Source organism: Salvia miltiorrhiza, chromosome 7 (assembly GCF_028751815.1).
Source record: "Salvia miltiorrhiza cultivar Shanhuang (shh) chromosome 7, IMPLAD_Smil_shh, whole genome shotgun sequence".
Lineage (NCBI taxonomy): Eukaryota > Viridiplantae > Streptophyta > Magnoliopsida > Lamiales > Lamiaceae > Salvia > Salvia miltiorrhiza.
In genome coordinates this window covers 15,011,030-15,135,041 of record NC_080393.1, presented here as the reverse complement: position 1 = coordinate 15,135,041, position 124,012 = coordinate 15,011,030, and the positions used below count along the sequence as shown (strand labels likewise).

Here is a 124,012-nt window from a genome sequence, read left to right as displayed (position 1 = left end):
CTCACTCACCGGAAATCGGTTTTGAGTAAATAAATATACTACGATCATCTACTCGGAACATAGATCGATCATGTCCCATTTAATTATGTTAAATTAAATGTTTTCGGTACTCAAAAAATTATCAAACATTGGTTACTCACAACCAATTTCCAACACGAATATCATCCCATGCACCGAGAGCCGATCTGTTTCAGCCCGAATCACTACACCACAATTTCAAACAAGGAAGAATTAATAATTATCCGAATCACAAACGAAGGATAATTAGTAGTAATTGAATTTCGGGGAAAAACTAGAACCTTAGGACTAGGAGAAGGGACGGGGGGAGTAGTGCGTCGTGACTTGTGAAAGAGAGAGGGTTTCTGAAGGAGAGAGAGATAAAGAATGGGTGATGGGAAAAGGGTGAGAGCAGAGAAAGGGAGACGGTGGCGGTGACCGCAATGGCGCCGTTCGCCGGAAATGGACGGAGGCAGCAACGCCGCTGTGCAGTCCGTCTATGTGTGTGTGATAGAGAGAGAGCAAAAAAAGGGATGAGGTTACAGTGGGTCCCACATTTTAATTAAAAAATAATAAAAAAAGATTGACTAACGGTAGTTAACGCTGTTTGGTCAGGGGGACCTAATTGCACAGTTTTTTTGAGTTAGGGGGTTTAGTTGCAGACACAGTGAGTAAGAGAGATTATACACTATATAGGCTACTACTTCGGGGGCCAATCTGCACCTTTTCCCTATTTATTATTCTAACAAAAAAGTTAATATTTAATTGAGGAATATGATTTAGATTAATATAATTTTAACTATATTACCTCAAATTAAATTAATTTTAAAATAATTTATTTATAAATTATTGCTTATACTCCCTCCGTCCTAGGCCAATAGGCCCAGTTCTTTTCGGCACGAAGATTAAGAAACACATTTTTTAGTAGATAAATGGTGTGGTCCACCAATAATTAAGGTTTTAAGTGTTCCCTTATTTTTCCTTAATCATATTTGCTTCATTATCTCATTTTTCATTTAATTTAACTAAATTAAATTTCCATTGGAACTTATTGCATGAATTAATTTGGGAAAATTCTGGAACTTCTTCAAAAAGAAGTTGAAATAAATGAAGGAATTAATTCTGCATTTGCTTGACAAAATGGGCGGCTGATTCAGAATTAACTGGAGGAATCAAACACAATGAATTCAACAAAGCATCACCCAACATAGCATATTCAATGCATCAAAAATCTCAACATCTTACCATTTCATAATGGGAAAATAATTCAGCAAATTATGAAACTCAATGCAAAAATCCAGCAACAAAAATTCATGAGAAACTATAGCTACTGCAGATGAAGAACCCTAAATCAAGATCTGCAAATGAAGAACCATAAATCAAGAGCTTATAGGCGGCGGCGGAGATGGAGAACGGCGGCGATGGGGGCTCCGAATCGTCCACCGACAAAGAAGAGGCGGCGGCGGCACAGCAGGGGTTGTAGTCCTGAGGCGACAACGGATCTGTGTGGCCGGAGCTCTGGGTCAGCGGCGCCGCTCGTCGTTGAGAGAGAGAGAAGGGGGAGGGGGCGGCGGTAACGGAAATGGCGAAGGGAAAGGGGAAGGGGAAGGTTTCCCGTCGAGATAGAGAGGGGCTCTGAACCGACCATCGACGAAGGAGAGACGGCGGCGGCACAACATGGGCTGTAGTCTTGAGGCGGCGGCGGATCTGTGTGGTCGGAGTTCTGGAGAGTCAGCGGTGCCACTCGTCGTTGAGAGAGAGAGAAGATGGGGGGGCGGCGGTGACGGAAATGGCGAAGGGGAAGGGGAAATTGACGGAAAGGGCAAGGTGGAAGGGGGAAGAGGAAGGTTCCCGGAGAGAGGGGGAAAATCTGGGATGAATTTTTTTTGAATGAGTAGATTAGGGTGCATTAAGGGGGTATATCTCCTTTAATTAAGTTAGGGTTAATTGCATCAAAATACCTGATCTTTTCCCAAAATTTGATTTTTTTGACAAACTTTTTAATTGTAGCAAAAATTTTAGCTACGTTTCAATTTTTTGCAATGTCCGTCCCGCGTATATTTCCGGCCAAATCCATGCTGAGGTGAACCTCCGTAAAGCTTAGGTGGCATGTCGTGCCGGGTAATGAAACATTATCGTCTCAAATCCATTGCAATAAATTGAAACGTAGCTAAAATAAATTGGCCGGAAATGAATGGATTTGGCCGGAAATATACGCGGGACGGACATTGCAATAAATTGAAACGTAGCTAAAATTTTTGCTACAATTAAAAAGTTTGTCAAAAAATCAAATTTTGGGAAAAGGTCAGGTATTTTGATGCAATTAACCCATTAAGTAACTATTGATTTTTATTAAAGCCCTAATTATTTCCAATTTTAGACTGGGCCTATTGGAGTGGGACGTCCCAAAAAGGAAAGCGAGCCTATTGGAGTGGGACGGAGGGAGTACAAAATTAATACTCCCTCCGTTTGCGATATCGTTTCCACATTTTGAACGGCGAGGGTTTTAAGAAAAATGGTGGATAGTAATAGATAGTAGTGGATATTGTAGTGAGTGGAGTTTGAGTTCCACTATTATTATGAGTGCAAGTTTGTGAACCTTACTTCTATAAATAAAAATGAAAATAATATCGCGAACGGAGAAAATATCATATAATTTAAATAATAATTTAAAATAATTGTTCGACGGGTTGCATGCTAATTTGTAAGTCAAAGTTAACAGACGTGAAGAATATTACCTTTCCAAACCCCAGTAAAAAGGAGTTAGACTTGGGTGCGGGTGCCCACATGCTATGCGGCCCCGATCCAGATCAAACATATGTAGATAAAACATTTTAGTAAATTATACCAAAAGTAGTGTCTGGTTCATTGGTAAAGCATGTGCCTCTTATACCAAAGGGATAAGGTTCAAAACCCCTTTCCCCCTTTCTTTTTTGGATTTCTGTTTTTTTCTTGCATTTTCGTTTTTTCCTTTTCTTTTCCCCCTTTTTTTCTGTTCTTTTTATTTTTGTTCCTTTTTTTCGATTTTGTGCTTTTCCCTTTTTTTCTTCATTCTTTGTTCTTTTTTCTATTTTTTTCCCTTTTTTTGCTAATTACTCGACCAAATAACTAAGAATAAAATTTCGTTTTTTTTGGATTTCTGTTTTTTTTTCTTGCATTTTCGTTTTTTCCTTTTTTTCCCTCTTTTTTTCCTGTTCTTTTTATTTTTGTTCCTTTTTTTCGATTTTGTGCTTTTCCCTTTTTTTCTTCATTTTTTGTTCTTTTTTCTATTTCCCCCCCCCCATTTTTTTGCTAATTACTCGACCAAATAACTAAGAATAAAATTTCTAGCGAATGAAAATAAGATTACTTTTCTTCACATCAGCAAGTGAAAATAAGATTATTTTTCTTCACATCAATAACTACTTTTACTTACAAAAATATTTATTTGAGGAAATAATTAAAAGTACAAACTCTCATACATAAAAGTTTCAATTATCATGAACAAATATAATAATTTAGAAACATTACATTACATCACATCAATAATTATTTTTCTTTACGATAATGATTATTTGACCAAATATACAAAATTACAAGTTTTAACGAGTAAAAATAACATTACTTTTATACATATTAATAATTACTTTTTCGTACAATAATAATTATTTGATTAAATAACTAAAAGTACAAATTCTCATGACCAAAAGTAATAATTATGGTGAACAAATGTAATAATTTAGAAACATTATATTTCTTTTTAACAATAATTACTTTTTATTACGACAATAATTACTTGGCCAGATAGTTAAAAATAAAAGTATAAACGAGTGAAAATAACATTACTTTTCTTCACATCAATAATTACTTTTACTCACAAAAATTATTACTTGAGCAAATAACTAAAAGTAAAAGTTCACATGAATAAAAATAAACATTGTTGTGAAGAAATAGAATAATTTTAAAAAATTACATTTGTGCATATCAATAATTACTTTTTATTATGATAATATTTACTTCATCAAATAAATAAAAATACAAATTCTCATTCATAAAAGTAATAATTATTTTGAACAAATGTAATTAATATTTATCTTAATTGAAGTTTTATTAATGTTTATTAATTAAAATGTTTACATTGTATAAATGTAAATTTTACTTTTCTATACAAAAAATTGTACATTTACTGATTGTATGATATTTTGCTGTTATTGAAGATTTATTGTCATTGTCTTTTGTTTTAGAAGAATGGTGACACATAATGTTAATGAAACAAATGATGATACAAACACTGCGGGTTCTGATTCACCAACTCAAAATGATGATTCATCAAGTGTGAATACTACTTTTATTCATCCTAATATATACATTACTATGCATAATATGTATACTTATGTGAATATAAGTATTACCTATCATTCAATATTTTGTAAACCCTAAACACAAAATACTAAACCCTAAATAGGAAATACTAAACCCTAAACATTGAATACTAAACCCTAAACCCTGAATACTAAACCCTAGCCATTCAATAATAAACTCAAATGAAAATATTTACTCTCTAATGGAAATACTCACTTTTATTTATCCTAAGATATACATTTTCATACTTAAATGTATACTTATGTGAATATAATTAGGGTTAATGGGTTTTTTTACCCTATTTGAAAAAGGAAACATAAAATGTACCCACCCCAAAATAAACATATAAAATGTACCCAATTGAGTGTTGAAAAGACTAGCATGCCCTTATTTTTCTTTTTGTTTTATTTTTGTTTTTCACATTTATTTAATGCCATTATGTTTCTTTTTCTTTTAATTTTCGATTTTCACATTTGAAGGCTGAGTAAAACGAAAATTGGTTGCTGCAACTTCAACATTAAACACAAAACCAAAACACTTTTGAAATATTCATCTTCAAAACCCCCAAAACTTCTTCAATTGTGGGTTTCTTCAATTCGATCATAATCCGGTGGTTTGAAAGGTATATTCAGGTCTTCTATACATGAGTTACTGTTATTCAAAACTATTTTATGGTTTATGAAGAACAATTTTCAATTCAGTTGATATATTTTGAATATTCTCGTTTTTGTTCTATAGTGCTCGATTCGCGAACTTCACTCGACATGCTCGACAAGTCAAGCATGTCGAGCATACATGAGACATGAACAAATACTCGACATGCTCGACCATATGTAGTCGAGCATGGCGAGCATTAAGCATTTAGTACTGTTGCTCGACAAGCTTGCCTTATCGAGCATTGCGAGCGAGGTTCGAGCAGCGAGCATGCCGAGCATATCGAGCAACAGTAGATGTTATCCCTCATTTTTTTATTCAAATCTCATTTTGATATTTCTTATGTTTCGTTCGTATTTTCAGATGAGCCAATTATGTATGGTTGTATCATATGGTGGTTCATGGAATAACGACAAGTATGAGGGGGGCATCGTGAATATCTCCGTTTTCCATCATCGGGCATGACATTCAACACATTAGTAAGTCGGATTCAAGGGATTGTTTGTTTAGATACAAATATTTATGATTATTGGATATATTCATATATGAAAACTCCGGAAGATGAAACTTTGAGAATCAAGATACTAGATGATGATGATTTAAAATTAGTGATTGATTCTTTTCAAGTGCCGAAGATCTTTGTATCAGTTGTTCAAAAGATAAATGTTCCTTCTTCTAGTTTTGTGAATATGTTGAACTCTCAAGTCACAAATGTGAATATGAAACAACCAATGTTTGAAACGCTACAAAATCCTCAAAGAAACATGGATCAACTTATTGTGCCTAGACATGACGTTCAAATTGAAAATGTTGCTGCCAATAATTTTGAGCGCATTGCCAATAATGTTGTTGATGATGAACATGGTGTTGATTGGGGTTATAATGAGAATGTTGACAGTTTGGATAGTTTATCCTCAAATTGGAGTCCCGTCACTAAAGCATACTCAAAACGACTGAACCTCAAATTTTGGTTGTTTATCCTAAACCACAGCGCCGTTTTATCTGCTTCCTCACCAAATATTATTTGATGTGATATGACGTGATGAATGGCTTGATTGCATTTGTTAATTGAATCCGGTAGCTTTAAAAATCTTCCAAAGCAGCTTTTCTCAAATTGCTTAAGTGCGACTTCTCCCTCTTCTGATAGAACTCTACGGATACCATTCATAATGGTTGAATCCTTCGTGTATGTCACTATTGTACAAGAAACACCTCTCATTAGAGGTCTCTTCCACTTCCATCCTCCCTGTCCACAACAGCAAAAGTAAATTAGAATGAAGACAAGTGTTGACATACAAAAATCAATTGGAATCAAGACAAGTATTCACATGCAAAATGTAGACTGTGCTCGCATTGCTCGACATGCTCGAAATAGAGTAGCCGACCATTAGTGCAAAAATGTAGAAATGATCGCATTACTCGACATGCTCGAAACAAAGCAGTCGAGCATTAGTGCAAAATGTTCAAATGCTCGCATTACTCGACATGCTCGAAAATTAGTAGTCGAGCATTAGTGCATAATATACAATTGCTCGATTGTTCCGCATCGAGCATGTCGAGCATTCCGAGCAATTTCAATTTCAAACACTACGGTAATAGGCAAAATTTCAGAAAAAGCGACACCAAAACAGACATCAGAAATAATTTCATTCACAACATGAATCAATAAACACAAAATCAGAGATCCAAAAAACTGAGCATTCAACTACACAAAATTTAAACACAAATGCTCGCTTGATTCGCATCGAGCATGTCGAGCATTCTGAGCAATTTCAAACACTAGGGTAATGGGAACATTTTCAGAAAATCGACACAAAAAAAGACATAAGAAATCGAGCAATCATCCATATAAACAATAAATCGAGCAATCATCCACATAAACCAGAAATCGACCATTTCAAACGAGCATTCAAAATCTGAAATTTGGAAACGTGCTTCCCCAAAATCGGGCATAACAAGCACACAAAATCTGAAATTTGGAAGCAAACATACCTCTTGAATTGGATTGTCGGGATCGTTGTCTGAATCGTTGTTCTCCGTTAAATGTTCATCTGACGACATTTGGTAGCTTGAACTGGAGATTTGCGGTGACGGCGGGATGGAGTCACAACGGCGGCGAGGGAGTCACGGCGGCGAGCAGCACCGCGCGAAGACGACGACGGTGACAGCGGTGACCAGCACTGCGCGACGACGACGACAGAGAGACGGCGGCGGCGTCGGTGAGGGAGTCACGACGGCGGAAGGGTGATGCGGCGGGGAGGGTGACGGGAAGGGAGGGTGAAAATGGGGGGGGGGGTGAAAATGAAATCCCTAATTGGTGAAAAATGAAAATGGAGCACCTTTTTTACATTTTTTATTTTTATGATTTTAATAGAAAGGGTAGAATGGTCTCAAATGGGTACATTTTATTGTTTAAAAAAAGGTGGGTACATTTTATGTTTTGTCTTCCAAAATGGGTATATCCAATTTTGCCTCATATAATTATTACCCATCATTCAATATTTTTAAAACATACACTGAATACTAAACCCTAAACACTAAATACTAAACTCTAATCCTTAAATATTAAACCCTAAATAATGAATACTAAACCCAAATGGAAATATTCACTTTTATTCATCCTAATGTATACATTATTGGCATAAATGTATACTTATGTGAATATAAGTATTACCTATCATTCAATATTTTGTAAACCCTAAACACTAAATTCTAAACCCTAAACACTGAATACTAAACCCTAACCATTCAATAATAAACTCAAATGGCAATATTTACTTTTATTTTATCTAAGATATACATTCTCATGTTTAAATGTATACTTATATGAATATAAGTACTAACCATCATTCAATATTTTTTAAACCTAAACACGGAATACTAAACCCTAGCCATTCAATAATAAACCCAAATGAAAATATTTACTCCCTAATGGAAATACTCACTTTTATTTATCATATGATATACATTTCTATACTTAAATGTATACTTATGTGAATATAAGTATTACCCATCATTTAATATTTTTAAAACCTAAACACACTAAATACTAAATTCTAAATACTTAATAATAAACCTTAAACCTTGAATACTAAAACCTAACCCTTGAATATTAAACCCTAAATAATGAATACTAAACCCTAATGAAAATATTCACTTTTATTTATCTTAATATATACATTACTGTACATAAATGTATACTTATGTGAATACAAGTATTACATATCATTTAATATTTTGTAAACCCTAAACGTTGAATACTAAACCCTAAATGGAGAATACGATTATTCATATCAATTACTATTACTTTTGCTTACAAAAATTATTATTTGATCCAATAACTAAAAGTACAAATTCTCATGAATAAAAATAACAATTATCGTGAACAAATGTAATTATTTAGAAACATTACATTTCACTGTAACAATAATTACTTTTTATAACGACAATAATTACTTGACCAAATTTTTAAAAATAAAAGTTATAACAAGTAAAAATAATATTACTTTTCTTCACATCAATAATTATTTTTGCTTATAAAAATAATTACTTGAATAAATAACTAAAAGTAAAAGTTCTTATAAATAAAAATAATCATTGTGAACAAATAATTACTTTTTATTATGATAATTTTAAAATATTACATTTATGCATATAAATAATTACTTTTTATTATGATAATTTTTACTCAAGAAAATTATATTTTTAGTTATTTTCCTCAAGTAATTATTGTCATCATGAAAATGTAATTATTGTTATGAAGAAATGTAATATTTTAAATATATTACATTTTTCACAAAAATATATAAAAAGGCAAAAGAAAAACAATAAATAAAAAAACAAAAATAGTAAAATAAAAAAATGTAATAGAAAGACAGTAAAAAAAAAAAGAAAAAGAAAAAAAAAGAGAATATAAAAAAAATGCAAAAACTAAAAATAAAAAAATAAAACAGAAAAGGGAAAAAAAACAAAATCCAAAAAGTGTAAAAAAAAAGACAAAAAATGGGGGAGGGAAATTCGCAGAAATGGAGTAAAGAGGTTTCATACTTGGGACCTTTGAAGAGTGGAACATTATTGGTGATGCTCCCACCACTGCACCAATACACAGTTACGATTTTAAACTCTCAAAATATATATATAGATGTATAATAGGCGGGTGACCGCCGCACACAAGTTTTAGCGAGTAAAAAAAGGGAAGAAAAGTAAGAGAAATGAAAAGAATTTCCAAAGTAATCTAGTTTTCTTCTCCGCGTTGTACCGGAACTTGAAAATTTCAACTAGCCCTCCAATTCTTGTTTCGAAATCACATTATACTGTTCCTGAGCAACCGCACCGATTTTGTTTGTTTTCCTTTTAAATTATCTCTCTTTTCCCCCAACTTTCTAATATAGTCTTCACTGTAAATCCGAAGCAGAATCGAATTACTTGCCGATTCATGACCTTAAACCTACTAGGGTTTATCGCGAAATTCTTGTATTTCTGTCCTTGAGCGGAGTGCTCGACTTACCGATAAACTCCCTGCCAGATCTCCAGAGAAGGTGAACATGATTACTTGTTTGATGTTTCTAAGCGGATGCGTGGGCAGTGCTGGCGGTTTTTGGTTTACTGTTGTGTTATGTGCTTGCATTTGGGTTTGGTCAGCTTTCTGTGGTGCATTGTTTTCCCATTTTTTTGATTATTTGGTTTGGCGTGTAGACTGATTTTTATGGTTGATTCTAATAACAACTAAGGAAGTACTTGACTTAAGTAGGACCATCTCCTTGGTTCCGGATTAGCAATTATGATGTGCCCGCTTTAATTTCAGAAAATATGCAGTACAAATGCCAATTTTTTTCGTTTCTTTACTAGTTTGATATTTTCCAGTCAATAATAAGTTGATCAATTTGCATTATTGCCTCTTCGTACAGGAAAGACAAGTTGTACCTATTGATCTCGTTAAGATTGTTATTAAAGAATATTTACAATGAATTTTGGTTAATACTTGATCTGAATAGCTTCCTTATTATCATCTACACCTTTCAGGAGATGTCCCGAGTGGAGGACTTGTGGGAGCGGTTGGTTCGGGCAGCACTTCGAGGCCGAATAACAAGTGGTGGTTTGTATCGACAGCCTGAGGCTGGTCTAGCTGCAAATGTTCCTTCTTCGCTTGGGAACAAGGACATAGATGACATTCTGAGGGCTGCTGATGAAATTCAAGACGACGATCCCAATATATCCAGAATTTGTATGTTCTCCTAGTTTTCTTTGTTTTCCTTATATTTCCTATTTTGTTTAATGGTTTAATATTTGCTAAGCTAGTAAAATAAGTAAACAGCTGTCTCGTTTTGTAGTTTGTTTTCGTTTCAGAAGCTCATGGGAGATTTATAAGTTTTAGTAACATTGTGGAATTCCGTTGCAGTTTTCTGGTTCAGGGGGAAAAGTTCCATTGAGCTGTTAGAATCATGCATAAAAAGTGCTTGAAGTTGAAAAAATGGCTGATTTGATATTGCCAATATGGGATGTAGTGTCCATACACTTAAATATGCGATTATGTTGAAGATGAAATCCATATCAGATTTCAAAAATCTAAGCTCACTGTCTATATGCTAATATTTAACTAAATTTATTTTCACGATACATGCTAATTTTATTAGATTTCTTCAGGACATAACAGTTGATATAGAACAGATAGATTGAACATGAACTGGTGTGGGGTGGAATCTTTCCTACTTAAATATGTGATCCTTTTGTATGGTTAAGTTCATTTCCCAGTTACATGTACCAGCTCACATTCTACCATCACTTTTCAAGTGTTTGTGTCAGAGTACTGTACATCTATCACTAAGTGAACTAGCTTGTTGGTTAGAACATGATACAAATTTTAGCTGTGGAGGTAATACCAATTCCACTGATTGGATGTGTTATAAGATGTAATTATCTTGACTGCTTGCAATTTTCTTGTAAGATGAAAAAAGCACTTTTAGGTCATTTGGACTTTGCAGAAATTCTTGTCCTTCGGGTATTTTACCATTTTGTCATGTCCTATGAATGTGATGAGAAAGTAACATGGACAAAGAGTACATACAATATATTGCATAATAACACTCATTCTGTGTCTGTTATGTTTGCTGGTGTATATTATTTAGGAAAGTTCTCTAGCCCCTCACTCTGCATATTCTTGCAATGACTGTTAACTTGTGAGAAGTGAATGCTAAAAATTTATGTCCTGCATGTCGGTAAATTGGATGTTTGCCCTTTGCTTTTGTGTCATCTTCACTCTGGTCTCTTGTTTCCTCTTCTTGCAGTGTGTGAGCATGCTTATTCTTTGGCTCAAAATCTGGATCCAAATAGTGAGGGCAGGGGTGTATTGCAGTTTAAGACAGGTTTGATGTCTGTTATCAAGGTACTTAAAAAATGAAAGGTGCTAATCATTTTGCAATGCATGCAATCTATTTCCAAGGTGAAAAGGTTTGCTTGCTTTTATATGCACAAATCACTTGATAATCTTTTGTGAGAAACTTGTTTCAGTATATAACAAGCACATACCCCACTGCAATGACCCCCTCTTTTCAATGCTCATTTGTACTTCTACGTCTGCATATTTTGTCAAGATACCTAGGTAAAATCGTGCTTCTGTTTGCTCTTATTATTATCTTTCAGCAAAAGCTAGCAAAGAAGGAGGCTGGAGGCATAGACAGAACCCAGGATATTGCTCGCTTACGAGAATTTTACAAGCTGTACAGAGAGAAGCAGAATGTGGACCAGCTAAGAAAAGAGGAGATGGAGTTGAGGCAGTCGGGTGTCTTTAGTGGTAACCTTGGAGAGTATGTTCTTGAACTAGGTCCTGTTTTTCTCATGAGAAACTTTTATGTGATGCTGTGTAGGATTGATTAGTCTTCTATCTCTCCCATATTACATCAACATATCTCCATAACTTAATTCTGGATTCCCTTCACCATTCTTCTTAGATTGGAGAGGAAAACAGTGAAAAGAAAAAGAGTCCTGGCAACTCTAAGGGTTCTTGGGAATGTTTTAGGGCAACTGACCAAGGATGTCTCTGCTGAAGAGGCTGAAAGATTAATTCCTGAAGAGGTTTGGCATATATTCTTTAATGTTCTTACTGTTTTTCATACATGATTTCTTGCCAGGTTGGGTGCTTGACCTATTTGATTTTGAAAATCATTAGTCATATTTTGAATTACTTGTCAAACAGGTCTAATAATCCTTTGCATGTTCTAAATAAAACTTAAGTAGAAATAAGTTTCTGACTGTGATAGTAGGAAACGATCTTTCTCTATATACTACCAGTCTACCACGGATTCCCTTTCTTATCCCAAAAATGAGGTGAACTTGAAATATTACTTGAAAGTTGATGTCTGCAAGGCCTAACATCTGGATAAGACATCTGTAACTTTTACATCTAAAGCATGTAGTGGTGTGGGTTATCTTTATGCAATCTCTGGGAATTATAGTATTTCTGACATCCCCATTTGTTAAGCAGGTTATTAAGCTAGTCCCGTTCCTTGTAATTTTTGTCCTTTCTTGTGTGCATGTGATGCCCTAGATATGGAGTATTTGCAATATATTTGAGTATCAAGACCATTCTGAAAATGCTTCTACTAAGTTCATCACTGCGTCCAACCTTTTGGTTGACTGCTTAATGAATGAGTATTTAGTGTCCTTCCATATACCCTTTATTTCCTCTCATGTATTGCTTTCTGTATTTATGTGTTTTGAATTGCCAGTTTGGTACTCCAATTGACTGTAGTTTACGGTTATCTTTTTTTGATTTTTCATTTCTGAAAGAGGAGTGGAGGCATGGAACTATGTTTAACTATTACCAATACCCCCCCCCCCCGGTTGTTTGACTGATTTTTGAGAACATCAGTTTACTCTATGATTGCTTTCTTTTCAGCTGAAACGTGTGATAGAGTCAGATGCAGCAATGACAGAAGATTTGCTTCCTTATAATATTATTCCTCTAGATGCTCCTAGCTTAACCAATCCTATTGTTTCTTTTCCAGAGGTAATGTGGTTCTGTATCTATTTTGTCGATTTTATTTTTCTTGTATTAGAATGATGCCTGTATGCTTAATTAAAACATCAGGTACAAGCAGCTGTTTCATCTTTGAAGTACTTCAGGGGCCTCCCCAAATTACCTGGAACATTTTCTCCTCCACCTTCAAGGAGTCTAGATGTTTTTGACTTTTTGCACTGTACTTTCGGGTTTCAGGTTAGTTGGATAACTTTTTCTAGCTTTGGAGGATTATTGCCATCGCTGTTGTTTTGGTCTCTCTGCATTCATCCCATTGATGGATCTTTGTTTCAATTTTTTGTTGCTCAATATTCTTGTCTAGTTGCCCCTTGGATTTAACAGAATAATATAAAAGCTTAACTTTGCGCTTGTTACATCTTTATTGAGATAGTACAGTGTCCTTGTTTCTGTATGTTTTTCTTTTTGCATCTCAAAGTTTTTTTCATGATCTGCGAAAGGAATTTTTTGTCTTGATTTGTTTCAACCATTTCTAATGGGTTAACTTTTCCTTTTAAATATGACTAATGCTTTTGTATTGTATCCATAAAAATATAAGCAAGAAATGGATTTTGCATATGGTAATGTTCTGTGTTTTTTTTTTACAGAAAGATAACGTTTCGAATCAGCGAGAACAAGTTGTTCATCTCCTTGCAAATGAGCAAAGTCGGCTACGAATTCCTGAAGACCCAGAGCCAGTAGGTCTCCTGTCATGTGTTAGCATGATTTGGTTGAAATATTGGTTCTGTGTGACAATTTTGTAGACGTAAAGACTGGGATGGAAATGAAAGCCATCATATACTATATTTTCTGTTAATTAAGAAATACTCTGTTGATTATGAAGTACTAATTTATCTTTGATGCTTAAGCTTTTCTTGTACTGCATGTGTGGTGTTCGAGATTTTCAATGTTGGATGTGAAAATAACTGCAACATTACATGAGTTTGAGTTAAGCTGTATGCTGATTTTTCCTCTTGTTTGGCATGTTTGGTCAAAATAGGTGATTTTTTCATGATTTTTGATGTTGGAAAAGCTTTGTACTTACAAAAGCTACAATGAAGCCATTCATACACTTCTTTTCCACAAATTAATGTGTTTTAAGAACCAGCAGAAGATATGATGCTCCTCCTTTCTCAATTTTATGATATGAAGTGTTATTGGTTCTGGGTGTACAATGCCTTTGCCGTGTTCAATCACTAATTTATTTCTGTTAAATCTGGGAGGCTTTGTTAGCAAATGGGCGAGCGACTACGGGGGTTATTTTCCCAGCTTTCTGTTGGTCTATCATTGTGGATCAGGAGGAATGCAGTGAAGAAATTAGGGCAGGATTAAGTTTAGGGTAGCATGTTGTCTTTCAAATGATTCTAAAGCCATATTTGTATCAGATTTAGTTAGAGATTGGGGTCTTCTTTCAAATGTCTCTTGCTTGTAATGGTTCATCTATCTTGTTAAAATTTTGTTGTTCTGTCATAAAGAGTTCAAACTCTTGACCTGTCTGCTTGATAGCAGCATTTTTCACTGGTTTAAGTGGCTCTTATTTTCAGGGATTACTAACTTACTGCATCCTTTATTCACTTCTGGTTTATAGTACAAGACCTTAGAGATTCTTATATTTTGGAATTTGTTGCTTTTAAATTTGATACAGATATTGGATGAGGCTGCCGTTCAGAAGGTATTTTTAAAATCCCTGGAAAACTACATCAAGTGGTGCAACTACTTGGGAATTTTACCCGTATGGAGCAAGTATGTTTGCATTACAAAAATGATAAAAGTTGTCCCTTAGTAAATTAAGATGAAAATGAAAATTGAATAATTCAAGCACAGCCTCTTATTGGTGTGAGTTATTCTTATGAAATTGATGTTTGGTTTTAATAACTGTTTTTCCCCTTTTTTCTTTTTGGGCAGTTTGGAGGCTGTTAGCAAAGAGAAGAAGTTGCTGTTTATTTCATTATACTTCTTAATATGGGGTGAAGCAGCAAATATTCGATTTCTGCCAGAATGCTTGTGCTACATATTTCATCATGTAGGTATCTTGGCTAATTGTTGTTGACACTGCTGGTTTTCTTGCTAAAGAGTTGACTTCTGACTGTAGTTGCTTTGCCTCTCACTTGTTAGGGATAATTTTCGTTATCCACATAGTAAAGATTATAGGCCTCTTCTGAAGTGGAGTTTCTTTTACTTAGCCAACCTATATATTCCCATCCTCTAGGCTAATGTTCTTACTGAATCCTTCTAATTGTTTAGTTCCTGTGTTCAAGGTTGTTAAACTTAGAGGCTTACCTGGGGCGTTTTGTCTCGATGAGGAGACGCCTTAGGCCTAAGCCTCGAGGCGGTCCGAGGTGTAAGCCTCGGACTTAAAAAAAATAAAATTCAAAAACATTATAAAATCAATATAAAACAAATTAAACAATAGATAACTAACCAAACATTAACTTGATAACTTGGAAATCTTAAAAACATCAAATAAAATCACAAAATGTTCAAATTCAAGCATCATAGTCGTCTTAACTCGTAAGTCATAAGTTTAACCCCACTTAAAGTCTTAAATATTTAAGCATCATAATGATCTAATCTAAGTCCAACTCATCATCGTCCTCATCCTCCCATTCGTGCTCCTCCTCATCAAGGAAATTCATCGCACTGCTACAGTGCTACGACCTTTACCTAAATTACAATGTGAACCTAAGAAATGTTATAAATTAAATAATAAATATATCAAGTTAAATATCAATGTTTATCTTTGTCATTTCTGCACTTCTTTCTTTTATTACTTCCACGGCCACGAGGCCCACGACTCGAAGTTCCCTCAGTTTGCCTTGGCACATTATCAAGAAGGTCTTGAAATTTTCCATCACTCATGGGTGTGGTATTGACATTGCCACTTGACTCATTCTCATGAGTCTCATCATTGTCAACATACCATTCATTATCAGAGGATAAATGCTCTACACCCAAGGGGTCTATATCACCAGAAATCTATTTTCAATGTCGGTCTCTAAACTTCTTATTGTACTTGACGTAGACTAAGGAATTGCACCTATAAAATTATACTCCCTCCGTCCCATTATTGAAGACCCACTTTCCTTATTGGGGTGTCCCAATAATAAAGACTCACTTCCAAATAAGGAAAGAATTAGGCAATTTAATTGGTAATTAACATAGCTTAATCTCTCTCTACAAGGGGAAACTCTAATATGACTCTCTCATTTCCGCCTCCGTCTTCTCGAACCATCTCTTCCCTCTTCCCTCTTTCCGCCGTCAATCTTGCACCGCCCTCTCATATTTCCTCCGCCGCCCCTCTCGTCTCCGGCGACCGCAGCAAGGCCGCAACCTTCGCCTCTCTCTCTACCTTCATCTCATCTTCCCCGCTTTGGAAAGGTAACGGCGGCAGAGGGGCCGCTTGAAAAACCCATGCCCCAATTTCCAGCCTCTGCCCTATTTGATTTCTGGCAACTCATCGCCTTATTTCAGACGACGGCGAACCACCACCTTGCCCGACTCATCGCCCTCGTCTCTTCTCCGCTTAGATCCGACCTCTTCTCCAGATTTCCAAGTCAGAGAAGAAGACGGTGAGACTTAAGGAGAGGGAGAGATTTTTGGTTCAATTTTGGGTTTGACTTCAGACTTCAAATTTTGGGTTCAATTCAGTGGTTTGGTTTCGGCAGCAAAGAGTGGTGGTCGGCGGAGATTTAACTTTCCGGTGGTGGACTAGGGTTTGCAGCGCGGCGCCCCTCCCCCTCTCTTCTCCTTCTCCGCCGCCGCCTGCTTCTCCTTCTCCAGCCGACGTCCTGCTTCTCCCTCATCTCTCTCGCTCATCTCACTCTCCCTAGACTCTGTGTCTGCCGTGATTCGATTTTTGGGTTAGGGGCTAGGGTTTACCGCGATTCGATTTTTGGGTTCGATTTTGGGTTTGATTTTTGGGTTTGATTTGGGGGTTGAATTTGTGAGGTGGTGGTGGTTGTCGTAGGCGGCGGCGGTAGTGTTGATTTTGGGTATGAATTGGGGGTTGAATTTATGAGGTGGCGGTGGTGTCGGAGGCGGCGGTGGTGGTTGTCGGAGATGGTGGTGGTTTAAAATTCAACTAAAACATTAAATAGAAATAAATAAATACACTAAATTAAAACTAATCAACTACACTAATAGTGGTGGGCCACAACACTTTAACAACTAATCTACCTCTCCTTAATCTCCGTGCCCAAAAGACCTATGTCTTTATTAATGGGACGGAGGGAGTATATACTAATATAAGCAATTATCATAACTTAAATCTTAATTAAATAAAATGGTTAAATTAAAAGTTTAAAACCTGATTGAACATGCTACAATTACGCTCGCAAGCTGAAGCCGAACATGTTAAACTGAATATTTTCACGACAAAGCTTTGAAGCTTTGGAGTTTCATCCCCAAATTGAATCCACCAATTTGTTGTTGTTGAAACAAACAAACAAAGGAGTTTTCAACCCTCTACCATATTCTACAATTGATCTGCACATGCTCACAAATGAGCTACTTCCAACGCAATTAAATGAAACTCCGTTGTCAAAGAAAAATAGCCCAATGTCAGAACACACTTTTCTTCTTAATTAAAATTTCTCTGTGATTTAATTTTACTAATATTATTTCCATGAACGGGTAACAATACTATTATGTTATATTATTATATTACCAACTTATATTTCCCTTAATGCTTAATGCGTCTATGTTTTTTTTTTGGGATATATTTGGTTTGAAAGTTATCATGTATATATAAATAGTGGGTGATTTGAAAGAGTTCAAAGTTATTTAGAATTGTCATAGGAACGAGATTCTTGTATGTTTGTGGTGAGGATGATATTAGTAATATGATATTACATTGTTGCCCTTAAAATAGATTTAAAAATAAGGACAATATAGGCAAATCAAATTTTGTAAAACAAGGCACTTTTATAATAGGTATAGATTCTTGGGGATGAGGAGGTGCAGGGGGCTGTAGTCTGTGTAGGGTGTGTAGGGCCTGTAGCTTGTACATCTTCAACGTCATCATGTACAAGAAACCTATCCATCGGTCCTCTAACGCTTTGAGTATCTGAATCACCAGTACTTCGACCTCCATAAAATGTCCTCGCACTCTACTCATATTCATAATATGCCTCCCAAGCAATTTCATCCTCAAATCGTTGTCGCTTCTTTTGCTTAGAGTATGATGCTTTCTTCAAGTAATCCTCCATTTCTTTTTTCACCTCTGGTGGCACATTTTACTTGGCTTTACGTTACGATGAGTATGAGCAAGATGGTCTTCCATTCTAATAACTCCGCCCGTAATCAATTGTTTGCAAAAGATGCATTCAACGTTTACATAACTCGTATTGCCTGGAATTGGCCTTCTTTTGAAGCCATTCCCTACATGTCCAATGAAATTAAACAAATAATAAGTCTCAAAACTAAAATTTAAAGTAACTGCAGCAGCTCAAATTCCCCAAACCGCACAGCTGCTGTGTTGCTAAAAAAAAGTGCAGAATGCTAGTCTGATACAGCTGCTGTGTGTGTTAGGTGTTAACTAAAAAAATCAAGTTCATGTTGCTTGCTTAACTTGCTTCTAAAAAAAAAAGTTACCTCTGAAGTTGGCGCCAGAGGAGGGTGGTGGCGCGAGCTGAGGACTGAGGAGAGGAAGAGAGCAAAGAGGGACCTATAGAGAGAGGCACTGATTCTTCACTTTTTTGTCTTTCTTTTTTATGTAATTTTAACGTCAATTAGGGTTGGGTTTTTTTTTTTAATTTTAAAATCAATTAGGGTTCGGCTTTTCTTTAATTGTTATGGGCTTTGCAAAAATTCAAAAAATTGAACCAAAAAAGGGCCCAAAAGATACTTAATTTTGAAGCCTACAGTGAGGCGTGCCTCTCACAGATTGAGGCGTAAGCCTCATCTTATACATAGAAGTCTTAAGCCTTGAGGCGCCTTTCTAAAGCCTCAGGCTTGAGGCGTGCCTCACTGACGCTTTTTACAACAATGCCTGTGTTGAGATATTTGCCTTATGCCATTGAAAGTGCTGATGCAGGCTGAAATGGCTCTCCATCTGTTGTTTACCCACCATATTGGATTTTTCTCCTTCACACCCCAAATTAAAGTAATTTATGTATATGCACATCTTGTCCTAATTAATGCCTACTGCAATGAATATCGGTCAATATGTGTATAATATTATCACTTGTATGTACTTCTAATGTACATTATATTGTTAATATGTAATATGTTATACTATAATATGCCATAATTTATTTATAAAAAAATGTTGTAATGAGTATCTTATGATATGCATATGTATATTTGTTACAACTTTGAATATAAATACTATATGAATCTGAATATATCACATATAATATTCGACCATCGATCGTCGTTTCACCACTTTATCTAAAGCCAACTTGATAATTAATAACACTACCTACTTCATCAGAAATAACTTGAAGTGGTGAAACGACGAAAAGACGAGCTTCGTCTTATGTTTGTTGTGGTTTCTTTTACAGAGTCGATAAAATAATGCCTCAATTTTTTACCTCAAATAGATTGTACTTTCCCCTTTAAACTCTGTTCTAGCTAAAGCTTCCAGGCCCTAATTTCCTGCTCTGAATGAATGAATCTATTAAACAGATGGGAAGGGAGCTGGAAGATGCATTACGGAAGCAGGTTGCACAGCCAGCTGACAGTTGTCTTTTTGGCTCTGATGTATCATTTCTTGATCAAATTATACGCCCTCTTTATGATGTCATTAGCTTGGTATGTTCAAGTAATTTGAGTTACGCTTGCTTTTTGTTGCTGTTAGAAATATGTAGTCATTTCAACTTGGGTGCTAGAAGTCTCTTGTGGATATTTATATTCCAGTATCATTCTGTGAAATTTCAATGGTAAAAGCTAATCATATCCTATTGTTGAGTTAATCTTTATTTTTGATCCTAAGGAAGCTGCCAACAATGATAATGGGCGTGCGCCTCATTCAGCCTGGAGAAATTATGATGATTTTAATGAATTTTTCTGGTAATTTTTTGTTATTCTCTCTTATTTAATGTTTATGTAGGATACATCTGTTGGTGAAATTTTACATGTTCACTAGGTCACTGAGCTGCTTTGATCTTCGTTGGCCATGGCACACGAGTTCAAAGTTTCTCCTAAAGCCAACGCCGAGGTCCAAGGTACAATTACTTTTGCCAATTTTTACAGGAATCGATTTATGACATGGAATTTATTTCAATCATATTGTAGAAATTGGGTATGTGCTGCTTCTGTCGTCAATTGAACTCTTCTTTTGTAATTGTAGACTCTCAGAGCCAAACTTACCAACTTGGCAACATGGTTTAGCATTTGAGATTTCTTTGACAATTTCTGGCAGTTCTCTCTAAGTTGAATAATGGTAAAAAAAGTTCTAATCAGCTGGATACATCCGAGATCGTGTTGGCTTACCGTTTAAGTGATAATTTACAAATCACTTGGAAGGAGGAGTGTTTCATAAGTAGTTACTAGTTACCCTTTTTTAATACTTAATTAATTTAAGATCCATTGAATAGTCCACTCAAAAAATCTAGATACCTAACGTATACATGTGATACCTATCTGCATATTCATTGAACTCTTCTTTTTTGTTTTTTTGATTAGAGACAACTTACTTATAAGGAATCAATGAGTAGGTATTGGAGAGGGATGAGAAATCCCAGAAAGTGATTTCATCCTGTCTTAACCCATTTCTGATAAGAAAACACTTTGGCATCACTTGTTTCCTTGGAGATTATATCTCTGACGAAACAAGACAACATTAAAACAGAATATTGTGATGCTAATGTTGAACTTTCTATTCAGGTTTGATACTGAGTTATTTTGCTCTATGAAAATTTCTTAGTTGTTGAAGATGATAGTGTTTTGCTGACTTGTGCCCATGTTATGGAATTCTCAAGGCATGCCTTCTAAATGGGCATATTAATGATTATATTACTTCACACTCAACTCGAACTTTCTATATTTTAGTATAAAACAAGTTTGAAAAGAGAAATGTATGAAACTTGGTTTCTATGTATCTCTGTCAATGAATTATCGCTTTCTTTTAGTTTATTTCTTATTTCATAGATTGACTAAGAACTTGTTTTTTCCCCCCCTTTGACTGAAGGATTGCAGATCACCTATTGAAGTTTATAGGAATTGACTGTACATTAATGTTCCATTCTTCATTTGCAGAATGTTCTGAAGTTGGGGGGAGGCAAACGCTGTGGGAAGACATCTTTTGTTGAACATAGGACATTTCTTCATCTCTATCACAGCTTTCACCGTCTATGGATATTCCTCTTTGTGATGTTTCAGGTTTGCTAGTTAAACCTTAGCCATTCTTAATGTACTGGACATGCCCCAGAATTTTGAAAAATGCTTAAATAATGAAATTAAACTATTTGAAGGTGCAAATTGATGGCATTGTCCAGTTGTAGAGAGAATATGGAGTTGTTTCTCAGTTGAAGTGGTTTAAAAAGTAAACAGGGATATAAGTGTTGATTTTTAAATATGATGCCTGTGTTAATAGGAACATTGCTCCTTCTACCAAGCATGCCAAAAGAAAAACTATGAGGGTTTTTTTTTTAAAGAATAGGGAAAAAGATATCCTACGTTTAAGAAAAGGGAAAAGATCTTTCAAAGTTGGCAGGTGAACAAATAAACCATTCTTTTTCATTTTTTTTCCCAACAAATATAAAACTATACTTTCGTGCGTGTATGATGTACCATTCTTTTTCATTTTTTTTCAATAAATATAAAAAACTATACTTTCGTGCCTGCTTGATGTAACTTTGTTATAATTGACCTGCTAAGTGTATTCTGGACATGATGGAAACAGAGGATGTAAGAATAGGATGGAAAAGCAAAATGGTGATGTTGGAAGACCTTTTGTATGCTCTCGTTTTGTGAACTAAAGAATATTCTTTTGATAATCATGTTTCTTTTGGTCAATGCCTATATGACATCAACCCATGCAGATAGCTAACTAGCTAAGTTCATTCCTGCTGACATATGTTCATTAATGCAGTGTCTGAAAAAGGGTCTAAATTGGTTAGACTTTATAAAAGACATTAAGTTGCAACTGTGCTCCATATACGCAGTGTAGGATAGACCAATAGAGTGAAATTTAGTGTTGCATGGAGGGTCTCAAACAATAAAGATTTGAAGGATTTCCTTGTATCTGATACTGTTAAAATATGGAGCATTGTTCTTTAGCTCAACTTTGTTCTGCTTCAAGATTTCTCATCCCATTAGTCTTGGTTCCATTTCTCATTATTAAAGTTTTGTTTTGTATTCCTGTCATTTTGTGATACTCTTTTACTTAGTAGACCAAAAAATACATTTTTTCTGTTTTTGACTTTGTTCATCCCTTCTATCCTATCTAAATGTTCAGCCGATCAAAACTACAGATATGATCGAAACATTCTAGATAACAAGAAAATAATTGATGCTTGATACATAACATACTTCTAGAATGGTTTTATTCAAATCTTTACTTGTTTAGCAACAAGTTTGTAGTTAATGGTTTGTTCTTGGAAACCTGATAATTTTCTTTTCAATGGTTCTTGATTTTTTCTAGTATTGCTTCATCGGCAGCTCATCGTGTTTTCACTTGTCACAAAATCTTCTGTGAACATGTTATTACTCCCTCCGTCCGCCAAGATTATGTCACAATTACTATATCGGGCGTCCGCCAAGATTATGTCACTTTCCTTTTATGGCAATGGTCTTACCATCCTCTTTAATATTTTATCCTTACTAACACTCTTTATTTACAAAAAAACCACTCAAAATTCAATCTCAACCACTCATCTCATAAAGTGGTGGGACCCTTTCTCCACTACATCAAAATCATCACCAATTTTATTAAATCCCGTACCCAAGCAAATTGCCATAATCTTGGCGGACGGAGGGAGTATCTTTTTATTCATTTAATACACTTTTTGCTCGAAGAATTGTTTCTCCATATTTTGGACATTTTTCATTGTGCAGTGCTGGGTCAAGTGTGCTCTTCACTGCTTGGCCTCTATTTAACAACTTTTACTTTATTATTTTGTCCCAGGGACTTGCCATAATTGCCTTCAATAATGGAAATATCAACTCCAAGACCATCCGAGAAGTTCTTAGTGTTGGCCCCACATATTTTGTGATGAAATTCTTTGAGAGTGAGAAATAATTTTGGTTCAATTCGTTGATATTTTAATTACTGTTTTCTTACATGAGGTCAGTTGATTTATTCTGAACTTTGTCCTGTATTGTCTTGCTTTTTGGTCCTTTAGGTATTCTGGATATTGTAATGATGTATGGAGCATATGCTACATCAAGGAGCCTTGCTGTCACCCGAATTTTCCTCCGCCTTCTTAGCTATACCTTGTTATCAGTTTTCATATGTTTCCTTTATGTGTATGTAAATCCTGGACCTTTTTTTTTTTTTTTCTGTACCCGTTTTTCTTTTCTGTGCTATAAGTGGAATTCCTTAGTCTCGTTTTCTTTTTGATAATTTCAGGAAAGCGCTTGAAGACAAGAGTGATAACAATAACACTTCTGTTGTTTATAAACTTTATGTAATTGTTCTTTCCATCTACGCTGGTGCAAAGTTCTGCTTGAGTTTCTTGCTGCACATCCCAGCATGTCACCGTCTGTCAGATCGGTGCGATAGTTGGCCTCTTGTTCGTTGGATGAAGTGGATGCACGAGGTTTACATTTTATATTGCGTATTTGCATGAAAGGAAGAATTTTAGTTATTATATTGAAGGCTGTTTTCTGAATTATCTTTCTGTTCTTGTGATATAGGAACATTACTATGTCGGCCGGGGCATGTATGAAAGAGCTTCAGATTTCATGAAGTACTATACCGACCTTTTGGCTGATTGGAACTGCTGTCTCTTTTCTCTGTGCATGTTTTGTATCAGTAGCCTTTTTGTGGTCCTTATGACCACTAGAAAAGAAAAAGAGGCTAAATAATTTTTACCTACTTAGGATAGTGAAAGACAAAAAATACCGACTAATTTAACACTATATAAATTCTACCCAATTTGACCAAAATACCCTTGCTAATATCATCTTCTTCCCCACCTCTTCTCACCTGAAGTTCACACAGCGGCTATGGGCCGCCGTCGTGCAATCATTAGAGGACAACAGCACGATGACAGAAATTCCGTGCACTTGCTCAAATTGTTTAAAAGTCGTGGGAAATGAGGAGGAAAGGGAGAGGAGAGAGAAACATGACGGGGTCTGTTTTGTTCACCCTAAAAGTTGATAAAATTTATACCTTATTAAGCATGCGGTTAATTTTATTTTAACCATAGACTGTCAGAAGGAGCTTAGTTACTTCTGTCCTAGTTTGGTTACCTGGAAAGTTGGTTATAGTGTTCCTTCTTCTCTTTAGAATGGCAGAACTTTTAGGATGTATTTCCATGCTTTTTCTTTTTTTCAAAACCAAAATCTTCTTATTTTAAAGTTCATTTTATAAAGAAAGCTGAATTTCCTGGGAATCAGCTTATTCTTTTTGTGTTAACTTCCGAGATTTTATACATGATTATACCCAGTTATCCCAATCCATCTATTTACCCAAATATGACTTCACTGTTCTATTCTAGCATGCTATTTCGCTAATTTTTACGTAAAAGATTACTTAAATTGATCGTATATATCATCATGATACAACTTCCCTGAATGTATAAATTTTTTACTGCCATGGAATTACTTACAGGTATAGTCATTTCTTGATACTAAGATATTTCAAATTGATAACACCATGGGATAACTATATAGTACTGCATTATTTATTAATTTCATGTCTTGTAGACTAGTACACTAGTACACTGAGATCATGTTGAATAACTCCTGTCTTTATTGCAGATACATGATCTTTTGGTTAGTTGTGCTGGGATGCAAGTTTTCTTTTGCTTATTTCCTACTGGCAAGTGTTAAAATTCATTTATAGCAAATTTACATAAAGTTAATTATATTTCTATAATAACATTGACTTTTGTGCTTCTCGTTGCAGATTAGGCCATTGGCAGATCCAACAAGGTTCTTAGTAAACTTGTCAATTAACCAATACTCATGGCATGATATCGTGTCAAAAAGTAAGCCACAAATTTATTGCCGTATGCACATGGGCACTGTCTGTTTGTTATGATGTGGAATGATTTTGTGTATCTGCATGAATCCCTGAACTTAATAACAGTACATATCCGTTTATGAGGCAGGGTAGATTTACAATGGTTGGTGGTGCTTGAATTGTTTGGTTTGGAGGGAATTGGAATGGAAGGAAAAGTTGATTTTTGGTAATAAGGAATGATTTTGGTCTTACCTCTGAATGTTGGTGGAATGAAAAGTCATTCACTACTACTATCACTTTTGGATAATTTAAAAAATGGCCCTTTGGGCCTTTTGGAGGAATGAAATTTATTTATGAAGTTATGAACCAAAAAAAGAAAATAAAAAAGAAAGGGCTAATAGCCGTTAAATCCTATAATTATTTGTGTTTTCGCGTTTTGCATCGTTTTTAGAAATTCTGCCTCAATATATCACAACTAATTAAGGAGTCGCGATTTGCATCATGCGAAATTTTCTGGCAAAATTGAAGATGACTTGGCAGTCGGACTAATCTACGTGGCATAGAATTCCGATACGTTTATTTAATTTTATTAATATCAAAACGTCATCGTTTTTGTTCTTCTTAGAATTAACAACCCTAATCGTATACTAGGGTTTATTTTGGATTGAATCTCATAATTTTCGAGCTGAAATTAGGGTTCATAAGATTGGGTGAAATGGCGAATTCATCGTCATCCTCGCAATCCAGTTGAAATGGCGAATTCCTTTGGATTTGGGACAGTGGAGGTGGCTGCTGCCCGTTCCGATGAGAGAGCGAGGGAGATAGAGGCGGTGGAGGGCGGCGGTGACAGTGAGCCTGGGGGCTGATGCTGTTATCGCCGGATGTGAGTGGGCGGCGATTCTCGCCGTGAATCAAGGGTGAAGCGGCGGCAGCCGTTGTCGTATGATAGGAAAGGGAGGGGATTTCAGAGAGATTTTGGGCTGAGATTAAGGGGGGAAGGGTTTATGAAATTTGGGGAAATTAGGGGGGCGGCGCCGGGCTGAGGAAGTAACGGTGACGACCGCCGGCGGTGGCCGTGCAGCGGGGTCGTGGCTGTGTAGCACGGCGGATAATGGAGACAGAGAGAGAGAGAGCCGAGCGAGATGGAGAAATAGGGGGTAGGAGGCGCCGCGGAGTGGCTGCCAATGGCGGCCCTCATTGGAGATGGAGGCGGCAAAGCAAGGGAAAGAGAGGGAGAGGGGGTTTCTGTGAGAGAGAGAGAGATCGAGAGTGAGAGAGGAGATAGAGAGGGTGAGACACGTCATCTAAAAAAAAAAATTAACAACTAATTGCCATGTAGATTATAATCACCCTTGTCAGCAAACAAAATGCCACGTAGATTAATTTATGTTGCCGGAAAACTTTGCCGGATGCAAATCACGATTCCTTAATTAGTTGTGATATACTAAGGCAGAATTTCTAAAAACGATGCAAAACGTGAAAATGCAAATAGTTATGGGATTTAGCGGCCATTAGCCCAAAAAGAAATGATGCTTTGCTTTTACTAGTTATTTTGATGGTAATGTTTTTTGGACCTGGATCCCTGTTTTTCTTGTGGTATTTGATGTCTAATATAGTTTTGAGTTATTCAGGATCCTGGTGTTAATTTTTTTACTGCTTTGAGGTGTTTGGTTGCTTCTATGTGAACTAAGATTCATGTGTAATCACGTCCACCAATATTTGACACTGTTTTTCATATTAGTTCGTTTTTTTTTTCTATGAATAAATTGCTAATGTCTCTCTATTTATAGATAACCATAATGCGTTTACGGTACTAAGCTTATGGGCCCCTGTACTTGCTGTAAGTATGCTTTATTTATTTATTGTTGTCTTTTTTGGTCTTGAATTATAGGCTCTTCAATTCTTTTGTCCTTGTTTTTATGGTATTCAGTCTCAACACCTAGTGTTTGAATTGTACGTTCCATGTGGTATTTATATTGCGTTCCAGTAATGGCGTTGGTAGTTATGATCCGTCAGTAATTCTAGTTATGAATTTTGGTTATGCTGTCCTCTGCTTTCTGTTGCAGATTTATCTCATGGATATCCAAGTGTTCTACACTATTGTATCTGCTATATTGGGTTTCCTACTGGGCGCTAGAGATCGCCTTGGAGAGGTAACATTATCATTGTGGACTTTGAGTTATTTCACTACTTCTGAGAATACCTGAGGATGACCGTAACAATGCAGATATACGCATTTTCATTTCTTGCTGCGAATATTAAATCTTTGTATTTATTCTTTATGTGTGTTCCTTATTGATGGATCCAATAGATGATTTGCTTTTAACTCCTTGTTTATCTTTAACAACTGATTTTTCTTTTTCCCATGGACTTCAGATTAGATCTCTCGATGCTGTTCATCAACTTTTTGAGAAGTTTCCTGCAGCTTTTATGAATACTCTACACGTACCACTTCCCCAAAGGTTCTTTCTCCTACAGATTGAACCTTTATTTCTTGGAGAACAGCAGAAATAATACCATGCAAGAACACTCCCTACTTGCAATTTGTTTTTTTAATGGAATTTAATCAAATCTTTCTTTTGCAGGGAATCTGTGCAACCATCTGGTCAGGTTAGTTAGACTTACTACATCGAAGAACAAGTGCCTCTCATATTTCATATGCCTATATTTCTGTAGTATTGAATTACACAGTTAATCTTTCAACGATGTAAGGAAACTGAACAACTCTTAACCACAGCATAATAGAGTACTGACTCTGGAATTAAGTTGAAGAACGTGGATACGATTTAGCTTTCTAGTGCCCTGGATAGCGTACTTAATCGGTTTTGATTCTGTTACATTGTCTTTTTTCTAAGTTCTGGCATAGGCCATCAAAGGATTTGGCTAAGGATTTCATATCTGTAGCCAAATCTTCCAATTGGTATTTTGACTTATGGAGAAACTATAGATATTTTGGTCATGGATGGTAAACCATTCTTATATCTATTTACCAACTAAGATTCTTGCGCATGAGCGTCTTAAAAGAATTTCCTCTTTTGATCAGTAGTTCATCAACTGGACTGCACTCTTGTAAATAAAGAGTTATCTTTTATATCATATGGATGTATCTCATGTATTTTGGTTGCTAGCAGCATTGCTCGCACTTTGCCAGCAATAGTAAACCAAAAAACTCCCCTTCATGGCACAAATGTCCATAGAGTGATGCCAATCCAAAGAAATAATTATATCTGGATTTTTCGGTTTTGCTGTGAGAATCAGCTATCGCCTATGTATTTTGGCTTGCATTTGTTGCTGATCAGTGTTTGGTGTGCCTGTGAACAAATATGATATTGTTTCACAAGTTTACATCTGTGCTTTTTTCATGAATAGAATTTTCTGTATCCTGCCAGGCTGGAAAGTACCAATAATGTCATCACAGAAATGAATGCTAAAATCTTTTGGTACAAATATACAATATTACAGATGAGTATGATCTATTAAAATTATATTTCTTCCATATGATGAGATTGTGAAATTGAAATTCTAAGGAAGTTGTAGAAATTGTATGTTTCATCGACTCAAACAGTTGATTTCTTGAAAATTGTTGATATTGTATTCAAATTGTATATTCTCCGAATTCTGGATCTTATTCTATTATCCCCAAAATATAGCTTGGTGAACTAGTCTGTTAGCTTTCTTCCAATAATTTTTTCATCTTGGGCTTTGATTGAATAGTTTAATTGTGACGTGTTAAATTCTTTTATTTGTCTCACGGAAGGTTCTGGATAAGAACAAAATTGATGCTGCTCAATTTGCTCCATTTTGGAATGAAATTATTAAGAATCTGAGGGAGGAAGATTATGTCGACGATCTGTGAGTTTTATAGTTCCAGTTGTTTTATCATCTACAATTGTTTTAGATTGCTTGAATCTTATTCTAAATGTTGCTCTTATATGATGCATAGGGAAATGGAGTTGCTTCAAATGCCCAAAAATTCAAGGAGCCTTTCACTTGTCCAATGGCCTCTTTTTCTTCTAGCTAGCAAGGTCTGCTGATGTCCTTAGCCATTCTTACTTTTCTTGATTGGTATGCCTTTGGCATTTATTCAATATTATATATATCTGCTTCTGTCTGCCCTGTACAAATCATTGTAGATATTCCTTGCAAAAGATATTGCTTTAGAGAGTAAAGAGACCAAAGATTCTCAAGAAGAGCTTTGGGAAAGAATCTCGAGAGATGATTATATGAAATATGCTGTTGAGGAGTGCTTTTATAGTGTCAAATTTATCCTCACAGAAATATTGGATGATGAAGGAAATAACGAAGGAAAGAAGTGGTAATTTAATTTTAATATTCATGTTTTCCTCTACGTTAGAGGCTCCAAGATTTCTCATGTAGGCTTATGATGCCCTCCTTGGAATCATGGCAGGGTTGCGAGGATATATGAAGATATTCAAGGGAGCATAGCGAAAGGGAGTATCCTTGTTGATCTTCAGCTGGACAAGCTGCCGCTTGTTATACAGAAAGTCACTGCACTCCTAGGAATATTGGTTCGTGGAAGTTTCTTTTATTTTTTAGAAACATGAAATATTTATCAAAAGAGACCGGACTATACACAAAAATAAAACAGTTAAAAGGAACTAGTCATCTTGTAAAGATTGAGATCCATCATATTCCTAACATGCCTTAAATTTGTTATGATTTGAGACCTACCAACAACCCAAACTCAACTAGGAAACATTAAATTTTAAATGTAGAATAGATAGTATGCCTTGTTCTTGTTGACTTGCAAGGACTTTATTGGATTTTCCATCCTGAACTTGTTTGAATGTTTAAAATCTATTTGCAGAAAAAGGAACAGACACCTGACCTTGAAACTGGCGCTGTTAAAGCTATTTTAGATTTATATGATGTTATGCGAATTGATGTTCTGTCTATCAACATGAGGTTTGTATGAGTGGTACATTCATTTCTTCTTTATTTTTGGTCTTTCCAAAGGTGTGGGGTATAACTTGTTTAAACTGTAGAGATAATTTTGAGATATGGAACATGCTGTCAAGAGCCCGGACTGAAGGGCGTCTGTTTCAAAAACTGAGGTGGCCTAAAGAAGCTGAGTTGGTATGCTTTCTTTGGCACCTGTACTTCCTATCTCTTGGTCTGCTTTATCAAATTATATGTAGTATTATGAGTTTGTCTACTCAATACATCTGTAGAAAGCACAAGTCAGTAGATTGTATTCTCTGCTTACTATCAAAGACTCTGCCGCAAACATTCCTAAGAATCTCGAGGCTAGAAGGAGGCTACAGTTTTTCACGAACTCCCTCTTCATGGAGATGCCTGTAGCTAAGCCTGTCCGAGAGATGCTATCTTTTAGGTAGTTCTTGTGATTTAAATTATTTGGCTAAGTTGCTTCATATGAATAGCTATGTGATTCTTCCTGTTTTCGATTGCAGTGTGTTCACTCCGTATTACTCAGAGATTGTGCTGTACAGCATGTCGGAGCTCCTCAAGAAAAATGAAGATGGCATCACAACCTTGTTTTACCTCCAAAAGATATATCCGGGTATGTTCAGCTTGTCTTTGTTGGTGCAAGTTCTTCTGTTTTTTCAGATTGGAGATCTCAAATGTGCTTTTTGTTTTTTTTTTTTGTTGAAAAATTACAAGTTAGCCTCGGACATTATACCTAAGGGTTAGCTCATAAATTATTTTTTCGACCATATAGACCATTTTGTTTTCATTATGCTACAAAATAAGCCCCAAATGTGGCACCTGCCTTGGATTTGTTTTTAGTTGGTGTGAGCTGGTGCATACACACTATACTTCATTTACTGAATCTAATAAAATCTGAATATTAATTTGTGAGAGACAAAAAGTGTGAGACTATTACAACTAAGCAAGAGTATGGGCTTGGAGTCATCAATCCTCTAAATCCAAGTACTCCATATAATTCACATCCCTATTTGTTTAAATATTTATATGGGGATTTTGATTTTTTATTAAAATATCATTATCTCAAAGAAAACAGATTCATTTGGTAATTATTTCACCTTTTTCTGTGAGCGGGTGCCCACCTTCCTGTGTATGCAATGATGTCAATACCTCTGCTTCCGTTGTTGGTTCTATATAATTTATGGTTCTCCTTTTAAACATTTTTTTAAATAAAAATATGCAATTTATGTCATGTTGTTGTGGATTTTGTGTTTCCATTGCATTATTTGTCCTTTCTCCAAATTATTTAAGTGAACCTTGTACAATGTACATATTACTAAAATATTAGCACTTATAAATGATTTTCCGAGGATAAAGTGTTCTAGTCGGGAGTGATCTTTGGAATAGTTAAATATATTTGGAATGTTTTATTCTTTTCTTCCCCTTTTTTTCTGAACAAGTGATTTCTCACTTAGGTAACTATTTGGGCTCATCCGTAAGTTTGTTTGCTTGTTTTGTTTAGGCCTTATGAGTCTTTCTTTATGTAGGTTTCCTTGTCATCTACAATTTTCAAGCCTGTTTTGTGCCCATATCCTTGTATTTTTAGAAATGATTTATTGAGCAACCCCTTGGATTTTGTGTAAGTTACGCGAAATTTTTTTGTGTGGTTTGGCTTCTTGTCCCCGGAACTTTAAATGGCACCTAGGTTTGTCTACCTCCTTCCCAACCCAATGCTACTGGAGAAACTCCACATTACACATCAGTTTGTTCCACTACCTTCGATAATTGAACCATGCACTTTTTAATCTCCGTTAGCTACTACATATTTCTTGAGACTCGGTTCTCATGATGATCGCATGCTTGTAGGACCCAATTCCTTCCCTTTTGTTTCCAGTTGAACAAATCTTGGATTTGTTCCTCCCCATGTTGATAATGTGCCTGGACAGGTCCAATCCTGCAGTCCTTTTGCAAGTTTGTTTCTCATGGGGTTGTGTCCTCGTGATTAAGACTCACACATTGGTTTTGTTCCTCTTGGATTCCACTGTAGCTTTTTTTTGCACTGTCAGTGTTTTACATTTCTTTTAAACAGCCATGGTTTAAAAAGACATTTTTGAGGTGTGCCTCAGTGAGGCACCAAGAAACGCATTTGAGTCGGTACCTCACCTGCTGCGAACGAGGCGGATGCCTCATTTGAGTCGAGGCGCACCAATGCGCGGCTCGCGTTTAGGGTTCCAGTTATGCGTTACTTTTCTGTTTTTGGCTTATTAAGGCTCAAACCTCAATGGGCTTTAAGGTTTAAGTCCTAATTTGAATTGGGTTGCTTTTATAAATCCCTAATTTGGAAATTTAAAAAAAAAATCAAGTCTAAATTAAGGGAGAAAACCTACACAATTGCAGACTGCTCCCTCCCACTCTACTCTCACTTGCTCGTTCTCTCTCTCTCTCCCCCTCTCCGGTAACTCGACTTATAAAGACTTATAATCATTTATAGTTTTTTGTGTTTTATTTTATTTGCCATAGTTTTATGTGTTTTAATATACTTATTGACATATTTGGATTTTCATGTGTTTTTATGATTTATGCCTCAAGGCTTAAAATGCCTTTTAAAACCTTTGAAACAGCTATATGAATTGTTTCGGCCCATACACAGAAAAACTTAAATAAACTAAAAGGAATAACACTTTATTCTCATTTACTGGAGTATTCTTCTCTTCATATACAGATGAATGGAAGAATTTCCTTGCTCGGATTGGACGTGATGAGACCACATCAGAGTTGGAACTTGGTGATAATCCTAACCATATCTTAGAACTTCGGTTTTGGGCTTCTTATCGAGGGCAAACTCTAGCTAGAACAGGTGAGTCTTCTGCAGTTCTTTATTGTACATCCTTTCATTTCTGTAGAGTGCGTTCTCTTTGATGGAAAAGGGTGGAAAACATATATTTTTACCCTTTTCCCACTCTTTTCACATGCTCTGTTGGGTGGATAATTTTCCCCGGGCAGCATGGATTTTTTTTTTTCAGCCTGCCCCTTTTCCCTCCTTTTCACTCCAATTCTTGATAATATTATAATTGGAATTAGCACTAACTACTTGAGATATTAAAGTTAATCTCCCTCCAGGACATGTTTTTCCACACTGCCAATCTGTTGGAAATTTTGCCACCACTGGTTCCCAAATGAGATTTTCAACGGAGCTTTTGAGTATTTATAGGCTATTCACCAGCATCACTATTCATCTTACCTTGCTAATTGCTTAATCCTACAAGCTTGGACTATTATACCCGAAGAGATGCGTTCTTGATATTGGAAAGTGTCGTTTAAACTGTCTCTTGCTAACTTTATGATTGTAACACCAGTGGTAATGCTGATTAGAAAGTTTTATTGCGACATAATAGCATTTCCTAAGCTGTCTGTGAACAAGCACATTGTGCTGTTGAAGTTTTGTTTATAGGATTATCTGCCTACTAGATGTAGACTTTCCTTTTTAAGCGATTAGAGGTGGTGATAGGTGGGATTTTTGTTGTATCTACGTTCTTCAGCTCTAAGGAGAACCAAGATACAACAATCTAAGAGGGAGAATAGAAATTGCACTGACTTGGTTATATATAGTTGTGATTGTACCTTGAGGGAACATACTTCCTTCTACATATGAGTTTTCTCCATTGGATACATGACATTTTTTCCCTCCCACTGGCCTGCTGATGATTGTGAAATATTTTCTGTTGAAGCATTGCTTATGTATATCTTCCTCATATGCTTTCTAACTCATTGAACAACAGTTAGGGGCATGATGTACTACAGGAAAGCTTTGATGCTCCAGGCTTATCTAGAACGGATGTCAGCTGGAGGTTTGCATTATTAGTAACTAATTACTACCTCTTTTTGGTTTGATTTTAGTTTTTATTGGTACCCCTCCTCTTCCCGTACCTGTGTCTGATATGTCATGGTTAATGTCAGATGTCGAAGCTGGCATTGTAGGAAATGAAACAGCTGATGTTCAAGGTTTTGAGTTATCTCCAGAGGCAAGAGCTCAAGCTGATCTCAAGTTCACATATGTTGTTACATGTCAAATATATGGAAAGCAAAAGGAAGAGCAGAAGCCGGAAGCTGCAAATATTGCTTTGTTAATGCAAAGGTTCTGTCATTATATAAATTTTCCGGCCTAGATTTTGTGCATGAATGGCAGATTGCTGAGTTTTCCTTAGAGTCTAATTATATAGAGAAAGCTATGGTTAGAGTCTATGATTACCCTATGAAAATTAAACCATTCAGATTTCGTGCACTTCAATAGGTAAAAGTATTGATGTAGTCTGTCTGGATTAAAGCTGTACCATGATTCCAGTTTGACATAGGAATTATTGTGAGACGTTAGATGTACCAATTGCTTTAGCTAATTGTCTACATTCTGAAAACAGAAATGAAGCTCTTCGAGTTGCTTTCATAGATGAGGTTGAATCTCTGAAGGAAGGGAAAGTGCATACAGAATATTTCTCAAAACTTGTGAAGGCCGATATCAATGGAAAAGACAAGGTTCTTATGATTATCTTTTTCATTTTTTTACATTCCCGAGGTAAAATTTTGGAGTGTAGTATCCTGATGATTGTCTCGGATACTGAATTAAACTTGTGTATGTATCTAATATTTCTGAGAACTTTGGAGAGAACGGGAAGCACAAGAAAACTTGATTAGGGTATCTTCTGAATCACACCTACGCAAAACAAACCAACTGGGAGACATAAAGACACTTGGACATCGTTTTGTATCAAGAGGGTAACCTGCAAGCTTCTTTGCAGGATGGAACCTGTAATGGGTTGTGTCCCAGTGGAACTCGTTTACTTTATAGGCCATTCACCTGTAATACAACCAATCACATTGGCTGCTGATCACTCACTGCTTTCCTCACTAACTTCATAAAGTGCTATATTGTTCTTCAAGAATGTGTTAGCTAGCCTAGGGAACTAAATTAAGGAATACTATTCTCATATTCTCTAGTAACACCTCAAAGCTGATGTTTGAATACTTTGCCTAATATCCCTGCATCAATTGTCATTTTGAGTTGGCATATATTGAACTATAAAAAATAACTCACACTCATTGCAGGAAATCTATTCAATAAAGCTACCAGGGAATCCTAAAGTTGGTGAAGGGAAACCAGAAAATCAGAATCATGCTGTAGTCTTCACTCGTGGTTTTGCTGTTCAGACAATTGACATGAATCAGGTTTGGATTATTATATATCTGATTTACATTATCTCAAATTAAAGTTCTCTGCCAATGGATGTGGGAGTTTTATATTTATCCTCATAAAATGCGTAAATTACTTATGATGAAGGTAATGATTTGCCTTTGATCTTCAGTCTATGAATATTGTACTGTTGGGAAAGATATGTCTGCACATTGCTTCCTTGCATCTGTTCTCAGGCTTGTCACTTTATTCTGATTTTCTTCAATCAAGTAGAAGCATATCTGTGTTTACAGTTTTTGACAGTCAGATGCACTAAACCCCCCTTGGCATATATATCAGAATAATTAGTTCCCTAGAGCATATTGGATATATGTTTTTGAACTTGTGGTAAGCAAGTATTATCCTGTGACTTTGGCTTTGCATTGTTATTTCCCCTATGTTTATTCTTATTTCCCTTATGTTTGTTGTTGTGCATTCATTGAACTTGTGATAATTAAATATTTTCTCTGTTCTTTTTCATCATTTGCCCATATGTCACTTCTCTCAGGACAATTATTTTGAGGAAGCGCTGAAGATGAGAAATCTTCTTGAAGAGTTTAACTGTGATCATGGATTACGTCCCCCTACTATTCTTGGTGTGAGGGAGCATGTATTTACTGGAAGGTGTTTAGGAGTTGTATATCTGCACTTTTTAGCTCTCTGTATGTTTCTGGATGCCTAATTTCTTAGCTTACCGATGCAGTGTGTCTTCGTTGGCATCTTTCATGTCTAATCAAGAATCTAGCTTTGTCACACTTGGTCAGCGTGTTCTTGCAAATCCCTTGAAGTGAGTATGCTTGCTATGCAATGATGTTACTTTGCAAGATAAGGTATAGTTAATACTGATATTTTTGTAATTGTCAGGGTCCGCATGCATTATGGACATCCAGATGTATTTGACAGAGTTTTTCATATCACAAGGGGTGGTATCAGTAAGGCATCTCGCGTAATTAATATTAGTGAAGATATTTATTCAGGTATTACTCTGGATTGGCCTATTTTTTTTTGTTTTATAGCATTTCATTTTTATCCTTTATACTATTAAACAGACCTGTTGCATTCCCAGCCATGGTCCTTGAGTGATTCTTTGATAAATGAAGAAGTTAATCCCCCCCTCCCCAACCTACATTATTTTAGACTCGTTTTCTTTCATTGCCTCTCAAGTCATAATGAATGGAGCTGCTCATGGAGCTTTCCATGATTTTCCTGTTTATCTTTTCTAAAGAAAAAGTTGATAAAATGCAGGTTTCAACACAACTTTGCGCCAGGGAAATGTGACTCACCATGAATACATTCAGGTATAGTCTTGCATTGCTCAAAGCCCTGCTGGGGGAGTTGGTGGGGCGGTGGAGGGTAAACAGGTAAGTCCAAGGGCATAAGATTGGCTAAAATAATGTTTCCTACAGGTTGGCAAGGGGCGGGATGTTGGGCTCAATCAGATTGCTGTTTTTGAGGGCAAAGTTGCTGGGGGCAATGGTGAACAAGTTCTTAGCAGGGATGTTTACAGGCTTGGGCAGCTCTTTGATTTTTTCAGGATGCTCTCCTTCTACTTCACGACTGTTGGATACTACTTCTGTACCATGGTTAGCTTTCCATGTAGCAAAAAATGGTTTTCCAGAATTTTGCTTTGTCATTGATTTTGCTTGCAGTTAATTTGGGTGCCCAAAGGCATCTGTTTTCGCACTGCTTGTTTCCTTAAGTTATTTGTATTTTTTTTTTTTTCTACTACACCTTTATTGATGCTTTTTGGTACTTCACAGAATTTTGTTAATTCTACTTGCAGTTGACAGTGCTTACTGTGTATGCGTTTCTCTATGGGAGGGTATATTTGGTAAGTTTATGCCCTTAATACTTCAAGATGATTCAGAGCTTGTTAATTGAAATCTTCAAATCTAGATTCTTATAAGCATTGTGCTAAAGTCCACTTGGTTTTGGAGTTGCAAATTTAATCTTTTAGGAGTTTTGGAAGCGTGGGTGAGGAGGACAAATATGGATGTTATCCTTTTCCCATTTACCTTAAGGGAAGGCGACAGTGAGCATCATTGATTGCTCTCTTTGTCTGGCATGCTAACTAGGGCAAGGAGATTCTTTCGTACTTTTTGTGTCCTTACATAACCTGTATTAGGAGCCCTGGTAAATTGAACATGATGAGAAACTGCCTTCCCTGTCCCACTTTGGTACACCACCAAAAGAAATCAGAGTGGTTTCAGCCTGTCCTCCAAACCCTCCCTCTATTCTGATATTGTCATATCCTCCTGCGAGATTTAGTTTCGGGAACACCTGTTGATAGCTTTGGGTTTCATTGAACTAGCTGAGATAACATATTTATCCTGCATTAATATTTACTGAGTTCATACTTCCAGTTTCACCTAACATTTGTTGTAACATTTCAAGGCATTATCTGGGGTTGGAGAAGCTGTACAAACCAGAGCTGATATATTGGGGAATACTGCTCTCAGCGCAGCTCTAAATGCACAGTTTCTGTTCCAGATTGGTATCTTTACAGCATTGCCAATGATTTTATGCTTCATATTGGAACAAGGCTTTCTTAGGGTAAGTATATTCTCACCTCCCCCTCCCCTCTATTTTTCTTCCAGAATTTATATATATAGGGTTAGGATCCTGTGAGAACGCATCTTTTTGTGAGAATGGAGAACCATGAACAAATACATAAAATACATGAACAATACATAAAATACATGAATAAAAAACACATGTACAAAAGATGTTCATGTCTTACTGTCTTTTGTTCATGTATTTTATGTAATTTTTCATAAATAAAAAACACATGAACAACGATCTTCAAGTCTTACTGTCGATGTTCATGTATTTGTTCATGGTTCTCCGTTCTCACAAAAAGATGTGGTTCTCACAGGATCCTCCATCTATATTCGTCTGAAATATCCTTTGATGTCTAAATCAAGAAATTTTGTCTCTTCATACCCATTTAATAGATTCTTTCAATTTCTATTCTTATTGGAATAGTTTATGATTTTTTCTAATTTGTTTGTTGAGTTGATGAATTTAAATAATAACCAAATAGTTTAACCAAAACATTATTTTTAAGGATCTTTTAGTTGAATCAAACTTCTTCAGCTTACAAATTTGGTGACCAGAAATTACAGTTAATTGAAATCCTCTTGTAGTCTGATTAGCAATATAATCCCTGTTGCATTGGCGAGTGTTCTTATTACTTTTTTTGGGGTGATATGAAGGTTGTTTTCTGCAGACTTTTAATTTGTTCTTGATTCTTCTTTTTTGTCTTGCAGGCCATGGTTAGTTTTGTCACCATGCAGTTTCAGCTATGTACTGTCTACTTCACATTCTCACTGGGCACCAGGACACATTACTTTGGCCGTACTATTCTTCATGGTGGTGCAAGGGTATGCTAATCCACCCTTTCCTGCCAAGGGCGAATCATATGTTTAAAATTGCTAAGAAAGTAATAACTTTTTGCAGTACCAAGCAACTGGTAGAGGATTTGTTGTTCGCCACATCAAGTTTAGCGAAAATTACAGGCTTTACTCACGAAGTCATTTTGTTAAGGGGTCTCTCTCTCTCTCTCTCTCTCTCTCTCTCTCTCTCTCTCTCTCTCATGTGTGTGTATATCTCTGTGTTTGGTTAGACATCTATTCATTTAACTTTACTTCATTATTTTCTTCAGAATGGAAATTGTGCTCCTGTTAGTGGTATACCTATCATATGGGTACAATGAGGGTGGTGCACTATCCTATATTCTTCTCACCGTTAGCAGTTGGTTTCTGGCTATTTCGTGGCTGTTTGCTCCATATTTATTCAATCCATCTGGATTCGAGTGGCAGAAGTAAGTTCCTATTCCTTGCATTTTCTATCTGCTACCTGTTAGTCTGTCTGGTTCCAGTATAAACCCACTTCTCATCAATAGGACTGTTGAAGATTTTCGAGATTGGACAAACTGGCTTCTTTACAGAGGTGGAATTGGAGTGAAAGGTCAAGAAAGCTGGGAGGCTTGGTGGGATGAAGAACTGGTATGGTTGTGATTGTTTTGTTGACTGTTTATTGCATCTTTACCCATACCCCGACCGAATTTGCAAAATATCACAATTCAACAAATAAAAATAAATAGTCCAAAATATCACAATCTTCGAATTTCAAAATACATCATTAACAACAATGCAACAATACTCAATATCATCCAAAGTTCCAACTTTCAAGTTTCCAACAAATAAATGCAAGCTAACACAAAATATCTTTTGAATATGCTTTAGGTGAGGCTATAAGAGTAATATATATATATATATATATATATATATAGGGAGAGGTTCAAATAAGAACCACTAAATAAAATTAGAACGGAGAACCATTTTAACTCATTCGATCATCAAGATCTACGGTGGATGCATCGTCTTGGTGGATGAATGCAGATCCTAGGTTCGAATCCTGAAGGGAGCAAAATTTTTATTATTTTCGAATGCATTAAATTTAATAGCGAATGCATTAATTTATATAGCAGATGCATTGATTTTAATGGTTCTTATGTTCTCACGATAAGTGTGGTTCTCATTATAACCACATCCTATATATATATATATATATATATATATATATATATATATATATATATATATATAATTCGGCTATCAGCAATTCGGTAAAAAAAGAATCATATCGGAACGATTAACCGAACCAAATTAAATATTTTGGTTTGGTTTGGTTCGGTTTTTGCTTTTTTCGGTTTTGGAGAATTATGCTCACCCCTAATGATTCAAAAACAAGAATATAAAAGCTCCATTCTTTTTCTGTTCCTCTATTTTGTACCCTTTTTTTTGTCCTTTACCCACTCCACGTCTCCACCTATCCACAATAGGCCACACTACCCCCTCACAAATCGATCCCTCCTACTCTGCTACAATGCTTGCCACCATCAGCAGCCCCAACTATCCCCACGGCCACTCTCAACTCGAAAGAATAGAACAAAAGAAGAATAAAGAGAGGAAAAAGAAGGAATGTAAAATTTGTTGTACATATTTTTAATTCATAATGTTAGCCCAATTGTGGCCTTTGATTGAGCAGTTAAAATCAAAAAGTCATAGGCATTTCTACCATAAATCATATACAGGCCATATTACACCATTTGTCATAATTTTCCTTGTGCTGCTATTCTTTTTTTTTTTCCTTTTCATTTTTGGTTGTATGTGAGACAATTTTTTTGCACTAGTAAGTGCCTCTGTAGAACTGTTGTTTGAGCTCTCATATTTTTGTCTGACATTTTACCTTTGTTACAGTCTCATATGCGAACCTTCAGTGGCCGAGTGATGGAAACGATCCTGAGCCTACGATTTTTCATCTTCCAGTATGGTATTGTTTACAAGTTGCATGTTCAAGGAGATGACACATCACTAACGGTAAAGTTCTTGTTTTTGAATGAAGGAATGGTGCCTATTGTTTCTAATGGTTTTGGGAATCGTGGTTGCGAACCTTAATGTTTTGACTGATGCATTATTCTAGTAGACATAGTTGCTACCTTTGGGCAAATATCACATGATCAACATGGGTTAAGGGTCAAATCTATATTTAAAAGTTAGCATCATCTCATATTCTATGTGTGGTTAAGGAATTGAGATAATAAAACTGCTATAAAAGTTTGCTGAGCCAAGGTCATCCTGCAAGTGGTAATTATATATATATGTATTAGATTAATGCATGTTGAGCTGGACCAAATTTCTTCACCAGATAAAACATTAGGAATGACAGATATCTCTTGTTTATATATAACTTCATCGGGATACAAGAGATTGAAAATAATCTAATGATAACCCTCCCATGGGTAAATTATCTTTTCTATAGGACATGATTATCTACAGAAATGACTTCTATTTCAATAGTGTTATTATGTAGCTTAATTATCTGCTAATCTCAAGCTACGCTTGTAAGAATGATTTTTCTATGAGAAGTCTAAATGGCCATTTAAGAGATCCATTTTGGACCAAGCACGGGTATGCAGAAATAATTTATGAACATTCTTACTTACATTGCAATGCCTAAATATTTAGGCTATTGTCTAAAGATTATGTTTCTCTTTTGTTTTTCTTCAGGTATATGGCTTTTCATGGATAGTGTTTGCAGTGCTTATAATTCTTTTCAAGGTTAGATTTCAAATACTATGATTTGTCAGCAAACCTGTGGCTTCTTACATCTAGTCAACAAAATCTCTTTCTGTATGGACTCCACTCCACAGGTATTCACCTTCAGTCAGAAGATATCAGTCAATTTTCAGTTGGTGCTGCGTTTTGTCCAAGGACTCGCATTTTTACTGGCAGTGGCTGGCATAGCTGTTGCTGTTGCGATTACTTCTCTCTCCATCAGTGATATATTTGCTTGTATCTTGGCTTTTCTGCCCACTGGATGGGGAATTCTTTCTGTAAGTTTTCTCTATGCTTATGTTGTGCATTGAATTACTTGGTTCAAGCTTCTTGATAATCTTGGTGCGATCACACATTCATTTCAAACAAATAGATAGTTGTCTGCACCATGACTTGCCTGTGTGCTGGCATCCATTGTTAGGAGATCTTTTAGAAACTGTGGAATGGGATTCTATTTGGTTGGTAGATATTACAACCTATGGTCGGATTATGGTTTTTCTTTTCATAACTTTTTTTGTGCCTGCAGATTGCTTGCGCTTGGAAGCCTGTGGCGAAGAAATTGGGATTATGGAAGTCAATACGATCAATTGCTCGTTTATATGATGCTGCAATGGGCATCCTTATCTTCATCCCTATTGCCTTATCTTCATGGTTCCCATTTGCTTCAACATTCCAAACAAGGCTTATGTTTAACCAAGCTTTCAGTCGTGGTCTGGAGATCTCGCTTATCCTTGCTGGGAACAACCCCAATACTGGCATGTAATAACACATTTTTGGTATAGCACAACCCTTCCCGCAGTCGCACCCTTTTTGCCCCCATTTTTTATGGTGATTTCTGATTAAACGAGATCTGCTATATTGTTCACGGAATGTGTATCTATTACTAGGAGCTTCTGTTCTGTAGTTAGTGTTCTGCCAAAATACGTTGGTATAATGTACATTAAAACTTATCTCGAGTCGGATACAGATTATTTGTTTTTTTCAATATTTTGACCCAAATACTGAATGCTTATTTTACGTAAGCATTTAACCTGGTCGGTTGAGACTACCACCACGCTGTATAAGGCAACATAGGCAATTGTTTTCTCTATTTTTTCTTTGCCTCACCCTCTCATTTGGTGACGTTTTACTGCTGATTTCGGCTTAATTTTTGTGAATTATGACAGTTTTTTGAATTATGTAGTTGTGAATTTCGGTCTAATGCCATACTAAGTGTTCAACTCTCTAACGTGAGGAGGCAATTGCACGACTTATTAGACGTTAAGGGCATGTTTGATATGGGTTTAAAACCAGGATAAACTAAATTAATATGGATTTATGTAGTGTTTGATATTATGTGTTACTAATATGGTCAACTCCAGGTTTATCCCAAGACCCTAGCTTATTTTGTGGGATTAACCCACACTATCCCACCTCCCCCATGGGATTAACCCACACTAATTATTCCACCCCCTCCATAGGCTACTAATTTAAGTATTTGATATGTTAATCCAACCTATTTCAATGGATACCAAACACTTTTTGGGATTAATTACCAATGATATCAAACACCCATCTGAGATTAGAAATCATGACTAATCCACACTAAATTATCAGGATAATTTATATCCTGATTAATCCATTACTGAAAATCAAACGGGCCCTAAGATTCTAAATAGACAACTTCTAGTGAATGTTGTAATTGCGATAGTGGGAGAAACTGCTACTTTTCTTATTTTGAAAATGGTCTTATTAGTTATAATCTACTCTCTTCACCTCTAAAATATTATTTTTAAAAGAAGACAGTTACGAATTTTAATAAGAGTTAATTGAAAAAATCGGTAGTAATATTTAATAAGTGAAATTCTTGAATTTGTTAAAATATTGTACTAACTTTGTTCATAAAGAATAAGACGCATTTTTCAGACATAATTTTAATTTTAATAAAATAAATGATGAATGAAGAAAAGGTTCCAATGAAATGAATGATTTTATTACTAAAAGCACTAAATTATTTTAATATAAATAATTGAAATGAATGATTTTATTACTCAAAATACTAAAAGCACTAATTTATTTTTAATATAAATAATTATTATCATGTAATTTATGAAATTTTATAGATTAAAATTACGTAGTTATAATTATAAAAGAGATCCATTTATTCGTTTTCGCCAAGAACATCAAAATATCAGGATAAAATGAAGTGGACGTTCTTCCCATAATAAGAAAAGTGATGTTATTATATAAAGTAAAACAAGGCGAGAAGGTAGAGCCAGACTAAAATCAAAACCTCACACACTAACTAGTCTAGTCGATGTTAACTTGGAAAACATCATTCTTCTGTTCTTCCTGGATCCTCGGCACGAACACCTTCAGCACACCGTTCTTCATCTCGGCCTTTATCTCGTTGGTCTTATACAGCTTCTCCGGCAGATCAATCCTGCTCATATACCTTCTCCCGCTCTCTTCTTCCTCATTCTCTTTCTTCCCTTCGCCCCTGATTGTCAGCGTGTTCTGCTCCACCGACACCTTCACGTCCTCCTTCCCCAATCCCGGCATGTCCACGCGCAGCTGCAGCCCCTCCTCCGTCTCCCTCGCCTCCCAGCTCCTCCTACCGCCGCCACTCGCCGGCGTCTCCATCATTTGGTCCATCATGTTCAGAATCTGGCTCAGGCTGCTCCTTGTTGGGAACGGACTCAACATATCTGCCACAACAAAATTCATCACTTTCGCACAACATATACCAAAAATTTGACCATCTTATACATATATAAATAAAAATTGATTGGTAGGGGCTTATGCCCCCCTTGATCACTTACAGATAGAACAAATCAAAATGTCGCACAATAAAACGAAGGTCTGGATCCTCACAGAAGCGGAAGATGGAGAGGAAAATGACTACCTGCTAAGGCGAAGGGAGAGAATACCGCCGCGTCGGGGCGGCGGCCGATGCCGAATACGCGGCGGTCGGGGCGGCGGCCGACGTCGGAGTCGCGGTCTTCGCTGTCGTACTCGCGGACGGCGTTGGTATTGAAGAGGCGGCGAGAGTATGCCACGGGGCGGATAGACGTGGAGAGAAGGTTGGAAGAAGAGATCAGTCTTTTCAGAGCCAGAGAGGAAGCCATTGTTTCTTTGTTGACAAGAAAGCTAAGGATGAGTGAGATTTTCAGATAGTTTTGAAAGGTTGGAAGGCGACGTCTGCAGCCTCGGCTTTTAAAGAGAAGAGAAGAGAATCTGGAACATTGTAGAACATGGTCGAGAAGGTTCCAGATTGGGCCGATAAATTCGGCCTACAATCAGGTATGCCAATTTGGTCAGTCAAAAATTTAGAAAAACAGTAAAGAATAACAAAATTAACTATTTATAATGCAATGTCGCATCTACAGCTACATCTTTTCAATGTACATGCTTCATTTGCGTCAAAACCTCTTTACAAAAAACATATATATAATTAAGAAAATATTTATAAATAACTTTAGTTCAGCTGAAATAACTATAGAAGTCAAATTTGAGCTTAAAATACAGATTCGAAAATGAAATTGAATTATTGTAGTAAATGAAATTTGAGCTTAAACTGTCATACTTTTGTCACGATTGATAAGTGGATTATGTCAATTTCTAAATATTTCCAAATCAACTAAAATAAGAAACGTGTACAACAAGTTCATAATATAATTGCATGTTTGGTAGGCTTTATAAGTTTAAATAGCTAAATAGTATGAATTATCTATGCGTTTGTTACTTTAAATTATGAATCAAAGAAAGTTTGAAATAAAATCAATGCCCTCTCTTATTTCACTATTTCTTTTTTAAAATAATTTCATCTCACCTGAGATAAATAATAAATTCTCTTATTTCAGTATTCCTTTTTTAAAATAATTTCATCTCACCCTGAGATAAATTATAAATTAATCTTAACGATACAATAATTATTTACTATTCATCTTCGTGTTACCTATGTTACTTTTATTAATCTATCCATTTCTAAATATAAATACCAAACAAGTGTTAAATACTCCCTCCGTCCCACAAGTGCGTGTTATGTTCCTTTTATTAATCAATCCATTTCTAGACATAAATATCAAACAAGTGTTAAATATTTCCTTCGTCCCACAAGAGTGTGCATCACTTTTAGTGTACAAATTTTAATAAATTGATAGATGAGTGTATTGGGAGTGGAGAAAGTGATCAACTTTACTACTCCCTCCGTCCTAGTTTTTAATTTCCATTTGAGAATGACACGAGTTTTAATAAAGTTGTTAGGTGTGTTATGAGTGGAATTATAGTCTCACATTTTATGTGAGTGTTAGAATAATTAAAGTGGAGTAAGGGTCACACATACTTTACTAAAAATAGAAATGGATACTAAAATGTGGGACGGCCAAAAACGAAAAGTTGAATACTAAAAGTTAGGACGGAGAGAGTATAAAATAAGGGTGTGCGTGTGTTGATCAAGCGGTAAGGGGTTAATGCCTAAGGTCAAAGGTCTTAAGTTCGAGTTTCATGTTGTGCGGCCTTTAAATTTTTTTATTTAATATTGTTAGTTTATCAAAAAAAAGAGTAAAAAATGAGTTAGTGGTAGAATCGTGTCTGAAAATGACAAATGCACATTCTTATGAGACGTCCCAAAATAAAAAGAAGTGCACGCTCCTATGGAACGGAACAAATATAATTTTATTGACATAAAAATAATTTGAGAATGAAAGGTAAAAGACTCAATGTATTTTATTAACTAGCCAAAGTTTTTGGTTACATAAATATTTAGTAGGTAGTTTTAAATTCATTAATTAAGTAGTCTGAAGTAGGGTAATCGACCCGATGCAAAAATTTCACTGAATTCTCATGAAAATTATTGTCCTCATTGGAAGTTTCTCAACTCTCTCTCCCTCTCCCTCTATATATATATATACTCTCCTCTCTCTCTCTCTCTCTCTCTCTCTCTCTCTCTCTCTCTCTCTCTATATATATATATATATATAGGGGTGATGAACGGGTCGGGTACGGGATAACCATACCCAAAATTTGGGTACCCGTATCCAAAATAAAGCATTTATATTATTCGTACCCGAACCCAAACGATATTCAGTTACCAGTTAAATGGGACGGTTATTACAGGTCGGTTATACGGGTAACCAAAATACCATTAAAAAAAATTATAACAATGTCAGAGGGCAGCCATTGCTAAATCAAACACACCTATACAACATTACAGTATTATTGAAAACGCATCAAAATGTTATCTTCGACAAAGCAATCAAGGAAAATGAATTATTCAAGAAAGCAACCAAGCTGGCTGCCATTTAGCCTTCAACTAAAATCCATTCAACAAATAAATAAATAATACTGAATCCAGTAGCTGGCATATAGCATATTAATATGATTAATTACAAGTAATTTAATTATTAACTTTTAAGTTGAAAGGTGATAACGATAAAAAATAAGTTGATAGGTGATTGCTTTCCTTTCGGGTAATGTTTCCACAATTATATAAGAGAGAAATCAAATTAAATATATTTATATTAATAAAATTATACTTCATCCGTCCCATTATTCATGACATGTATTCCTTTTTGGGCTGTCCCAACCTACATGGCACATTTTCTTTTTTGGAAAAAATCAGGGGGCATTTAAGCATTAATATATTCGCTAATTACTGCCTAATTACATTTCTCCCTAATTATAATCATTTCAACTTTAGCTCTCTCTCTCTCTTCGTCTCTCATCTTCCGCTCTCTCTCTTCGTCTCTTATCTTCCGCCAGCTTCACGCCGCCGCCTCCGGAGAAGAAGCCCGCGGCGGAGAAATGACTGCGGCCGAGAAAGCTTCAAGCTTGCGAAGGAGGGGGCGTCACCGACAAGAAGAAGCTTGCTCGCTGCTACCAGTAGCCGACATCTTTGGCCCCATTCCTTTCTCCAGCGCCTTCTGCTTTCTCCGCTCCCACGCCCGTCGGCTTTGCGCCGTTCAGCGGCGCGGTTTTGGGATTTTTCAGATTTGATTTTTTTTCAGATTTCGTTTGTGGATTTCGGCAGATCTCCTTTGTCTTTAAAATTTGGGTTCAATTTTGTTTTGATTTTTGTTTCGCTTTTTGCTGGTGAATCGAGTCTAACAAATTGGTGATGAACTAACTTTTTGTTTGTGATTATTATCTCAATAGGATGATTGGTGATGAACAAACTTTTTGTTCTTGATTTTTGCCTTCTTCGACGAGGTCGCGGCGGCGCGAGGGCTTGCCACCTCTTGATTTTTGTCGATTTGGGGATTTTGGTATTTGATTTTTTTGACTTGTAGATTTGTGGATTTGAGAGGAGACAGTTGATTTTGGTTTCGATTTCTGTTTGCTGGTGAATCGAGTTGGCCGACGACGGAGGCGGCGGCGATGGCGTCTCTTCACCGCGAGCCCGGCGGAACTGGAGGACGAAGGAGGCGGCAGTGAGGACAGGGGAGGCTGAGAGAGAGTGTATGTGAGTGTGTGAGTGCGTGTATGTTAATTGAAATAACATTAAACATCTAATTCTCTTAATTCTACTTTTCTTAATCTCCGTGCCGAAAAGTTTTGTCCCATAAATAATGGGACGGAGGGAGTATTTTATAATTCTAAAACTAAATAAATCGCTTAATCGGGTATACCCAATCGGTTATCGGGTATACCCAATAACCAAAAAATCTCAAAAGTCATACCCATAACCGTACCATTTAACCAAATATCGGGTATCGATTACCTGATAACCGGCGAGTTTCAATTCGGTTCGGAAATAACTGATATCCGATATCCAAATAAGCAGGCCATATATATATTAAGATGCTTAAGAAGAAGAAGATGCAACCAAAGAATTAATGGCCGCTTAAATAGAGATGCAACGCCCTAACCCAACCCCATCGTCAGTCGCGAGTTTGGTCGAGCGTCTATTTCTCCTTGACTCCACATTCCTCTTCTTTATTGTCTGCGATTTACTTTTTTGTTTTATTTATTGATACAAGCTAATAAATTCCACATAACCTAATCATCTCAGTAAGATATTAAGGGGACGTTTACTTTGCATAATTGATTATATACATGATTGACTATTTTTCTCCTTAAAAAATAGGATATCTTCAACCCCACCATTTTCATGGGATAAAAATCAAACAAAATTAGTTCAAATGATAAAAATAATCAAGGGCCTTGAAATATCTCAAAGTTGCAATCCATCAAAGTAAACAATGTATTAGTCTTACTATTTTTATCTATCAAGGCTAATCCTTCAAAGTAAACGCCCCTAACGAAATACAAAATTAAGAAAAGACAATAAAAAAGTACGAGAGAAACAGAACAAAATAGCAAAGACCACAATTTTTTGGATAGATGAACTTATTTTTTGGGAAGCTTATTTTTGGAGCTTATAAACTGTTTGGGAGCTTATTTTGTCAAACACTTTGGAGGAGCTTATAGCTCCTAAACAACTTATAAGTTGTTTTGAGGAGCTTATAAGCTCAGCCAAACACCCTCTTAACCGTGTCAATAATTTTGCCTCAAAAGAAATAATGTCAATAATTTAAAGTAGGAGCAACCACAATTAGCTTCAGATCCTTTGGAAACGGTAAATTAAATCAGAGTGGCTCTTAATTGAACAAACTATCATAGCAAGAGATTTGACTTGACTTGATTTATTCCAAATAAAATAGCCCTAAGCTAAATGGCTAGGACTTGGATATACATGGCAAATACAACAGATAACAACCAAATATAGCCAAGGGATCGTCTTCATAACTAGTTCACAAAGATAACATTGAACCTAAGATACTCATTCCCTCACATGTTCTGTATAGGAAGCAAAATATTCCACGAGCAGCAAGGTTGAATGATAAAGAAGCTATGATAGGTAATTCAATGCAATCCTCAACATCGTTGCATGCATAATCCTGAAATAATGGCCTTGGCAAGGATGGAGATTCATTTACTAAAATTCACAAAACCAGATGCATGCTCCTGTGCTGATGACCTGAATATAGCTTCAATGAATTCAAAACAAACCTTATACCACAAAGAACGCATTGTCTGCACTAAATGAAGGAATATGCTCCATACCTAGACCACTATTTCATCTAAATCGCACTACCGCGGTAAAATTTTGCCTGTGATTGTTCCTAGGACAAGTTAGTTGTCCTTACACTATATACGGTCAAGATCTGCATATATCAACTAATAGGCCCAGTTCTATATAATATGAAAAACAAATTAGACAAGAGATTTACCCCAGTGGTTCAAGAGCATCATGCAAGTGCAACAGCCACATGGCCCACATCTAAATGAGATCTTATTAGTAGACGTACTCAATTGCCAAATTAGCACAATCATAAGTAAGAAATGACATTGCTTGCCCTGAGTTACCATAGAGAAGGCAACAGTTTTGCAGCGGAACATCTGAAGAAACCAAACCAAAAAAAGGGGGAAAAAAAAGCCGCAGCCTGGAAACAAGATCACTTGTAAAGCATAAAAAGTCAAAACAAAACTTTGAATGATTAGCATTATGGCAATGAAATGCCTACCTCATCTTTCTCCTGTAATTATATTGGTGATAGGAGATGGTATAGTCTCAAAAGAGCTGTGAGAACAGAAAACAATCACTCATAATGATAACAAACTTACTCTCAAATCACATACATTAAACATGGTGGTTTATGAAAGCATCTACCTCTTCATAATCCAGATATATTTCTACACAATCCTCTAATATGGACGGCCTGGACTCCTGGATGACCTCCTGCGACCATGTTTGGCAGGAGAACGAGATCTGCTCCTCTCATGCTCACGATATCTATCCCTACTGCCTTCCCTTCCGTTACTTGAACTAATGTTCCTCCTATCTGACCCTCTTCCCCCCTCTCGGCTTCCTCTACCATTCCTTTCATTATATCTATCATGTTCACGATATCGGTCCCTCTCCCTGTCATAATCCCGGTGGCGAGGCCTGTCCCTATCAGATGAGCCACTTCTTCTGCGTTTACCATCATGTTCTTTCTCCTGCAGCTTCCTTCGCTCCTCAGCTTCTCTCTCCCTAGCCAGTCTTTCTTCTTCTTTTGCCTTCTCCTTGGCTTCCTGGCAATAACACAAAATTGAAATTGTAATTAATAAAATCAACGGGTGCAGAACATCATTACCAAGTTTAACTTTTTACAGGATGCTCTCCACAAGCAAAAGTATGACTTGCAAAATATTACCTTATACCCCCCACCCACCCACCCCCCCCACCAAAAAAAAAAAAACTATGTTTTACCTTATACTCTACCAGGAAGTCCCGAACCATGCCATAGCCTACGTGCTGCTTTCCAGTAACATGCGACTGTGTTCTCTCTGCAGCATCATTTGCGACTAGAAAAGAACCACATATTTCACATAGTGCCATTTTTTTCTCTTGTGCAACCATCAACAATTTATCCTGCGGTGGTTGCTGAGTTAAGGCAGTCTTCTCGATATTCAGCAATTCCACCTTCAAATCATAGTGATCGATGTCAATCAGGCATATTCTTATACGATTAGGAAAAAAAAAAAACATTACACAGTAAGCATACTAAAGAACCTTTCTCATAAGGGCCTCAGCTTCGTCCACCTTCCCTTCTTCACCAAGAGACTCAACTTGTTCCAGCAGGTTCTTTATCTTCTCTTCCAGAACGGACAACTGCTCCGCCTTTTCAGCAGAAATTGGTGGAGGAGGCTGGACTTCAACATCTTGTGCAAGGCGTTCACGGCCACGCCTGACTCTCCGATCTAAATCAGAAACCTGAGACGGGACAAAAGGTATTGTTAGAGACTCAGATTAAGCAATCACACTAATTCAAACATTGAACTTTGTAGTTATTGATAATGAAAACTTGCCAGCCTTTCACAGAAGTGAGCGAGTTCAGCTTCAAACTTTGGAACAAATGAATCATGTCTAGGAGACATCTCAAAGCTACAGAGAAAAAAAAAAACAATAAACATAAGTGATCTAAATTCTGATATGAACTTAACATGCATGGAACTGCCCTAGTGACCTGGATGTATGACTTTATGAGTATCCAACACTGGGCTTATATTTTCAGTTGTTTCAAGCTGATATAATAAACTGTGCTCACAATGAGATCTTTTATTGGTTAAAAACATATATTGAGAAAAGCCTACTTCTGATATATCTACAAAATATAGATCGGCTAAAAACCAAGAATACAGAAAAAGGAAACCGATGCAAAACAAATTATGTGCAGATAATAAACTTTTCAAATCTAAAAGATATAATAAAATATCATATAACACATTATTCTTCAAGAGGGATCTATCTTTTAAATCCCTTGTCTCAAATAAAATCGAGAAGATTGACCAAAAAGAAGGATCCAGCATAAAAAAGGGGTTGTGCCTCGGGTGGGATATATAGAGCGAATACAAAATGACTTGCCAGTAACACTATTTCTTTAAACTTCCTGCTCAACTTTTGTTCTTTTTCTAGTTTTACTGCTTCTACGTTTTTTATTTTGTTGGAGGGTGGTAGGGGATTGTTAAAAGGATATCAGAAAATTGGAGCAGGAATACAGGCAATAGTAATACAAGTTAGCTGTTAGCAAATTCACTATTGTTAAAACTGATAACCAGCAAAAGGAATTCGGCAGAAAATAAAAATAGAACCACAAGAAAGGTCACAAGACGACAAACTATAGTTCTGGAGGTACATATACCTCCTTCACAACTACATTCATATTCCTATTATTTTGGAAGTCAAAAACTCTCTTGCCTACTTTTCCTCTCAGAACTTACCAGCTTGCCATGTTTAGAATTATTATTCAATGTCCCACCATTCAACCAAGCTTCCCACTAAGTTACTTAATGTTAGTTGAACTTGTATGTGTTCATGCGAGGAGTAAATAGAACTGCAAACTACATAACGTTTCATATCAAGGCCAATATTTGCAGAATATCAAACCGCCTTCAAGCTGTTTCATTTCTTTATGCCAAATGTTTCCTTCATTCTGTAATAATTAAGCTGCTTGGAATCAGTTACCTGCATCCGATAAGGGCACATATCCAGGATCCCTACTTTTACTTCAAGTAAATTTACGATATGTTGGTACAGCTAAAAATGATCCAAAAATAGGACTTGGAAACAGGCTACTTCTACGGAAACAAAAAAAGATGTTGCTATGTTATACACAAATTGAAATAAGATAATAAGGTTTAATCCTAATAGCACTAAATAAACTAGCAACAAGCAAACTAGTTCATAGTAAGTCCGGAGAATCTCTCAAATTTGACGATTGCTTGGATATTTCTTTGTTACCACCACAAGACATGGTCTGGAGGATCTACTTTTAGGGTGAATGATGCCATACCCCATACAGACCCATTCATATCCTAGGGGTAAGAGTGCATGCATCAGAGCATAAAGTGCATTAAAGCTCCAACAAGATAAAGCATTGTTTATAATACTAATATGAGACCTTTCAGGTATATGCCTTTAGTCAGGAATTTCTTTCTCCTCCTCATTGTTCTTGCTGTAATTTCTACCATCCTCTTCTATTTAGAAGCATTTATCTCATTACTATAGCACAGAGCATAATGGTCACCATGATAGTAGTTTCCAGTTACTGTCCTAAATTCCTTCAGATGACAATATATTAATTAAGGTTTTATAGTCTATGACCATAACTAAGCAACAAAAGGGAACTAAAACAATTAATGAAAACCTTCTTGACCACTGTCATTACAAGCACCAGGATAGTGATCAGAACTGAGTTTTTTTATACTGATTGATGAGTACTCAGAGACATCTGATGTAAGATATTCACAAATTTGGCGACTACTTTGAAATGACAGGTTTGACGATCCAAAAAAAGGTCAGTATGAAGATGAAGTCACTAAGACACATGAAGTGATGATAGATAGCTAAATGCCAATATTGAATTGAGCATCTCCAGTCATGATTCATGAAGAAATCTTTTTTCCCGTGAACAACTAGCAGAATTTTCTCATAGGCAAACAATAGCATAAACAATTTAAGCTTCTTCATTTCAGGCATTTATAGAAGGACGCCCCGTTACAAATGACATAGAAGAATTAAAACTGAAATGAATGTTAGGCTAGATCCATAGAAGTATAACACTAACCACATTACCACAATAGAGAGCACAAAATACACAAAAACATAAAATGCACCAAGGAACCACTTTCTCCACCAAGTAAACATAGTATATTAGTATGTATACAGCCTAGGTATGAAACCAACCAAAACCTATTCCAGCTAAATGAACACCTAATACCTTTCCTTTAACTTCTGGTCATGAATTTTCGGGCACGCCCCTGATGCAAAAAACAGAATATACACCATTTGTAAGGAACATTAAAAGTGCCCAAAAACACACAATTTTACAATATAGAACTACATTAACACCAACAATTGAGTCTAGACTAAAGAAATAACATGTTAAGAAACAACATCATACAAGAAAGTTTCGTGAAGGAAACAAAAGATATTACCTAGGTCGCTCCGAGTGTTGACAAACAAATCATGAGGACAGAACCGGACCATATAGCAACCACAAACTTCCTTATCGTCCCACTTAATTTCGCGGTGCCCTTTTCTCTCTTCTTCAGTCAAATTACGTGCTACAGGAACCATAAGAACAGTCAGTACCAAGAAGCACGTTTTCAGTAATAGCCAGACCCACGAAAAAGTAAAAAAACAAACAGAGAATCTTTATTTTACTTATCTCATCGTAATTTAGCATAGATTTAGGCTTCCAGTACAATTTATTAGTGTATACTTTACAAAGACTATGGAAATTAGATAAATATTAGAAACAAAGATATTGAACAAGTTAGGCTCGCTAATCTGATAACGTAAATTTGGAGGTTCTAACCGAAATCTGATAAACAACAGCGCCAAGACCTTTCTATTCTAAATTTAGAGTTCGTACTCAAATCCATCCACCAGCTTTAAGGAGCATTTGCAGTTAACCAAGCAACAACTCAAATGGCAAAAAGAAGCTTGACAAACCTAAAATCAATCGCCAACTCGAACGAACAAAACCGAAAATCTTAATTTAAAATAAGAGCTTAGAGCCTACAGCTAACCTGAGCCCATGAGTTCATCAAGCAAAGCCCTCTGAGCATCCATCTTTCGAAAATTCTTCAACTGTAAACAGCGATTCTCGGTAATGACAGTCTATACCGATTCGAAGTTTCCTGATAATTACAATGAGAAACCCTAAAACTTGATGGGGGGCGATTTATGATGTGGTACGTGAAACGAATTTGTGGGAAGCTGGTAATTAGGGTTTTCTTGCAATTATTCTAGTTTGTATTGCGGTGCGGTTGTAGTTTATTCACACCACTCTTTTCATAATCGAATTCGAATTCGAATTCGTGACGGAATATATAGGAAATTATCCAAAATACACTCGGGTGTGTTTGTTTTGAGGTATAAAAGAGGGATAAACTTTTTTTACCATCTTATACTTCGTTTATTTTGATGTATAAAAAAATTTGCGTACATTGTATAATTTTTCGGACAACTCTTTATCCCTTGGAAAAAAGATAATTTTATACCTAAGGGATGATGGTATAATTTTATACCATCTTATAAGAAGTGGATAAATATATTATTCTTCAAACCAAATAAAATATGGAGTAACAAATATGATCTTCACTTTAAGTGATAAGTTTATACTCTCATTTAAAGGGATAAAAAGCAAACACACTCTAAGTATATTTTTATTCCTTAGAAAAATCATACTATTAATTACTACAATTCTAATAATATTGATAATCTTGATATTGTATTTTAATGTAAGAGCATTTCTGGCGCGGCTCTAGCGTTGGGCTTGATTCCTATCGTTGAATGTAGTTGTTGTGGTTATCGAACTATAAATGTGTATTTATTACATTTATGACCATTGTAGTTGTTGAGGTTGATGAATTATGGTGTTTTCTCTTTCATGGATAAATTACCATGAGAAAAGAAGAGATAACAAAAAATTATGCTTTTAAGCAGGTGATCTCCTGTAAAATCGGTTTTATAGTGAAACCGGCTTCACAATGACATTATTTCAACATACAAATGACACTTTATCATTTTAAAGTGTAATTTGTATGTTGAAGTAGTATCACTGTGCAACCGATTTCACATGAGTTTTTGTGGCTTTTACATATCTTACTATTTATTTTTTCTCATTTTTTACAAAAGAAAAGTTCACTATTTTTTATTCTTTCTTTCACTTCAATGAGTAAATAATATTATAACTCCATTTTTTGCTGTAATAATATTATCTTTCCTTGAAGTGAAAAGAAGAAATAAAAATTTGTGATTTTTTTTTTAGAAAATGAGAGAAAAGAAATGAGACATTTAAAAGCATAATTTTTTGTTATCCTTTATTTTTTCATGATAAATTTATCCATCAAAAATAACACACCCAAGTGTATATTTCATTGAAAAAAGCGAGATATATATATAGATATATATGTCATTATGATTCTCTTATATCCTTGATTTGATCCAATCCAATCCGTCGGACCCAAGCCGGCGTCGTCGGCCCGCCGGCCTCCCCTCCCGGCTCCCGTGAAGGCTCCTTTTCGAACACGACCCCCGCTGCAGCAAACGGTGACGCTCAGACGTGAGACGCCCACCGCCTTCGCTCGTCTCTCCTAGCTCCGGCGGCGGCACTGCAGCGGTCACAGAGTTCCTCACCGGCGCACCTAGCAGTTTCCCGTGGTCAGACTAGCTCCGATCTAGACGTACAGAGCCCCGCTGCTGTTGATCTCGTGAGACAGCGTACCGGTTTGACAGCAGCAGCAGCGCTCAAGATTGAGCCGCCTGAGCTCGACGCCGACCACCACAGAGGATTGTTGGAGCTGCTGCTCACCTGGAATCGCCCTCTGTAAGTTGAGATCAAATTCTGGGCTTTTTGTGTTGCATTTAAGGTGTTTGCTGTAATGCCAGTGAAAGATTTTTGGTTTCTGTTTCGCATTCCGTCGTCCTATCTTGCTGCATCATGTCGGGCAAGGGGGCCTGAACCTTCCACTCGTTTCTAACAACTTTAACCCGAACACTCGTGTTGTTTCTTCCCAAAGGAAACACCCAAGTTTGGTTTCGCCTGGTACTTCTGCTAATCCGAACTTGGCTTTGAACAAGGAAAACGAACAGTCTGGAATGATGGTCTTTTCTGATGGCTCAAAGGGACCTCAGTGTACGCTTGTGGTTCCGGATGATACTTCCCTTACGCAAGCACAAGGGAATCCCAATTCTAACCCTAATGGGGCGGCGACTTCCTCTTCGACAATTATTCCCACGAATCCGCTTAGTCAACAAGTTACTGATATGGGAAAGAAGAATGATGCCCACAAATCCTATGCGGAGATGGCTTCTAACCGGGGGCAACGACGCTCTGACGTAGCTGCTCATAACTTTCATGCACTACGTCCCATGAAGGATGGTGATCAGTTCTGTTTCAAAATGCCCAAAGATCTTCTTATCAAACAAGTTTCGGAGTTTCAATACGCTTTGACGGGAAGACTTTTGCTTCGTAAAGGTGAAAAACCAAAGCCAGCAATGATGTTAAAAAAGGAGTTGAATGATTTATGGGGAATTGCTTCTTCTTGGAAACTTATTCCCCTTGGAAAAGGCTACTACACTTTGGTTTTTCAAAGTGAGGCGGACAAAACCTGTGCCAAGGTTAAAAACACTTGGGAACTTCTTAATGGTCACCTTCGACTCAGGGAATGGTCAAGGAATTTCGATCCATTCAAGGAGCATTCTTCGTTGGCTAATGTGTGGGTGAGAATACACTATTTGCCGATAGAATATTGGCACGCGGAAGTGCTGGCTGGAGTTGCGAGATATATTGGGCATCCTATTAGAATCGATGCGGCTTCAGTGAAGAAGGATTTTGGACAGTTTGCGAGGGTCTTGGTCGAGTTAGATATGTCTAAACCTCTTCCTACTTCTCTTCTTTTTGATGAATGAGATTTCGCTTTTTATATTGAGTTCACTTATGAAAAGCTCTCACTTTACTGCAACAGGTGCAAAATAACAGGACACTCTCCTGATAGATGTTTCAAAGCTACTCAAAAGGAGACTGACGAACCAACTACTCATGTCAAGATTGCCACGCAGCAGGGAAAACAATGGCAAGAAATTGAGCATTTTCAGACTACGAACAAGGAACATGAAGCCGCCTTGCATGACCATAGAAATCAACCTGTTGGCGATCAGCAGATTCAGCAACATTCGGTTAAAGAGAAGCAGCGATCGGGGACTACGATTGGAAATAGTTTTGCTGTGTTGGAAAACCTGAGAGGTGAAGAAACTGGGTTACAAATCTTGGAGGATGAGCAGATAACTGATAAATCCGCGCGAGTAAAGCAGCAAGGTTCCGGTGAGGACAATGAACCAAGAGCTACACCTCAGAAGGTTACGCAGCCTTCGCATCGAGGCTCTTCGCCTCATCTGTTGGAGCAGGAGGAAAATGCGAAGAACATAATCAGCGGTGAGAATGCTAGGTTTCAGTTGAGGAATAATGAGGATATCAGAGGGCCGGATATGCTGGACGCTATCACCAACAATGTGGAGACATCGGTGTACGATAGGCCGCTTGATGTTTATGTTTCTGAAAGTTCGGAAGAGGAGGAAACAATTGAAGCTGATGTTATAAGTGAGGAAATTCATTCCCGAGAGCAACCGATTGATTCGATTGCTTTTGAGAATGCTATGAAGGCTCAGAGATTGGAACAAATTCTGGCATTGGCTAAGGAGCCAATTACTTCGGATATGGCAGCTAAGCGGCGAGGTCGGCCTTCAAAAAAATAGCTCGCAGATCGTGCAGCGGAACAAATCTCAAAACAGGCAGAGGAGAGTATAAAACATCGTCTTCGAAAAGCTGGAGATGCTGGCAATAAAACGGAAGCTTTTGTTATTGACAATAGCAAGAAAGACTGTATTCATGCGATGGAGAATGTCGCCCGTGAAAGCTGGGCGGCTGAGATGGAAAGATGCGGAGGCTCCTCCGCCCATTTCAATCAATCTTCATGAATATCATCGCCTGGAATGTCCGTGGTTTGACGGACGAATCCAAGCGGTTACTTAAGGAGCATTGTAGCTCCTTTTCTCCTATTATCTTGGGTTTGATTGAACCTAAGAAGGCGTTTCGTAAGGTGAGGCAAAGCTACTGGAATTCTTTAAATATGGTGCCTATTCATCAAAATTGTCGTGCATCTAAAAGTTCGAACATTTGGGTTCTTGCTCACCCTGATGTGATTGCAACCATGGTTTTTTCCTCTGACCAATCTGTGATCGTTGATTGTATTTGGCAAACTTACAACTTCCGTGTAGCTATTATACACGGAGCCAATGACCAGATCCTCCGCCGTCAACTTTGGCATGATCTTCTCCATTTCACGTCGGGTAATACTGTCTTTATTGGTGATTTTAACGCAGTAAAAGGTTCTAATGAGAGGATCAGTTCTAGGTCCCCTTCAAGAAGCTCCTGCTTGGATTTCTGCGCTTTCATTGATGATTCCCAATTCATTGAATCTCCGACTGAAGGGATTCGCTTTACCTGGTCTGGACGTCGGTTTCTTCCCTGTCATGTTGAATCTATCCTTGATAGAGCTTTTTTTTCAAAGGGTTTTGTTGATTTATGCGATTCTATTGTTACCACGGCGCTTCCGAGGCTCACCTCTGATCATTCTCCGTTAGTTCTGCAGTGCCGTCATGTTACTCCCTCTGGCATAAGACACTTCAGATTTCTGAATATGTGGACCCTTCATCCTTCGTTCTTAGATATGGTGAAGAATTCGTGGACGGTTGCTGTTCACACTAGATGCCCTATTCTGTGTGTTATGTTGAAACTCAAGAAGCTGTGTTATGATATTAAGGTCTGGAATAAAGATGTTTTTGGCAACGTGGATAATTCGATTGGTGAATTTCAGAATCATTTGGCGGTCACCCAGAACCAGATTTCTGAAAATGGATATAATGATGAGCTTTTCGATGAGGAGATTCGTTTGCAAGCTGAGCTTAATGTTGTGCTTTCTAGAAAAAATAATTTTCTCCAACAGAAAAGCCGTGCCTCGTGGTTGCAAGATGGGGATAGAAATACGACTTTCTTTCACAGAATGATAAAATTCAAACGGAGGAATACTTTGATTACTCGCTTGAATATTGATGGTGTGGATGTCTATGATCCGAGTATTATTGAGCAGCATATCATCGGGCACTTCTCGGCTCTTTTCATGGATGATGGAAGCCCGAGCGCTGACCCTCTGGAGATTGAGGCGCTTATTGATGTGGCGGTTTCGGATGCTCAGAATAATTTTTTGGTCAGTATTCCTGAGGAGAGTGAGATTGCGGCGGAGGTCTTTGGCATGGACGCTAATAGTGCCCCTGGGCCTGATGGTTTCTCTGGTTCCTTCTTTCAAACTTGCTGGGAAATTATTAAGACGGATGTTGTAAGTGTTGTTCAAACTTTTTTCCGGTCTTCTTATTTACCTACTGGTTGCAATTCCAGTACAATGATTCTTATTCCAAAGAAGAAGGAGGTTTCAACTGTTGCTGATTTGAGGCCCATCGTTCTGTCGAACTTCTTCTTTAAAATCATCTCCAAAATCTTGGCGTCAAGGCTTAGCAGGATTGCGTCCACTCATATCTCTAATAACCAATTTGGTTTCATTAGTGGTCGCAACATCCATGATTGCATTATGCTCAGCTCTGAGGGATTCAACTCGATGCAACGTACGAATCGGGGTTCAAATATGGCTTGCAAAATTGACATTCGTAAGGCTTTTGACACCATTCGCTGGGAGTTCATTATGCAAGTTTTGAGAGCGAATGGATATCATGAGAAGTTCATCAATTGGATTTGGATCATTTTTAGCTCTGCCCGGGTCTCCATTCTTTACAATGGTCAGCTTTCGGGGTACTTCTCTTGTTCTCGTGGGGTTAGGCAGGGTGATCCGTTGTCGCCGATTTTATTTGGGATTGCGGAAGACGTCCTGAGTCACCTTATCAGCAGTTGTGTGGAATCGAGACACCTTAGTCCGATGGGTTTCAGCCGGTCAACTAATTTTCCAACACACTTATTTTATGCTGATGATATTATCCTTTTTACCACTGCTACGGTTCGTAATGCTCGCAAGATCAAGGATATTCTTAATTATTATGGTTCGATTTTTGGTCAGGTTTGCAGTCAGGAGAAATCGAATCTCTACTTTGCTAGGGGCGTGACTACGGATAGGAGAAGGGCTATTCAGCGTGTCATGGGTTTCTCTGTGGGGAATCTTCCGATGACGTATCTGGGAGTTCCTATATTTGTTGGTCGTCCGAAGGCCTCGTATCTCATGCCGATCTTTGATAAAATTGTCCAAAAATTTGCAAGGTGGAAAGGTCTTCAACTGTCTATCGCAGGCCGTTTATGTTTGGTGAGGTCTGTGATTCAGAGTTCGATTGTGCATTCGATGATGGTTTATAAATGGCCTAAATCGTTATTGCATTCGCTTGACCGTAAATGTCGTAATTTCATTTGGACGGGCAGCATTGATCAGCAACCGCGTTGTTCAGTTAGTTGGAGACGGGTGTGCGCTCCTAAAGAGTAATGTGGTCTTGGCATTCGTTCTTTTACATTAATGAATAAATCTTTTTTGATGAAGCTGGCATGGAAGATGATAAAAGGTGATGATTGGGCTCATCGGATTTTGAGGTCCAGATATCTCACGACCTTCAGCTATGCTAAGCAAAATATTGCTAATTCGACCGTTTGGCTCGGCGTGAAACAGGAGATTAATCCCTTGGTGGTTGATTCTTACTCTTGCATAAACAATGGTGCTAATTCATATTTTTGGAAGGATGATTGGTTGGGTTATATTTTGGTGGATAAACTCAAAATTCCTCACTACATGCATGATTATCTCCATTTCTCTGTGAAAGATTACTACTATGATGGTCTGTGGCATTTCTCGGCTTCGTTTGTGAATTATTTTCCTGAGGTGGTGGCTGATATTTTATTGATTCCTATAAGCGAGGAAAAAGATTCCAGATTTTGGAAGCATTCGCTCAAGGGGGACGTCTCGGCGGCTTCAGCCTTCTCCAAGAATTGTCATCGTTACACTATGGTGAAATGGGGGACATGGATTTGGGAACCGTACATACCGATTCGTCGTTCGATTTTATGCTGGAGGATTCTTCATGGGCGTCTTCCAACCTTGGATACTCTTGTTAGACAAGGTATGGTCACTCCTAATGGTTGCCCCTTTTGCTATATGGATGCTGAAACCATTGAACATATCATGTGGAGCTGTCCTCGGATTAGTTACGTTTGGGAAACGTTTCTGCTCTGGTTTCATAAAACGGAACTGTTAAGTTGCTTGGATATTCACACTTTTTTAGTGCTAGCTTGGAATGCTTGCTTCAGCCCCCAAATTTTGGCTTTTTGGAAAGCAGGCATTATTTCGATCCTGTGGAAGATATGGGACTGTAGGAATGCATTTGTTTTCGATGATCTCCGTTTTGAGGCTCGGTCGATTCTTGCTTTTGTTAAAGCTTATTTTAAAGAGATGGATTCTAATTTCTCAAGGCTTGGTACCATCAAGAATACTTGGACTGACTACGTGATTGTTAGAAGTCTTGGAATTAGCAGTCGAGCTGCTCCTCCCCCTCGCATGGTGGAGGTTTATTGGTGGCCTCCGGTGACTCATTGGATTAAGGTCAACATCGATGGCTCTGCTAAAGGGGCTCCTGGTCGTATTGCCGCGGGAGGAGTTTTTAGGGATAATTTTGCTTCTGTCCGTGGCTGTTTTCACATCAAGGGTGGTAGTGGGTTTGCTTTTGAAGCTGAACTTCTCGCGGTTATTACTGCTATTAATATTGCTCATGATCGTGGCTGGCTTCATCTTTGGGTTGAGTCCGATTCGATGTATGTGGTGCGGTTGTTGGAGAATCGCTCCACAGATGTTCCCTGGCGTTTCTTAGCTTCCTGGAAGCAGGTTCTGCGTCGTCTTCATGGTTTTTCTTTGATTGTTACTCACATCTTTCGGGAAGGAAATCACCCCGCGGACATAATGGCCAATGATGATAGACAAGAGGGTTGGTGGCCTTATGCGATTGACAATATTAAACATGCGGTGGCTCGTGATTTTTCTACCCATAGCTTTGTTAGAATGGTGCTTTAAGGTGTTAGTGTTTGTTTCGAATAGGTTGGATGCTTTTTGTGATAGGTGCGGCTGCTTCGTTGGGGTTTCGGTTGTCTGCTGGTGTTGGGATGGTTTTGCAGGAGAGTGGGGGAGTTCTGGTGTTAGGGTCGGGGTGTCAGCGGTGTCTTTTTTCAGTGCTCGGGTGAGCTCGACACTGGGAGCCGACTGGTCGGACCTCTTGGATCTCCGTGATCGGCGTGTTTCAACCGTTTCACGTCGAGCTTGCTTGAGGGGCGGCAGTTTTCGTCGTCGATGTGCCACCTCTTGGAGTGTTATCTACTTCTTCCGTTTGCATGGTTTTTCTTGGTTTGCTGATTTTCCTTTTACCTCCGCTAGTTGTGGATGCTGTCGTGCTGTTTCTGGTTTTCAGTTTGGTTCCTTTTTGGTTGGTCGTGTTTTTGCTTCTTTTTTGCTTGTTCTCTTTTGTTGGTTTGCTTTGATGTGTTCGGGAACCGAGCTGCTTAGGGGTGATGGTTCGGCCGGAATCTCTGAAGTTGTCTCACTTTCGTTCCCACACAGCTCCTTTTTAGACGAGTACTCTTTTTCCCTTTTAAGGATTTTCCGAACAGGTTTGCCTTAAAAGGGTTTTAATGAGGCTCGGCCCTTAGTTTGTTGTTTGTGCACTCAAGGGTTCTTGGTTCTTTTTTCTCTTTCTCTTTTTAATAAAATTTAATTTAATAATAATGAATATAATTGTTGTGATTGTTAGACTATAAATATATGTTTATTATATTTATGATCGGTGTTGTGAAAAAAGCTTGAGAAATCAAGGAAACTGCCATGTTTCTACGCTTTTATGGCTAACTAGTACATTCGCTCGTGCGATGCACGGTGAACATAATTTTGCATCAAAATTAAACGATGTAGCGTGTGTATCGGTTAAGCGATTAGGGGTTAATGTCTAAAACCGAAGGTCTTGGGTTCGAGCCCCTGTGGCGCGACCTTTAAATTTCTTTATTTAATCATGTTAATTTATCAAAAATAAATAAATTAAATGATGTATCAAATAAATAAAAAATAAATATTAAATATAGTTAGAATATAAGTAAATGTAAATTATTTTTTCTTAAAAAATAAAATAATCTACATCAATTACTCAATAAAGATCCTTAATTTTATTTTATAATTTTGAAAAGTATCATTTTTAATTTTCCATCTATTTGATGGAAAACTTTATTTTCTTCCTTAAAATTATAGAATAAACACATCATTCAACTTAAACGAAACGAAGAAACAATAAAAAAAAGAGTTTTCACCTCACAATATATAGTTTTAAAACATAAGTTAATCATGCATAAAATTAATTTTTTTCTAAGTTAGCTCATTACCTATGTCATCTTATTAGAAAAGCTTCAATTGATAAGTAGGAAAATAAATTATATTATTGGAATTTATTAGAATACTAATAAAAGAGTTAATTATTTGATACCAAATCAAAGATCTTGCATTCATCTTTAATTTAAGATATATATAGAATATTTTTTATAAATAAAATTTGATTTTTTAAAAAAAATCATCAAAATATAAAAAAGAGAATATGAGAGAAAAAGAGAGAGAGAGAGAGATAGAATAGAAAATTGAAGAAGACGTATGATGAAAGAGAGGAGAGAGGAGAGAAGACAAAGAAAATATATGGGATATGGGAATTGTTGAGTTTTATAAATACCCTTTAATTGATTCTTTAATTACAATTTTGCCACAAATTGTGTTTTCATATAATAAATAAATAGATAGATTTACTTTTTTATGAGATTGTATGTGATGCGTAGTTGAGGCGGGGGAATTGTTGTGACACTTTATAATTTTTTAAATTCATTTTCAAGCCTATTATGCGGCAACTTTTAATTAAGTGGACCCTTCTAAAAAATTCTATTTTTATCCTAATTAATTACTACTCTCTCTATTCTATTACAAGTATCTCATTATTTTTTGACACGAAGATTAAAAAATACTGTAAAAAGTAGATAAAATAGGTTGGTAGAAATTATTTAAATATTAGGTATAGAGAAAGAATGTATTGTCAAAAAAGGAATGAGACATTTGTAATGGGACATCCCATCATAAAAAGTGAGACATTTATAATGGGACGAATGAAGTATTTTTCTTACATACCTAATTAATTACTATTGAAAGTATATATTGAGGAATTACTTTCGTGCAAAAACACACAATAGATCAGCAATTTAGAGCAGCGGTCAGTGGTCAAAGTAGTTATATATTTTTAGCTTTTAGTTTAATTATTTTAAATTTTAAAACACATAATTTATTTAAAAAAATTCTATATATGGTTTTATTTGTTGTCTAAAATTGTTATGAGTTTTTTTTGAGCTAGGTGTGAGGCTTACGCCTCAAACCGCCCCGAGGCTTACCGCCTTGCCTCGACGAGGCAAAACGCCTCAATCTCGCCTTAAGCCTTTCACAACATTGTTTGTGACTGTTGGATTTGTAATTGTTGCCATAGTTTTTAAATGAAGTTGTTGGATTATAGATGCAACTCATATTAATATGATAATAACATAATTCAAATTACATATAACTGATATTACAAATACATTATCTCCAAACTACAAAAATATATAAATCTCACACTTAAAAATATAAAAACACATTTAGAAATACATAAATAAATAAAGTATACTTAATAATAGATAAACGATTATTGGCGAGTACGTATTGGTGTATGGGAAGGGATACCCAAATTACAACTTTTTATTGCTTGATCAGAGTTGTGTCAAAGGAACGAGTTCAACCGATTATGAGTTAGCTGGAACTGATTATGATCAGCTAAAAAGGAGACTGACTAGTATCCAGAAAAAACTTGCTTACATAAGTGTTCATTTGTCAATCCCATTGTCTGCTCTAAAATTTATCACTTGTACTAATTATTGGTGTTTGTGTTACTCGCTTTTACAAAATCATTTTAAGTTATCTTTTCAGCTTAACCAAGTCCAAGTGTAAGAATTAAGAGTGATGCAAACAATGCAACAATTATAAAAGTCTAATGTAAAATAAGTTGCTCGGAAATAATAGTGCAGAAAGTAAAACACACAAAGTCTAACATAGTTCAGAGCAAACTGCTCATACGTTCACGATCTTATCAAACAGGGAAATCCACCACAGTCGAATTCCTTATTTATCAGCTACAGTCACCTTGATCACACGTAATTACACGAACGTGATTCATATGCTATTTACAAGGTAGCACCTGATACTTTGCAATTTTCAGACTACTATACTCGTACCTTACCTGTTGGCTTCCTTCTACTCTAACACCTAACTATTACAAGCAGTGAGAGGGTTTTGAGAGTTTTGGTTCCAACTATACGAACAAACTGTTACAGAGATGAGCTTCAGTGTGTTCAATATATATCTAGTCTTTAGATACATCACGGAAGATGCTTAGATGTTATAATGGAATATTTGTGTGCTAACTCTAGAAGATCCAAAGGTGGAATTTCAAGAGAAGATTTTTAAACAATGTATGATTTTCTTCTTTATAAATATGTTGAGATCTTGAGCACTTAAGAATGTGAGCTTTGAATGTTTGAAAGATTAATTATACAACGCCTCTGGTAGTTCTTTTCGGAGGTTGCGGGATATTTATACTCCTCTGACGAAATAGTTATGTTGGAGAGAACGCCTTCAATCTTAAGTAGTTGGTGGAGTTTGTAAGTTTTTTCGTTGGACTCTTTTGGTGTTGTCGATTTCGAATGTCAAGTCAAGTACAAGGATGTAGCAGAAAGTATGATTATATCGTACATACCCTGACACTGAATTCAAATTTGATGGGATCTACAGTAAATGTAGTAGATTATTTGTTTGTTGTTGTAGGTTGACCCTTTTTAACATTATGTTGACTTCAATTGCCAAGTCCACACATCTTTATCAACAAGGTTTCATGCACTAGGCTAGATCCTTCTTTCGCAATTTGGATGAACTTCTACACTTTTTTCTTTCGAACATATGATCTAATAAAAACATAAGGCATGTTCCATAACAAATGAGTTGCGATCTAGATTTACACCAGTAAGACTTATTATCAATAGGAATAGTTTTGGTATAACATCAAAATTTTATTAATTGTCCCAACAACAATACTTAAAAATATTACATCCAACCCATATTTAGCCTTGATTGCGGCTACCATCATGTTAAAATTGTATACTTTTGCCTCCGACATGCCACTAGTATCATGTCTGCAAAACTCAACATGTTGGAATTTAAGTTGTTCCTCTTGAAGGCTCAATTGCCTAGTCATAGCCTATTGCAAATGTTTCCGCTTGTCATCGCTGGTTGGAGCTGCCATTTTAACCTTTTGTGTATCTTATCATTTAGCTTTCTATTGTCCTATCGGGAACCGAATCGGAAAAAAAAATCGATCAAATCCAACATTTTTAATTCAGTTCGATTCAAATATGTTACAAGGGATTTTGGTTCGATTATCAAAATAAAAGCCGAAAATTATCGATTTCAGTTTCAATTTCCCAATTATTGGTCGATCGAGAATCAAACTAAATATACAATATATAATATTATATAAAATATTTATTAAAGCCTCTAATTTTAATAACCTCCCTCGCCCATCACTCACTATCGTCCAACCCTTACCTTTCACAGCTCACTTGAGTCACATTTCTCTCTCTCTTTTTGAAAAATTGTTGCCCCACCCTCAATGCACGCCTAACCTCTCTCTATCTTATGAAAGAAGCAACATTGCCTTCTTCATTTTCCCTTCTTCTTCGACTTAGCATCAGCAACCTTGCCGCAGTCAGTTACCAATGCCCGCCTCTCCTTCCCCATTCGCTATCAGCAACATCAGTGAATGACAGCGACCATCACACGCGCCTCGACCTTCCATTCTCGTCGATGCAACACAATAGTCCACTCCACTACCTCCTCGCTGACGCAACACAACATAGTAGGTCGGTTTGTTCGAAAAATCAACTAAAACCGATCAATTTTTGTCTATTCGGTTCAGATCAATTTTCCAATATAAGTTGGTTGGTTAGGGCCATACATTTTTTTTTCTTTCGATTTGGTTTCGGTTCACTAAAATGTATGTCGGTCACTTCGATTATAAATCGGTGCACACCCCTAGTGGACGCACGCCAGCTGGAGGTGGGGACCATAAGTGTACAAATGAGAGTTAGGTGCAGTTTGGAAACTAATTTCTTAGTTTTTTTATATATAAAAAAAATTGGTTATTAGTAACCAACGCTTCGATTCGATTATTTGGAAACCATTATCCTTAGAATATGAAGATTGATGAAGCATAAAACCAACACCTAATCTAAAAAGCAATAATCGAGGCAGGATTTACGTGGTTCAGTCATTAAGACCTACATCCACGGGTGTTTTCGAGTTTTGCACTATACTGAAAGTGTTTACATATTACAAGTGTGTTGCTCGAACGAATTGACCCCCCCTAATGCTAATGCTAAACCTTCTATTTATAGATAACTAATTAGGCCTAACCCTAAAGCCCATGAAGCCCAACTTGTCGGTAAAGCTGGCTCTCGGCAAGACTGGCTCTGGAGGCGCTTCACTCTGGCAGGGCTCTCAGCAGAGCTGTCTCTGGTTTAACTCTGGCTCTGACATGTTGTCTCTGGTTTAGCTCTGCTCTGGCATGTTGTCTCTGGTAGCTCTGCACTCTGGCAGGCTGTCTCTGGTAGCTATGCTCTGGCATGTTATCTCGGGTAGCTCTGCTCTGGCATGTTGTCTCGGGTAGCTCTGCACTCTGGCAAGGCGGATAGCTCTGCGCTCTGGCAAGGCCAGCTCTGTGCTCGAGCAAGGCAGATAGCTCTGCACTCTGGCAAGGCCAGCTCTAGCTCTGGCAAGGCGGATAGCTCTGCGCTCTGGCAAGGCCAGCTCTGGCTCTGCAGGTTGGCTCTGCCACGCCGCACTCTGGCGAGGCGGTCTCTACCAACCTGCACTCTGGCAAGGCGGTCTCTGGTTAGTTTATTTAATAATAATAATAATAATAACAATAATTAGGTAAAATATTCATGTACTGCTAAGCACAGCGCTGATGGGTATTACAGTCCTCATCAAAGATAATATGTGACGTTGGACGTGGACAAAACAACGACATTTTGAATATGATATGGAAAATAACCTCATGACAAAATTGTCATTTGCAATGTATTGGGCTAAAAGAGTCTATTACCTCATTAATTTATTTAAGAGAAGAATGATACTTTGTAATTGCCTTTATCTATTTCGTGCTTTTACAGAAATATAAGTCAATAAATTTTGAGCGAATTTTTGAGATAGTCATATATTGAGCAATGAAACTCAATATTTGGTCATCCATCTTAAGAACATAAATTTTGGTCATTTTTGCAATTTTGGACTGCATTGCTCTTAATTTGGGCGGATCGAATCGAGTTGGGTGTGTTGGTTCGGGTGGTATTTTGGGCACTTATGTTAGTAATTTGTATCAAAAGTACCAACAGAAAGCAAAACAAAAAATACAAAGTAATTTGTTACTTTTGGCACTAATGTCATAATTTGTGCCAAAAGCACCAAATTACTTTATAACAAATGAAAATATTAGTGCCAAATGTACGAACGGATTTTTTTTAATAAAAAAAATCAAGTAATTTGGTACTTTTGGCACAAATGACAATATTAGTGCCAAAAGTACCAAATTACTTAGTATTTTTTTGTTCTAAATAATTTGTTATTTTTTATACTAATATTATAATTTGTGCCAAAAGTACGACCTGAACCCGCGCCCAACCCAATCCGGTCTGTCCAAATTAAGGGCGATACAGTCCGAAATTGCAAAAAATAGCCAAAATTTATGTGTTTAAAATGGAGGGCCAAATATTGAGTTTCAATCCCCAATATGGTTATATGAGTGCATATTCTCATAAATGTTTGGGTAAGAAAATATTTTTTGGGGGAAACAAAATATAAATATTAAATAAAAGTAATTAAGTATTTATGTTTTACTCATATATCTCTATTATATGTATATATTTTTAAAAATGCTCAGAATGCATATTCATTAAATATTTCTATTTAGTTTAATATACTGTATATGTTTGATTTAATACTTATTCATGAGTTTATATTAAATATAATCTATATATAATAGCAAAATAAATCTTATCCTACGTGGCATCATATAATCACATCATTCTAATTTTTCTCAATTCTCATTCATTCTTATTTATTTATATATTTTTAATCAATTTTTACATTATAGCAAAATAAATCTTATCCTACGTGGCATCGTATAATCACTCCATTTTAATTTTCCTCAATTCTCATTCATTCTTATTTATTTATACATTTTTAATCAAATTAATTATTACTAATCGATTAACTTGATTAATTATCTAATGTCAATATTAATTACTAATTACGACAATAAACTACTAAATTTATGAAGCCGTGATTGTCAATAAACGAAATTGAACTAAACAATTAACTATGGATTAAGCCAATAAACTATAAATTAAACAATTAGCAACAGAAAATTATATATATATATACCCTATATATATATATAGGAATGAGATCATATAGATCCCAATGCTTATAATAGATCCCTAGATCCAAATCTTGACCACACATTTATGACATGTGGCGCATCAAGATGGTGACACGTGGCAAGGATTCCAAGGCAAAATCTGGAGGGGTAAAATTGGAATGTAATAATCGGATTTAATAATTAAAAAAAAATATATATTTTTTAGATTTTCTCAAAATAGATATATTTTAGATGCATATAGTTTCACACAAAGATGCATAAAGTTTTCACATGAAATGCATAACTTTGAACAGAAAAATGCATTTAATTTTTCCAATTTTGGTATTTTCACCACCCCACCCCATACCACCCCCAATCCAGCCCACACCACCCCCCAACCCTCCCCATTACCACCCCCCAAAAATAGGCATGTTTCACATGCATATAAAATCAAACAAAAATGCATAAAGTTTTCACATAAAAATGCATTAAATTATACAAAAAATGCATTTCATTTTAATAAATCTGGTAGTTTCGCCACCCCACCCCTGCCCCTGCCCCCCCCCCCACCCCCCCCAAATTTTTTTTTTTTTCAAAAACTGATTTCCTGATTGCTGGCCCACCCCCACCCCCCCCCCCCCCCCCCCCCCCCCCCCAATTTTTTTTTTCAAAACTGATTTTCAAAAAAAAAAATTTTGGGGGGTGGGGTGGGGGGGTCAGTGGTCAGAAAATCAGTTTTTGAGAAAAAAAAAATTGTGGGGGGTGGGTGGGGGGGTAGGGGTGGGTCAGTGGTCAGAAAATCAGTTTTTAAAAAAATAAAAAAAAATTAAAAAAAAATTTGGGGGGAGTTGGGGGGTGGGGGGGTGGGTGGGGGGTAGGGGGTGGGTGGGGTGGGGTTCAGGGGTGTGGGGGGTGGGGTGAAATCTTATGCATTTTTATATGAAACTTTATACAATTTTATATGAAAGTTCATGCATTCTCGTATGAAACTTTATGCATCTAAAATATACCTATTTTGAGAAAATCTAATTTATTTTTTTTTTTCGAAAATTACATTCCAATTTTACCCATCTCCAGATTTTGCCTTGAAATGCCTTGCCACGTGTCACCATCTTGATGCGCCACATGTCATAAATGTGTGGTCTAGATTTGGATCTACGGATCTATTATAAGCATAGGGATCCACCGGAACCCAACCCTATATATATATATATATATATATATATATATATATATATATATATATAAATAGCAAAATAAATCCTATCATAGTGGCGCCATATAATCACTACATTCTAATTTTCCTTAATTCTCATTCATTAATTCTTATTTTTTTTTCCTAAATTTTTAATCAATTTTCATATCTAAAAAAGATTTAACGAAATTGAACTAAACAATTAACTATGGATTAAGCCAATAAACTATAAATTAAACAATTAGCAACAGAAAATTATATATATATAAATAGTAAAATAAATCTTATCATAGTGGCGCCATATAATCACTACATTATAATTTTCCTTAATTCTCATTCATTAATTCTTATTTTTTTTCTTAATTTTTAATCAATTTTCATATCTAAAAAAGATTTATATTTGTATTTTATTATGATGTTGACAAGTCAGTTATGGTCTTTCAAACTTCAGACAAGATAATGCTCAAAACTCAGTTATGACATTTTAAGTTTCAGACAAGATGATGCTCAAAATTAAGTTGTGATTTTCCAAGTTCCACACGAGAGGGTGCTCAAAAGTCAGAGATGACATGTTAAGCTCCCAACGAGATTATTCTCATAACTTAATTATAATTTCACAAACTCTAGACAAAATGATACTCGCAAGTAAGTTATAATCTTCAAGCTCCATACAAGATGATGCTCAAAATTCAGATGTGGTATTTCAAACTCCAAAGAATATGGTTTTCAAAATTTTGACGTTCAAATGTCATATGCGGCCTTTATAGCTTCATATGATTATCCGGTCTTATTAGGTCCATATGAGATGATACTCAGATAACATATGTTTAATTAAATTATTTCTTATCCGTCAAATTTAAAGAATTTGAACAAACTTAATACTTCCTCCGTCCCCCAAACATCTTTCAAAGAGAGGATGATATAGGTTTTAATAAAAGTTAGTTATGTATTTGATAAGTGAATAATGAGTCCCACAAAAAGTGAAATTGTAAGAGTGATAGTTAGTGAAAGTGGAGAACGAGTCCCACAAAAAGTGAAATTGTAAGAATAATAATTAGTGAAATTGTTTCCAAAAATATGTCAGGAAGATGTTTTGGGGACGAATCGAGAGTAAATATTATCGATATACGATTAACAGCAGATGTGACACATCAATCGTACATCATATCATACTTCAAATTTACATTTTTTTTCTTCTAAAATATTCAATCCCACATCAACTTTTTATAAACTTCCTCAAATGAATATTTATATAAAAGTGTATTTCTAATATTGTACTATTAATTTAATTTAATCATATCAAATTAATTAAAGAAATAATTTATATATAAATTATTTCATATGCTATAGTAATAAAAATAACATAAAATAATTATAAATGATGACATAAAATAATTCCCGTCGAAATTCGACGGGTTAGACGCTAGTTATATGAAAGCTATTTAATTTTGCTAGTAGAAGCAGGCGAACCTGAATAAGAATAATAAGTCATTAACCAATACATAATTAAAAAAAGAAACTCAATATAACCCAAAATAAAACGTGTTCATTTTAATTAATATTTTGTTTTATTTCCCGAAATCAGATAGTTTGATCATTTTTACTATTTTATTGGGCAGCAAAATTTATTAACTTATATCCTCTTAAAAATGCAAGATAAAGATAATTTTAAATTATTTTTATTGTTTCAAGTAAATTACTGGAATGATAAATTGTTTTAGCTTAACAATAATAAGGACTGGTGTCAATTTTAGTCCAATAAATTGATAATGATAATTCTATCTCCATAGCACTTTCAAGATGTGCTAAAATTATCATAGTTTGTTGTGTCACTCCGGATTTGAACATTGTTTTTGAGATAAATCTAGCACAATACTACTTATTGATGATAGGGGCGTACAACCAAAATCTTTGAACTCGATCTAATTGATCGGTTCGGTCGATTCGGGGTGATTTTGGTCCGAATATCAATCTGGGTTGGTCTCAAAATATATTTGACAATGTCAATGTGATGACAAAATGTCAAAGTATCGTTAATTTTCTAGGTTTCACAATATTCCCTATCAACACTTTCTTAGTATATTTATTTAAGTCGCTTTCTTATACTTTACAAATACGACAGGGCGACTCGTATGTATAATTGTCAAATTTAGGGCTGTTATATATATGAATGTAATATACGAATGGCAGAATGCAGATTATGTATATATGAATAGACTAAAATGGGCTAAAAATTTCAAAAAAAAAATGTATTTTTGTAGGATGCCAAGTTTGGTTGTTTTGACCCGAAATCGAACTGAAATCGAGGGTTGATTTCAGTCCGATTTTTATAGTTTAGTCGGTTTGGGTCGATCCAGAAAATAATAGCGGCTCAATTTTCAGTTTGGTCGGTGTTCGGACCGAATGCACAACTCTACTTGTTGAGACTAAAATTTGTATTATGGATTTATTAAAGCTAAAATTAACATGTAAATCATCCGCCTCCACCACCGTGTCGCCACCGCTGTTGTCGTCGGCTTCCTCCTTGCTTGCGGAAATCCGGCGACTGTGTTGCTCTGCTTCCGACCGCGTCCAACGGAGCCTGGCCTCGGCCACGAGGCCCCGTCCTTCACCACGCCGCCGCCTCAGCGTCGTGCCGCCCCGGATCTGCATCGCCGCCTCGCTCCGGCTAGAGTAAGGCACGGATCTGAAGATCTCCGTCATTGTCTACGAGGATCTCAGATTATTTCTCCATCTTCGAATCATTAGGATGAGAATGAGAATGATTTAGGGATTCTAGATTTTGGGGATTGTTCTTATTCAATTACTTTAAGAAAGCATGTCATTTAGAAGAGAAATTTGAGGAAAAGTTAAATTCAATTTGAATTTAATCGGAAAAAATATAAGTAACGAAGAAATTGGTGAAAATCACGCAATTTTGTACAAATGTTCTTGAATTCACAACCAAGTTTATGAATTCACAACTGTATTATCAGCGTTGGTTGTGAATTCACAATTGAAATAGTGTTGGTTGTGAATTCAAGTTTTATTGATTGTGAATTCACAACTTGAAATAGTGTTGGTTGTGAATTCACGCGAATTCACAACCAATACTTGAATTCAGTTGTGAATTCGAGTTTTAAAGCTTGAATTTACAACTAATGAACTGTGGGTATTTGTAAAAATTGTATATGTAAGGGTAAAATAGTAAATGTGGGTATTTTTTTAATTTTTTTATCTTAATGGATATTTTTTAATTTTACTATTCAAAAGTGGCTATTCTTATATATTAACACTTTATTTATTATCCCTAAAATATATATTCCCAACAAAACTAAATTTAATTGTCTAAATCCAAATCTATATATTTTGCTGATTTGCTCACACGGATAAGGTAGAAATAATTAAAGACATCACCTAAAATTCAAGATGAGATTTAATGCCCCTCAATTTTATGTGTGTCAGTAATATTTTTTTTTATAAAAATAAAATTTATTTTGTTACTATAAAAATTAATTATATATTTAATTAAATGGAATAAATTATATTAATAATTATAAAATTAAATTAAAATATACAAAATTGAAATTGAAGAAAAAATATATAAAAGAATAAATAAAAAATGAGATTTACGTTGAATCTCAATCCCGAAAACCCTGTCCGGAGCCAACTCAATATGTTTAATTAGGCAAAAAAAGTCAAAGGAAATTCTATTGGCAAGCTTAACTCAACCAATTTTCAACAGTAAAGTCAATTTTATTGGGGTCTTGGATCAATGCAAAATTAGCTTTACGCACCTCTTACTCATCCATACTAGTTGACTACTAGTGTGTGTTTGTGCGTGCGGATCCGTTATCTCTTCTTCGTGCTTGAACCGATTGGCTTGAACTCGCTCTCAATTTTTTGAAGAAATGGCGGAGGATCACCCCTCTAGGTATGTGAAATTAACCAAGGATCAATCGCCGATGGAGGACATTAAACCCGGCGAGCTAAATCAGCCGATTGATGTGCCTCAGGTACAATTTGTGCGTCTGTTTTCTGTTAATTTGTTTCTCTATCGCTATATCTCTAATTTTTTGTTAGTAAACGTGATATGCTTGTATAATGGTCGACTGGTACTGATCTATCTCCGATGCACTTACCTCTGTGTGAAAGATGGATGACTTTCTGGTGATTCGGTTGCGATAATCTCTCTCTCTCTCTCTAGATTTCTCAAGTCTGTCTCCTGAACCCTAAGGATTGAGTGAAGATTTCAGCTCTTGATTTAGGTTTATGCACAGAATTCCTGGGTTCATCTTGAACATTTAAACTCTTGTATGTTCATACTGTTATGGGGGTTCAGATCAGGTGATTGATTATATCCTGTTTGGTGAGCCTACTTTTGCAATGTCTCTAGGAAACAAATTCACACTTCTATTTGACAAAACATTTAAGCCCTTGTTGCTCTTACACGAATGTTGTTCTTTATGTGATTGTATTTAATATGTTAAATTCAAAGAGTATAAACATATGAGGATTTTTTTTAATATAAAAAACAATCTTTCTCTTGTCAAGTAAACTTGTCTTCAATTCTTGCTTATTCGACCCCAATATCTGGAAGACTTTCTTCTAAAGATTTCCCTAGAAAAGACAAGTTAAATAAAGGAAGTCCCATTTCCTCAGAGCAATTGGATCGTTACTGGTCTCTAGAAGTTAGTGCTCACAGATACAATGGCACACTTTTCTATTAATTTGAATTCTTCTTCGCTCCTTGAATCATTTTTCAAATTAGAAATGGATGGGATTTTTAGCTGATATTAACTCTGGTTCTTAGAAGATTGAAACACTTGGAACTTTTCTGGCATTAGGTGTGAAGCTGGCTGCTAGTGTGTAAATTGGTGGTGGTTGAGTTTGATGCTTTAATCAGTTAGTATGGAGGTTAATTTTGAACATTGATGAACTACTGGAAAAGAGAAGCAAAAGAACAACAGAGAAACATGACAGTGCCCAATTCTTGGCATGTCTTTGCAGTTTTCTATATTAGCGCTGTTCAGTGGGAAATGGTGACAACATGCACAACTGCATGATTGCTCTATTTCATCACTATTTGGCGTTAAGAATTGTAAAGTGGAAGTTCATTTTGTAGGTATTCTGAGCTGTTGGTTTCTATGTTGAAGTTGAAGAATAAAACATCTGTGTACCTGCATTTTAAAAATAAATAGAAGTGAGGCCAGGAGTGGGGAGCATGTATGAACTGACTGAAGTGAGGAGTGGGATGTGTGCTTGTACAGTGAATCATTTTGAAAGTAGAAACCTAATATGTTGCCACACTTGATAAATAATGGGGACATGAATAGATTATAGAAATGCAGAAGCTTCACATTCTTTGCTAGCTTATTATTTTGATAATCTTTTTATGATCTTATTTGGATGCCTACATTAATACACACATCTATATTTGTAGATGTGAGTTTTTACTTAATGTTTATAAAATATATATGTATTTGTATTAATAAATATTTACTCTTTTTTTTTCTTCCTTCTTCTTGTGAGATAGTATGGAATTTACCATTTTCTCTAACCGACACTTGGTCTGAGCATAAAAAAGATTACATGAGCAGTGTGCCCAAATTTTCCTATTACTTACTCAATTTTGATAGTCTATGCAACATTAGACTTGATTTTTCAGATATACCATTTGTTTTTTGCCCAATTGCGACTTATATTTGAAATGAAGTTGTTGGATTCATAGATGCAACTCGAATTAATATGATAATAACAAAAATAACGTAATTCAAATTACACACAAATACATTATCTCCAGACTATAGAAATAGATAAAGCATGCTTAAAAATACAAAAACAAATAAAACACACTTAGAAATACGGAATACAGATAAAGCACACTTAACAATAAATAAACGATACTTAAAAGTATTACATCCACCTATATTTAGCTTTGATTTCGGCTACCATCATGTTAAAATTGTATAGTTCTGCCTCCGACACGCCACTAGTATCCTGTCCGCAAAATTCAGCATGTTGGAGCTTAAGTTGTTCCTCTTAAAGGCTCAAGTGTCTAGCCATAGCCTCTTGGAGATGCTTCCACTTGTCTTCGCTGACTGTAGCTGTCATTTTAGCTTCTTGATCCCTATCCTTATATTTTCTAGGACTGCTTCTCCTTCGTGAAGTTATTGTTTCTTCTCCTTCTCAAGTGTCTAGCAATTGTTGCGTCTTCTACATCAACCATAGCAATCATCTCTGGCATAATCAAATCTGTTGCTGAATTTTGAATGAATTGCTTCTACATTTCGTCAATTTCATGTGAGCTAGGAACATCATACATTTTTTTATGTTGTTTGGATAAAAATGTGAGTAGTTGTGAACAATGTTGTGAAAATCTTAAGGCGGGATTGAGGCGTTTTGCCTCGTCGAGGCGAGGCGGTAAGCCTCGAGGCGGTTTGAGGCGTAAGCCTCACACCTAACACACAAAAAAACTCATAATAATTTTAAAAAACAAATAACACCATTTAAAAATTAAAAAATATATATAAATTATGAGTTTAAAAGAGGAAGCTGACTGCTGCTGCTCTAGTTTGCTGCTGTTTGTCGAATGCTTGTATGATTGTATCTCAATAATATTTTTATTTATACTTTCAATAGATTAGGGTTAAACTATAATATTTTTAAGGCCCACCATCCCAAAGTTGCGGCTGATATAGCTTGGAAATAAGAGAATAAAAGAGGTCAAACATTGCGGCTGTGATAGGTTAAAAATTATCTTATTTATCACCGCCTCATGTATTATTTGATTCCTTGAGGCGCCGCCTCATTTGCTTTAAGGCGCAAATTCGTAAAATATGCATAAGGCGTATATGCAGTGCGGGTTTATCACCGCCTCGCCTTGAGGCGCGCCTCAAGGCGGCCGCCTCATTCGATTTTCACAACACTGGTTGTGAATGAGATGAAAGGAAGTTTGAGATCTTATGTGCTTCAATGAGAAATGAAGCACTTGTATATACAGCCAAAACATTTATGATCATTGGACTTGGATGTAGTTGTGATTGTTGGACAATAAATGTGTGTTTATTACATTTACGACAGTTGGATGTAGTTGTTGGACTATAAATGTATATCTAATACATTTAATAAATATTTACTCCCTCCGTCTAAAAGTGGCCTGTATTCCATTTTGGGTCGACCCACTATAAGTGGCCTGTTTCCATAAATGGAAAAATTTAACCCTTAAAAAAGAACCAATTTACACCTTCTCCTAAATTCCAGTGCCGAAAAGTTTTGAGCCACTTAAATGGGACGGAGGGAGTACTTTTCTTTTTCTTCCTTGTGAGATAGTATGGATAATCCTTACGTTTACCATTTTCTCTAACCTACATTTGGTCTGAGCATAAAAAAGATTACATGAGCAGTGTGCCCAAATTTTCCTATTACTTAATTTTGATAGTCTATGCAACATTAGACTTCATTTTTCAGATATGCCATATGTTTTTTGACCGGTTGCCCCTTATATTTGTGGTTCATTCTGCAGTTGCATGTTCGAAAGTGCAATGAATGTGGGCAGCCTTTACCTGAAAGCTACCAAGCTCCTGCTGATGAACCCTGGACTACTGGGATATTTGGTTGTGCAGAAGATGCAGAAAGTTGTAAGTCATTATGCATTCAGTGACAGAGAAGATCAATTTCTAAAGCATAATAACATCAGTAGACACAAACAAAAAAAAAAAAACCCACCTCTAGACAATTGACAATTGCTTTGTCAGCTGTTATTAATTAATTCTCATATTGGAATTTAAATGCCTACCATACAATCTTTAATAATATCAGTCTAAGGTACTATTGTTTGACATATGACAAGTTGCGAATTTTCATCTTAACTCGGAGAAAAGAAAATATCATGTAGCTTGAATATTAGACAGGCTGAAGAAAAGAGCAAAAAGTTAGTAGAAGGTATACACTTTATGGATAGTGCAGGTGGTACATACACCATCATTTATTTGCTTTTGTTTCTTTCTTCGTGACAGATATTATCATTGTTTTTGTTTCAATTTCTCCATGCCAGATATTCACAGCTTTTGTTTCCATTTGTCCGTCTGAAGGAGTTTGAAGTCCTTTGAAAGCGGTGTAAATTTGTAATTTGGATCAAACGTGGTAACTTAAATGGCAATTAACGTTAAAGTATAACAAGTTTTGAGTTGATTAAAACATATATACTTAATTTTCAATGCATTTCATCATTGAAATATTAATAATATATTGATCAATTAATATCTCTTAATTGATAGGCTCTATGTGGTTCCAAGCTATCAATGAGATTTTACTTTATATTGGAGTCCTTCACAAACCTAATTAAAATTCATATTTGGGTCTCAATTCTGCTTACATGTGGTCGATGATTCTGAAATGTTATGCTTTATCTGAAATAGTTAGGACAGGACTATTTTGCCCATGTGTTCTGTTTGGCCGCAACGTTGAACAATTGAGAGAAGATACTCCGTGGACTGGACCTTGCATTTGTCATGCTATCTTTGTAGAGGGTGGCATTGCCTTTGCTGCAGCAACCGCTGCTCTACACGGTTTTATTGACCCAAGGACAACATTTCTCATTGGTGAGGGTTTGTTTTTCAGTTGGTGGATGTGTGGGATATACACTGGCCTAGTGAGGCAATCGCTGCAGAAGAAATATCATCTCAAGGTGATCTCAGTTTATTCTTATGACATTCCTTTATAATGAAATGGCTCTGATACCTATTTCCACCACCTTCGAGTTTGCTATTGCAGAATTTATTAGTTTACTGTCACAACTATTAGATGCTAACTTGTTTGTGTTGTCTGAGAATCCCTGAGCATTTTCTTTGAAATTCATCTGAAAGTTGTGATAAGGGAAAAATTTATTTCTACCTGTATCAACTTTTTCACTTCAAAGACTTGGCAGACGATAGACAAATAAAAAAAAGGGTTTACTCGTTTACCTTTAGATGCCGGTGAATGACCATCTTTAGGGTAACTTCTGGCTGTAGCATTAGCATTTAGTTAGCTGGTAGCCCAGTTTTATGTTGGTTACTTAAACGAGATAATGTTTTGATATATGTTACCACATAGTATTAGTGACCCCTGATACTGTAGACTTTCAGGAAAATAAAAATACCCGGAGCTTTTTTTTTATTTCATTACCCCTTTCCCTGTTATATCTTACTAAGCAGGCTTTTAAGGGAACTGCACTTTACTGTACACATGGGTCATGGGTGTGACTTGTTTATATGTATATGACATCACCTACACGTGTAGATATCTATAATATAGATTTTTGCCATTTGCAATAAATTCTTTTGGGCCTACCTTTTCTATTATTCGTTGTCTGACCAAAGTATTTGCAGTATTTGGCAACTGTAAGCATTTTCTCATAGTACAAAAACTATATTTTCTAGTCGTCAGATTAACCTAGAATTCATTAAGGGTAGAAGTGTTGAAGCTAAGGGTAACATGCAAGTTCTTCAGTAAATTACATTTTTTTTATTTGTTGAATCTTTGAATTGGATTTTCTGCCTTAAAGGAAGCAGTTCAACTGTCTTAGATTGGATGTAGAGAAATACTAAGCTTTCAACTACTTTGTTTGATGTTTCCTACTAATATGATGTGTAAAATGAAAATTGCATTTTCAGTAAAGTTAAATAAGTGTCATTATTCCTGCAATTTGAAAGATGAGCAAAATAGTCCTAAAAGTTTTTACAATTCCAACTCCATTTTGATAAAATATACATGGAAAAAACTTAAACTTTGTTATAATCCTCATGTATAAATTTGATGTTTGATTTGATTTGCAAATTTTTTTGGAATTATAATGTTGTCTTAGGAAACTACCAATTAAAAAATTGCCAGTAAAAAGTACTAAAATTGCAGGTTTTTGAAACCTTTTGGACTATCTTTGACAACTCCCGAACTGTAAGATTGAAAATGCTATTCCCCTATTTATAGGACTAAAATTGCTTTGAATCTGCATACAATTATGTAAAATATTTCCTTACTTAGACTATTAGTCTATCTTGTTTCGGCATCATTAAAAAGCTTTGTTTCCGGAAATATTTGTCTTTATGAATGAGATTTTGAAATTTGGTTGCACAAATTTGTTTTACTTGTTCCTAATTTTTTTTCAGTCAGCCTCATTCATGTTTATGAAAGTATTATTTACTTGCATTTGCTCTCAAATTCAGCTCTGGTCAATTATTAACAAATTGTCTCGGCAGACACATATGGTATCAAGGCTTCGTTTGAGTAAAAAATCTCTGCAGTGTGCTATTTTGCAATACACTTGGTACAACAAAATTTTGCTCTGTGCTTATTGGCATTAAAACCTTCATTAATCGTACTGGTATCCAACGCCACTTGGGGTTCAGTTCATGAAATTCTGCTTTGTGCTTGTTAGCATTAAAGCCCTATGTAGTGCACTGATGTGCAGTGACACTGGGTACAAGGAATCAGTTTACTTAAATGTGAAATTAATACTTACAGGGATTAACAGTTGTAGATCATACTCATCGAGTAAATTAGTCTTGGAGGGAAGGGGGTCACTGGGGGAGAAGGAGAAGAAATTATTCTTGTTGGCACTTAACTATTGTACTGTCCAATGAGCTTCATATTTTTCTTTTCTAGGCAGAAACCTGTGATTATTTTAGCCATGATAATTTGTTTAGTCATGCTTTCGAGGATCAATTTTACTTCCCTTGATTATGAAACTTGCTGCTTTATTTCTAACTTTTCATTTATTTTATTGTCCATATAGAATTCGCCATGCGACCCTTGCTTGGTGCACTGTTGCATGCACTGGTGTGCCTTGTGCCAGGAGCACCGGGAGATGAAGTCACGCCTTTCAGAGGACTCTGTCGAGCCAATGACCATAGTGAACCCACCTCCAGTTCAGGAGATGAATGCTGCTGACGATGGTGGGGATTCGGCATCAACCTCTGCTAATGGAACCGAGCAAGTTAAAATTGAGATGCAAGCTCTATAGGACTTTGCGGATAGGATGAAACAATGACAATATATATCATGCCTTTTAGATCGTTCCCTCATTTCCTTGATGACTTTGGGCAGGACATTGTACATTTTCAGTGTCGTGCATTTGCAAGGGTAATTTGAGCTCTGTAACAAGTTTTCAATTGCATGAAGCTGTATATTAATTTTCACCCAAAAGACAATTTTGAGCAAGAAATTCGCAGAAAAAGGACACCTACGCATGGAGGAGCGTTAGCGTTTCTGATGCATATCATGAACTTAGAAACACGAAAGCGATCCTATTTACCCCTTTTATTTTCGAATTTTTGTGAGATTTTTATATCGATTTTTGGCGACTTATTTGTGAAAAATGTTGAGTGCATTAGATTTTGTTTTTATTTTCAAACATTTTTATTTAACTTTTTAGTTTATTCGGAGGATTTGGAAGAGATGATACAAATATATTTAAAATTAAGTACTTAAAAAAAGGGTTAATAGTGTTTTATGTCTCGAACTTTATGCATTTTCTATAAAATTTCATTTTCTCCTAAAAAGTCCTGAACTTTCAAATTTTTCTATAAATGTTCCTTTATACAAAATTCGGTGATACAAAGATAAAAAATCCCGAACTTTCAACATTTTCCACCAACAGTGGTTCCTAATATGATTTTTCAACAACGGATATTCAAAATATTTCATCCGCGCGAGATAGGTTATCTTTTTGTCTTTTTAGTCAACATTAACAACTTGTTAGAGGGCATTTTAGTCTTTTTAATCAAAATGGTACCAAAAAATCTACTTTTATAGAGAGGCTATATAATTAGTCTTTTTTTACTATTTGAGTATTTAAAAAGAGGGACCCCAATATGCATTACTAAATAATAAAAATCAAAAGAAAGGGTTAATTGCATGTAATATCACGAACTTCGCCCGAAATCCATTTTTCCCACGATCTTTAAAAATTTCATTATAAATCAAATACTTTATCATTTGTTTAATTTCCCCACGATTTTATTTTTTCCATCAAATTAAAATCAACGTGGCGTTGACGTGGCTCGTCGGCACACGTCATTCCAGTAAATTAAATGTTGCATTTCCGTTTGGTGATAAAATCTGTAGAATTAAACATTAAAACCCTAGTTCCTAAACCCTAATTCCAGTAAGACTTTAATTTCCTCATATATTCTAAGACGTTTTGCAATCTCCAATTAATCCTCTTTATTTGGTATTGTACATGTGTTTTCATCCAAACAAATCACAACACACGTAAAATTAATTAATATGTAATGAAAGAGAGAGAGATGAAACTCCTTACAAACGAAGAGACAAATCAAGACTCTCATCTCCAAACCCTAACCCTAACCCATCACTTTCACCTTCTCTTACATTCATTTTCAAAAGCCGATCATCCACCGCATTAATCTGATCAAACGGCGCTGCGCCGTCGGACCCGAAGTGGCAGAAACCGGCGCCGTGAAAGGTGCGAACGGAGTAGTTAACGTTGGGAATGGGAGGGAACAGCAACGGCCTCTTTTGCCTTCTGGCGGCGTTTCGCTCTTTCTTGTGTGCGTTTTGGTGGCCGCCCAATGCTTGCGAGCTATGAAACTTTCTCGAACAGTATAGACAAGGGAAACGTTTTGCTGTACCTTGTGCATTTCGACTTGCACTCTCACGCTCCAATTCCATTCCTATAACACAACCTTTTCACGAATCAAATCTATCTATTTAAAGCAAGTACAAGATTCAGAGACCTCTTCTTTATTACTCCAGTTAGTTGGTAGGTAGAGCCAGTCTTAATTTGCAAATATCTAAAGATAGTGTGTCCGTTTATAAAAAAGAGTGCCTTAGCGTTGGCATTTTCGCACAAGAGGGTGCATGGGTTTAGAGAGAGATAGTGCAACGGTTATTCTGCATAGAGTGATTGGTGAGAACTCTGAGAAGAGAGAGAGAGAGAGAGAGAGTGCAACAGTTATTCTGCAGAGAGTGATTGGTGAGAACTGAGAGAGAGAAAGAGAGAGAGAGAGAGAGAGAGAGAGAGAGAGAGAGTAATGTGTGATGGATGGACTGAATCCTTTTAAACAATCTGAGCATGTTAGGTTGTGTTTCCTTTTGCAGGTTCCTTAAGTGTTGAGTTCTTAGTTTTGTCTTTCTTCATTTATTCCAAACCTGTTGGTTAGGTGTATGCCATTAACCGCTAATTAAGTTCCTCCACGCAACGTTTCCAAAACCCAAAAAAAAAAAAAAGGTTCCCCTCGAAGTATTTTGATCCCGTGACTTATGTTGGTAAATAGAGCATTCAAAATTTTGTAAATCGTAAGTTTGAGTTTGAGTTACCTAAAGGACATATGAATGACTAATTTTGTATTTCTTCTATGTGTACATTCACAAAAATTATGGTACATCCATTTATAAAAATTCCAATCTTCCCTTTTTAGAATTCATCGTATACTCTATTTTAAATTTCATTCACACTTAATATTTACAAAACATTCAATTATTTAACACATCAATTTTGTTGAATCTCTTTTTCCACTCAAGTCTAATTTTGCACTTTATTTAATCTTTCAAGTATTTATAGAAACTTGTGCCCTTCAACAATATAATGCTACTCCCTCCGTCCCACTATAAGTGGCTTAAAACTTTTCGACATGAGAATTAAGGAGGGTGTGTAAATTGATTAAAAGTGGTAGGGCCTATACCTTTTTGATGGTTAAATTTATCCATTTATGGAAATAAATCACTTATAGTTGGACAACCCAAAATAGAATACAAGTCACTTTTAGTGGGACGAAGGGTGTACAATTTTTATTGATATATGATCCTAACCAGATTCAAAATCCTACAATGATTATCTCTCATATTTGGAATATTGTGGGATTTTATTTCTCATTTTTCTGAATCCTCCTCTAACAAGTCATCTAATCACTTTTATAATTTTTTTTTTTATTTTTAATAATAATTTTCTCTCTTAAAATATGAACATCTCGAACTCAATGAAATTTTCCCTAAATAAGTAAATTTTTTCTTCAGTTTTCTTTCTTCTAAAAACCATCCTTTTCCTTCATAACGTAACTATTGATTAGTCATATAACATTGTTTATTAAAAAAGTTATTTTGGTTTATCATAAATTTGTAATTTATGGCCCTCTTAACTAGTTAGCGATGCTATTAATTTATAATTTAAAGACAATATGATCTCCTTTTTATTTACGATTACCAATAAATACACAACAATCCTCATCATATATTGGAATTCGATCGATGGGTACATTACCGCGAGTATATATATTTTAGATGGAATTGAGTGGCTGAATCACAACCTCATTATTCTTTCACTATTTTTTTTTCTTTAGGAAACTTCAGAAAATGAAGATCACAAATAAAAACTAGTTTTTTTTTTTTTTTTTTTTTTGGGGGGGGGGGGGGAGAATTAGTTTATTTTTTTAAGAAGATGAATTAATTTTTAATAAAAACCCATAAAGGTAGGTATTTATATACTTTCAATATGCTCTAAAATTTTTGGCTCAAAGACGGTCCCTGTGCAAATACTTTCAGACGCCATACTTCATTAAATTCAACCGTCCTAACGATATAGTCTAGATCCAGCCTTGATCTCAACCAGATAAATGTATTTCGCCCCATTCATGGGATCGTGTGTGTGTGGGTGAGAGAGAGAGAGAGAGAGAGAGATGGGGTTTTAGTGGGTGTGTTCCGAGGCACATGTGGGAGAAGAATTGGGGTGATAAATATGAGTTGCAGTTGCAGAGTGAGACAAGGATAATTGCAGTGTTTGTATTTTTCATGATATACTCTGCACGGCTTCACAACAGTAAAATAAGTTATTGAGAGGACAGAGCCGCAACAATATTTAACTTCCCACCGCCACTCTGCTACACCACTTCTTCTTTTCATCAATACTATTTCATCTTTATATCTCAACCACGCCAACACATCACTCATAAATAATTTGATTGCTATCTATTAATAGTGTATATCAGCATAAATTTGACATTTTTCTGCCATTAACTAATCTCAAAATTAAAAGAGCATCCAGTATCAGAATAAAAAATGCATACTACTAGCCTCCTAAAGGCTTCTGTTTGGAGCTACTTCCCTACTCCCCTGAAACACAGCACAAAATAGCTGATTTTAACCTACGACAACAGCACCAAGGCATATAGCATTGCATTACAAGTAACATCTTTATGCAAAAACTCTACAATGCCACCCAATACTTGAATTTGGCGAAGTAATTAGATGGTGAGCAATGAGTAGATAATTCTTGGAATTTCATGTCGAAACAAAATTTCTCAGTGTAAGAAAGAAAGCAGTGTCAAGGAGGACTACTGTTCAAGTCATATAACTATTATGAGATAATACAAATAAAGAATAGAAATTATGGACAAGCAAAGATTACCTACACCTCTAAGAACAACCGAAGCATCTCCTTATGGAGAAAATATTTGATGGTGTAGGCTCAGGGTTGGGATCAAGTTTTTTACGTGGAAGGTGTTTGAAGAATGCCTTCACAGCTCCTGTAACACCGTCTTCATTCTCCATGGCTTTTGCAAGTTCAACTGCACGCTCCTTTACCTGCGAAAAAATCAATCTCCATAACATTCAAACCAAAGAATGATAAATTTGCTAAATACGAATAAGATATTCCTCCCCTCTGGCCTCTAGGCATTGCTAAAAATTACAAGAGATCCTCACGGAACACATACTTGAACAAAAAGGATCGCAAGATCTCCAAATAAATTCAACACTCCACCCCAACACTTAAAAAGAAAGTTTGCACACCCTTCAACTAGAAACCATGGTAATATCTAAGGTCTGGTACCTGGGGGTCTAGCATAAAATTAATTGCATGAACCAACTTTTCGAGTGAAAACTCATCAACGGGAATTGGTGGAGGGCCTACACCTCTGGCATGGACTCTTTCTCCCCAAAATGGTTGGTCACCAAAGAATGGAATAATGGTTGTTGGGCACTGCAATACCAACAAATATTAAATTAAAGAGTCAACATAAAATGTCAAACCAACAAAAACTCCAAGCCATTACCGCTGCTTTAAGACCAGCAGCTGTTGTTCCTGCACCTCCATGGTGCACCTGCATACAAATTGATACACAAAAGATTGCCTTATTGCTCAAAAAACATAAGCAAAATTACATTACCCTGTTTCACCGCACTTAAACAGAAACCTTCCAGACTCTTCTAATGCATTGGACATGAACGCTTAGCATAAAGAAAAACTTACCTCCAAACAGAAACTTCACTACCAAAACCACCTTTAACACCCCCAGAACTCAGATAAAAAATCAACATGTTGCTTTTGTACAAATATCGGTAAATAGGATGGCACATTCAATAAGATAGAGGACCGCTGTGCCCAAACTATTACAAACAACTTACCACAGCGGCACACTGCAAGAACAGCCAGTCGTGAGGACAATTGTCCAGAAGATATGCAAAGTCTTTTTCTTCAGCCACTGAGAAGAAGCATTAGTCAAATGAGCCAATTTTCAGGATATATACGATAGGAAAATCATTGATAGGAGAAGTCAGGAACAGGGAACTTACAGTTACCAAGACCACCCCATCCTTTGTTGATGATTCCCCTTTGTTTAGTTATTTCTAAAGCATCAATGATTATCTTTGTCATTTTCTCAGGCTCTACGACAGGCTGAAATAGAAAGAAGAAAAAAGCCACAAATTAAATGTTAAGGAAAAAGGACCAAGTCAAATAAGCTGAAATCATAAATGTTCTTTTTGAAGCAACTTATACATCTCTACTACATGCAGCATAATTTAAATTTGTTTCAGAAAGATGTTTTTTTTTTGTTTTGTTGGGGGGGGGGGGTATTTTTGCAACTGCAAACAGTTGTGTTACACAGTTTTTGTCAATTAACTATTCAGTGTCAACCATTGCCCATTTGAATGTTTACAACCATTCCAACAAAATGAACTGGTTTCTCATTGAACCACAAAACTTGGTGCAGTTCCTACAGTGAAAGTTCAAACTCCGATATCAGAGAAGAAAACTTCAACAAATATGTTACCAAATCTCAGTCACAAGATACCTCCACCCCTAAAGAAAAACAATAACCAGTCTTATTTCCTCATTTTTATCCTCTGTCTGGGGTTTGCTTTGGGATGTGAAGGAGCTTGGGGTACTAACCAGACTGCCAAAGCCAATATAGATAGGCTTTGGACCAGCTTTGAGCCAGTTTACAAGCGCCTCAGGTGGTTCATAATTTGTCGCAAGATCAAGGAAGCAAAATCCAACGACATCAACCTTGGGTCCCCAATCTGCAAGACAACATGGCTACGATACTCAGTTAGCACTATCTACATTTACATGAAACTAATAGTACCAAGTATGGATAAAATGCAACAGATCTCAAAATTCAAGATAAGAAAGAGAACTAATTGGTATCATGTTCGGGCATAAAGGTCGATCCATTGGCACAAACTATTTTCTTCAAAGTAAAGGACATTAAGAAAGTGAAACCTTTTGGTTTAGGAACAAGATGAGGGCTCCAGATATATCCATGTGGAATATTTGACTCGGACCCTTGTGAACTACTCAAATATGTGACTGGCCGCAGCTTCAACTTTTTTTTCCTAACATCATTTATCATGTCTCGAATTCCTAGCCAAATCAAGGAGTCTACAATCTGATATGATAACTGTAAAGTAATTCAAAGAAAGGATATCAGAGAGGCAGAAATAGAGTGATCATAACATTTGTAGAAAATCACAAGATATACAAATTAAACAGCCTCTTCAAACACACCCTATAGCCAGCTGGTTGCTTAACACGAGACAATGGATGGGGGAATTCACTTGTGGGCCTGCAAAATACCATTATTTAGTAAGTGAACGGGATAGCATGAGGGACAAACCTGTTAAGATATCCACCAGATCTTATTCTTTGCTAAACCAGAATGATAGAAAATTTCTCATGACTCAAAATAATATAGACATTACTTACGTCCAAGGCATTGTGAAAAATATATGAATTGGTACTTTCAATGCTTCAGCGACATGGGTATGTCCTGCAGTGTTACCTTGGTTAGTAGATACTATTTATTTGAAATAATCAATAGATACAGATCTAAATGGTCATTTTATCAGCAATATCAGTGTATCGATGCACTAATAGCAAAGAACAAACAGGTGGAGACACACTCATGGACATGTGAACCAACTGAACTCTCAAATTGGAGATACTATAACTCAGTGATATATCTGCTGCATATTAAATACACATAAAATTGCACGGAAAGCTATGCAAATATGAAACCATGTAAAGAGAACTCGAACAGCCAGTTTTCAGAGAGGCAAGATGATACTAAGTTGCATCATCTAACCATATGCAGGAGGATTGGCAATAATTGCATCTGCTTTAAAAGGAACCCCAGTGTCAATATCAGGATCTTTGCATGCTGGAAGCAGTGAATATATTATCTCTTTCATTTGATTTCTTTGGATTGGTATTTCTGAAGGCCCTGAAGGCAAGAACCCTTTGTTTTTTACCATGTCTGCAAAGAAGAAAGTTATATTCATTAATTGTGCTTCCTATCAAGAGGATCAAATGGCATTTTAACATGGGGAGACCATGTATATTAACATTCACATCGCAGGAAGTACTTAACGCATATCATCCTGATATCAACTCTTAAATAAAGTAGAAAAATATATGGAGTAATGGTGGTGCTTTCATTTCATGTCAAGCCTCGTATTCAGAAAAGTCACCTAACACACTTGACCTTAGTTCAAAGGGAAACAACTTGCATGCTTTTCTTGTGTTTCTAACTCTAGTTCATGCAGGCTTATAAAATTTGTGAAAGAAATTTCACAGGAAAACTGTGTTTTAGTATAGCACATACCATTCAAACAAAGAGCAAGAAACAAGATGAATGTGGAAATACAGAAAAGTAAAAAGCCCAGCAACAAACACATCACTGGTCTTCTGAGTTTTTTGACCTCTTTGATTCCTTCCACTGAGTTTACTTCAGCATGTACACTGTAATTTTTTGGTGGCCTCTGGTATTGGCCTTGTAATTAAATTTTACTTGTAATTAAATTTTAAAAACATTCTTTATTGATTTAAATGCTTGTTTTTTTAGCATTTCAGATTATATAAATTGATGATACCAAAACATTTCTGGACAGCTGCAACTACTACTTGAAGTGTCTATGCAACTATGCATGCATAGAAAGGTTTAATTATTTAAACTAAAAAACAAGCTTTCTAGCATCAGCAAAATGCATTCAAGCCACAATGATATTATGAACAAGATTCTTTATATGGATTATTAAATAAGTATTTACATATTATTTCATCTTCAGTCTTTCAATCTATCAAAGAGTCCATGAAAAAACAAAAGTTTAACAAATCATCATATCATTTAGTAACATAAGTACTAGTCATCAGGCATTGAATGAACACTTGAAGTCAAGAAAAGATAAAGTATCATATTTTGGAGGGGAGAAAAAGGTTTCACCAACATACGATTGACCACAATTGAGACCCCAAGTAATGAGAAGACCAGCTTTAGAAAAGAAGGTATAGAAACATACATTCAGCAAGAACTTTTGGATCCCCACCAAGAGGATAGAATTCCAATCCAGATGTCAAGACAAACTCTTTGAAATTTGAATGAGTGGCCAATCTAACACGATGGCCATAATCCTGCACCAAGTATCTTCATTAACAACATTATAAGAGGATTTTTTCAGATGTACTAGGAAAAAGAAAAATCCTTGACGTATACTAAGATCTTTCATCCATAACACACAACTTTGCACATCTTTATCTAGGGGCCTAGGGCTTTGAAGGGCTACTAAAATATATTTAGACATTTTGCTTTGAACAGACACTCAATTCCCTATCGTAATCACAAATGCGAAGAGAAAATTTTAGAGATAAAAGTTGAGTTTTTCCCAAACACAACAAAGAAAGATCAAGTAGAAGAATAATGATGACTACAAAAACATGGGATGAAAAATGGCGCATGTACTAAGGACTCTGATTTTTACCAGTCATAGATTTCAGCGAGGTGAAGCAAATATATATATATATATATATATATATATATATATATATATATATATATATATATGTGGTTACCAGAATGCATTGAAACTTTAAACAACCGAGCAAAATGGTTTGAAACACCCAAATGTCCCTTTTTAATTGGTAAAGAGTATAAATAAGATTATAATTAATTGATAAGCAAGTACTGTGATGTCCAGTACAATATTGACTCAACCTGGAGTCTCTTTCCAATTGCAACAAATGGCTGCACATCTCCACGAGTTCCAACAATAAGCATTACAATCTGCAATGGTGGAATATACTGAATGTCTGTTGCATCAAGAACATCTTCATCAACTTCAGTATATATGCTATTAGAGCCAGCTCCGAGGCTACGAGGTTCAACGTCAACTGGAACTTCAAATTCTACAGTTCCATCATCTTTAACTGTAGCAATTCTGTTCAACAATTTGAGCTGCAATGTTTTAAATATTTTACGAAAAACCCAGGTATGTTTACAGTATGCTAATCTTCTATCAATCCCATGAATTAAACCTTAATTGAATCATCATCTTGCATTTGATTGAAATAGCAAATATTCACAAAATTGTATGATACATCTCCATAATTGGATTGAAGACAAGCTTACACCCTGATGATCCGAATAACTAGCATAATGTATTTTTGCAATAATATATCCTTTCTGTCGAGGTTTTAGGAGTTTTCCATGTTACTTTTAACTTGTACAAGCATGAGACGTGCTCCGGGATAGTAAGAAAGGAATCACAGAACAATTAAGAAAATTGCTTCTAAGTCACTCGTGCATAATTGCCATCTTCTACACATGCAGCAAGACAGAGTAGAGTAGTCAAGCAGAGGAAAAGGTACTAGTCTAATTAATGCAACTAAATCAAAATGGAATTTGCACCGGTGTCAGAAGTACGGAAATTGCAACTATACAGTCTATACCAGAAGATGAAACTGATTTATCAATCTCCAACATAAGTTAATAAACAGTCTCTTAGCTATAGACAAATTCATAAAGAAAAGAATCGCTTCTTCACATTGAAGTACTCTGTCGGATATTAACATGAAAATTTTCATTTGATTTTAATTCAATGAAATAGCAGAAAGTTGAGTACTTTAGCATTAAAAACATTTGCATTTAAAAGCAATCCTTCTTGACTTGAAGTATGATTTTAGATATCAAAACTAGAATGCATGAGGATATCACTCCATAAATAATTTAAAATAGAATAAAAAATTTAAATCAATTATACCGGATTCAAAATGGCATTAATAACCGAAAATGATGCATAACATAAAATGAAACTTGCATTTATGAAAAGGATCCTTACCTTCTCCTGAACCGGAATTCTTTCATCAAAAATCTGAGCAGCCTCTTCAGCGCGAACATTAGTATATCTCTCCCTCTCTGTCTTCGATCTTTCTAACCCCTGCGGCACTTCTAGTTTCTCGGAGTTCAAAATTTCTGGCGGCATAGTGTTTCCTCTAGGAAAAATTGCTCTCGCACTCCCTTACACCATCAATCACAACCACAAATTAACAAACTCATCTAATCCAACCGAACTCATAAAAACTAGAAAACAGCGATAATTCAAGCTATCGATTACAAACACAAACCTCCACATATTCACCATTAACTCCTGCTTCGAACTACAACTCAGAATCCTATATTTCATTTAACTCAATTCACGAAACAAAAACAGCGACTCACCAGAAGCATCGCTTCCGCCTCCATTGGAGAGCGCGGCTGCGGCGGAAGCACCGGCGATGCTATCAACTGCGGCAGCAGCAACTTCCGGACTATATTCCTCGAACTTCACGGAAACTTCTCCGGAGCTCGTCGAAGAACTTGCCTCCTCCGGCTTCGGCATCAGCACGACCGGCTCCGGCGGAGTCGGGTTCTGATCCAGATCCAGAGCTACTTCCAGAAGCAATCCAGCGGGTATCGGCGCGCGAATACGTAGAATACACACAGTGAGAGTGAGTAGGATGCGTGTACAGTTAGGGGCACAGACACGTTCAAAAGAGTGGGAAGAAAAATTAAAACAAAATAAAGTAAATAAACTCTGCGTGAAATTCAGGGGAAAGTGGAGTATTTGGTTTCTCAACGCGACGGTTAGCGCGTGGGCGAAATTAACGCAAAACATGTTTCTCTCTTTTTTTTCCTTTTATAATTTTTAGTATCATCAAGTGCCGGTTTTGGTTGGTTGAGGACCACTCATCAACAATTTTTTGTTTCTAATTAATTTACTCTTTAAATAAATCAGACGATGGGGGTGTCCGATATTCTTTTCCTTTTGCATTTTTTAAGTCACGTTCTTTTTTATTGTAAATTTATCATGGAAAAAAGAAGGATAAATAAAATTTTACCCTTTAAATTATTTTTTTTTTCTCATATTTTTTACTTGACCCTTACTCATTCCTCATTTACATTACAAAAAAAGAATAATATTATCACACTATTTTTTGAGAGATAATATTATCCCTCATTTGTAGTGTAAATGAGGAATGAGTAAGGGTCAAGTAGGAAATGTGGAAAAAGAACTGAATGATTTAAAGGGTGAAATTTTGTTTATCCTTCATTTTTCCATGATTTAAATGGTGAATTTTTGTTTATCCCTAAGCTTTTTTCCTTTTGAATTGAGCGTCCATGTTCATTTCTAAAGTTAATCCACACGTGATTAAATTCTTAACACTTAACAGGGTTGAGCAAAATAAATTTCTTTCATTCCATTTTTAATTATTTTTTGATTCGATTCGATTATAATTTATAGAGCCAAAATCCATTTGACATTTGTTTTTTTGAGAAAATTACATTGAAATCGAATCAGCCCAACATTCTCCTTTTAACTGCTCACGAGTTTTCCATTCGATAATTCAAAGTTTATAAGCTTTGGTCAATCATCCCGCTTACACAAATTTAAGCTACGAAACTATCAAATATTTATTTGGCATATAGAAATTTAGAACATCAACATCATTGAAATATTTAACACAATGTGATTTGATGTGACTCAAAATTGAGCAACACACATAAGATTTAGAATTTTCCTTTAATTTCATATCTTATTAATATTTTTCATGATCACATTAGCATTTCTCTTCTTAACAAACACAATGTGATTATCATGTTCATTCAACATATTGAACCCTTTAGACTTGTACCCTAATTCACATCGACCAGTTTGACCTTGAGATAACACATCATTAAGATTAGAGGTACCTTTATTTATGCGCTCAAATGTTCTTTCAGCATTGACGACCTCATCTTTGAGCTTACCTATTTTAACTTTACGTTGAGTTAGTAAGGCTTCAAGTATGGTAATATGGTCTTTCAGCGTTTGATTCTAAGAGCATCTATATCGGCTTACTCATCCATGCTTACTCGAGTCATTTCTTGGATGAGTAAGTCGATGTAGGAGCATGCTTACTCGAGCCTTACTCATCTAAGTTACTCATCGGATGAGTAAGACCCATCGGCTGATGTAGGAGCATGCATTACACGCGCCAATTTTTTTAGAAAAAAATCGAAATTTGAATGCAACGATCCAATCCCATTTTTTTCCTTTTTATTTAAACGGCTATTTGATCGTTTATTTTTTGAATACCTTCAACATGACACCCCAACAACGAGAAATCCATGCGGCACGAGTGGCGGCGATTCTAGAACGACAAAGAGATGGAAATTAGCTAGTTTTAAATTTATGTAATTTTTTATTATGTCTTTAATTTATTTATTTTTATGTAATTTTTAGAATTTTTAAATTAATGCAATTTTAATTTTAAGTAATTGTGTTATTCAAGTTGGTGCAATTTAAATTAAATGAAAAATACAAAAATCAAAACTAATGGATATGAGTAAGTTGGATGAGTCTCCCCAATGCACGCTGCTTACTCATAAGTGGCCCCCTTTTTGTATGAGTAAGCAACTTACTCAACAGATGTGGATGCTCTAACACATCAACATACAAATGTCGTTCATCAGTTCTCTATATTGAGTATCGACTTCTTCATATAAGGTTTTGAGTTTCTCTATTTCTTTCAGTGAATCAAACACATGTTCCTCGATAACAGCAGTACAACAAACATCAGGTATGTTAGCATTGTCATCATCAAGTAAGGTAATTTCATTCCAGTTTATTGTGTTAGTAGATATCTCAATTCCATCGACATTCTGAATATTTAGTTCAATGTTATCAACATTATCACCAACACTCATCAAATCTGGTTCAACATCTTCAACATCAAGCTCTTCGAGGGCTTCTGTCAATTCAGCTTATAACATTTATTCCTCATCAACAATTGTAAACAGCTGAACTTGTTCTTAATCAAATTCTGAGTCATCACTAAGAGTGGTTGTAAGATCAGCTTGTATCTTTCTTGCAACAGTAGAACACTAATTTGCATAGTGACTTATGCTTTGACAACCCTCATTGAAAGTTATCATAATTTATAATCTTCGATGTTGGACTGTAATTCCTCTTAACATTCATGATGTTATATGAGGATCTCATTGACATCCTTGATGTCCTTTTGTTTATAGATTTGCTCTTTGCTTTCTTCAAAGATTTCATCATGTTGTTAAAGTTTTAACCAACATTGCAAAATTAACATCATCTTTTTCCAAATCAATATATATCTCTCAACATTGTCAGTAACATCATACACAAGAGTAGATTTGTCAAAAATCATATCACTCTTAAGATTTTAATATGATTTTTGTTGCTCTCTCAAAATATTACTAACTTTTAACCAAATCACCAATTATAATAGCAGTAACATCAACAGTTTCTTCAATGGAATTTTTATGTTGTACCTTTCCAAAAGTGATTTGAACATTTTACTTATAAGTCTCTCATTGTTGATTTGTTCTCCAAGACCAACAGTCTCATTTGAGATCTCACACAACTTTTCATAGTATGTTGGAATGGTCTCATTTTCATGCATCCTCCAAACTTAGTGGTTAACATTCACAATTTTGTTGCTCTAACACTTGTTGATCCTTCACATTGTTCTTGTAAAATTAGTCAAGCATCACAAGCTTCAATGCAGTTAGAGATCATGCGAAAGCAATGAACATCAACCGAGATAAAGATAGAATTCAAAGCCCTGGAGTTATGATTGGAAATGAGTCGTCATCCGCACTCCATTAACTTTCGGATTTCAGAGTAGTGTTGCCAACATCGGTAACATATGGTGGAGTCCATCCATCCAACACAACAACTAAGACACGTTCATTAATGTATTTTGTGTACACCTTCATCCTAGTTTTTTAGAAGGTGTAGTTATTCCCACTATTATCCAATGTAGGAAGAGGAACTGAAGCATTTGACACATTCATTGGCGATAATTTTGCACACAGAAGTCGATTCTTAATTCGACAAAAACCTGCTCTTGATGTCAATTGTAAGAGTTTAGTGCCTCAAATTACCACAAGTAGCATTGTGTAATTTGTACGAGTAATGTTAATTGGAATATTAATAACAAAATATTTATAACATTCAAGTTAACATGCAACAGAAATTAAATAACATGCAATTTACTTTTCCACTGGTTATATAAATACAACCCGTGAGTGTCGTATGGCCAAATCCACTATGTTCATCAACATTACAAGGTACAATACAAAATTCTTTAGTGATTAACCTTTACAAATTGGTTGTCTAAGATTAAACACCTATTTATGAATTGCACCTATCGATGTTGATACAACACATAAAACCTAATAGTTGAATAACCTATAATGTTAAACGATCAAACAAAGAACCTACTGCACTCCAATGTCCTTGATATTCAATCATTGCTCTTAACCTCCCGTAAATACAGAGTAAGCTTTTACACATCAACTGCCTAAGACTACTTCGTCAAAGCAAGACTTGAAGAATCGGTGGCACATTTGCAGCAGGAAAAATGATGAATCGATTGCAGTGAATGTTAACTCGGTGAAATCATATTTTCAAGACGTACGCATGAGATGACCATATTATAGCTTTTATAGACTGCCATATTGTAGTCAGTTTCTTCCACTTCCAAAAGCTTTCTATAACTGTTGCAACGCCTCTCCGAAAATTGCCAGTTGACCAGTCGTGGATGTTGGTTGAGAGATCATGATTTATGAAAAATGGGAATAAACTATCCATTATATTGGACCATAATTAATCCACCTTTCCACTTATCAAAAATATGATCAACTGCATAGAACACTTTATTCCACAACCAAAGAATATGAAAACATGAATGAAATGTAAAGATTAAATATATACAACTACCAATAAAGAGTCAAAGTTCAACTTAGTGACTGATTTCAGAATGTTGGCTGGTTCCCATAAATGTTGATAACAAAATAATATCAACATTTATTTAATCCAACATTGTTGGAGTCAATATTGACTATAACAGATGGTATTTATACTATCCACGCGATTGGTCTCATATATGAGACCAGTCGCATGAAAGTATTTGCGTATCAAATTAAAATTCTTATCAAGATTTTTAATTTAAGATACACATTGAATATGTTTTCATTAACAAAATAATAACATGATTTTACAAAGAAAAAAGAAAAAAATGAAACAAAAGGAAAGAAAACATATACTTCTTCCGTCCACGAAAGAACTTCCCACGATGGAGTGATACAAATTTTAAGAAAATAATTGTTGGATGTGTTGAGAGTGGAGAAAATATTGTTGGGTATATTGAGAATGAGTTAAATATGTTTTAATTAGTATTGTGGTGGTGAAAAGATAAAAAGTAAGAATAAATGAGATATTTATAAGTGGTGGGACTATAATTCAAAAATAAGTAGAAAGTATTTGTGCACGTCTCAAAAAGAAAAAAAATATGAATTTCTTTTATGGATGAGGGAGTATACACTAGCATATAAATAAACTTTTAATTCTATTATAATCACAAAATTATCTTTCAATTTTGCAATTAATTTCTAATTAAAGATTTATATTTTAATATATTATACATGTATATAATTATATATTTTTTTATAATAATTTATTATTATTATTATTATTGAGGTTTGGCATCGACAATCCATCTACACTTCCAAAAGTAGATCCTTCTCAAATTAGCGGTGGTTATTTTCCTCGCCATATTTTTTATTCTCTTATGCTTATGGTTACCTTTTTTTATCCAGTAAGCAACGTTAAAGAAAAGTATATTATTATTATCATCGTCAAAATTTTAAGTATTACTATATTAATTGTTTTTTTTTTTGAGTGTTATTGTTTTTTAGGAAAATATTGTTATTGTTACTATTATTAATAAATAATATTGCCCCTCTATCCCAATCTGTATATAGGACGCAACCTGCCCTCTTTCGCCATATTCGACCCCTTCTTTTCCTGATCGGACTATATCTATATCTCGTAAAATCCACCCCAATTTTTTTCTTTATTTCAATAAGCATAAACTCCTCGAACACAATCAATCAATCAATCTAAGGATAATCGCACCTCCATCTCTAATTCGCCGACTGTAATTCCGCACCTTTATTAATTCATCGATTTTTTTCTCCCTTCATGTGAAGCCTTTTTCCCTCGGTTAATTTTGCCTTAATTTTATGTTTTCCCGTTCAATTGTTGCGGATCGTTGTAATCGTACTTGCTTTCTTGTTGAGATGTCTTGTGATTTCATTTTACTTATGTATTAATGGGTAAATTGAAGATCTTACCGATGATACTTATTAGCTTTACAAACGTAGGATTGGGAAATGGATTTTTAGGGTTCTGAGTTTCTAGAATTGTGTTGGGGATTAGTTATTTTCCTGAATCGATGCGCAACTCGTACAGTCTTAGTATTTTATGAATATCCACCGCTTTACTTATGTTAACTTGAAGCAAGTTAGTAATTGAAGAGTTTAATTAGAATATGGAGCTGAATTTCAGTTCAATGAAGTTGTAGTTCATGATTCTGATGAAGATATAGGACCCTTTTTTCCCCCTTTCTCTGTAATTTGTTTGCTTGAACCAATTAACGGTGAGTTGGATTGTATAGCATTGAATGAGGTTTTGGTTTTGGTTTCTTCTTTGCTGCTGAGTTTGTAAGGAAGATGATATCAGTAGACAAGACCCTATTATATAGTGGCAATTTTGCTGAATGGTGATAGTTGGGGATAGATTTAGTTGAGCAAGTGAACCAAGCTTTTGTTGGCATGTCTCATGCCAGAGCATTCTTGTCTCATTGTTTGTATTTCTTTGTCCTTTCTTCGAAATGGACTCTTGAGTGATATTCTTTAACGTTGTTTTAATTGCAAAGATGGATCTTATGCAAATGACCTTTTTTGTCCATAATACAACTGCAGGTTGTAGGACTCATTGGTGATTGTGGCTCCCCAAATATGCAATAATTCTTTACTTGAAGCCTTATTACTCCGAGAATTTTAGGACACTGCTTTACTGAATTGTTGTTATGAAAGTTCATGAAGGCTTGCCATCCGATTTGCTATAAAGCCAACTAAAGATATTGTTTTGTGTCATTTGCTAAATCAGAACGTTATAAGATTCAGACCCTGTTTTAAGGTTCTGAAGCTGCCAGTAAAAGAGAAATCTCAGTGCCTTTTAGCGGTGAGTAAAACTAATATGGCTGATATCAATGTGTACAGGAATGTTTTACTTCCTTCATAACATTTCATGTTACTATGATGGGATAACGTGACCTTCTGTGTCGTATAAATATTTGCAAAGTTCTGTATCAGCTGAAGCTGTGTAGTGTTTTAAAATAAACACAGTGCTCCTTGTTTGTAATTACCTGTGAATGGTCTGGGGTGGGGTTTGGAGTGTCTATGAAGCAGATCCCAGTCCTTGGCTTTTTCGGATCAGTAAGGGATGGTGGTGAGTGGTAATTATTTTGTGGTAAGTAGTTGCCTGCTTGGTTTATTACCATGTCTCTGGACTCTTTTAGTGATTTTGGTGGGCCATGAAATAAAGAGGTGCATTGCGAGTGACAGATCACTAGGGGTCATAGTGAAGAATAAAATTCTGATATCTGTTTTAAAGCAGGCTTGATTTTACTGTTGCTAAGTGTTTCAATAGTGACCACTAACGTTCGAATTTGTAAGTTTGCTTAAATCACAATGTTGCAGTATGTGTTAGAACTCTTCTAGTCAACGTAATAAACTTGTTCTGGTCTTGTTCATTTTCCTTCATTTGTTGCAAAATTGAGGCACTCTATTGAAATGAAAATTTAAGTTTTTGTATACTCACATAGTTCAAGTCAAAGAGGTTCCTGGGCTTTCTTTTAGATCTATTGAATTGTTTAGGCTACATCTTTGTTTTTTTTGTGGATTTGGTAATGACATATTGATGAAGTGTGCTCTTATAGCAATGAAGTTGTTTGGAGGTTGTGATATCATGAGGTTTTGATGTTTATTTGTGTATGATCTGGTGCATTGATAAGAGAGATTAGCTTTTCCTGTAATCCATAAAATTAATCTTCATCTTGAATTGAGCTGGATGTCTGGTATAGTTCGTTTCTCTCCCTCGCTCTGTGTGTATGTGTTTTCACTTGTTCCTAACATATGTTTTCACCCCAACTTAAACATCCATTTGTTTTATGAAATGATAATTATTTGCATAATGCTTCCACTCCATAAACTTGTGTTCAGTATGTTTTCTTTTATTAATGAGGTTAAAAACTTGTGTGCTAATGCATTCAATATTAGTAATATATCGCAGTGTACGTAAATGGCTAGTAGGAAAAGAAGCATATCGAATGATTCAGATATGTCTCATCTGTACAAGGAATTGGATGAAGCCTTATGTCCCATATGCATGGACCACCCGCACAATGCTGTTCTTCTCATTTGCAGTTCCCATGATAAGAGCTGTCGCTCATACATATGTGATACTAGCTATAGGCATTCGAATTGTTTGGATCGTTTTAAAAAACTGAAAGAGGAAAATGTAGACAACTTGTCTGCAACTAGTTTGGTACCAGAAGGTAATCAAGATTCTGTTTTGAGTGGGAATTTGGACCTGGCAGTGATGACCGATCATGCAAATCACACAGAGACACGAACTAGCTCTATGGAACACATGGACATGCGTCAAGGAGATTCTGGTGGGCACAGTACCCACAATGCTAATCCTAGTTCTGGCGAACGAGAAGGGAGGATTTGGGGAAGCCTTGATATTGGGGAACCCAACATGGAGAAGTCTGAAGAAGTGTCAAATCTGAGATGCCCTCTATGTCGTGGGAGGGTTTTGGGATGGAAAGTTGTTGAGGAGGCTAGAAAGTACCTCAACCTAAAAACTAGAAGCTGCTCTCATGAATCATGTTTGTTCTCTGGTAGTTACAGGGAGCTGCGAAGGCATGCAAGAAGAGTTCATCCAACAGTGCGCCCGGCTGATGTTGACCCGTCTAGACAGAGAGCCTGGCATCGCCTTGAAGGTCAGAGGGAGTACAATGATATTGTTAGTGCAATTCGTTCTGCCATGCCAGGTGCCGTTGTCTTCGGTGACTATGTGATTGATGGTGGAGATAGGCTGTTGGGTGAAAGAGATAGAAATGGAGGCGCTGGTGAGGGTAGCAGGTTGTTAAGCACCTTATTCTTGTTTCAGATGTTTGGTTCACTGGAACCTGGAGCCGAGCCAAGAGGTGGCCGGTCAAGACAGTTAGCAAGACATCGCCGAGCTGCTGGAACCTCTTCCAGACGTCGCTATCTCTGGGGTGAAAATCTATTGGGCCATCAAGATGATGAGGATGATGAGGATGACGAGGATCATGATGCAGACCTTAATATACTAAGTGATCTTGGGGATAATGCTCCTCCAAATCCAAGACGGCGTCGGAGGCTAACACGTGCCGAGTCGGATGAAGACCAACAATAGGGATGTATAAATTGCATATAAACTCGAAGAAGCTCATGGTCGGTCTTGTCTGACCTGTTTTACGACCATCTGACGAGATGCAGGTGACCTCTTGATGAAGATTCGGCATATGCCCGAAACAAGGGTCATAATGTGTCAGCTCTACCCCAGAATAATGGACGTGCTGACTTGCGTTATATCTGGGCTTGTTCATATATAAGATGTGATTTCCCCCCACATGTTAGGGAAAGAATAATCAAGACCTCTGTATTTTCATTCTTTTCAGCTGCTGAAAATGTGTGATCTTTCTGTATCCATTACCTTACACTGGATTGGTATTATGACCTTTCAGCTTCCTAGTTGTATCTTTTGAAATGCCAATTGTCTGTTGTTACATGCTAATTTTGTATTGCTTATTCATGCTCTTATGAGCTATTCCACATCTTTTTTTGGAGCCTGGAAATTTGGAATGTAGTAATTTCTATTTTCTAGCATCCTCTAAATGAACTATTTTGAGATTTTAATCTCCTATAGTGGTCAGTACCTTCAATTTCGGTATACTAGTTACTCACATATAAGATGAGTCCTTTTGCATCGAAATAGTCTTTGTTCAGATCGTCAGGGTTCAAATTATGGATTTTTAATAGTCGTATCACAGTGGACTTGAATACAAGACATTTGACCTCACATTACAATGGATTTGAATAAGAGACCTTTGGCCTCGTGCTTTAACCACTAGATCAACACACGTATACAACTTATAATATTTTTATTACCATCCAAAGTAAACCAATGAAATCTCCGGAACAGGAGTCCCCTCAAATGGAGAAACTTTCTGTGACTATATTTTATTACCAACCAAAGTAACCAATGATATCTCCGGAAAAGGAGTCCCCTCAAATGGAGAAATTTTCTGTGACTATTTGATAAATGCCACAAGACCATATTTCGATTATTAATAAGAGATGCATGCAAGGATTGCTAGTACAAATCACACGCCTGTTCTATCAATATTTCAAAGCGAAACATAGCATAGTACATTATTTTGCATCCTTGGACAAGAAGGTGCTTCCACCAGTTGAGCGGGCATTGGTGAGTTCGTCGACACAATCCCCTCTTTCAAGAACAGCAGCAGCACCCATGCCTGATCCTGCAAATCCAGTACAGATTTCATGTATACTTTCATGTCTAAAATCCTATCCACTTCGTACAAGAGCAAAGATGGGGTCGGCTACCTATGCACATGGATATGACGCCAAATCGACAGTCCTTGCCACGACGTTTCATCTCATTAAGTATTGTAGCAACGCAACGAGCCCCTGAAGTGGAAGTGAGAAAGCAGATTGTTTCATCAATCAATCCAACTACCCATCATCCTCTTGGACTAATGTCGAAATAATGTATTACCTGTAGCTCCCAAGGGATGTCCAAGGGCCATTGCTCCTCCATTTACATTTACTTTTTCATTATCAAGGTCTAGCTTTTTGCAGCAATATACGAACTGGGAAGCGAACGCCTGTATGTTCAGTGGAAATCAGGTTATTTTGAAGTTGCCAAACTACTGCTGCTGTTATTATTCAGTCACCCAAATACCTCATTTATCTCGAACAAGTCAATGTCCTTAAGTTCGAGACCAGCTGACTTGACTGCAGCTGGGATAGCAACAGCTGGGCCGATACCCATAACGCCAGGCTCCACACCCACAGCAGCAAAACTCCTACACGCAAAACACGTTAAGGTTTGACAAGCTTGCAAACCAAATCTATGCTTAATAAAGAAAACATGGCAAAAGTGTATAAAGACTTATAGTGTTTGTACACCATGGAAATGCATAATGATGATACCAAATGAAGAATTCATGTGGAGAATGTCTGCAAAAATAACACAAGCACACCTAACTAGATTTATACAATATGTTCTATTTTTTAATGTAGGTTGTGAATTTACTTTTAAAAGACACAATAGATATTCAGGTTTTGTCTTCTGTGATCTAGGTGCAAAATTGAAGAACTGTGTAAACTAGATCAAAAAATTTAATGTACTAGAGTAACAAGCATACAGATCCACAAGGAGGCGTTCACCTAAATACGCCAAGAATTGGAAGCCCCTTTTGCATAGCTAAACTTCGTTTCATCAGCAGAACAGCTCCTGCACCATCACTCACCTGACTTGCATTTCCTGAGAAATCATAAGGTTATTTTAGTCGTAACCCAACTCAAGAAAGCATCATCTATTCATCTACCAGATAGGTCACATGGCAAAATAAGTTAGATAATTCTTTTACCAGCTGTTGTAGTTCCGTTGCTCTTGAATGCAGGCTTCAATTTTGCCAGGTCCCTCATGTTTGTGGTTGGTCGAATCCCATCATCTACTGAGATTATAACAGGTTTTGCCTCACCGGTTTTTGGGTCAACAATCTTCGAAGAAATATTCATGAGCCGAAACAACCTGAAGGTAATATCTATATCACATAAATGAATATGTTGCAAGTTCAGTTTTACCTTAGTAGAAACTGGAACGATTTCATCTTTAAACTTCCCGGCTGCCCTTGCAGCAGCAGCTCGTTGATGAGAGACAACCTGTTGCCATTTCAAGTAGGTATTTCATTCACCGGTTTGAGATAAAATATATTGATTTTTAAAGACAATGAAGAAAACTCACAGCAGCTTGATCCTGTTCTTCCCGAGTTACTCCAAAGCGTTCTGCAACATTTTCAGAAGTAATACCCATTGGAAGGAGACAGTCACGAGCTTGAATAAAACTCTCTTTCTGCGAATAGCAAATGCCAGTGAAAGTAGTCAGTTTTCCGAGGCCTAACATGCATTTTGCAGAGAATAAAAGATATAGAATCCAAATTGCGCATACTTTTGGGTTATCTGACTTGAACCTATCAACATTGTCTACCGACATAGACTCCAATCCAGCAGCAATGCCTGTACGATATCAATAATGACCAAAGGTCAGAATAAGGTGTTTTAACCATTATATTGAGCGATTCATTGTTACCTATATCATAATATCCAGCTTTTATGAAGGCAGCGACATCAGCAACAGCCTGGAGACCAGAAGAACATTGTCTATTGACTGTTCTGAGAGGTACGGAATCTGTTTAGAAACAGTGTAAGAATTGGTTAGGAACAACCTAAAGAACAGAACTTTCAAATAGTCCGAAGGTGAAAATACGTGCAGCACGGTTGTCACAAGATTCAACGAAACTTGAAAGGATACATTATGCGGTAACATGAAATGTGAAAAAGAATGAAGCGAGATTTTGCATTCGGAGAAAATATACCAGGAAAGCCGGCATAGAAAGCTGCCATCCGGCACTCAATAGCTCTGAGTGAACCTGGAGCCAGGACTGTTCCTACAACTATATCTCCCACCTCAGCAGGATTAAGATTTGTTCTCTCGATCAACGCCTGCAATCAGGAGAAGATACAAAAATGGATAAGAGAAGAATAACGTAAGACGTATCTTATAACTAATTATAGAATCAAACCAGAGCAACATCTGACAACAAATAATATATTAGGGAAGTTTCAGCTAAGGTGCTTCTCTTATCAACTTTAAGTTATCTAACCCAATTTAGAGGGACTATTTTATGCAGACTGCAGAGAAGAGAACTATCATATACCGAATTCTAGAATGAAAGTATAGCATGATTTGAAAATAAATAACAAGAAACAAGTTAGGAAAGTTTCAACTAAGGTGCTTCTACTTTATGAAGAAAATAAATGTTTTTCCCAATCCCCATTATTCAGCAAATCTTGTCCCAGCTGATAGTTGTCTTTGAATGAAAACTAAAGCTTACTTTTAGTACAGTGGCAAGCAAATCATCTGGAAGGGTATCCTTGAACCCCCCTCGCTTAGCTTTGCATATGGCAGTTCGATAAGCTCTGGAAGACACGATAGATGCATGAAGCACTTAGTAGGTTGCAAGTTTTTACAAGTCCATATTCCAGTAAACAAAAGGATGGATAATAATTACAGTAAGACAACAACTCACGCAACGATAACAATGTCATCTCCGAAAGCCGTTGTTCTTTGATAGGCACCACCATCCCCCGCCGAACATATGGAATGCTGTTCAGAGAAAATCATGATGATGAATGGGGTTAAGATTTCATCTATACTTACTAATAGAAAAAGAACCTAAGGCATCCTAAGGCACAACTTGTGGATTACCTATTTTACCCCTATTACATATTTTATTTTAAGGTTATTTTACATATTATATATTTATAAGAATATACATTAGATATTACACTTATTCTATATGATATATATATATATATAGCTATTGATAAGGCTTATAGATAAATATATCCATTCAATAAATTATCTAATAAAAGTAATGAATTAATAGATTTTCTAAAATAATAGATTATCAAATAAAATAACATTAATTACACGTACAACGTACTTTCTTTCTGCTAGTATAATTAAAATACTGCAGCAATTTGATGCCTCAAGATCATTAATCTGTTCTTTCGTGACATTACCAAATATTTGTGCAACACTGAAAAGTTAATATGTTCTTTACTGCCTTGTTTACAATGAGCAATCACTTACTAGTACTTCATTTTACAGTCACCTTTTTGGGTTGTCAATCCACTAAACAGTTTATACTTGTATGATATTACTATATGTTTTCTCTTTTAATTACAGAAACTAATATTCTCCGTTGAGTCGTTGACAAAGCTAGTTGAAATTCTTCAAAATAATTTTTTTTAGAGAGAAAAATTCTTCAAAATAATTGAAGAGTGTAAATTTGGTAAGAAGGCATGTGTTAATGGATGAGACGAAATAACTGACGTCTAAAATTTCCCAAGATAGAATTGTCTAAAAGTTTTCATTTTTGTATCCAACTAAGCAACAAACGACATCGTTTTGATGCTTAGGTGGAAACAAAATGAAAAGAAACGATCCAGGTCAAACTCCGGCCGGATAAATTATTTTCCTGTCAATCAGAATTTCGTATAATAGACATTTTATGAAAATGCTTAAAGTTGAGGTTTTTTTAAAGAGAAACCAAAAGTTGGGATATTTTATTAAAAATGATGAAAGTTGAAAACACCATCAGGATTTGGCAATTTCACTGAAAGAGAAAGCTGGCGATGCAACCGACACCGAGGATCATAGCATTCGAGTAAAATCTAGCAATTCAACTAAAGAAACACACCTCAAATGGAGTTTACAGAAAAAATAATAATACTGTAATAAAAAAAAGTCCCCCTCAAATAATTCAATCACATGGGAATTGAGTAGATCAAGAGAGAGAGCAAAGCGAAGAAGAGAAACTCACGGAGAGAGAAGATTGAGGGTTATGGCGAGAAAAGGAAGTGGGTCGCAAATGCTCCAGCAGAACTCTCTGTCTGTTGATTGCTTTCTCCATTCTCTCTCTCTCTCAGAGTTGTTGACTTGAAGAAATGAAATGGTGGTTAATTTAAGGGAAACAGAGGCGCAAGGACTGCTAGTGCTAGTTGAGGAAGTTTAGCAGATTGTGTGGTGGTCGTGGACGGTGGAATTCAAACGCTAATTGCAATTAAATTTCTCAGTAACTTTGTTTCACGTTTTTCACGAATACTTTATCTATATGAGATGGAGATGGAGTATATTAATAGGGATTGATTATAAATTATAATAAAAACTCTCCTTTGCATAAAAAAGATATGAACAAAACAAATTGTTATAATTATTAATTTCGTTTAGAATGATAATATTAAAATGATTACAAATGTACACGGCAACGACATATAATGCGCACAACAATAAAATATAATGCAATAATTAAACGGTTAATAAAAATGCACAATGGATATTACAGGTAAAAAGTGGACTATAATTTTGATGCAGTTAGCAATAAATTTTAGAATTAATAGTATTTTGTATCCCCACTATTAACGTTTTTCATATAATGTGTCTTAATTTGTGCTTTTTATTTAAAAATCTTGAATTTTCAGCATTTTTCGTTGAATGGCCTGCTATATAAAATTCGATAAGGGAAAAATGATTCAATTCGTCGGAGTTTGAGGTGGATTTTCTTTTTTCACCCATCATAAAAGTAAAAATAAAACTATTTCATTGTGCCCACAACTTTTAACATCTTTCATAAGATATCCTCAATTTTTATTTTTTATTTAAAAATTTTGAATTTTCAATATTTTCTATAAAATATCCTTACATACAAAATTTGATAATTCTATGTCATGATCCAATTATAAATTATCAAAATTCATACACCTTATAGGTGGTGCACGGGTTGTAGAATCTTGAATATAATCATATCGAACACAGTTTGTGGCCACATCCCAAGCTCCAACTGATTGTGCTCAAGTAGGATGAAAGAATGATGAATCACACGTGATAACAAAGGCTCAACAAACTGCCAAGTTGAGACACTTAAAATTTCTCTTTTGTGAGTGTGGTGTAGTTTTTCCACCTTTGTGGGGGTAGTGGTCTCGCCTGTGTGCGGTTATTTTTTCACCTTTGTATGGTGTAGAGGTCCCACTTGCATGCGGGTGATTTATTTGATTAGATAATAGATACTTCTTGTAATTCTTTTTTTTTTAAAAAGGCTCAACAAACCTCTCAAATTTATTGCAGTCAAGCTATGAATTATACACCACCAAATTGATAATTGAATATTGTAAATGATGTGAAAGCTTCTTTGGATATGTACGACCTACAAAGCTTATGGATTTTGATATTTTTATAATTCGACTAAGATGTAGAATAATTGAATATTGTATAGCGGAACATTTTATGAAAAATATTTAAAGTTTGAGGTTTTCCAATAAAAAAAATGAAAGTTTGAAATTTTTTATGAAAAATGCTAAAAGTTAGGAATAATGGAGCACTTTTTTTTAATGGTGAGTTGAAAAAAAAAAAAAAAAGTCAACTCAGACTCCGGCTAGCCAAATCATTTTTTTATTACCAGATTTTGTATAACGCGCGGAACATTTTATGAATAATTTTAAAAGTTTGAGAATTTTAATAGAAAACGTAAGTTTGAGATATTTTATAAAAAATGTTAAAAGTTGGAGACACAAAACTTTATTAATTAACCCTAATTTTTTTATTACAGGATGTAGCATAATTCAATAAAATTATAGTTGGATAAATTGTAAGATTATACTTATGAGATTATTTAATCATATATAATGTTACAAAATGAACAATATAATATTAATATTTGTTTTTTTTTTTAACTTTTGGGGAAGGGAGAGTAGTGGGATTTGATCCCTGAACCTCACTATTCGTAGACAGGAATTCGCACCGGTTGGTGTCCCATTGGGACAATATTAATATTTGTTTCTTACCATTATAAAACTGCTATTACATATAACTATATAAAAAAATCATATGTTATATAATAAAACTTTGAATTTATAAATATTTATTTATTTTTACTTTATCCATAAATATTAGCATATTAAGTATTAATATAATATAAAATAATAAGAACATTAATATATAATAATCAATTAAAGATCTATTGAAGAATAGTAATGGAAATGTTGGACGCTTGTGAGTCTCTTTTGAAGAGAAAATGATATTATTATAAATTTTACTAGTATTTGACTTTTATATATGCAATAGATACGTGGGAACGATTGAGGAAAATAAAAATATAATCAGCCTCCGATTTTTTTTAAAAAAACTCACATGTAGTTTATTTTTTGGTGTATAAGATAATAACCACCCATACATACGAAGAAAACTTCTCCAATATTTTAGTGTTTTGAGTTCCCTTATTTGATTATATGAGGTGTTCTCGTAGAAAGTTCTCTAATTTCATGCTTAATAGTTATTGGTTTAGGAGATATTTATTTTGCAGGATTAGTCTTGATAGATAAAAATAATAAGGCTAATCCCTTATTTACTTTATTGGATTCAAACTTTGAGATATTCCAAAATTATTGATTATTTTTATCATTTAAATTAATTTTACTATCTCATCAAAATGGTGAAATTAAAGTAATCTTACTTTTGAGAATAAAATAATCAATCATTTATTTTATCAATCGTGTAAAGTAACTGACCCTTAATGTCATTCCAGCTTGTAATGAAACTGGAAGAAGCATGCCCCATCCCACGAATTTAAATCTATAATTATGGATTGTTCGATTTTAAACACTATGTGAAGTGGCCGGGGCCGGGATGAGTGGTAGTTGGAACACTAATCCTCTCTCTTCAATTACTTTTTCTATCTAATACTTGATGGGTGATGGCTATGCTTTTTAAGGTGCGTTCTATTAAATAGAAAAGGCAAAGGGTCACATCTTCGAAAAAAAAATATGCTATTTTAATAAATTTTAGATAAAAATGGAATGCAAATGTTTTTTAGAGATATCTCAAATAATATTTTTTTCAGAGAAGAACATATATATTATATTTCTTCATTTTTTCAAAGCATGATGAGAAAACAAAATTGAGAGCTTTTTTTTTCTTTCATTTTTTTTTTGATCGGACAAAGTCATGTTAGATGTTAGTAATTAGTTCCCCATCCACTCCAAAAACCACTCTTCAATTCGCTCCCAAGAGGAATCGAACCCGGGTCACTTCACTTAAGTGAGGACCCGGTGGCCAGTGGGCAAGCCCATTTTTTCTTTCATTTTTACTTCCATTAATGATAACATTGTAAGGTATTAATGTGATAATATTTTTTATATGATATTGATGTGATAAACTTGTTTCTTTTTTGTCATAAAGAATATGAGATAAAACATAGGGACCATTAAAATGTGATGATTTTACTCCCTCCGTCCAACTAGAATAGACTCAATTTTTTAAAGTATGGAGATTAAAAAACTTATTTTGAGGAGAAAAGTGGTGCGGTCCATACCAATTAAGGGCGTGTTTGGTTTTGGGTAAGAGATTAGTCAGTATAGTTAGTAAACTATATTATTATGTGTTACTAATATTGGTTGGTTGCTTGCTATTATGGTTTATTAATCATGATTTTCGTTTGGTATCCATATTTCTAGGTTAGATGAGCTTAAAAATGGACACAATTGTAGGGCCATATTAATTATCCTGCGTAATCCAGAGGGGGAGGGGGCGATATTAATTATCCTGCGTAATTCGAATTTTTAGCTCAGGGCCTTCACATATCGCAGGACCGTCCGCATAAGTTTATAGAATACCAAATTCTAGATTATTCTATATTAACTTAACTAATATGCTGTAAAACCCAAAACCAAACGCCCCATAAGATAATAAGATAACTATGGATAAAAGATATAGAGATCCCCTATCATCTCATCTCTAACAATCCACTCGACCAACTTTACATAACATCAGACGCAAAGGTCAAATTCTCAACAAACCTTTGCTGAATCTCGTCCCAACTTTCCATGTGATTTCTGCAAAATAGAATATTTTCGACTTTTAGATTGACCAAGAAAAGCATTCAAACATACCAACATTTCCTACAAATTTCGCGACCCACGCAAGGTTAATTGAACCGAATCGAATCGAATAGTGGTATGTTTAAATTTGATTTGTTTAGTATCAAATCGAATCACGAATTTTATTTATGGAATACTTTGATGCTCACGATATATTCAAAATATTGATTATTTTTTTTAAAAAAATAAATTATTTCATTCAAAATAATAAATATATTAATTATTTTCTTATAGCAAACATAGTTTGTTGAAGATTTAATACAATTATTATTATTTCTAGTAGATAAATATAACTTAAAGAACGTTTCACGATCTAATGAGCCGAATACTATTATACTACCAAGCTCAACTTTAGTTTGTTTATTTATCAAATTTTTTTAAACGAACTTTTTTCGAGCCGAGCTCCGAATAGTTTGCGAGCGGCTTAGTTTGTTTACAGCCCAACCATATTCAGATAGTTTCAAAATATGTACAATTGTGTTAACTAATTTCGACAGAATAAATTGAAAATTAAAAAAGTGGCTGAAAAATGAAAGCAAGATATAGTCTCCAAGCTTCCATTCAACAAGAGGGTTGTAGGAAGGGTAAATGCCCTCATCATGCCCAGCTTCACTCTCCAAAAACAAGAAAAGAAAACAACGAAGAAATGAATCTGAAACAACTCAACAGATGTATCGGCATGCCAAAATAGAAAGGACAGAAAAACTATGAACAATAGAGGAAGAAGATACAACATCACAAAACTTCTGCACCAGCGGCTACTATACAACATTCGCCCCTTGACTTACATTGTAACATTGGTCACTTTTGCCTGAAGTGCGGCAGACATAGATCTCAACATGTAGGTGATCTCTGTAAATGAAGGCCTCGTCCCAGGATCAGCCGACCAGCATTGTTCCATAAGCTTCCTCCACTCAGGATCACACCACTCAGGAATTGAAGGGCGAAGGGTATTCTTAACGATGCCTCCTACATGCATACTTTATACTTAAGTCCGATAAAGGATGATAATATTAATAAGTGACAATCATCTATTACAATACAAACTAGTTTATCTGACTCCTTACGTTTCTTACGTAAGAGTGAAAAAAATATAGGAGGAGCAGACGAGAAAGTCATAGGAGCGCACCTATTGAATTATATCACATAAATATGAAATGATCTCAAGAAACACTTGCTTCAAGACCCACTTATATATCACATCATACCAACACGACTGTGTCCAGTAAAATTCTTCAAAGTGCAATCTTTATATATTTGGAAGGTTGTTAAAACGTCTAAATTAGTCTAATGATAGATTCTCTGCAAATACACCCAATTCCTTACAACTGTGTTTTACCCGTTCTTGAAAGTAACAGTTCATATTGTGTGGGAACACCTCCTTTCATCTTCTAAAGAATGTTAATATATTTTCTGAGAAGTTTAAAGCATTAACACGAACCACAAGCAGACCTAAGCCTTCCTGCTAAATGTTTCAATGTTCAAAACCATGTTTTGAATTCACCAATTGAGGATTATAAACAGAATCAAACACAACTCTAAAAAACTTTCAGCTCTAATTCCAGTGGGCGATTTGAGATAACATGCTGCAAGGAATTCACCTAGACTACCAATTCAATGTCACATATTAACTATCTTAGTGACCCTACTGTGCATATGCCATCATTACATCAGCCACACAGCTGGAATAATCTTAAGCTTTGGCTCTCTATCTTAACACATCAAAAAAGTTCAAGCTACTAACTTTCTCATGCTAATTCCTATGTTCATGGTATGATATTCTGCGACAATCTTGAGCAAGTAAACTTAGCCCAACAAAAATGAACACGCGAACCAAAGTGCAGCTCCAGCCACGCCTGAGTTTCCATCAATAAAACAACCTCTTGCTGCTCTAAAACCTTAACTACTTCACATATTACCACTCCCAACTCCCGAGAATGCTTTAATTATGACATGTGATTCTAGTTAGTGCTTCAACTTTTTATATGGCCATTATTTGTAAGCTCCCCAGCATAATTGTAACTCCAGCTATTATTTCCACATAAACCAAAGATGTTTTTTGTTGCATAGGATAAGGCGTTCAACTTACCAATGATAGCGCCACAATGCATATTCGCGTAAGGTTCCTCACCAGTCAGAATCTCCCACAATACTATGCCAAATGAGAACACATCAACCTGTTGAAAATAAAATTACCTATTATATTCTTCTATCTCAGTGACTGCCTTAAATTTCATTTTTTTTTAAAAATGATTTGCCTAAAATTAGCAAACAGATCGGAGATTACTACAGTAGCTTCTTACCTTTTCAGATACCCGATTAGTACTTCCATTCAACAATTCTGGTGCCATCCACGGAAGTGTTCCTCGAACACCACCAGATACCAGAGTATTGTGTTTAATTCTTGAAAGTCCAAAATCTCCTACCTGTAGACAACTTAGTCATCACCAGAAACAAGCAAAGGGAAACTTTTCTTGACAAAAATAAGATAGATCACATTGTAAAAGATTCATCTGTTTTGCAGTGATGAAAATCAGTGCAATCCACCATACTTATCCTAAAGCAATCTTATTTTGTGATAAATTGTTCAGTAATACTAAATTAAGGACAAATTTTGATATCATATAGCATGCACATTTGATAAGCATTTTGGTTCATATATTGGTGATCTCTATCTTTTTAAATGATCAAAGGGTCATAGCATTTCTAGACCATAGATAATTAGAACTTCAGTTGAAAGTGAATATACAAGCGACATATTCCAGACTAATGGACCAACAATCTCCTGTTTCTCTAGATGATCAGAAGTACCTTGCATATAGGTCGTTCAGGATCTCTCAAATTAACTAACAAATTGTCACATTTCAAATCGAAGTGGACAATATTTTTTGAATGCAAGTATTCCATGCCAAATGCTGCATCCATGGCGATTATAAGCTTTTTACGATGATCAAGTGATCTGCGTGTAAAATTCAGAAAATCAAGTCCCAACTATAAACTCAAGGCTGCAAAAATATGTATAAGTAAAAGAGGTGCCAGTACTTGTCCTTTCGAACTAGAGCCGTCCTAAGTGATCCATTTGCCATGAATTCAGCTACAGTTGCCAAAGTTCCTCCTGCACCATCTGGCACCACCCCGTAAAATGCAACAACATTTGGATGGTGCAAATTTGATAGGATACAAGCTTCTCGCCAGAAGTCTTTTGCCTACACAAGAAGAAAAGACAGTAAAAGTTCATTTTTCATGTATGTTACATCACAAAGCTTCTGCCGTGGATGTAAGGACATGAAAGTTCCGAAGAGAAATTGTAGATGACCCACCAAACGTTCTTGCTCCGATAATCTACCAGAGAAACAAGTTTTCTTTATTCTCTTAATGGCAACATCTGTTCCTCGCCATTTACCATAGTACACTGTCCCAAATGTACCAGAACCCAACTCTCGCAATTCTTCAAGATCAGCATTTTTAATTATCTAAAGACAAATCACTGATAAGGTGAGTTAAGAATCTCAAAAGAAAACTAACGAAATTCCAGGCACGAAAAATTTCACTGAACATTTAGCTTGTTGCATCCAAGTCATCTGCTTAGCTATGGAGGTGGAAATGGAAATGCTTAATGCATGGATGCAGATGATAAGACACGGTTAAAGTAACAATGCTTTAAACTCATTTTCAATAAGCCACCCACAGGAGTTGAGGTAAATGCAGGCTAGGGTGGGCTGAAGCCTACCCCCATTTTTATTTATTTAATAATTATTAAAATTGTAGAATTGAAGTAAGAGAGGGGGAGGGGAGACAAAGAACACCCATCCCCTTTCTTTTTTTCCTTTTTGTTTCTTTCTTTATTCTTTTAATTTTAAATTAATTTATAGATTCCTTTTTTTTTTTACTTGTAATCATATTTAAATTTGATAATTACTCCTTAGCCTAATACTTAAGGAAAATTCTTATTTCTTCCCTTTTGTAAGATTAGAATATATATTTTATAAATTGTAGTAGCAAGTTTGAATTATATATTTATATATTGTTTTACTAAGTTTGAAACACACAAATTTATGTAGATATTTTGTGTGCAGAAGAGCTCAAATTTGATTCAACCTTATAGATTATTTGCAAATATTTAAGATTACATTTCCCTACACTATAATCAACAATATATTAGTTTTGGTTGATACGAATATGAATTTCACCTTGCAAACCCCTATTTTTCCAAAAAAAAAAGGGTTTGAATTCAAGATATTTTTGTCAGAGTTTAAAATATATATTTTCAATACAGGGAGAACATCATTTTAATCTATTTTGGGAATGGGGAAAAAAAGGGGGGGGGGGGGGGGGGGCTAATATGACATAAAAATGTGTCTTTTAACTAAAAAAAAGATAAAAATAATTTGGAATGACGTTAGTTACTGACATGCCTATAATGAAAAAAAACAGGTAAAAGGAATTGGTTATCGTCTTTCCTTTTATTATTTTCTCAAAACTGCATAACAGCCACTGTTACACACAGCCAACCCCAAACCAAAATCCTGGCTCCACTCCTGGCCACCCATAGTAATGACTAATGACAACAAGCAAAAAGTTTTGTGTAATATGGTGTGATGTAAAAAAATCAACAAGTGTTATTATTTTATCAACCCAAATCCACAGTATATCTTCTTTTCAATACTAAGTCCTTCACTAGACTAAATGGGAAAATCAAAATGCTCAAATGTGTTTCTTCAAGACCTTCCCAATCTTGAAAAGGATTTTAAAAATTTAAGAAAACCTAGAAACTAAACAAAACATGTAAACTAGATGAAGAACTCAACATCAATTGCTGAATTGCTACAGAAGGGAAAATGGAAAGCACACCTGAAGACCATAAATATCTGCTTCCATTTCAGCTATCATTGCATCACTGAACAATTCATCATCGAGACTGTCAGCATTGACATCCTGCATCAGCGAAGGCAATAACATGATATGCTGTACAGGTGAAGATAATGAGATGATGACGCAGAATTACAATCAGACAAAAACTGAATATTGCCTGAGAGTCCAAATCAGGTGAAGCATTTTCTGGTTCTGCAAAGGGGGAGAGTATCTTCACATTAGCAGCAACTGAAATTACTGGAACAGTGGAGGGTGGCATTTCAGCAGGTGGTGCATTATAATTGACCGGTTTCTGTAGAACCTGCTTGACTCTATTAACCGCCTGGCTATCTTTTGATTTTTGAAGCTCATCAGAATTTCTGATACAATCCAGATTTTCAACTCTGTGATCGGCATAATGGGACAGATCATCAAAGAGGGAAACTTCTCCCTTGAACAAAGCAGAGGTGTGAGGAGTCCTGCTCCAGCCTGCATTTTCAACCAAATTTTCATGCCATCTAACCTCAGGTACTTGACAACCAATATCGACTAAATCCTCAATAGGTTTATGGGAAATGGTCTGAGGTAAGACTAAGCCATTATCATGTGACAGTTGTTGAGAGCTATGGACAAGTCCCGCAACTTCTGAGTTATTGGCCCAAGATGAATAGCTATCTAGGTCACCCTTTGAGGTTTTCCCAAAATAATTGATTTCCTTCAACTCCAAAACCTTTGATCGTGGCATGTCGACCAAGGATGAGGCAGGGGCCAAACTATTGCAGACCTGCGATTGTTCCTTTGGTAACTCAAGGTCAATGCAGGGGACAGGTTCAAGGTTAACATTCTTCAATCCCTGTGTCAGCTCCTTGGAAATCACAGGTAAGTTGCCACTGACAAAAAGATGATGGCTAGCATCAAGTTTATTCAGTGATTCAACACTTGATGCACATTGATCATCCAAATTTTTCAACTTTGAATTTTGATGTGATGCCATTACTGAGACAGGAGTAGTTGTCTCCGCAAGGAATGCCATACTTTGGAGCTCAGTATTAAGAAAGTCAGCATTCCCATGCAACTGTACAGGCTTTTCTGAAAAAGCAGCAGATACTTCGTAAAAGGATGATTGATGTCTTACCAAGTTCAATGAAAATGAGCGTGTCATATCTTCCTGAGAAGGCCAAACAGATTTTTCTCCCTGTTCCTGAAGCTTGGAATCAGAAAAGGCATGAGGGATTCCATGATAACTAACTGGGTCAATAGATGCAGGCAATAGTTCCACCAAATTATCAGGTCGAGGAGGAGAAGTTTCAGAATTAAATGTATTTTCCACAATGGGAATCCCCTCCTGAGAGCATAACACAATGTTTCTATTACTGTGCTCCACTCTTTGAGGACCCAAATTTTCTCCTTCTAAAATCAATTGAGCCATCATATTTGGTTGGACAGTGTCATTTTGATGGATTGGATTGTGTGACTTCATCGAATTTACAGCCACCTGAGGGGTGTGATAACTAGAAGTGCTGTAGCCAATGGACTCTTCTGGTGGAAGTGGTATTGTCTTGACATTTGTCATATGACTCATATCAGCTTGCTGAACAGGAAATGGCGTTGATGAAGGAAACCTAATAAAATTTTGCGACTTGTCGGCGAGGGTTTCCTTGATCTCCAAAGGATGTAAGGGGAAGGGGAAGATTTTGTCATTCCTTGAATTACTTTCTGCATTAGGCATCAAATGGTCCATTTCACCAGCAGAAGATTGCCCAGCGTATTTCTGGGGATTATGATCAGTTTCAACCATGCCATTTACAGCAACAACATACTGATAGTTTGTGTCACTCTGCTGAGTAATGTTGGCATCAACGGCAACAGGGGTTTCCAATTCGACCAAAGGAATCAAAAAGATACGAAGTCGTTGAGAACCCTCAGGCTTGTCAATCCCATAATATTCATCAATCATATTCTGCATGTCCTCATCAGAAGACACGGATATAAGGGCATCAAGATCCTCCCCTGGAAGCTGATACTTGATTGAGTACGGCTGATTGCACATTCCAGCTATTTTCTTCATTAATTCCTCCCATGAAGGATTCTTACTTATGGAGATTATGCGTGTCTCTCCTCCCACATACCTGAGTTTCCCATCACTTGGTCGGGGCAATATTTTACCACCAAAACTGCACAGGATCTTTAGCTTCCCAGACTGAGAACCATCAGAACATAATGATCTAGATGAATCTGATTGACTTAATAGTGGAACAGTGGACACTAAACTAGCCTCGTCATTGCACACTTCTGATGTCGACTTGCTGGGTTTGTGTCCATTAGCACTAATATTCATGTAATGCAAGCTTTCATTACTTACATGAACTCCAGCATCAATCTGTGAAGTAGATCCTTTTGCAGAAGCATATTCTGTAATGTCAGAACCACATTCAGAATCCATTCTTGCCAAACCAAGAACTCTTGCAAGCTCCTCATAAACCATTTGGCGATCCTGGACATCTGGAAAACCGACATTCTCCTCATAGCTGGGAGTGACACCAGGCGCTTCAGTAATAACTCTAGAAGCAGCACATTCTTGAAGAAATTTCATGGAGAACTCCTCTCCAGTCTGAATAGATATATTATTTACTTGTTTCTTTATTGGCGGACCATTTCTGGGTAAAGTGTCCAATGAAACTTGCTGAGCACAATGACTATTGATGCCAGGCGGCCCGCCAGTCATGGCTTCAGCAATGTCAGTAGACCTATTTAGCTGTTGCATCAGAGTAGTTTATGCAACCTTCCCGATTCAATCGAGAAGAATAAAAAATGCTTTGCTATCTAAATAATTACGGCCAAATTTCCCATATTTTCCTGTATGGCCCCTAAAATTATACTCCAACATCAAAAGAAAGGAAATCTAAACAGTTCCTGAGCTCTTCCACACATTCATTTCTGATTATCTAAATCTCTTTAACTACTTCACTGCCCTGCTCGACAACTATTCATATGTAATCAATAGACTTTCAAACGCACATAACAAAATGAAAAATCACCATATGGTAACCAAATTAAGTAGCAAATATAATCTCATACGTTATGCACAAGTCAGAAACTATAAAAGAAATCCCATAAAAATCAACCGATCAATTATCCCTTCCTCCGATATATCCTTCCTCTCCAGATCATCATTCAAAATTGATTATGTTGAGCAACTTGCCTGGGACACACCAAACAAATATCAACACAAATAATTATCCAGTAGAAAAGAGTTGAAAACCAAACCAAATTCAAAAAACAACACTGAATTAAAGCAAAGTAGCCATCAAATACTGAAATTCCGTATCAAAGAAGAAGGGTAATCTTGCAGTTAGCTTGCTCACTTTTTTGTGTCCCCTGATCGATTGTTTTTCGATCGGTAGTGAAAATTCAACTCTAATCAGGGGAATGGATAAGATTGTGCGCGGTAGTTTAATATTGGATCACCAGAAAGGAGAGAGAGGGGAGGGGGGAGTTGAGAGAGAGAGAGAGAGAGAGAGAGAGAGAGAGAGTTGCTTGTGTGTACAGTACTTAGTTTTCAATTACTGGGGCGCCGGAGCTGCATTTCCGATAATTTAAGGCGACCTCAAACCCGACCCGATATATGATCGGATCCTTCGGTAGGCTAACTTAAGCTGGACTTCAATGTTACACTTTTGAATTTCAAGTGTACCCCAAATTTTATAACCCATTACTTATTTTTGTCATAGCTTATCTATAATATATTAAAATAATTTTAAAATTGAGTCGTAATTTTGTGAATATAATATAATAAAATAATTATTTATAAATTATTTTTTTTCTTTTATCTTCTTATATTTCTATTTTATTTTATTTTTTAATTGTGAAATTCGAATAATTGTAAAATATTTGATATGCATATCAAATCAAAGATCACAATCGAAATTTTAATTAGATATATTTTATGTAAATATTAGATTTAAAATGTAAATGATATATTTATTTAAAGATTAAAACTTAAGAAACCCATCTTTTTTTTTAATAAATTTATTTTTCAATTTTTTTATTTTTTTATTTTATTTTAAACTTATTTTATTTTTTTTATTTTTCATAATAGTAATTTTTATTATTGTGATTTTTTTATTCAACTTTAATATATTCAGTTGAAATTATTTTTTTATTTCAATAAAATTTTTATATGATAATTAAGTTGGTATTAATTCTATTTGCAATTTTATATATGCAAATACTAAATATGACCAAAATTCCAAATTTCCAACCCTTTAGAACCATTGCGATGGTCCAGCTAGAGGTGGTAAAGCGGCTAGAACCATAAGATATTAAAAATAAAATTAAGATCACAATAATAAAAATAAAAATTGATATTAAAAATAAAGAAAAATTTACAAAAATAAAAATTGATATTATGAAAAGACAAAAAAAGTTTTAAAAATTAAAAATAAAATTATTCAAAAAAGATGTGAGAGAGAGGTTTTTTTTTTTTTTTTAATAATCTTTAGATAGTAGTATAACTTTTATACTTTAATAAAATATTTACATAAATCAAATTAAAGCTTTTATCGTGACCTTTAATTTGATATGCATACTATTAAATATGTTACAACTAGTTAAATTTCAAAATTTTAGAAATAAATAGAACAAAAAAAAAAAAGATAAGGGAAAAAAGAAACAATGTAATTTACAAATAAATTATAAAACTTGCTCACATCCAATGATTCCCACCACAATAAAAAAAACCTTTATTCTGATAATTTAATAGTATTAAATAAAGAAGTTCAAAGGTCGCGCTACAAGGGACTCGAACTTGAGACCTTTGGTCTTAGGCATTAACCCTTTATCGCTTCGCCAACACACACATACACTACAACAATAAAAACTTGCTCATATATGGATGTGCTCATCACATGTTAACTTGTGACTAAAATTATAAACTCTAAGGTAAAGGTACTACGAGCAGGGGCGGAGGCCGTCTCCCCCAAATCAAATTTCCTCACTATTTATATGTATAATCCATTTTTTACCCAGACTCATATGTAAAATTGCGAATGATAGTAATAAAATTATTTGCTTCCGCCACGATCGTGAGAAATAGTCATAATGTGCACATTTATTGGTAAGACACATTCACTATAATCAATAAATAAGAGATCAATAGGGTGTTTGGCTAAGCTTATTTTAAAGAGCTTATAAGCTCTTGGAGCTTATAAGATGTTTCAAAAGCTTATAAGATGTAGTTTTCTAAGAGCTTATAAGTTGTCAAAGTGTTTGGATAATTGAGCTTATAAGCTAGAGAGAGAAATATTTTTTTAGAGAGAGAAAATCGAAGAGAAATGAACTTGAATGATATATGATGAAAATAATAAATTATAGTTGAAAAATATTTGTAAAATAATTATTACATATGAGATTATAAAAAAATAAGTTGGGGTAGAGAACTTATTTTTTTGGGTGCTTATAAGCTCTTGGAGCTTAAATTTGAAGCTTATAAGTTGTTTTGAAGCTTATTTTGTCAAACACTTTGAAGGAGCTTATAAGCTTCTGAACAGCTTATAAGCTGTTTTGAGGAGCTTATAAGCTCAGCCAAACACCCTCTAAGTGGTTCGAGTCACCACTTAAGAAATTAAGGATGATCATTGATTAAAAAAAAAACAAGTGATTGTTTTATTAATAGTAAAATATAGGAGTACCAAAACGTGAGTGTCTTAGAGCACTCCTAGCAAATCACCTAAATGCATCACTAACTCTAAATTTAAGCTAAAACAATTGAAAATGAGATAAAAAAAGTGCATCCAGCAGATCCACTAAATTGGATGGGGCCCACAAAATTTTTTACACCTACCTAAATTCAATCTTAAATTTACACTCACCTTAAATTTATTTTAAGCTTATAATTAGTAGGGCCACACATAATTATTATTTTTATGTAGAAAATATGAGATCTGGTGTATGTATTTATAAAATCGAGATCCTAAAATTAAATAGGGAAGCTTTAGGGAGAAATATAGGAGCATAATTTTGAGATTTCTGCTGGGAGTGCTCTTAGAGCATCAACAACGACGGGTGCAATGGCGGGATCGAACCCGGCCTATTGCACCCGCCACCGTTGCCGCACCCGGGTGCAATGGAGGTGGAGCAAGCGGCCACGCCGAGTGCAAAGGAGGGGTGGTGGCAACACGCGCCCCTTTTCAAGCAAAAATAAAAATAAAAATAGCAAAATTGAAAAAACAAATTTTAAAATTGAAAAAAATAGCAAATTTTTAAAAACAAATTTTAAAAAAATTAGCAAAATTGGTGGATGCAAATTTTTTAAAAAATACGCTAGATTTTTAGGATTTTTTATTTTATGTTTGTTTTAATTTAAGCAATTTAGGATTTTAATTTCTTGTATTACAACTTTAATTCAATCAATGTAGGATTTAAATTTGAATTCAGTGAAATTTTAATTTATCAAGTATTGTAAATTTAAAATTGAAACTAGAATAAAATTACATCAAAAATAAAATTAAATTCATTGCACCCAAGTGGGTGCAATACCATTGCTAAAATGGGTGGCATGGTTGTTGATGCTCTTAGCCACTAGTTTTATGTGGGCGGAGTCATCATAACTCAATACCTAATTATTTATTCACCCAACTCCAAAAAAAGGGAACATGAAGAAACAAGCGTCTTATAGCCTTCATGTAGGAGTGCAAAGCCAAGCCAAATATTATTATGCTCAACATGCTCGAGTTTAATTCGTTTATCATCGAATCAAGTTTCGAGCTGTATCTATTAAACATTTTAAAGTTGATAGGCTAAGGCTTAATCGCGTTCAAACAAAATTACACATATTTAAGCGATCTAGCGTATATAGACTCTACATTCGACTGTATTATATGAATAGTTCACACAAATATCATGTTATAAAATGACATAACTTTGTAGCCTATTTTTTTGTGTTTGATTTAATAGATGAGATATATAAAATTGATAAGATTGATATGATTGGAGGGGTGATTAAACAATTCACCCAACTTTGGGATCATAAACAATCACTCATTTGGTGATTATATAAAGTCGAGTTATCAATCACGGGCTCAATCATATAAATCAAATATACATAACTTAATTAAGATCGATTATTTTATCAATCATGTCTTATCACTCAAATCAAATAAAAAATATAGGTAGTAATCTATCAATCATGCCTTGCTACCTATTCTTTTAAGAACTGATTTCACATTTCCTTGAATGGCTCTTAGGGGTTGGACCCGTAACTTGAAAATGACACACGAGCCATGGTTATGTTTGAATTTAAAAGCCAATTCAAAAGGCATTTGTCTTATCTCAAAGTCGTGTCGGTTCACTAAATATTTGCGGGGAAATCGTTTTATTTGATTTACGCATTATAGTACTCCCTCCATCCCATGAATCTTGACACGTTTTTCTTTTTGGGTCGCCCCACGAATCTTGACACATTTTTAAATAAGGTAATAATGATTAACTTCTCTCTCTTACTTTATCACTTTTATTACTTTCTCTTTCTTACTTTATTACTTTTATATTTTATTAACTACACACTTAAAACACTAATCTACAATTTCTTAATTCCCGTGCTGAAACCAAACATGTCAAGATTCGTGGGACGAAGGGAGTATGTACATAAAGAAAATTGATTTTTTTATTTTTTTTCTTTAAAGTTAAAATACCTTTCCCATAAAATATGATAAAAATAATC

At 35.6% G+C, this 124,012-nt stretch overlaps 11 protein-coding genes and 1 long non-coding RNA gene across 30 annotated transcripts; 5 read left to right on the top strand and 7 right to left on the bottom strand.

Moving 5' to 3' along the window:
• Positions 1-4,630: 4,630 nt before the first annotated feature.
• LOC130995469 (uncharacterized) lies at positions 4,631-5,626 on the top strand. Its single transcript, XR_009092176.1, has 2 exons — positions 4,631-4,960; positions 5,356-5,626. It is a non-coding gene; the product is annotated as an uncharacterized LOC130995469 (long non-coding RNA).
• Positions 5,627-5,869: 243 nt separating this feature from the next.
• On the bottom strand, positions 5,870-7,472 carry LOC130993875 (uncharacterized). Its single transcript, XM_057918911.1, has 2 exons — positions 6,985-7,472; positions 5,870-6,238 (listed from the first exon to the last, which is right to left on the bottom strand). The coding sequence occupies exons 1-2, from the start codon at positions 7,051-7,053 to the stop codon at positions 5,870-5,872; spliced, it is 438 nt and encodes a 145-aa protein (XP_057774894.1). The 5' UTR covers positions 7,054-7,472.
• A 1,656-nt stretch (positions 7,473-9,128) lies between these two features.
• LOC130995468 (callose synthase 9) lies at positions 9,129-42,420 on the top strand. The gene is made up of 52 exons (XM_057920758.1): positions 9,129-9,530; positions 10,015-10,216; positions 11,277-11,374; positions 11,632-11,795; positions 11,940-12,063; positions 12,887-12,997; positions 13,079-13,204; positions 13,612-13,701; positions 14,649-14,746; positions 14,909-15,026; positions 19,631-19,756; positions 19,938-20,014; positions 20,091-20,169; positions 21,203-21,325; positions 23,073-23,175; positions 23,290-23,413; positions 23,517-23,706; positions 23,804-23,856; positions 24,872-24,932; positions 25,020-25,101; positions 26,867-26,916; positions 27,143-27,229; positions 27,453-27,538; positions 27,662-27,686; positions 28,834-28,928; positions 29,020-29,101; positions 29,210-29,391; positions 29,485-29,605; positions 29,905-30,002; positions 30,083-30,173; positions 30,269-30,429; positions 30,509-30,618; positions 32,707-32,841; positions 33,764-33,832; positions 33,942-34,119; positions 34,400-34,514; positions 35,085-35,204; positions 35,717-35,832; positions 35,912-35,995; positions 36,073-36,185; positions 36,454-36,506; positions 36,615-36,791; positions 36,992-37,039; positions 37,603-37,761; positions 38,478-38,591; positions 38,668-38,756; positions 38,873-39,031; positions 39,113-39,215; positions 40,473-40,592; positions 41,283-41,333; positions 41,426-41,608; positions 41,857-42,420. The coding sequence occupies exons 2-52, from the start codon at positions 10,018-10,020 to the stop codon at positions 42,091-42,093; spliced, it is 5,757 nt and encodes a 1,918-aa protein (XP_057776741.1). The 5' UTR covers positions 9,129-9,530; positions 10,015-10,017; the 3' UTR covers positions 42,094-42,420.
• A 1,111-nt stretch (positions 42,421-43,531) lies between these two features.
• LOC130995467 (heat shock 22 kDa protein, mitochondrial-like) lies at positions 43,532-44,599 on the bottom strand. The gene is made up of 2 exons (XM_057920757.1): positions 44,215-44,599; positions 43,532-44,017 (listed from the first exon to the last, which is right to left on the bottom strand). Exons 1-2 carry the CDS (start codon positions 44,435-44,437, stop codon positions 43,620-43,622), a joined length of 621 nt encoding a protein of 206 aa, XP_057776740.1. The 5' UTR covers positions 44,438-44,599; the 3' UTR covers positions 43,532-43,619.
• A 4,311-nt stretch (positions 44,600-48,910) lies between these two features.
• On the bottom strand, positions 48,911-54,708 carry LOC130995465 (uncharacterized). 14 transcript variants are annotated; one of them, XR_009092170.1, is made up of 12 exons: positions 54,390-54,708; positions 53,793-53,921; positions 53,576-53,615; positions 51,165-51,240; positions 50,869-51,069; positions 50,566-50,778; positions 49,984-50,387; positions 49,838-49,893; positions 49,680-49,756; positions 49,544-49,593; positions 49,377-49,423; positions 48,911-49,290 (listed from the first exon to the last, which is right to left on the bottom strand). XR_009092170.1 is itself a non-coding variant. In XM_057920755.1 (8 exons), exons 1-7 carry the CDS (start codon positions 54,430-54,432, stop codon positions 50,019-50,021), a joined length of 1,071 nt encoding a protein of 356 aa, XP_057776738.1. In that variant the 5' UTR covers positions 54,433-54,708; the 3' UTR covers positions 48,911-49,893; positions 49,984-50,018. The 14 variants fall into 14 exon arrangements, 2 of the variants coding, with proteins under 2 accessions (XP_057776738.1, XP_057776737.1); XR_009092169.1 differs by having other exon boundaries at positions 49,544-49,756; XR_009092168.1 differs by having other exon boundaries at positions 49,377-49,593.
• A 3,593-nt stretch (positions 54,709-58,301) lies between these two features.
• On the top strand, positions 58,302-64,906 carry LOC130993874 (uncharacterized). The gene is made up of 4 exons (XM_057918909.1): positions 58,302-60,866; positions 60,957-62,388; positions 62,499-62,637; positions 64,828-64,906. Exons 1-4 carry the CDS (start codon positions 58,302-58,304, stop codon positions 64,904-64,906), a joined length of 4,215 nt encoding a protein of 1,404 aa, XP_057774892.1.
• A 9,894-nt stretch (positions 64,907-74,800) lies between these two features.
• Positions 74,801-82,364, top strand: LOC130995464 (cell number regulator 6-like). The gene is made up of 4 exons (XM_057920753.1): positions 74,801-75,165; positions 78,675-78,789; positions 79,570-79,838; positions 81,924-82,364. Exons 1-4 carry the CDS (start codon positions 75,061-75,063, stop codon positions 82,149-82,151), a joined length of 717 nt encoding a protein of 238 aa, XP_057776736.1. The 5' UTR covers positions 74,801-75,060; the 3' UTR covers positions 82,152-82,364.
• Positions 82,365-83,446: 1,082 nt separating this feature from the next.
• Positions 83,447-83,821, bottom strand: LOC130993873 (zinc finger protein KNUCKLES-like). The gene has a single exon (XM_057918908.1). The coding sequence runs from the start codon at positions 83,819-83,821 to the stop codon at positions 83,447-83,449; it is 375 nt and encodes a 124-aa protein (XP_057774891.1).
• Positions 83,822-86,388: 2,567 nt separating this feature from the next.
• LOC130995463 (sterol 3-beta-glucosyltransferase UGT80A2) lies at positions 86,389-93,429 on the bottom strand. 2 transcript variants are annotated; one of them, XM_057920751.1, is made up of 14 exons: positions 92,920-93,429; positions 92,540-92,718; positions 91,417-91,656; positions 90,725-90,836; positions 89,512-89,682; positions 89,133-89,196; positions 88,935-88,992; positions 88,650-88,827; positions 88,317-88,447; positions 87,719-87,821; positions 87,551-87,627; positions 87,199-87,246; positions 86,976-87,125; positions 86,389-86,728 (listed from the first exon to the last, which is right to left on the bottom strand). In XM_057920751.1, exons 1-14 carry the CDS (start codon positions 93,353-93,355, stop codon positions 86,561-86,563), a joined length of 2,115 nt encoding a protein of 704 aa, XP_057776734.1. In that variant the 5' UTR covers positions 93,356-93,429; the 3' UTR covers positions 86,389-86,560. The 2 variants fall into 2 exon arrangements, with proteins under 2 accessions (XP_057776734.1, XP_057776735.1); XM_057920752.1 differs by lacking the exon at positions 92,920-93,429 and having other exon boundaries at positions 91,417-91,639; positions 92,540-92,714.
• A 5,019-nt stretch (positions 93,430-98,448) lies between these two features.
• LOC130995462 (uncharacterized) lies at positions 98,449-102,430 on the top strand. Of its 5 annotated transcripts, none has more exons than XM_057920749.1 (3): positions 98,518-98,696; positions 99,523-99,784; positions 100,895-102,430. In XM_057920749.1, the coding sequence occupies exon 3, from the start codon at positions 100,904-100,906 to the stop codon at positions 102,047-102,049; it is 1,146 nt and encodes a 381-aa protein (XP_057776732.1). In that variant the 5' UTR covers positions 98,518-98,696; positions 99,523-99,784; positions 100,895-100,903; the 3' UTR covers positions 102,050-102,430. The 5 variants fall into 5 exon arrangements, with proteins under 5 accessions (XP_057776731.1, XP_057776732.1, XP_057776728.1 ...); XM_057920745.1 differs by having other exon boundaries at positions 100,882-102,430; XM_057920750.1 differs by having other exon boundaries at positions 98,545-98,742.
• A 421-nt stretch (positions 102,431-102,851) lies between these two features.
• On the bottom strand, positions 102,852-107,686 carry LOC130995461 (3-ketoacyl CoA thiolase 1, peroxisomal-like). Its single transcript, XM_057920744.1, has 14 exons — positions 107,334-107,686; positions 106,035-106,111; positions 105,840-105,924; positions 105,321-105,447; positions 105,035-105,133; positions 104,894-104,961; positions 104,690-104,797; positions 104,530-104,607; positions 104,313-104,445; positions 104,110-104,206; positions 103,622-103,745; positions 103,436-103,544; positions 103,264-103,347; positions 102,852-103,178 (listed from the first exon to the last, which is right to left on the bottom strand). The coding sequence occupies exons 1-14, from the start codon at positions 107,421-107,423 to the stop codon at positions 103,069-103,071; spliced, it is 1,389 nt and encodes a 462-aa protein (XP_057776727.1). The 5' UTR covers positions 107,424-107,686; the 3' UTR covers positions 102,852-103,068.
• A 4,285-nt stretch (positions 107,687-111,971) lies between these two features.
• Positions 111,972-119,973, bottom strand: LOC130995460 (uncharacterized). Its single transcript, XM_057920743.1, has 9 exons — positions 119,658-119,973; positions 116,471-119,494; positions 116,293-116,376; positions 114,762-114,914; positions 114,484-114,647; positions 114,253-114,400; positions 113,745-113,867; positions 113,531-113,618; positions 111,972-112,410 (listed from the first exon to the last, which is right to left on the bottom strand). The coding sequence occupies exons 2-9, from the start codon at positions 119,054-119,056 to the stop codon at positions 112,226-112,228; spliced, it is 3,531 nt and encodes a 1,176-aa protein (XP_057776726.1). The 5' UTR covers positions 119,057-119,494; positions 119,658-119,973; the 3' UTR covers positions 111,972-112,225.
• Positions 119,974-124,012: the final 4,039 nt, after the last annotated feature.

What these genes read in the sequence shown, in the direction of transcription:
- LOC130993875 (XM_057918911.1), bottom strand. Translation starts at nt 7,053, where the DNA reads ATGTCGTCAGATGAACATTTAACGGAGAACAACGATTCAGACAACGAT. An exon ending in CCGACAATCCAATTCAAGAG is followed by an intron (nt 6,239 to 6,984) that starts GTATGTTTGCTT and finishes TGTTGTGGACAG; the next exon opens with GGAGGATGGAAGTGGAAGAG.
- LOC130995468 (XM_057920758.1), top strand. Translation starts at nt 10,018, where the DNA reads ATGTCCCGAGTGGAGGACTTGTGGGAGCGGTTGGTTCGGGCAGCACTT. An exon ending in TTCATATGTTTCCTTTATGT is followed by an intron (nt 23,414 to 23,516) that starts GTATGTAAATCC and finishes TGATAATTTCAG; the next exon opens with GAAAGCGCTTGAAGACAAGA. An exon ending in GCAAACTCTAGCTAGAACAG is followed by an intron (nt 32,842 to 33,763) that starts GTGAGTCTTCTG and finishes ATTGAACAACAG; the next exon opens with TTAGGGGCATGATGTACTAC.
- LOC130995467 (XM_057920757.1), bottom strand. Translation starts at nt 44,437, where the DNA reads ATGGCTTCCTCTCTGGCTCTGAAAAGACTGATCTCTTCTTCCAACCTT. An exon ending in CTCTCCCTTCGCCTTAGCAG is followed by an intron (nt 44,018 to 44,214) that starts GTAGTCATTTTC and finishes TTGTTGTGGCAG; the next exon opens with ATATGTTGAGTCCGTTCCCA.
- LOC130995465 (XM_057920754.1), bottom strand. Translation starts at nt 54,432, where the DNA reads ATGGATGCTCAGAGGGCTTTGCTTGATGAACTCATGGGCTCAG. An exon ending in CAACACTCGGAGCGACCTAG is followed by an intron (nt 53,616 to 53,792) that starts GTAATATCTTTT and finishes TTTTTGCATCAG; the next exon opens with GGGCGTGCCCGAAAATTCAT. An exon ending in GACCAGAAGTTAAAGGAAAG is followed by an intron (nt 51,241 to 53,575) that starts GTATTAGGTGTT and finishes TTTTCTCTGTAG; the next exon opens with CTTTGAGATGTCTCCTAGAC.
- LOC130993874 (XM_057918909.1), top strand. Translation starts at nt 58,302, where the DNA reads ATGCGGAGGCTCCTCCGCCCATTTCAATCAATCTTCATGAATATCATC. An exon ending in ATCAGCAACCGCGTTGTTCA is followed by an intron (nt 60,867 to 60,956) that starts GTTAGTTGGAGA and finishes TTTTTGATGAAG; the next exon opens with CTGGCATGGAAGATGATAAA. An exon ending in TGTCTTTTTTCAGTGCTCGG is followed by an intron (nt 62,638 to 64,827) that starts GTGAGCTCGACA and finishes TTTTTGAGCTAG; the next exon opens with GTGTGAGGCTTACGCCTCAA.
- LOC130995464 (XM_057920753.1), top strand. Translation starts at nt 75,061, where the DNA reads ATGGCGGAGGATCACCCCTCTAGGTATGTGAAATTAACCAAGGATCAA. An exon ending in AGCCGATTGATGTGCCTCAG is followed by an intron (nt 75,166 to 78,674) that starts GTACAATTTGTG and finishes TTCATTCTGCAG; the next exon opens with TTGCATGTTCGAAAGTGCAA. An exon ending in AGAAGAAATATCATCTCAAG is followed by an intron (nt 79,839 to 81,923) that starts GTGATCTCAGTT and finishes TTGTCCATATAG; the next exon opens with AATTCGCCATGCGACCCTTG.
- LOC130993873 (XM_057918908.1), bottom strand. Translation starts at nt 83,821, where the DNA reads ATGGAATTGGAGCGTGAGAGTGCAAGTCGAAATGCACAAGGTACAGCA.
- LOC130995463 (XM_057920751.1), bottom strand. Translation starts at nt 93,355, where the DNA reads ATGTTTTGCGTTAATTTCGCCCACGCGCTAACCGTCGCGTTGAGAAAC. An exon ending in TCTTGTTCCTAAACCAAAAG is followed by an intron (nt 88,448 to 88,649) that starts GTTTCACTTTCT and finishes GTTGTCTTGCAG; the next exon opens with ATTGGGGACCCAAGGTTGAT. An exon ending in ATGGGGTGGTCTTGGTAACT is followed by an intron (nt 87,628 to 87,718) that starts GTAAGTTCCCTG and finishes GCTTCTTCTCAG; the next exon opens with TGGCTGAAGAAAAAGACTTT.
- LOC130995462 (XM_057920748.1), top strand. Translation starts at nt 100,904, where the DNA reads ATGGCTAGTAGGAAAAGAAGCATATCGAATGATTCAGATATGTCTCAT.
- LOC130995461 (XM_057920744.1), bottom strand. Translation starts at nt 107,423, where the DNA reads ATGGAGAAAGCAATCAACAGACAGAGAGTTCTGCTGGAGCATTTGCGA. An exon ending in GATGACATTGTTATCGTTGC is followed by an intron (nt 105,925 to 106,034) that starts GTGAGTTGTTGT and finishes CGTGTCTTCCAG; the next exon opens with AGCTTATCGAACTGCCATAT. An exon ending in CAACGGAACTACAACAGCTG is followed by an intron (nt 104,207 to 104,312) that starts GTAAAAGAATTA and finishes ATGATTTCTCAG; the next exon opens with GAAATGCAAGTCAGGTGAGT.
- LOC130995460 (XM_057920743.1), bottom strand. Translation starts at nt 119,056, where the DNA reads ATGCAACAGCTAAATAGGTCTACTGACATTGCTGAAGCCATGACTGGC. An exon ending in CAGATATTTATGGTCTTCAG is followed by an intron (nt 114,915 to 116,292) that starts GTGTGCTTTCCA and finishes ATTTGTCTTTAG; the next exon opens with ATAATTAAAAATGCTGATCT. An exon ending in CTGAACGACCTATATGCAAG is followed by an intron (nt 113,868 to 114,252) that starts GTACTTCTGATC and finishes AGTTGTCTACAG; the next exon opens with GTAGGAGATTTTGGACTTTC.